The sequence below is a fragment of the Vicugna pacos genome, chromosome 12, assembly GCF_048564905.1.
Source record: "Vicugna pacos chromosome 12, VicPac4, whole genome shotgun sequence".
Classification (NCBI taxonomy): domain Eukaryota; kingdom Metazoa; phylum Chordata; class Mammalia; order Artiodactyla; family Camelidae; genus Vicugna; species Vicugna pacos.
Genome location: NC_132998.1, coordinates 21,850,028 through 21,988,227, shown reverse-complemented (window position 1 = coordinate 21,988,227; position 138,200 = coordinate 21,850,028). Strand labels below are relative to the sequence as shown.

Below are 138,200 nucleotides of genomic sequence, written 5' to 3'. Positions count from 1 at the left end.
GGTCCCCTAGGAACCTCTCAGAGGGCAAGAAGCAGGCTGGGAACTCACTCAGTACAGCAAGGTTCTCCAAGGACTTTGTAGGAAGAACCACCTTTAATTTCCTTGGTCCTTTCAAAAAATAACACAGACCCATTTGTACATATTTTCAAAAAAGCACAGAACAGAATTATTTTTTAATTATTCATAATCCACCACCCAGGAAGACTACTGTTTACATTTTGGTATATTTTCTCAAGTCTTTGTTTTTAGACAATTGGGATCATACTGAATATATAACTTTCAATTCTGCTCTTTTCGTTTAGTCTTCTTTCCCAAGCTTTTTCTCACATTATTGGAAATTCTTTGACATCTTTATGAGTGTTGCTGCAGAAGAGTCTATTGTATATTGACTCATCCTATTGTTGGACGATGACTTTCCTCAAAATTGAGTGGTCTTGGGTTCTGTGCTGTCTGAGACAAGGGCCTGAGTGGAAGGGAAGGTGCCAGGGCTGGCAGCCCCACCACCCAACTGGGAATCCTGGCAACGAAGAGAAGGGCTATGACACAAGGGGTCAGAGAAAGGGAGACGCCATCTTGGAATCTTAACACGTGGAGCTTCACGATCTGCTAGTTTGAAGGCTGCAGTCAGGTCCAGCAGGAACAACGGAACCAAGAATAAAGAGTGGTGCACGAGGTGCTGCATGATGACAAAGCAAGACGGTAGGAGAGGAAGCCAGAACCCATTACACCCTTAGGTTACATGCCAAGTAGGTTACGAGATTTTAACTTTCCCAGTAGTTCGACGTACTACACCAGCTTCAACTTTGGAGGCATTCTTTGCATTTGCAGAAACCAGTTTGGATTTTGTGTGTCTCAGGAGCACTTGGACACCACAGTGGACAACCACATGCAGCCATCCTCATGGCAGACTGGTTGGCCCAAGGAGCCTAAAGGTCTTCTCTCCAGTCTCCATGGTTTGCTGGTCAATACTAGTAATATCTCATGCACCATTTACACTGTTTTGCTGTGTGGCTTTTTTGTTGTTGTTTTGTTTTGTATTAAAAGCTTGTCTTAGTGAAGGCTGAAGCTGTTTTTGGACAGCCTGTGAGCTAAAAATGATTTTTACATTTTTAAAGGGTTATTTTTTAAAAAGAAGATATACATATATCAAAGCATCATGTTATGCACTTAAAATTTACAATTTTATTTGTCAATTACACCTCAAAAAAGCTGAAAAAATAAAGAGGATTTTTCAGCCAAAAAAAAAAAAAAAAGGAAGAAGAACACAAGATAGAGACCATATGTTTCCCACAAAGCCTAAAATATTTACTATCTGGGTCTTTACAGAAAAAGCCTCCTGACCTCCAAGCTAGGGGATAAATAAACTCCAAATTCCAGTGGCTTTGCCCAGCATGGTTTTTTTTTCCTTGCTATGCAATAGTTCAATGTAGGTGCTCCTGGTTGACCTGAAGCTTCTCTCCATACAGTGATTCAGGGATCCAGACTTCCTGTGGCTCCACCAGTGCCAGAAGCCTCGGTGTACTCTGCATGCAGAGGAATTCTGGAGGAAAGTACGTTGGAAAATGCACGTATCTTCTCAAAATTCCAACCCAGAAGGGATACATACTGGCTCTCACTTTTCTTGATAAGAAGCAGTCACGTGGTCACACACAGAGCAAGGGGCTGGGAAAGGCAGCCTCTGTCTGGCACCACTTCTCTGGTCCCTCTCCCTTCCACACCACATCGGAGCACAGGTGTTCCCAGTAAAGGGGAGAGAACATATGTTTGGTGGACAGAGATGCCTCTGCTGAGGTTCAATTATATATACACATAGGTTTTGTTGATTTTTGAAGTAAACATGCATTAATAATTTCAATGGGTATTCTATTTTTTTACCCACAAGAAGTCTGCCTGCAAGGAGTTTTTCAGCAACAAATTACTCTGGTAAGGCCAGGAAGGGGACTGTTACTTATTGCAATTCTGAGAAATCAGACAAGTGTTAACTGGGTCAACCGTGAAAAAAAAAATCACAGAGCCAGAAGATGCCTCAACAATTCCTAAGATCTTCCCACTGCTCCAAATAAAGTCGCACCTACATTTCTCCCACATGGAAGTCCCCTGCCCCTTCTAAATTATGAGAGTATAAAATGGAAAAGAACCGCCCCCCCCCAAATTGTTTGGGGCAACTTTAATATCATTGCAGCTCTGCACAATTCTTCTCTTACACAAACTACAGTTATCCAAAGTGTCTGAGTAATGCTTGGGTAAAACCATAGTGCCCTGCTCACTTTTAGACTAAGCAAGGTACACAGTTCCAGAAGCAAGTGTTAACTGGAAAAACCTTATACCCACCAAAAGCTAAAGATCACGATACCTTCGTACCTTGGTGCAAACCTTCTTTCTCTACATGTAATTATGACTTAAACAGCCCCTTCCATTATAGGAGGGGATCACAACAGGAAAGTCCCTCTCTTTGCTAGAGATGACGTAGGACTGCATCTGAGAGCTTGACAATCTACTCAGTGTGCTATCAACATAAGGAAGGAGTATTTGGAATTTCTTTTAAGTATAGGAGTTACGTCTTGGAAACTTTCACGTTGAAAAGATCAGATGTGTTTGCATGTGACCTCAAGTGACTGCATGCAATGGTCAAGATACAGGGGAGTAAGCAAGTCTAGGAAAGTACTGCTACCCTGAGCCCTGCACAATGACAGTCAATTCTTGTCTCGCAGGGTGTGAATTTAAAACACTCAGAGAGGCAGCAATCTAAACTGGTAATGAGAGGGAGAGAAAAAGAAACTGCATCTCAAAGAGTAGTAGATGGAATAGAGTAGGAGGCGTTATGTCAGAGAAGTTTGAGTCTGAGTGTCTGTGTTCTAGAACGATTGCTGGGTCTGCTTCGGGGGCTGCTATGTCTTGAGACAGCTGAACAACACTACACAGAAGACTGACAACTATACATGAATAACGGAGTTTTACAAATGCTAGATTTTCTTCTCATGTTAGTATATTCATTTGAACCCTGTCATAAGGTCCCCCCTACTGTCATTTTATTACAATTGCCATGATACTCAGTTTTATTCAGCTAGCATTTTACTGTGGTAAAATCTTTCAAAGATGCTAATTTTTTCAAATTTTGTCACTGTGACACTAATACAGTGTCATGGGGGAAAAATGGAAATGCTCGAAAAGGTCATAAAGAGGAAAACAAAACTCTACAGACCCACCCATTATCCTTCCACCCCTCATTTTCATTCCCCAGAGGCAATCCCTGCCACCAGTTTCTAGGGAGTTCTGTCAGGAATGTCATCTGGGTATAGATACTCATTTTAACTTAATATCCTCGAGATAAAACTGTGGTTTGCTTGGTTCCAGGATGTCTGGTGACCTCCTGCCTTCACCATACTTTTAGCCAATAGGCATAATCTGCAGGGACCGAGTCTCCCAGAACAGCATTCTCCACCACGTTGGCCTTCGACAAAACTATAAGGTGAACCAGTTGTCTTGGAAACTCTTCTTCATTCCTCTGTCTCCTCCTAATGTCCCATCACTTTTCAGGACAACCTGTGCCCTTGTGTGGCCCGTGACCATGCCTCGCCCAGACCTCTCCTGCTTCAGTAATGACATGCTAAAAACACTATATCCTCTGTACCCCCATCCAGTCTTTCAGCAAGATCCATCAACTAATATGAGAATATAAATGCGTGGGCTTTCTTTTGTAGGTCACCTGCTTTTCACTTTGGGAAAAATAACATAATTGACTCAGAAGAAAAAGTCTGCAATAGTGGGATTTCCCACTGATAGCCAACAAATATTTGTTGAATGGCTTCTAGGTGATAAGTATGGAGCTATGAGGTAGAAACTTGTAGACTGGGGGACACCAATGTTTTCTATAAATAGTTTCCTGGGCCTACTCCAGAAAGGCATTGCATGACTAAAACGGTTGCTGAGGGGTGAGGGAGAGAGAAGCCGATCCAAAATAATAGTAACAGGCTCTCCATGAGTTGAAACTCGTGGCTTCTCTTTGTTTTTATTTCCTATTTGGTGGAAAATGTTGCTGTTTTCACTCTGTCACAGACCAGATGGGACCATGATTTATGATTCACAGTTTATGAAGCTAATTTAATATTCTACCACACTTCATGCTCTGTCATGTTTCCCACATTTGCAATATTTTTTTCTTTGGGGCTATTTGTCATAAAAGGAACACGGGGATGTTGAGATGGGAGTGGGGGAGGCACTATTAAGTAGGGGAACTGGTGGCATTGCAGGGGGCATGCATGCATCCAGCAAATGTCTATGGAGCCCTCTAAGATGCCAGGCACTGCTCCAGGGACTAGAAGTCCTGTCAGTGAGTCCAAAAGGTCTTTGCTACGTGAAGGAGAAAAATAACGAAGAAGTAAATACGAAAACAAACAGCAAGGTCATCTCATAGAAGTGCTCTGAAGAAAATAAAATGTAGTAATGTCATCAAGAGTAACTGGAGTTGGACAGCATTAACTAGGGTGGTCAAGGAATGCCCATCACTGGAGGTGCCATTAGGAAATGCCTAAATGACAAGAAGGAATTTGTTCCTCAGAAGCCACAAGGAAGTGTGTTCCAAGAAGAGGGAACAGAAATGACAAAGGTCCTAGGCTGGGAAGAAGTGTGGAGTACACAGGATATGCAAGTGAGGTTAATGGGGTTCCATTCACCCATCCATCCACAGATCCTCCTGCCCCTGCTCTCCATCCGGGCACTGAGGCTGATGCCACAGGGGCCATGGGCCAGGGTGTCGGCTTTATGTTGTTTACTGCATCAAACAAAATCCCTCCTGGCTCCAATTCAGCTTTAGTGTGGCTCTGGCAGAATTCTGTTTCCCACTTCACATGATGGTTCACAGGAAGTCAACCAGCAGAGTGACTCAAGAGAATGCCGATCTTGAACGCTGGGGAAAGAATCCAAACACCGGCGGTGGAAGATCTTCACTGGGTGGTGGTGTCGACTTTCCTTTGATTGAACTTGTTTGTAGGGAAAAGTCAAAACTGTTTTCTAGGTAAATCTGATGAAATAATCACAGCGAAGGTACAGTATATTTAGGCAACACACTCTGTAAACTTGTATTCCAGTGTCTAGATGAGGCAATAAACTATTTGGGTCTTCACTGGTGAATGATCTTTATTGATACTATAAATCCATCATTCCTTGATCTGCAATTGTGAAAATCTTTTAAATCTTTGAACACTGAATCTTTTCCATACTTGATTTGGGAGCAATGCCTGACCTGAAGTGGTGTGAGATTACTTACAGTCTCTATTTATCACAATCAGTGTCAATATCCATACATATCCACCTAGTGGCAGGAATATTAAAATGCTTTATTGAAAGCTAGGAGCCCAGTACCCACTGTGGGTATTATATAATGTACTACACATCTATCATTTTTACCTGTATAAAGTCTGAAAAATTATGAATTCTGGAAAGTATCTGACACAAAGTTTACAAGAGCAAACCTGCACTCATGAATCTCAGACTATTTTTATCCTTTTAATCTTAACACACCCACGCTGGGAGGCCTGCTATAATGCTAATGAGTCAATGGTCAAGGGAACAACAATGACTGGCTGTTCAGTCCACAGGCATGATTGTGAACTAGGCTTAGCCTCTCCTAGTGGTGTGTACTGTATGCACTGTAATTACCCACCAAATTCTAAGCTGCACAAGAAAGAACCACAGATAAGTACAAAATACTCATGACAACGCACTGTGAACTTGTATCCCAGTGTCTGTGTGAAGCTAAGCTATGTGGGTCCTAGGTGTGTCTAATAACACAGCACACAGCATAGTAACTGGCACATAGTGGACACTCAGTAAATATTTACTGAATAGCTGCTTCATTCTTCATACATGGCCACACTGCTACCCACCACACTTGCTTTGTCAAGTGAAAACTACACATCAAATTGTGATGCCGTTTCTTCTGAGTTCTCTGCCAAGCCGAGGTCGGGATGCCCATCAAACAGATGTTTGCCATTCCTGAGACTCGCATGACTCTCTGATGGCAAGAGGAGGCAGTTTCCTGCCAAAGCCCAATTTATATGTTGGGGGAATCTGTTAGTTCCTTTTTTAATTTAAAAAAATGCTCAATTTAAAAGAGCCCCATGACTTTCTGATCCAAAGAAACACTTTGAATCGCTAACAGCAACTCTGATTAATTTTGATCCGTTTTCAAGTTCTTTCTACTCAGATCTTAACCCTTTCCCCCCATCTCCCACACCCTCCACCAAGACTCTGATCAGTATATATCAATCAAGAGTATCCATTTGAACTAACATACAGAAATCTGTTGTGTTTCTTTACACTGACAATGAAATATCAGAAAGGGAAAGGAAAAAAAAAAACTCCTTTAAAACTGCATTAAAAAAAAAAAAACTTCAGAATAAACCTGACCAAGGAGGTGGAAGACTTATGTGCTGAGAATTACAAAACATTCATAAAAGAAATTGAAGATGATTCAAAGAAATGGGAAACTATCCCATGCTCCTGTATTGGAAGAATCAATATTGTTAAAATGGCCATACTACCAAAAGCAATCTAAAGATTTAATACAATCCCTATCAAATTACCCATGACATTTTTCACAGAACTAGAACAAATAATCCCAAAAATTTATATGGAACCACAAAAGACCCAGAATTACCAAAGCAATACTGAGAAAAAAGAACAAAGCTGGAGGCATAACCGTCCCAGACTTCAGACCATACTACAGAGCTACAGTAATCAAAACACCATGGTATTAACACAAAAACAGACATAGGGATCAATGGAACAGAATAGAGAGCCCAGAAATAAACCCACACACCTATGGTCAATTAACCTTCGACAAAGGAGGTAAGACTATACAATGGAGAAAAGACAGTCTCTTCAGCAAGTGGTGGTGGGAAAGCTGGACAAATGCATGTAAATCAATGAAGTTAGAACACTCTCTCACACTATACAGAAAAATAAACTCAAAATGGCTTAAAGACTTAAACATAAGACAGGACACCATAAATCCCCTAGAAAAGAACATAGGCAAAACATTCTCTGACATAAATCTCAGCAGTGTTTTTCTAGGTCAGTCTACCAAGGCAATAGAAATAAAAGCAAAAATAAACAAATGGCACTAATTAACTTACAAGCTTTTGCACAGCAAAGGAAACCATAAACAAAATGAAAAGACAACCTACGGACTGGGAGAAAATATTTGCAAACGATGTGACTGACAAGGGCTTTACTTCCAGAATATACAAACAGCTCATATGACTCAGTAACAAAAAGCAAACAACCCAATCAAAAAATGGGAAGAATACGTAAGTGGAAATTTCTCCAGTGAAGACATACAGATGGCCAATAGGCACATGAAAAGATGTTCAACATCACTAATCATCAGAGAAATACAAATCAAAACTACAATGAGGTATCACTTCACATGGGTCAGAATGGCCCTCACAAATGATAAATACTGGAGAAGGTATGGAGAAAAGGGATCCTTCATAAATTGTTGCTGGGAATATAATTTGGTGCAGCCACTATGGAAAACAGTATGGAGGTTCCTAAAAAAACTGAAAATAAACGTACCCTATGATCCAGCAATCCCACTCCCAGGCATATATTCAGAAAATGGTAATTCAAAAGACAACTTGCACCCTAGTGTTCACAGCAGCACTATTCACAATAGCCAAAATGTGGAAACAACCCAAATGTCCACTGACAGATGATAAGATAAAGAAGTTGTGTATATGTATGCAATGGAATACTACTCAGCCATAAAAAAGAATGAAATAATGCCTGCCATTTGCAGCAACATGGATGGACCTGGAGGTTGTCATATTAAGTGAAATAAGCCAGAAAGAAAAAGAAAAATACCATGTGATATTTTATATATATATATATATATATATATATATACACACACACACACACACATATATATATACACATACATATATATATATATATAGTATAGCTGAATCACTTTGCTTTATACCAGAAACTAACATTGTAAATCAACTATACGTCAGTAAAAATTTTTTAAAAAAGAGTATCCATTTGATTATAATGTTTGTTCTTCTGTTGACTCACCCAAGTGAGGGTCAGCAGAGTCCACAGTCTTCCCTGCTGCCGTGGCGGCAGCCACCTGCCCTCCCAGCCCAGTCCCCAGCAGGCCCGGGAGAGTCAAGCTGCCCTTTACCCCTCAGAGCTGAGGGACTGAGAGCTCTGTCTGCCATAGCTCAGCTTGACTGAGAACTTGGGCTTAGCTCCAAGAGCCAGGGGCCAAGGTGACATGGAATACAGAGAAAGGAAGGGACACATTTGATACATCCTAGGATCTGTAACCTTCGGGTGTTTATTTAAGAAATGACCATCAGGGGAAGTTTTAACACACTCTGGGGCCTCAGAAAACGTGACTCTCATACAAATTCTAAAATGAGAGGAGTGACAATAAATGGCACTGAGAAATGTTTCAGGTTTGACAGTAAACATCTGCTGTGTTCTTTGAATCTTACTTTGTCCTTTTTTAAGTGTCAAAAACACATAAAAGCATTTTAAAACAATTCCTGCCCCCAAATATAACTATTACCAATATCTTTAGTTTTTCCAAAAATGCAGTATTTCTGAGTGGCCTAGAAAAAACTCTATATGGGCCCCAAGAAGTCTTCATGTGGTGGATATGCTGTTGACAGAAGTTCTGTATACAAACGGGCACTCAGAGTAGCAAGGAAGACCACCAACAAAACTCCAACTGTACAAGGGCCCCGGGCTCCCTGAGAGAGAAGAAAAGGAATCTGAGGGACTGACAAGCAGAGCCACAGGCCCCAGACACTTGAACAATCTTGCCTCATTCCTGAATCTGAATTTATTATGTGTTTTGAGTAAACTTATTCTGTGTCAGATCTTCAATGAGTTAGTTATAAACTAACTTACTGAACAATCCCACTCCTGGGCATATATAAGGAGAAAACCATGCTTCAAAAAGATACATGCACCTCAATGTTCACAGCAGCACTATTTACAACAGCCAAGATGTGGAAGCAACCTAACTGTCCATCAACAGGTGCCTGGATAAAGAAGATGTGGTGTGTATGTATGTAAGTATACACACACGATGGAATATTACTCACCCGTTTAAAAAGAATGAAATAATGCCATTTGCTGTAACATGGATGGACCTAGAGATTATCATACTAAGTGAAGTAAGTCAAAGACAAATGTATGCTATCACTATGTGAAATCTAAAAAAAATTGACACAAATGAACTTATTAACAAAACAGAAATAGACTCACAGGCACAGAAAACAAACTTATGGTTACCAAAGGGGGAAATGGGGAAGAGGGATAAATTAGGAGTTTGGGACTAATATTTATAAAATAGATAACCACCAAGGGCCTACTGTATAGCACAGGGCACTGTATTCAATATCTTATAACAGCCTATAATAGAAAAGAATCTGAAAAAGAATAGATTTATATACGTGTGTGTGTGTAATAAAGATTAATGCCTTGGAAATCTTCGAAAAAAAGATTTAACTGGAAAAAGAGATAAAAAAATAAATAAATCAAACTAACTTGCTGAACACTTGAATTATCAAGATAATATTCTGGCTCTAAGGTTGGTTGAAAGACCTGTCACTTTGGGACACAAGAATGTCCTTCCACTCTGATTTGGAAAGAACTGTAACTCTTAGGCCAGCCCGGTGGAAGGAGCGTGGTGCTTGCTGGACTTGTCCAGCATGGCGGGAGCCCTGCGGAAGCAGCGGCCCCAGCCACAGGGAAGGTGGGTAGAGCCGGGGCAGAGTTGGGTGGAAGCGGCAGTGGCTTAGCCATGTGGCATCTATGGGGAAGAGGGAAATGAGAGGGGAGGAGCTTAGCCTCTCCTGCCACACACGTGGTAGGCTGCAGTAAGCCAATAAGGCAGGGGAGACCGGGCTGGTGGGGAAGATGGAATCACCATGCCCAGCGCCATCATGAAAACCAGTGGGGGGGTGGGTTCCATCTGTGACAGTGGGCTGATGTGACCTGGGCAAAATAGAGCTACTTGAGGGGAAATGATTCTAGATTACTTTGCTACTACTGAAACTTATTCCAGAGTAAGAAGGCCACCTGTACCAAAGATAAATGCTGCTATTTTCCACAGCCTTAAATCCAAGCCTATTACTTAAATCCTACTGCTCCAGCTGGAATTTCCGTGATCCCTACTGCCTGATCAGTGTGACATTCTGTGGAAGCTCATTCAAACCTGGAAAGCTAAAATCAGCTCTGAAACGTGATGGAAACAGCAACAGCAAGGGGGAAAGACTGATAGTGCGAAAGACGAGTTCTCTAAACGTCAATCATTATATTCATGTCCCTTGGATATTGTTTATGAAACTTACAAGTGCCACCCCAAAGGGAAAAACCCATTCTGCTCTCAGGATATTTGATTTTTATACCACCAAATGGGGGGGGGGGTCTTTAAGTACAGAGTGGGTTGAAGGGGTGTGTGTGTGTGCACATGCATGCATATCGTAGAAGCAGGTATGAGATCAGGAAGCAGGCCATATATGCAGAGCATAAAGCCCCAAATTTGGCAAAGGACCAAGCAGACTGGAGGTACGAAGGCCAACCCAGTTGATGTAGGAAATGTGAGCAGAAGTGGTTAGAGGTGCAGATCATTTCTTTCCAGCCTATTCTAAATTTACAGCAGTAGGAACAGGTATAGGGTATCTCCCCATAAGGCAAGATACAGAAGGTGTTATACACTGAGGTCCCAGGGCAGCTGGACAGGCCATCCTGCTTCCTGAGGCTACACCTTGTGTGAGAAGCCACTGGAATGGGAGCTTAGACTGGACACTGGCACTGAACGCTGAGAGGCAGAAAGATGGTGGAAAGCCATGCTGAGTGCAGGAATGAATAAACAGCAGGAAAAGAGACCACTGAGAAAGATACTGAATTATACCTTTGATCCCAGACTGCTCCCAGAAATCCCAGGCCTATCTGCAAGTCTGGTGTATCCACCCTCCCAGGGCACACCATCAACCAGTGGGTCCAGAATCTGGGACAGAGGCTTCCGTAATTCGCAATGCGGTGGTTAAAATGCCAAAGAGAAAAACTATCCACCACCCACAATGAACACACACACAGCACAAGACCTCATCGTTTCCAGCGTTTCACCATCAACCAGACAATACCAGTCTAGCCAATCCTTGGCATGCTTTTATTTTCCAGAGATCTCCTGACAACTGGAGCCGTTTTAAAGCAAGCACCTGCACTTGACTGTGACTTAGTAATGATATTGAGGCCACTGATGCCTCAGCTCTAGTTAGGGAAATAATCACCTTCAAGGAGAGTCTCTGACACCACCCAGGTGCCTCCCCGGCAGGAGACCTGAGCAGAGAGGGAGAAGGTTGCATCTCCCTCTCATCTACAAGCACAGACTTAGGATAAAGACCATGGTCTACTTTGGAACTGGGTTGGTCGATGTCTTAATCCACCCTGCAGAACATGGACTCCCTTCCCTTCTATTCAGAAATTAGAAGACTAAAGCGCCCCTGGGTCTCCACCTATTCCATTTGGCATTCTAAAGGTAGAGGGACCACCTCCTGGCATTCCTGGAAGATCTGCTCAGCCGGGAGGAGGGGTGACGAAACCACTCGCCAGGGATTGTGCACCAGAGACAAAGGCCAGGTAAGACCAGTATCTGCTTTCACTGTTTTTGCTGCTTTGGGAACAGGCTGGATTGGATGGCCTCAAGAGATGCTTTCCTGGCTTAGAATTCCAGAGGAGACTGGACTGAAACAGGACTCAGCTTCTCGGTTAGACACTTGGCCAGTTAGTCAGTGCCTCGGTGCCTCAGCCGGTACCCAAGAGCCAGCTGCCGCCAGCACTGACCAGGGAGCACTGCGAGTCGCCAGGCGGAAAGAACACGTGAGATTAAACCATGCGGCACACGCTCACTGCTGGGGGGACAATGTGCTCCCCAGGAAATCGGTGGAGAACAGCATTTTGGTAGAACTGTTTTTGGAAAAATTATCCATTCAACAAACGTTTTCTCACACACTAGGCTGGGCCGTAGAGATGGAGCACTGAACCAGACGATGGTCCCTGACTCCACCCAGCTTACTATTCAAGCACGGGTTTGAGGTCCAACTGACCTGACTCCTAATCCAGTTGCTTATCGTTGCGGAGCCTCCTCAGGTGTAAAACGAGGACGATAAAATCATCACAAAGGGTTCTGATGAGGGTTAAATAAGACAATCCCTGTGCGGTATTCAGCCCACTGCCTTGCTCTGAATAAATGGTAGTTATCGATAAGATAATTATCTCATAACCTCAGTCAGCCAGCCTCCAGGTCACAGGAGACATGCTGCAAACTAAGCGTCGACACCAGAATGCCCTTATCTGTGTATAAGGGGCCTTGAGCACATAACCAGAGCCAGCATCCCAAAGGACCCCATCCAGCCCCAGACAGCGCAGCCCCAGAGCTCTCAGCCACAGCTCAGCACTCCCGGCGCAAACCCGGGAGGAACCCAGCCACCACCATCGCTGCAGACCACTGCTTCAGGCAGCAATGAAGGCTCCCAGAGGCCTTTTGTCAATTGTCCCCCGAACAGACCATAAACATCTCCATGGCTGCCATTCAGTGGACATCCTGTTTACATGGTGAGTGGGGATCTTGGTTGTGTTCCCTCTTTTCTTTTTCAAGGCTGTAATTATGTTTACCCAAGGCCAGCAGTAGGTGCCAGCAGGGCTGTGAGTTGATTTCCCTGGCTAACACAGCAGACGGCTGGCGGCAGCCCCGCTGACCCCTGAATCCCAGGCGGACAGCCAGCCCTACGCACACACCAGCACGCTCCCTACAAAGACAGCCATTCTCACCGTGCTGTTTCCTTTCTGTGCGCACTGGGATGCTCCGGATGATGGTCGAGCAAATGCCAAAGTATGTTGGCGCTGTGTACTTACCCGATAACTGGATAATGAAGGGAGGGAAGGAAAGGGCACAGAGCTCTGGGGAAGGCCGCTGTGGTCCGTGCAGTGCGTGCAATTCACATCCATTGTTGCCAGTAACCCTGCACAATCCAGAGAGTTATATATTTTTATCTGATTTTTACAGATGAGGAAATTAAAGCACAGATTAATCCACCTGCATGCGGTCACTCTGCTAGGAAGCGGTAGAACAGGAATTTAAACCAGACCCGTTGAGCGCTCTGGTTCATGTTCTTTCTACTCCAGGAAAAACTCTAGACTCCTTAGAGTCTTCGAGGGAAGCCCAAACGAGTTGTTGTGCCCCAGCAGTTCCTGGGCTTTTTAAGACTTTTCCCTCCCATGGTAACCAAGGGGACTATATTTTCAAACACCGACCCAATGCATTTTAAACAGAGTTCCAGTTCTACTATAACTGTGTGAGCTGCTTACAGAACAACCTTCCTACTAACTACTCTAAACTCTGGATAAAATATATTTAAAAAAAATACTAAGGATTTCAGAAAGTAAACAACAGCAAAGATGCTGTGGAGGGAGATGGAAATTGAAATTTGCAGAGGTGAGCCATACGAGAGTCAGCTTCTTAGTTTTTGTTCGGTTGGTTTGTTTAGTAAAATAGAACCCAGAGAGGAGGCCACAGAAAAAGGGTTGAGATATGCATAAATGTTTACCTCTTCTCACAACACATTTTCTCTTAAGAATGTCTATGGCTCCTCTCAACATGCATACATCCTGCTCCCTCCTGGGAGTGTTTCCTGAACTTCCTCTTGGGATATCTTCGGTAGCCTCTCAGACAGCCTCCAGTGGTCCTGCCTCCAGATACCCACTCCTGTGTAATCTCCTCACCCCCTTCAACATGGGCTGGATTTGGTGACTTACTTCTAACCAACAGAAAAGACAGATGGGATTGAATGTTAATTCCAAGATTAAGTTATAAAAGATCATATCTTCTATTCTGGCCTCTCTCTCTCATTCCTCACTCTGGGGGAAACAGGCTACCAAGCTGTGAACAGCCCAATGGAGCCTATAGCTCAAGGGACTGATGTTTCTGACCAGTGAAGACCTGAGGCTTGCCAACAGCCATGTGAGAGAGCTTGAAGGCAGATCCAACCTGAGCCACACCTTGAGATGACTCCAGCCCTGGCCAATACCTTGACTGTAGCCTTATGAGATATGGTAAGTCAGAGGCAAGACTTACCAAGCCAAGACATGCAATGCAGAGTTGTAACCCACAGAAGCTGTGACATAATAAATGCTTGTTGTTTTAAGCTGCTGAGTGTGGGGGTAATTTGTTACCCAGCGGTGGATAACTAATACACAGGGTAAGGACAGAGTCTAAGGGGAGAAGGGGTGGTGTGGAAGAGAAGCATAGTGCACAGGTCACCAAGGCAGCCTCCTGCCACTTGCTGTCTAGTCCCTGAGGACCCCTGGTGAACTGACTGCACCTCATGTTACAGCTTTAGAGATCTATCAGATAAAGGTCAAAAAGGCATCTGTATTAGTTTCCTGTGGCTGTTGTAACGAATTATCTCAAACATGGTAGCTTAAGACAGAAATATATCCTCTCACAGCTCTGGAGGTGCAGAAGTCCAAGGCCAAGGTGTCAGCAAGCTCACACTCCCTCCAGAGGCTCCAGGGGAGATTCCATTCCTTACCTCTTTCAGCTTCTGGAGGCTCCAGGTTTCCTTGGCCAGGACTGCATCACTCCAATCTCTGTCTTCACCTGGCTGCCTTCTCTTTGTTTCCACTGTGCATCTCTTTCCAGGATACTAGTCATTGGCTTTAGGGTCCATTCAGATAATCCAGAATGATCTCATCTTGTAATCTTCAGTTAATTACATTTTCAAAGACCCTGTTAATAAAAAAAAAAATCATGTTCACAAATTCCAGGATGTGGGCATATGTTTTGGGGGGCTACCATTCAACCCACTATGGTCCCTTTAAATACTATGTAGCAGTTTTGTGCATATATGTTATTTTTCATAAGTAGTATTTTCCTATACATCTTATTCTTTATCTTACTATTTTCATTTAACACTACATTTTTGTCTTTTCATAATGTTCTTATGCACCTAGTTCATATTCCATAACAAACTCCCCCATGTTTTACTTATTCACTCTCCTAGTGAGAGATACCTAAGTTCTTGGGCCCCACCTGCCTGCCACCACACCCACGCAGCAATGGAGATCACTGTTGCTGTCCCTTTATGGATATGCTGCAAGTGTTTCTCTGTCCCATATTCCCAGGAGTGGGTTGGCTGGATTCTCAGTTAATCTGAGTATTGCCAGATGGTGGCTGTACCAGTTACTCTCACATGCACAAGGGTTCCTTTTTCACCAAATTCTTGCCTATACTTGGAGTCACTCAATTGTATAATATTCACCATTCTGACATCTATAGAGTGTTATCTCACTGTTGCTTTGCTTGTGTTTCCTACATTGACTAGTGACATAGAGCATTATCGATTCCCAGTATCTTTGACTTTACCCAGAACAGAGAGAGATACCTTATGAACACTCTCACCTCCTTGCCATTCTGATATTGTTCCTTTTTGTTCTAGATTATAATGGATGTCACTTTCTTGTCTTTTCCCTTTGTTCCCATTATTTACTCAGGAATTAGCTATTCTAGTTTATTTATACACCTTTAGCTCCCAGGCCAGGTATTTGTCTTTGGCTCTTAGTCCCACTCTCTCTCTTCTACTTTCTTCTCTGGAAGAAGGGGCAGCAGGAGGCTCTACATTTCCCAGACTTCCTTGCTGGCTGTGCCAATAAGAGGCACCTGATCAGCAGGTAGAAACAGAATGGCTCTGACCATCTTTCTGACAGTACCTCAGCTGCAACCGTGGTGGCCGTGCCTGGTGTCAGCCCCATGCTTCCAGCAGCACCGGCAGTGCAGCTCCAGCAGCAGCCACAGCAAGTGTGGGTGCAGAGGCTCCAGCCCAGGTGCAGTAGCAGCTCCTTGAGCTCTGAGTAGGACACTCTTTCCTTTTTGCTCCTCCAGGTCTTTCGATGTCTCTGCAATCAACTCCCTGCATTAAATCCCTCTCAGCTTGTACCATGTAAAATAATTTGTTCCCTGACTGGGCACTGACTGATACACTTGCCATATTCTTAGCAGCCTCCCAGAATGGTTTTTCAACCTCCAACAGCATTTCGAAGCATGTCTTTATGAGATGAATATCCTCAGCCCTTGTATTGCTATGAATATCTTCATTTCGCCCCTTGCATTTCAGTAATAATTTAGCTGGGTGTAAAAGCCCAGGAAAAATGTCCTTGTGCTTTAAGAGTATTACTTCACTGTCTCCTCACATCTAGTGTTCCTGCTGAGAAGTGTGATGACAGTTTATTCTTTTCCTTCTGAGGTCACCTGCTCTTCTCTCAAGAATCTTCTATAGTTTTTTTTTTTTATCTTCTAAGTTGTTGAATTTCTTTATAATGTGGCTGGTGTTGATTTTGCCTTATCCCTACTGTATGATTTTTCCTTACCTCTCTGAAAGCCCTTTCAATCTAAAGCCTTTTATCTATATTTCTATATAGATAGTCATTAAGCCTTGAAATATTACTTCCCTACGTGGTCTTTCTCATTCTAGAATCCCTAATACATATTGGTACTTCTCTTTTTCTTTTAACTTTTCTTTTATCCAATCTTTCACCTTATTGTCCCTTCCTGATGCCTAAGGGCTTGGTCTTCCAGCTCATTGATTAGTTCATCCTAGGTTTTCATTTTACTATTCAATTCCTCTGCTAAGTTCTTCATCTACTGCCTTCTTGTCCCATCTCTCTGGTAAGTTCTTCTTCAGGACTGCTCATTTCTTTTTTTCTATTTCTGATATTTTTTCGTTTGAGGATATTTATTGTTTATATTTTTGTGCTCTGGTCCATTGAGTCTAACTTCCTTTTTTATAGGTTGTTCAGCTTGTTATCTTTCTTGTATAGCAGCCAAGTTCCTCCAATCTCTCACTTCCCTGCAATGAATTCAGCGTATCAGCTATCCTGGCTAGCAGTGTGGCAGCAGATGGAGGGGCTTATTAAAGTCACCCAGGCCTTAAATTGCTGCCTTCCTGAGAGGTTAGAAAGGGGCACAGAGGAATGACACCACTTCTTCTTAGCCATTTCAAATTCCACCACCACTACCACACACAGTTACACACATTCCCAGCCAGGTGTCCCTGCCCTCCAAGAATCTCCCTCTGCTTCCACTGGGGCACTGCAATACTTAGAGAGCTGCACTCCTCACTTGCAATCACCTAGCCCAATTAGTAGGGGCAATGGGAGGAAGGAAGAAGGGATTCTCAGGAGCCAGACTTCCCACTCACCCTTGGTATCAGCCACTAGACTTTAGGTTCCCCAAAACCTCAAGTTAAGGAAAAGTGATTGTCACTTTGTTCCTACCCCCTTTCTCTAGGGCAGAAAGTGACCAGCTTCCAATGTATTTACCTTTCAAGACTTATCCCAAAATACCACTTTCATGATGTCATTTCCATGCTCAGACATCTCCAGTGACTCTCCATTATCCACTGGATTTTTTTTTTTAAATCGACATACAAGGCCTCCTCTAACCTGCCCTTTTTTCTTAGTATTTTCTTCTATTTGACATACTCAAATTTACTTTGCTATCCCATCTTTAATCGTAGATAGTCATCACAGCATAATTTCTTATTCATAGCAGCGACACAAAAACATACCTCTTAACTGATTGGGCTAGCCCATAAACTAATGGTAATAAAAAGTGGCAAAATCATTGTTCTTGGTTTAAGAAAAAAAAGTCTCCTGTCACGTGCAAAGACAGGACACAAGCTACCATCACCAGGACATGTGTTAAGCATTTTCACAATGTTAGAGGAAGGTTTGCAACAGAGTGAGCCAAACTCACTTATTTGATCTCTCTTCTGATCAAGGTTTCATGTTTTCAAGATGTCTTAGTAGCATGCAGCTAGGGAACAGGCTTATGGAAACTGATCTCGTGATGTTGATCTCATTAGCAATATTTTAACAAACAGGAGCTAACTTGTGAGAAAAGCAAAGGCACCGAAAGATGATGTAAACTGTCTAAGGGCTCTGATCTAATATCTTAAGTTATTGGCCTCAGGACCAATGCAGCAGTTCGTAATTATGATCCCTTAGCCTCAATCATAAAAATATGTCTGTTCAGTGGAAAGTAAAATGGGTCTTTAAATAAAGACTGCAAGATAAACTCGTGCATCACAAACAAAATACACGCTTGCTTCCAAAAGGAGAAGTAATCAAAAGCGTCCAGCCAGTTGGACTAGATTTCTTTTGGTGTTTCCACCGTTTGCCTTGGGAACACAAGTCACTTCTATGTCAGCTTGACCAAGTGGCTTAGAGAACATAAGAGTTGCTAACCAGGACTCTGACTCTTTAAAGGTCTGTTTATGTCTGCAAAATAATGGTGCTTGTGCAGACTTAGGAGGAAATACCAAGCTAACAAGGAAGACCACAAATCCACAAAATTTTAATTTCTAGCCTGGGTAGAAGTTAATCTCCACATTCATGTTTCGGTATTACAGATTTTCATGATGACTTTAAAGCTTGCCATGGTATTTATGGTAATTTCATTACAAACCACATCATCTTTTCATTTCTTTCCTATTTATAATTGTCCAAGTGTAATTAAAAGGTATTACTACTACACGCCAGCCTAGCTAAAAGCGTAGCCTGCCAGACTTACAATGTTTAAGACATTTCTCTGGCTTCCTTTCCTTTATCCATTTTGGAAGAAGGGTGGGGGAGAGAAGGGAGGCAGTGGAGACTTTGGTCATTATAATCTCACAGCCTTTCATCAACTTCTCTTTGTTCCTTAAAAAAAAATTAAGGTTTTTTCCAAACAGTCCCCCAACCAAGTGAAATGTTTTGATGTAAGAGTTTCCATTTCAGCTTCTCACCACATCTGAAGTGACGCTCATTCAGACTCTCTAAGAGCATGCAAAGGACTTCAGGGATTGTTGAGACTTGGATTGAAGTCTGTCTTCTGGGGTGATACCAGCAGCCTCTGCCCTCCTTGCTCAAAGGGTCCCAGGGGCTGAACACCATGCTCAGCTTTCTCAGGCAGCACAGAGCAGGTACTTCTGCATAAATACTTTTCCTCATTCCAATGAGGTGTCACTCACAAGTCCAAGAAAATAATTTAGTGGGAAGGAAATAGAGCAGAAATCTAAGGCGAAGGTTGAGCTGGAAAAAAGTGGAGCAAGTTGATAATTAACCACATGCTTAGTATCTTCAAAGGTTGAAGCTGGAGAGTCAAGCAGAGTCACTGCCCTCAAGGAGCTCCCCAAGTCACTGGAAGAAGGATGCACATCAGCTGGGTTTCTGCCAGTCAGCTACCCATCCTTCCACTGCAGAACTGATGCTCCCAGCCTATCACCCTGATGGGACTATTAATCACTGTACACCATCAGCTTGCAGGCCAAGCACATGGAGGCAGGCCAGCGAAGTCACTTTGGGTAAAAGAGTTTTGGAGCAATCTGTCACTGTTTTTATCGTTCCTGGTGTAAATGTGGCCTCACATTGGCCCGGGGTTATCAGACTCCTCCTCCTCTCATGAAAGACACTTCTCAGGATCCTTTGGGATCTTTTTCTGGTGGTGGAACTTCACTGGGACTATCTCGATCCACTGGAAGTAGGGGTCAAAATCTGGATCACTTCCCTCTTGAAAGGATTCTGGGTTCCTCTCTACACTCATCCTCTTAGTCAAACCACAAAGAAAGGCCCCCTTCCCCGAAGTACTTCCTCTGGAGCGAGGGGTAACAATCCACCTTAGATATAGAGTGTTTCCTCATAAAATAACCAAATCTGCTCAGAAATGACTTCCCGTCTGGCCCTCAACCAGTGCTCCGCGACCTTAGCTGCACATTGCCTTCACTTGGGTTGTTCTTAGAGTGTCCTATTGGCCAGGCCACACTCACACCAAACTGGGGATGAGACCCAGGCATGAGGGTTTGTCAAAGCTCCCAGATGACCCCAGTGTGCAACTATATTGTACACAAGAGGCTCCTGCCAACGTGAAAGTCAAATCCTCTGTTTTTCTTATAATTTTATTTAACTGACGTTCCCCACTATGCAACAAGAATATAAACATATTGTAATAATTACTGCATAGATTTGTCTCAATTTGCTGTTTGTCTCTATGATTTTGCCAGATACACACACTCACTCACAGAGGTGCGTATGTGTGTGTAACCTGCATACACACCTGTACATATACACACCTGTATATATACCTGTATATATCACATACATACATGTGTGTGCTGTGTGTGTATATATCCCACACATACATATTTTGTAACAGTGCCAGGGAGGCAGCAGGCCTGCAAGGTGACGGAGCTAACAGCAGCGGGTCCACTTCCTGACAGTGACGCTATGACTCTTAAGCAGAGTGTGAGATCGTTCACGGAAGTCCTGGTTTATTTGGTGATAACATTGCGCCATACACCTTTGTGCTGGGAACTCAGTAGTTGCTAAAATCACACCCAGTTCCTGCACGGATGGAGCTCAGAGGAGGACAGTAGACAGTCATCAAACAATCACATCTGGATGAATACTATGTACACTCCAAGGCCCATGCTCTGGAGGAAAGGAACATGAACTTGAAGAGGGTGTAACGAGGCACCTAACAAGCTGGGGGGGCCGGGCCGGGCCTCTCTGAGGATTATTCCAAGGACATCCCTTCCTCACATGTTCCTCATTAAGAACGTTCACTTCTCTACAGCAAAGCAATTTAGAGTCCATTATATGAAAAGAAGTGGGGTTTTTTGGGGTTTTTTTTTTTCTGGAGAAAACTAGGCTCCCAAACAGCCTTCAGGAATCCTGTGCTTTTGGCTCAGCTCTGAACACTGTGAATTACATTGGGACAGGCCTAATCACCAGCAAGCCTTAGATATACATTCCATATTGGTCCCTAAGGAACTCATCTGTGGTTTGGTCAACCACAGAGCCATCCACTTTGAAAATTGTCTACAGAGGGCTGTGGAGCAGCATCTCCCCATCCTGACAGTCTCTTCTTTGTTCCCCAGAATTCTAGGAATTCTAAGAATTCCAGGATTAAGAACAAACAAGAACAAGGAAGAAAAAACTTACATAGGCTAGAGACAATCAGTGCCATTTAAAGAAAGCTGTCAAACCGAGGTGCTCCCTGAGAATCAGATCCTTAACACCTACTGTGGACCAAGCCCTGCTCTGTGCTGGGAACATCTGTAGATCTAAAGCCTTTCAAGATCATGCTGTTCCTTCCCCTAGAAGGGCACATTTTTGCTTTTACTTTTAATCCCTACCCTCACCCACTCTGGAAGCCCACACAAGAACTAGCGTTCAGCAGGCATTATTCATGTTGAAGAGATGAGAACCATTAGGACACCTGGGTCCCCAGGTGATCTCTGATGAGGTTATGATCAGGATGGGGTCACCACAGGGCTCAGGGCCTAAGGATTCCTTCATGGTGGTGGTGGTGGTGGTGGTAATATGTGCATGTACCCACTCCTTTTCAACCCATAGGAATTTTTAAGTCTCCAAGCCAACAACTTATTCACCAGGGAACAAACACTGAAATCTCTTGGTCTCGTCATAGGGTGGGGCTTTGGAAAAACTAGAGACAGAACTCAGAGCTCCTAGTCATTCTTAGAAATTCTCAGCGGTCTCTGTACTCTGCCCTCAAAGATTTCACTTGAGGAGTTATGATTTTATAATCTGACCACCAAAGGTTGTAAACAAGACTGGGTCATGGTCCCCATATCCACCCAGGAGTGATGAGATCAGGGCTGTTGGTCAATGTGCATGAGATTAACACCCAAATGCTCACAGAGGAGTCTTGTGGAATTTGTATTCCATCGTGGTGGCAGAAAAGATAGGTTTTACACACACACACACACACACACACACACTCTCTCTCTCTCTCTCTCTCTCTCTCTCTCTCATAAGACTGGTTGGCCTCTCAAACCTTACAGAGACAAGGAAATCAGGTGATACCTGAATTTTAAGGCCTAGGATTCTTGTGCTGCCCCCAGGTGGCTAATGGGGACTTGGATGTAAAGCAACTGTTGGACTGAAAGGAAGTCATCTATTGATTCTATTCATCCCCCAATTACTCAGGTGGCTTTTTAAAAAATAACTACAGTGCTGAACTGACACAGAGAAAACCACTGTACACACTGTTGGCCGATGTCTCCCTCTTGGCTTAGTCACGGCTACTTGTCACCAAATCAGGCAATGCCCAGTGTTCCCACCTATTTACCATTTAGTTTGTTCTCGTCAGATAGGTATGGTGTCCAATGTTTACCTCTTTTCTTGCCCTTTTTAAACCCTTTCTCTTCTAGAACTTGATAAATTTCACTTCTTTCCCTTTAAAGTTGTTTTGGGGTTCATTTTGGTTGATGGGTAAGAGAAGGGAGAGAGAGAGAACACTGACTCTCTGAGAACCTTCATCCCGTGTCACTAGGCTGGCACAGCACATGGGGCATGAACCAGCTTTGTTGCTGCATCCAGGAAAGCAGCTGATGGAGATGAGAGCCTTGTGTGTGGTGGGCCTGCACCAGATTCCTCTTCTCCAGGTTCTGCTCACCTGACATAATGCCACATGATGTGCTCCGCTATGCCAGTCTGGGCTGAGATGAGTGTGACCTTGAATCAAATCTCATTCAATTATTTTCAAATATTCTTCGTCTCTTCATATGTGATGTAATTGATCAACGTTCAGTTTCAGAATAATCTTTGCCAACTGATTTCTATAGAAAATGACTTTTCTCTAATAGCTGCCATAAAATGCTGGCTGCATTTGCAGAGAATGGATTCTCTCTCTAATCTGGGTATTCTGCCTTTTTTGCCCGCTGCTGTGACCCGGAAGTGGGCGAGAAGAATCAGATAAGAGTGCATGCAGGAGACTTGTCTTCTGATCAGGGTCTGAGGTGAAATGGCCTTTCCTCTTGTACATCTCATGGCCTGTGTCACAGCGTTAGACATTCTCCCGTGTCCGGTAGCTTACGTATCTAATCGCCATCTAACCCATTCTCACCTGCCCAATATCAAACAAGTGACACTGTGCTGACAATTTTAGAAAATTATGTCATGTCACCAGCCCACTGACCTGGCAAAGTGTAGATATAAAATTGCTTTGGTAGTTTCTATTACAGAAACCACAGGCATGATATTCAAAATATTTAACAACAGATAAGTTACAGGTACTGATCATTCAGAACTGACACATGCAGTAATTAACTGGTATATACTGACTGAATGTTGCTTATTGGAAATTGTTATTTTTTGGAAAGTTTTTTCATTATTTCCCCCAGTACTTGTGGCACAATTAAAATTTGTCCTTGTGTGTGGGAGGTAAGTATAGGTCAGTGGTAGAACACATAATTAGCATGCACAAGGTCCTGGGTTCAATCCCCAGGACCTCCATAAAAAAAAAAAAAAGTTGTCCTTGGAATACTTGCATTGACAAAATAGTAAGACTGCATCTGCTCCAAGGTAGGAAGCATCGACCCACAGTGCATGTGACAAAATTGCCTAAAGGTCATCACCTTTTCAGAGTATGTAACCCACTTGCCCCCACTACATTCCTGACTGCTATATGCAGATGTCTCAAGGGGGAAGCACCACTGCCCGCAGGAATGCCAACTGGCAGGAGTGGGCAATTTGCCATGCATCCTTGGATGGTTGCCAATCCACAGCACTGCCCGAAGCCGTCCATATGCAGCTTTCCCACCCTGACAGGCCATCCCTGTGGCCTTCCTTACTCAGAGCATTTTCTGTTCTTATTTGCTGGAGGTTTGCATGGAAAAAGCAAAGGATCATGGAATAAGTGACTGATTTCTTTAAACTTTGAGAACTACCTTTCTAGGGGCACAAGATTCAGGATGGAAGGATTCAAGGTTATCTAAGTAGAGTAGAAACGAAATTTTACCTGCAAGTATTAGAGAATGGATCCCATCATGGCAAGGGTCCCATGACAAGGTTTTTCCAAATTATTCTGGTAAATCAGACCATCCAGGCAAGAGAAGTTAATAACAACTGCTGATGATTTTCAGCAACATTTCTAAATCCAAGACTTAAGAGGCTGTTAGTCAGTTCTTCAGGAATCAGTGTCAATTGGTGTGCATGAAGGATAATGAGGCAAGTCATATTGATCATTCAAGGAGAGAAGCCAGGAATTTGAAGGCATGTGAGGGTGTCATTTGCTGAACCTTTACTTCATTTGTTAATTCCACAAGCATTTGCTGAGTCTCTCTGTGCACAGGGCAGCATGTGCAATAAATAAGGCCATGACGGGTTTCAAGACACACAAGAAGTCCTACCCCTTTCACTCATATGCTCAGGATAATTACTTGATTTTGTCAGATGTGTTACCTATGTGGATAGATACACCCTTCTGACTGAGGAATTAGAGAAAACGGCCCATTGATCTTGGCATCTTCTGCCCACGGGGAATCATGGGACCCACTCCAACAAAGAAGCCAAGAGCCTAGCGGGGAGGAGGCCTTGGTTTGAATGCTCAGCTCTGCCACTTACGGGTTTGTGTGCAAGTATTTATCCTCTTCTGTTAAAGAGGAGTAATATCCAATGTTACAAATAATGTAAAACTTATCTCATCCTGTGCCATTCACACAGTAAATGTTCAGTAACAGTGAAACTCTCAGGATATATAAATATGCAGGGGTCATGTGAAATCAATACAGCAGACTCTCCATTCACGCAGGCAGAAGCCCTCAGACAGGCCCTGCACTGTCTGAGAAGCCCACAAAGGAGTCAGGGGAAGGTCTCGTGTTGTTGGAGCAAATGAACACCATGGACCAGCCATCTTGGTCACCTTATTCCATTTCACCCTCACAACAGTTCTTTGATTGTCATCATCTTGCAAATGAGGAAACTGAGGCTGCACAAAGTTGATCAGACCCAGATCACACAGCAGGACAGGAGTCCGGCTTTATCTGACTCCATGTGAGTGCTTTATCCTCTAAGCCACTGGCTCTCAAAGATCGGTCTCAGAGGAGCAGTATCCGCAGCACCTGAGAACTTGTTAGAAAAGCACATTCGCAGCCCCTCCCCAAACCCTCCGAGTCAGAAACTCAGAAGTGGGGCGCAGGCATCTGTATTTCAACAGGCACCCCAGATGGTTCTGATGCACACCCTACGGCCAGAACCACTGCTCTGTGCCACGCACTCCCTCTTCAACTAGCATCCTCCTCCTTTTTCTGTGTTTAACAAAAAGCACGGAAGAAAGCCCCTGGGCTCTGAATCTGAGTTTACACCAACTTCTCGCCAATGCTGAGTCAAGGCATCCTAAACAAGCCACCTCTTGCCCCACTTCAGCCCAAAGTGCACACAGAGAAGAAAAGCGGAAATTCATGACAGGAACCATTTTGCAGAGTCTTAAGTCCACTGAGCATCTCTCCTTGGAGAAAAGCAAAGCTTTCCTGCTTGCTGCTGTCACAGCTGGTGGTGTCACTCTCTACCGTGCTGCTTGGTCGTGGGCAACGTGATATATTTATGAAGCTCCTACTGTGTGCCAGACACTGAGAGAACGTTGGGGAACAAAACAGGCAAAGCCTTTCCTCAGAGCATGCGATCTGATTTCTCCCAGCACTGGACACCTTTGACCTTTCCTAGAATCCCTGAACTCCCAAGGCAGGTGGACAAAATAGGAATTCCCTCCTCTTCCATCTGCCCGCCAGCACCACCCATCTACATTTAGCATGGGAATAACTATAACTCCTAAGCAAAGATGTAATCAGGAGAAACAAGACGATTTACTCAAACCCTGTCCGGGACTGTACATAGCCTATCCACCCAAGGGAGTGTAGCTGACCAAAGGTGCGAAGATCAGAGAGAAGTCGGCCAAGCTTGAAGAAACAGTTTTCCAAGCAACCACTGACCAGGAGCCCAAGACTTTGGACTCTTTCTGGCCAGTAGACTGTGTACCTACGGACGTCAGTGTGAGTCTGAAGAATCAAATCTGCCAAGTCAGGACCCACATCCCTCAGTAGTTTATTTAGTCCAATGTTTTCTAAGCTATTAGGTGATGGATGCCGGAATCGTCACAAATCATCAGCCACTCTGGCTAAAGGGCAAACGCCTTGAATTTGCTCTTTATTGACTATACTAGGACCATATTGCTTCCCACCAAAAATAAGTACTATTTGAACAATAAAAGCACCCCTAATGTGTATTCCACCTGCTGCTAGCCAGGTCTTTGAAAGCCATTGCCTTCACTGAACGATTCCAGCTGGCACTCTCCTTTGTGCTGGCTTTTATGGGCTGTAAGGACGGTGCAAGTCAGTTTCTTAGAGAAAGCAGAAGTCTTGCCCTCTCAACTCGACACATACTTCTCTTTTCTTCCCCCCTCCCTCCTGGAGTTAATGGGGATCAAGGTTGCTAAAGCATCTAATTAAAAGCTTTTACATAATTCTGGCCTGGACACAGACTGACTAGAAAACTGACTCTATTTGAAAAAGGAGAAACAATCTATGGGGGGGGTGTTTATAATATTTATGTTTTCCTGCCCCTTCTCTAACTCACAGGCAATTTCCAGAATAAAATTCTTACATAATTTTTTCCATCAAGTGGAGAACTGAAATCAGTGTCAATGTAGAGTTTTTCCTTATTTAAACTTCCTGCCCACCTCACAATGTGTCTGTTACAAGTTTGTGTCATAAATCCCAGCATAAAATTCCCTGTTGCTTAACTTGCCCGTAAATGTGGAACATGTAGTCGTGTTATATGATTCCTGACCTGAACGTAAATTTCCTGTAGTCTAGGGGTGCCTAAAGGAGGAGCTAATATGTTCACCTGCTTGTTTTCCAGGCAATAAACCCAGAACAGGTGAAATGAGGAGGAAATTTAAATAAGATCAAAAGATAGGTTCAAAAGAATAGACAAAGCCATCTGGAATGCCTCAGTGCTGCCAATCTCAAATATGAGACCTGGTGGAATTTTAAGAGGAATTTCTAATTTTCCCTTCTTTCCAATCTCAACTTTTCTTTGGGAGGAAGCTCATTGTCCAAGATGTTGGGTCAGACGTGGGCAAGAGAAAAAAAATATTTGTTTCTTCTAAGCCTGTTGTTGACCACCTCTCCCTCCCTTTTATTTCCCTAGCCTCTGCCCTGGTTGCTTCAACGTTTTCAGCTGTCTCTAGCAGTTACCTTGCAGAAAAAGCTTGGGGAGTCAGGAAGGTATTTGCTGAGTTAGTATAAGGGAAGTGTTTTTCTCTGGATTTCAAATTACTCTGCAGATGACAAGACTCTACAGCTGAAAAGAATTTGCTAAAGAAGCAACAACTGTGTGGGTAGGAGTATAAATTGGTACAGCCTTCAATACAATTTGGCAATACGTATCAAAATCCTTACACAACTATGAACACAGTTTGATCCAGGAATCACACTGCTATGAATTTATCCTTAAGAGATAATTACACAAAGGCAAGAAGACATATGATCAAGGATGTTCACTGGAGCATAAGAAAAGTTGGAAGTAACCTAAATGCTCAACAATGAGACCCATTAAATAAATTCTTATGTGTTGCTATTAAGAATATTATATAGTCACTAAAAAGATGATGGAGATCAAAGATTTTGGCAAGGAAGAATGTCTACTTATAGTAAGTAAAAAAAAGCAAGTTACAAAACAATGTGTATAGTTATTATCGCTCTAAAATTACATATACACATACGTATGATTTAGAAATGTCTCCTACAAAATTCTTTTTAACAGACCACCCATACTGAAGTTCAATAAATACACATCAAGCAACTGTCATGCTAAAATACCATTATGTTTTCTCCTCCAAATATAGTGAAGTAAAAGCAACAACTATTTCCCATGAAAATGTGGGCCTTTAAAGCCTCTTCAATGTTGGGCTCATTATCCTCGTGCTATTTTGGTCAATATGACATACATTCTTCTTCCATTTTGAAATGTTTTTCATTGGAAAAAAAAAACAGGTTTTATTTGTGGGAGTTGTTAGGAAACCTGACATAAATAAAGACACACACATCAAGGAAGGACAGCTATTTCCACATCGTGTCAGAAAATATTTCATCGTAGTGGCTTCTCTTGATGGGAGGCCAAAGCCTGAATTGCAACTGAGTAAAAAGAAAAAAAAAGGATCTGACAAGTAATTTTCTCTAAAACAGATTTAGTACGCATTTCTATGAAAGAGCTTTACACACATTTCTATTCTAATTAAAAACATAATTGGTAACATACGTCTTTGTGCTAGGAATATTTCGGTGAAAAAAAAAGAAAAAAAAAACCCTCAAAGACCAGCAATTACATACGTCTCTGAAAAGCCTAGTTACTCACTTTAAGCAGAAAAAAACCAAAACATTTGTAAACACACAACAACAAAAGCAATTTGCGATTTCAGCTTTTGACATCTAATTCTCCAATGTAGGTGACTTACTATAAAGGATGTCATAAGCTGGAAATCAAAGGCAAGACTCTCACTTTAGCCTCTGGTGTAACCCTCTACCCTGGCTGCCCCCATAAAATCGCCATCCGCGCTAGTGACTCTGATTTAATGTCTAGTTGGGAACTGGACATCAGGCTTTTTGAAAAACTTCTGCCCTGTGTGGCAAAAGCATTCAGCAAATGGTAGCTTTTGTCTTCATCCTTTAAAAACGTAAACTCCCAGGGATAGACTGGGATTTCAAAATTGTAGAACAGATAAACAAGCTTACACTGTATAGCACAGGGAAATATACACAAAATGTTATGATAACTCACAGAGAAAAAAATGTGACAATGAGTGTGTATATGTCCATGAATGACTGAAAAACTGTGCTGAACACTGGAATTTGACACAACACTGTAAAATGATTATAAATCAATAAAAAATGTTAAAAAAAAAAGAAAGAAAAACTTCTGAAGGACTCTAATAGGCAACCGTAATTTAGAAGACCTGTACCTTTATCATTGATTTCCTCCACGAGCAGTTATTCCGGAGACTGAAATGAAGGGTTACCGTTCGAAAGAGATTTCAAACCTCATCTAATCCAACCCTACTTTGGAGAGGGGGTCACTGAAGGCCTGGCAAACTCCTCGTAACAGCTTCTTTATTCTCTTATTTTGGTGACAAAGAGAGGCAGTGAGACCAGGGGATTGCCTTCCACCCCTCTTACACGCACTCAGTTCTCAACTGTCTTTTTCCCGCGGAGGCACAAAGTCCTACAGCCACCATCTCCCCTACTCAGTGAGCCGGAGTTTACGTTTTTAAAGGATGAAGACAAAAGCTACCATTTGCTGAATGCTTTTGCCACACAGGGCAGTACCTCACATCCCCCCGACTCTCTGCTGTAGGTATTATTCTATTTCCATTTTACAGATAAGAAACTGAGCCTCAAAGGGGCTGAATAATTTGCTGGAGGGCAGGCAGCTGGAAATGGAAGAACTGGGATATGAACCTAATCCACCCAACTCCAAGGTGCTCCACCCTGAGCAAATGCACAGCCCAGGACCCTGATTGTTATTACATTAGAGATGAGATCTCAGAAGAGTGTCTCCAAGCGCCTTCATTTCCTTAAGCGCTGCCGAGACAGCAGGAAGGGTAAGAACAGCAAATCAATGGGAAAATGAGAGAAACAAAGCTCTTGATACCATGCATGAGGGCTCTGCTAAACAAATGCCATAAGCAAACTACACGGCCTTCACCTGTGGAGCAAAAGTGCAGTCGGAGGCACTTGGCATTCACAGGAAGAGCCTTTACCGCGATTCCAAAAAGCCACTCAGGCACGGCTAGGGCTGATGTGCTCTGAAATGTGCTGCAGGTCCCACCTACCAATTTGCATGTGCTCCTCCATCTACTGGGAACTCCCTTGCCCTCCTCCTGCCCCAGCGAACTCCTGCTCATCTTCCAAGACTCGACCGATGACCATCATTCTGTCCTCCCGGGCCTCTCTGACCTCTGAAGGCCAGACAACATCCTCGCCTTTGGTGCATCCATTACATCCAACGACGCTGCTACCGAAGCACACGAGGCTGACGTGTCTGTCTGCTTTTCTGCCTGTCACCAAAACGCCGGCTCCCTGAGGTAATAAGGCCTGTGGAGCCCAGTGCTGAGCCTGCTCCCCAGCACAGGGCGGGCACTCTGTAAACAGGTGGGGAGGGAACACACAGCTAAATGATACATGTGTACTCTTTCCACGAAGGTGGAGGGAGCAAAGCGTGCAAATGTATAGAACAGAGAAAGTATGTTATAATTTTCACAGCTGGCGTGAGACTCTGTCTTAGAAAGGGCAATAGCTTGGTCTGAAAAATAATGTTAACAAAGACTGGAGTGCACAGTGAGACCCTCCCCTCTCTCCCCAATTTCCCCCTCTCCCCTGGTGCAATGGACTGAATGTTTATGTCCCCCACCAAATCCATATGTTGTCATCTACTCCCTCAACACAATGGCATTTGGAGGTGGTGCCTTTGGGAGGTGACTAGGTCATGGGGGGGGCTTATACATGGGAGTAGTGCCCTTATAAACAAAGACCCCAGAGAGCTCCCTCACCCTGCTCACCGTGGGAGGTCACAGGGGGAAAAAATGGCTCTCTATGAACCAGGAAGCAGCTTCTCACCAGACACTGAGTCTGCTGACAGCTTAATCCTGGCCTTCCCAGCCTCCAAAACTGTGAGAAATAAATGTTGTTTATAAGCCAGCCAATCTAGGGTGCTTTGTTACAGCGGCCCGAATGGACAAGTGCCCCTGGTTAGGCCCTATACGTTGACTAGAACCAAAGTTACTGAGAATCACACTATTTTATATCAAAATATATATATTTTACATATATATTTTGAAGCCTCCCACCGGGCTGGGGTCCCAGACATATGAAAATGAGAATGACAGAGGCAAAGCAAGGTCATGGCAGGAGCGGGGGTGAGGTGTACACCGTGTCAGGAATAGTCGAAGGACCTCATGCTTGGCCACAGAACACCCGGTCTGGGCATGAGGGCATAGGGTGAGGGGAGAGATAGCAACTCTTTTTGCATTTTTTAAAAGTTGTCCTATAAGGCAACTCTGAATGTGATCTGTGTGCACCAGAGGGCAGAGCTAAGTCTGATGAGTGAAAAGTTCAAAGAGGCAAGACAGGATTCATGTGAGTCAGAAGCTTCCAGCACTGTGGCTTTTGGCGGTGTCAATCCCACCCCATACGGAATTTATAGAGGCTTTTTCCACTTCTGATAGGGTCTCATCTGAGCGTTTCCACACTAAAATGTACCCTGTTATTATAAGATTCTTTCCTGTTACCTCTCCTATGTACTACAGTTAAGGCAACATGTTCATTTTTTTTTAAGTATGCTTCTTAGTTGTATGATCTGTGGATCTCATTTCAGAACAGAAAAGAAGTTGGTACCAAATATTTGTTATGAAAACAGGACACTGAATTTGCTCTCCATGTAAACCACTGCTCCGGCAGAAAGGGGACAAGCCAAAGGATGGAGCCAAATCTGCCCCACGAGCATTTTTGTGTGGTTTCTTCAATATTCTTCAAGATTTTGAATTAGCTGCTGACATTTAAACACTGGGAGATACGCAAACATCCTGCAGCACTGAGCTGCATGGTTGCTTGACCAAAACTCACCCTAGAGAGCGTCAAGCGACCCCCTTCTGAAAGGGGGTGTGCCTCCCTCATCGTCACACAACTCCACCCCGCCTGACCCACTCAAGCCACCTGCCAGGGACTTTCGGAGCCTGAGTGTGGCTCCCACTGTCCCACCCCTGCTCAGCCGATTCCCGTGCACTCATCAGGGGCTGGTCATCCGCCCTGGCAGGCACATCTGGGAGGGACTGTACAGGCCAGTCCAGTGCAGAGAAGCCTGAGTGGGCCACCTGCTTAGGAAAGACTTCTCAGCTTTTCAGGGTCGTGGCTTTTTGGGGGAATCTCATAAAACCTATTCACTCTCTCCCAGAAAGAGGCACAACCACACAAATTGTTGCTTCTAATTTCAGGGGACATAGGACACTTGCATCTGATCATTCAACTCCAAATTCAGATTCTCAACTCTCATGATGTCGAGTCCAGCTGGCTAGTCAAACCACGCTCCCTACCCCAGTTCTAAGCTGGGAGACTTCCCCACGAGTGCCCAGGGGATGCTTCTGACAAACTCCCCGTAAGGGAAAAGGCCATTCAGTGTGCTACACCTGTGGACGGTCAGGCAGCTGCTGAACTCTGCTGAGATAACCGGTTCTTTGAATAGGCAACTAAGTAACATCTAAAATCTGCTATTCTTGGAAACGGCCTGCTTCCCAGAGGTCTCCGACCTGACCACAGCCAATAAATAAAATCAATCGTGAGACCAGATGCCCTCCCCTCTCCCGTGACTCCTTAGGCCTATAATTAATGAAGACAGAGACATCAACCATGTTAGACTGAAAGCTTAAAGACATGAAATGTGACAGCATTTACTTCCTAGAGAACAAATGCCTTGCAGCTAGCGCCTGATCGTATTAATATTTCATTTTTATGTTTCTCTTGCAAATGATCCCCCAGCCCTTAACCATATCACAGCATTCTCAGACTTCAGAAGTCATCCATCAAAAAATGTTCTTAAATATACATTCTTTTTTTTTAATTGAAGTATAGTCAGTTACAGTGTGTTGATTTCTGGTGTACAGCATAATGTCCATATGTGTATTTGTTTTCATACTCTTTTTCATTACAGGTTACTACAAGATATTGAATATAGTTCCCTGTGCTATAAATATACATTCTTATAAAAAGAATGTGTTTCTCCTTGGCAAGAGGGGAGGGTTAAAAATACCCAGCATCCCAAAAAAAAAAAAAAATTACCAACAAGCCTTTAATTTGGCACATGTCCTTCCTGTGATTTAAACTCATCAAACCACAGCCGTCTCTGGATAAATTTAGAATCAGACATAACAAAAACAAGATATATAGAAGACTACTGGGAACAATCTTCAGAGACAATAAAAAATAATACAACAATAAATTTATACTGAAACTGTGCTTAAAAAGCATGCAACTCTACATATACTTAAGGCAACATATTAATGCAAATACTGGGAAGAGATAGAGCATAGAAGTTGAAAAATGTTTTCTTAAAATAAGGCAGTGTTTTCACAAAGCACCTTTCATCAAGCAATCGTATAACTTCAGAAAGCACTGGAGAGAGAATGGGAAAGACTCCCTAAATCTAAGAAAGCTCACTTGAACCACTGAAAATAACTGCCAAGAAATGGGACATTCAGGGACAGAATTTTGGATCAAACTACTGTGTTATTATATCACTATTTAGAAATGGAAAGCGCAATTATGCCACTGAATGGCCTGCCTGTTTGTGAATGACTAAAAGGCTTTGAGAGAAGAGATGAAAACTTTCCTCTCGGATCCCCTCTCACTGGGAGAGGGTGCTCTCCATACTTAGCACTCAGATACACTTCCTTCAGATGCAAACTGTTCCGTCCAAAATGCCTGTGCAAATGCATTTCCTGGCAAGGCACAGAATTACAGCTTTTACTTTAAGCTTAGCACTATAGTGATTTTTGTATGGAGATAAGAATTCCCAGAAATGGGTTTCAGGGAGAGAGACTTCATGTTTTTGTTGCTGTGGACTTAAATTGTACACTCTTGGTGTTTTTCAAAAGAGCCAAACTCCCATTCACCTGAAAATATGCTAGAAAGTGGGGTGATACATCAGTAAAACCATGCCCCACCTCCTGGCTGACACTAACCAGTCTACACCCCAAAAGAGCACAAATGGAAGAGACCCTCAGACTTGAGGAAATGAAGTGGCAGGAAATGTGGGGCTGCATGAAGGCTCAAGACAGCTATCTCTGTCCCCCTGTCAGATATGAAAAGAGCTGATAAAGGGAAGTTTGACCTCCCTTCTGGAACGAAGGAACTGAAAACTCCTCCTGGTTTTGTAGGTTTCTTCTGAACAGAGCTGTGTTTTTAACCAAGATCCAGGTCCCATCTGGGTCTCCTGCCTCCAGGATCAGGTTCTTCTGCATCAGGAACACCACATACACATCTTCGACATCTTCCAAGGGCAGGTGGAAATCAGAAGGTACTCACTCCCTGAATCCTACATCCTCTTGTGTACGCCTGTCCCTTGGGCCAGACAAGTTGGGCAGTAACTCTGGATCCCACATTCAAGGGGTAGGTGGGCAGGAAGCCTTCAGGTGTTACACCAGAGCCTCTTTTCTGAAGACCATTAATACCCATCTCAAATTTTCAGTCCCAAGAGGGCTTTGAAAAACAGTGACAGAGTGGACTCCTTTCAGATAAGATTAACTAGGGTGACCCCCACACGGGTTTTGCTCCTCCACGCCCAGAACCCTCCTCCAAGGTCTGATCCCGCTTCAGTCTGTATTCCAGTGGTGGCCTCCTCTGGAGTCCTGGGAACCCAGAAGGAAGTTGCAGTACCAGGTGTCATCTTTCCACCTCTAGGAGGGTCTTGTGGGTCCTTAAGAGGGAGGGAGACTCCAGAAATGGACAGGATATAGGTAAATACTTGATCTATCACGTGAAGCCGTTTTAATACGTCCTCAGAGACTTTATCTTGGAACATATTTCTAAAACTAACATTAAACAAATTGATGCCTCAAGCCACCCTTTGGGTTGATGACTACTTAAATTTATTTTTGTCAGGGGAGTCACTCTGTCCTTCAGTAGCACTCACTGATGCCAACGATCAATGAGCAACCAACAGAAATCCAGGGATAAGAATGTTAGAGAAAAAGTTATCCTGTGCCTCCTCCTCCTCCCTTAGCTCTAGGCTCACTGAAGATGTGTTTTTATAATACAGGATGCTACCTTTGATTTTTCTTTTGGAAACTGCAAATTAAAAATTTTGAGGGCCAATGTAATTTCTTGGGAAGAAAAAGAAAAAGAGACAGAATCCCAGTGGTGCCAGAAAGGCTCGGGGGCACGTAAACCTCAGGGTCAGTACTGCCCAGGAGCATAAAGAAATCACAATAAAGATGCAGTCTCTTTTCATCTTCAAAGTTCTTCATAAGCTCTGAATCACGTATCCTCACCACGCTACTGTAATCATGCGATTTGGCAGATGAAATGGACCTTTCATCTTGGGATCTCAAAGCACTCTATAAATGCCAATTAATCCTTACAACTGGTCCATGAAGCAATAGAATGTCAGCTAATCTACTTGGTACACAGAGAGGTTAAGTGATTCGGTCCAACCCACACAGTAAATTGGCAGCAGAAGTAAGTTGAAGACATGGCTTAGAGGTTCTATTTCTGGGTTTGGACATCTGCGGCCGAAAGCCATATCTGTATTTAAAGCTCCCAAAGGGTAGCTGGCACATGGCAGGGGCTTAGGTCATAATTTCTGAATGAATGAATGAGTTGGATAGCCATACTTCCAAGAGTCTGCCAAACGTGTCTGAGTTCTGCTAACATCCCCAACTCAAATTTCCTCTCCAAACTGCCTTTGACTCTTGGGTTTCCATTCATTCATTCTCCTACCAAAATACCCACTACAGCAGAGGCCCTCTTCTAAGCTTTAGAGATAGTGGGAATGAGACAGGCAGCACCCTTCCCTCAAGGAATTTACATCCAGAGAAAATGAGGCCCATAATCATCAAGAGGACAAATAATGTTAAATAGCAAGTGGGCTGATGTGACAGGAAATAAAAACCAGTCCCTGAGGACCAAAGGCTCATCCAGTTGCCACAGCAAGAACTATATGCCAGGACCCAGGACATGAAGAATTCTGCAATATTTTAGCAACTCAGAGAAAGCAATTCTCATTTGCTTCTATTCCCTGACACTCGACAGCAAAACCCAGAAGTCAAAAAGCAGCCCCGTCATTTGCCTTCAGGTTGATGAGGAAGAGGCAAGCTTGTGGTTTTGTGTTTTAAGGAGTCCATGAATAGAGTGGGTGATGGCAGCTTCTGTGCTTGGGGCAGGGGACAAGGCTGGTCCCCAGAGGCAGCCTGCACCTCACATATGCCCCAGGGCATAACATTAGAAAGACCCCCGTGTCCCAACACAGACCGGTCACCTCATTGATTTCACTTCTCTATTCATTCACTTTATATTTCTGAGTATCTTTCATGTTTCTGGCCCATCTCTCCTCTCAGTAACCCCATCAGAGGCCAGGCCAGCAATGACCCATCCATCTATGCTTTTTACATTTATTGTTATTATTACTACAAAATGATTTTTAGTTCAGTAACAATGAAAAAGAGGGTAAATGCAGATAAATCATTGGTAGTTCTCAGTGTGAACTACTCAGCACTTATTGTAGTTCTTTTTCTTTAACTGATAGATTTTTTTTTTTTAGAGCTGTTCTAAGGTTACAAAAAAACTGATCAGAAAGTACAAAGAGTTTCCACAGACTCATTCTTCTCACAATCTCTCTCCCTTTGGTCACTCCTGGAAATATCTCCACCTGCTTCCATACAGGAGCCAGTGAGGCCACTAAGGGCAATAACCTCACGCCTTTGCATTCCCTCCAAGTGCACAAAAAAACACTTAAAAGAACCCAGGTCACAGAAAATCCAGCCCTTGTCTTTCTGCCTCGGACTTTAGAGCCAGCTGCATACAGACAAAATGCCATTCGCGCTTCCTGGACCTGAGGTGGCCTTGTTACAGGAGGACACTTGGGCAGCCCTCTCTGGATTTCATCACACACATCTCCCCCATCCTGAGTCTGACGTGGCGGGAAGGAAGAAGAGAAGGTGAGGACTGGCCCTCAGGGCCAGCCCCAGTGGTACTCAGAGGCCTGCAGAGAAGGCGAGCTCAAAGTGCTTTCACTTACAAGGCACAGAAGGTCACCCCAAGGCCCTTGGGCCTCGGTTTGGGGAGGCAGTGCCATGGAGAGGAATTCTTTAGTCACATGCTCTCTGTCTTCTTGTTTCTCAAGGTCACTGTCGCCCCTTCTCTGAAATGACCTAAGTGGGCTTAAATTCCATCCAACTCATGTATTATAACTGTAATTTCACCAAGGACAGCAAGGATTTTCCTCACTGCCATACACAGGAGTTCACCTCTTTTTATTTCTTTTGTGTCATGGAAATATCAGTGCAGAGTAAGTCCAAAAGTAGACAATAGAAGGAAAAGGTAAATTTAAAGCCTGAGAAGATCCTCAAATTACTTTTTCCCTATAAGTAAGGGTTCATGGAAGATTCTCCTAAATCCACCTTTCTAAGAATACAGAGGTCGGTTCCAAGACCTTTAAGAAAATCAGAAACCCCCAAGCACTCCAGTAGTGCACTCACAGGTCAACTGAAAACACTGAGGGGTCCTTCCTTAGACAGCATTTACCCCAGTCTCCCAAGGAACTTGCAGGTGAAGCACTTGGGGCCCCAGTGAAGGGGCCAAGTCTGCGTCAGATGGCCAGGATGAGTGAGCATCTCAAGGTCCAGACTCTTCTCAAAGTAATGAGCTAATTCATCATACACAGATATTGGTCCCCACACACACATTTAAAACTACTGTCCAGAGATTAAAGTCATGTCAATCAGCTGCAGACTGAAAATGAAAAGGGATCCTTTGGTCAGCCAAGTTAAGTTCACGTCCAAAGCCCCAGAACTAAGCTGGAGAGAAGTCGGCACAGCCAGTCCCAGGAAATAGTTGCCGCCCTCTCTCCCGACACTTTCAAGCTTTACAAGCAAAACTGTCAGTTGCACACAGGTGGCCAATGAGACCATTATCTATTTTTGAGAGATCATCAGGGATCTATGTTTTCCAGGCTGGAAGCCAGGCTTCTCCGCCCCATTCTATCCACTGCCAAATTTAAATAATGGGGATAGCTACTATTTGTGGGTGCAAGGGCCTGGATGAGGTGATCTTCTTACATCCTCAAAGTTATCCCCATTTTTCTGATGAGAAAGCTAAGTCTCAGCCAGGTTAGTCCATTGGTCTCCCTCTAACAACTGCTGTGCCCTCCTGGCCAGGGGTTCATCCACCAAGAGCACAGGCCCTGTGCGCTTTCTCCACGAGCGGAGAAGCGGTTAAGACCCGTGGGACAGCAGGTCCAGAGACAGAGCCAAGCCCCTGGACAAGGGGGCGAGGTGGGTTTCCTGCCCCAGGGGTCAGAGGAGAGGTGAGTAAGCTCGCGGGATCAAGACTCACATCACAGCACACCAGGATGGCCGGTCCCGGTGGGAGCATAACAGTTCCTGCTTGAGCTCCAAGTCCCAAGATGAGCTATTTTACAGAATTGCTTTCACCCCGCCCTGTGCCGGTCGCAGATGGGGCTCTGTCCCGTCTCCTTCCCTGAAAAACCTCTTCTGCCACTGCCATGCCCAGGCGAGTAACTGGCCCCTGTTGATTGTGTTCATTGTACAGAGGTTGTGCTCACAATCTCTTTGCTTCAGGGTAGCCAAGTGGGGGTGACGTCTTCACGGCCATGACCACATAATCTGGGGCGCACTTCTGCTGCCTCAGTTAGTGCACTGGCAGAGTCTGCCACAGGGGACTAAATCTACTCCTCACGCACGTATGTTGTGTGTTGTGTTGTGGAGACGGGGAAGGGATGTTGGACTGGAGACAAGTCCGTATCTCAAGGGATTCATAAATGTTTCTTTAATGCCCACACATCTGTGATGGCCTCCAGGCGCCAAGGTCACAGCCCAGGTCAGCCTAGGTCATAGTTCATAATTAACCTCTACCAGATGCTGCCTCCTCTTCCTAGAACTTTTTCCTTCTTTCAGGCACTCATGGGACTGTCCCACACATGCCCTCTCATCTTCCCCATCCTTATTTGCCATGGTGTTTGTTTATTTTAGCTCAGTCTTTCTCAAACTTGAGAATCATACAGAAAAAGTAATGGATTCCCACCCCAGTTTAAGAGAAAGTTTAAAGCTGTCACTTTCTGTCAACACTGATTATGAACCTAGAAGCAAATGTGGGCACTAAAATTAAATGGCAGTACTTGGATAGAAAGGGATCACAGATATGATCCAAAATCTGATTTTTCTTAAATATTGAAACATTGAATGTATTTAACATTAAAACATTGAAATAAAACAAAATAAAAATTTCAAACTTCTCACTGAACTCATGCGTCTCCTGGGAATTCACGGCTGCAGCTTAAGAAAAACCTTCAGAGGTGAAAGTATTTCTCTTTCTCACAGGTGGGCCCAGAGAGGCCCCTGTGGACACTGAGACTGGAGATGCTGTGTGTGTGCAGGAGGCCAGGATGTTACAGCCAACATCTACTGAGTGCTTACTTTGTACGAGGCTGATTAAGCACATTATGTATTTTATCTACTTAACCTTCCTCCCGAATCCTCTGAGCTGAGTGCTGTCCTATCTCTGCTTTTACTGATAAAGCAGTGGAGACAGAGAGAGGTTCAGTCACTTGACCCGAGGCACATGGTTAGTAAGTGGCGAAGCCCTGGTCTATGGCCAAAGCCGGAGCTCCTAACATAAAGACCTCAAAGACTGGCGCTCCCTCTCTCACACACACACCTGACGAAAGGTGGCAGTACAGCCCCCTTTGTCCTCCCCGCTTTCTGTTGCCACCTCTACTTGCCCCAGCACTGATGCTACAAGAAGCAGCTTCAGCATTACTCACAGCCCCCAACAGCATGCAGAACGTGAAAACTGCTTATTAAGCACTTGTCATGGGGGAGAAATGCTACATAAACAATGTGTCTGTGTGTGACTGTTTATTTCAATGATCCTTATTGGTCTGTTCTCCATGTTATGAATAACTGAGTGCCAGCTGGAGCAAATCCAAGCAAATTAACTCCCTATTGCTGACAGCAGAACAAGGAGACCCAAATCGAGGCCACATCCCCCAAAGAGGTCCTCACTTGCTTTCTCCTCCTCGCCTGGGACCTGCTAGTCTGTGACAATTCTGAAGAGACAAAGCCCCTACATTTCTGTTATGGGGGTGAGTTTGGGGACGAAAGCAATGAGGCCTTCCTGGTGGGAGACGTCCTCTCTGGTTTGGGGCGGGCGGGCTCTGTGCTGACTGGGGCTCTTTCTCTGGTCCTCCTTCAGGACTTCAAACAGGCATGGAAGGACTCCGGGGCTACAGCCCTTGTCTTCCTGAGCAATGGCATCAGCAGCCCAGCTCCGTCCCTAAGGCCCCACGCGGGGAGACCTGATGGAAACAGCATATGTTCAGATGTGATTAAACCTGCTCACTGAAGGAGGCATTAAAGGCAGGAAATGAAAACGAGACGAGCCATGTTACTCTACCTTTGGGACCCCAGATAGTGTATTTGTACGGTCACCAGGAGGTAACAGCGTGGAAGAGCTCCGAGGTTTGGCGTGCTCTAACCTGCAAGTCTACTCTCTTGCTTTCCAGTCTCGAATCCTCTCCGTGGGGGGCTGAGGGCTGTCTGGTGCTAAACGTTTCCAGTCAGAGAACTTCTAGCCTCCTGCTAGGTTCAGTCCCGTGTTTCTCTTTCATGCCACCTCCCTGCCACTGCTTCTGCCTTTGGGTACCAAGCTAAGTAAGTGCCCACTTCGGTGATTTACACCCTTCGAGTATGTGCTGTCTATTACCGTGTTCCCTGAAGTCGTTTCTGGGTCCCAGCTCTGTGTTTCTGCTTTCTTTAATCTCTCCTCATAAATCAGTCCCCCTCATCCCCTTTCTCTTCATCATTTTTGTTGCTTTTCTCTGAACTCTCTCCAATCTGTCTACATATTTCTCGTGCCGGGTGTCGAAATATCATTTGCTGGACTAAAAACTGTATTTGGAGCGACCTCGCCAAATGATTTCCTGTCCTGAACCCTTTCAAAGGATCTTGAGCGTAGTTCTAAATACCACTGACCTGTTTACCCCATAAATGCATAATAAATGTCTGCTAGAACAACATGATGATTTTGTCCTGGAGCTGCTTGTCACAAGGACGAGAGGCTCTTTTCCTTCGAGGTCCTTTGGTGCACAGCAATTAAGCCAACACAGAGGGACCCACTGCAAGCCTTGGTTCTAGAAAATGGTGTTAAAGAAAGCTCCCAGGGCATTTTCGCTGGGAAAACGGGCATTTCCTCCCCTTAGGGAGGAAGGCTATTCCTAAGTTGGCCATTTAGGAAGTACACAACTTTCTAGAGAAATTCTGCTGTTTGCAGTTAAGGCCCAACACAGTCCGCAAAATATACCTAATCAAGGTTTTAAATAGTCATAAACCCCAGTATAGGCAAGAGACAGGTAAAGAGGGGACCCTCACGCACCGGTAATGTCTATGCACATTGGCACAACATTTCTGTAGGGCCACTTGGCAATGCATATCCAAAATCTTTACAAAGTACCTGCCCTTTGACCAACAGGTAACCAGGGAGGGTCCTGATGAGACACATCCCAAGAAAATAATTGAAAAGGGACAAAGATGTGTGTACAAGTATGTTTGTCCAAGGATTATTTATAGTAGTAGGAAAATATTGGACAGAACCTAAAAAATCCTCGGAGAGTGACTAGGTGACTACAACTGGAAAAAGGCACAAGGATGTGCATACAAGGATATTTAGCCCAGTATTATTTATAGTCGTGGGAAAAACTGGAAAGAGCCGAAAATTCCAGTGTAGGGTGATTGGTTAAACACATGATGCTCCAGATCCACATTTACTCACAGAAAGATGCATACAGCTCATTAAGCCAAAAGACCATCTTACAGTGAAGGAATCATAGTGTGATCCCAATTTTATTTTGAAAAATTTCTACCTCTATGTTCCTGTAAACAGAGCAAAGGGTCTGGAGATAAGTATTATAAAATGTTCATGGTGGTTTCTCTTTCACTGGTCGGCTGAGGGGTGATTTCACTCTTGAGGTCTGAGTCCCTCCCAGGGAGCCTGGTTACTTGTAAGATTAGCACAGGAAAAAAAAAGGGGGTGGGGGGGAGTAAAGCTTTCTCTTTCACCTTTTTAAATTTAGATTTTAACCTACTCAGGGTTCACTGAGCTTTTCCTACATTCCGGGGCACAAAGAGCCATGAGGGGGTTCCTGGCACGGGTACCTGTGCAGCCCCGTGCAGTCCCACAGGGGTGCACGAGAAAGGCATCACCATGGGGCCTGTGAGGATGGGAGAGGCTTTAGAGAGGAGGATATTTCCATCAGACCTTGAGGGGTGATCAGAAGGAGGAGGCAGGAAAGCGCCGAGTCCAGGCAACAGAATGAGTCAAGCACCCAAAAACACACAGAGGGCACCAAAGGGTCTTGCTTGGCGGGAGTGTCCAGTCTGGGAAAGAGGTCCCGAAGAAAACAAGGCTGGAAATGTGGGCAGGGCCTTGACTGCCATGCTCAGCACTGCCTGCTTTATCCCGCAAGCAGATAGAAGCCATCGATTTTTAAGCTGGGGTGAAATGTGGACAGATGTGTATTTTAGAAAGGCAGCTCTGGGGCGGAGAGGAGAATTGACTGGAGTAAGGGAAAGGCTGGATGGACATAAGGCTAGTCTGAAGGCTACACCACTACCCAAAGTTAGAGCTTTGAAGGCAGCAGGATGGCTGGAAACAAAGGATATTTATTTCAGAGACAGAATCAAAAGAACTTGCTAGCTCAGCCTAGACTTTGAAACCTGACTATCCTCGGTTCAAATCCTGGTTCTTTAACTGACTCTGTGATCTTGGGCAAGTTACTTAACCTCTCTCTGCCTTAGTTTTTCCTCATCTGCCAACAATACGTGGGTAATAAGAGTATGCCCCTTAGAAGACTGTTGTGAAAATTACCTTATAAATATACGTGACTTGTGTGCAGCGTGGTGCCGAGGACCTAGGAGGAGCTCGTGCGTAGCTACTGTTAGGCGTTAGCCCTTTTTCGATAACAGCAGCCAGTGTGCACGGAGGGCCTGTTCTGTGCCTGGGGCTGAGCTCCGTGCTTTTCATGCACTTTTCTCCCACCTCAACGGCAAATGCTTGTAACTGTGTTTCCTGTAACAGAAGAAACAGACTTGGAGAGATATGTGATGTGACCAAGGCCACAAGGTCTGCGGAAAGGCCAGGTCTCCAGCTCATCTGGGGTCCAAACCTGGTTCTTCCCTCCACACTTGCTTAGATTCCCAGGAGGTGAGGCCTCGAGGAGGGAGCTAGACGGAGGGTGGTGCCACTGACCCAAGCAAGAAAAAGAAGAGGAGGCCTTCAAAAATTTTAGAGAAAGAAGAACTCTTTCACGTTATCTGTTTCAACCCACATTTATAATTTCGAAATTTCCAAACCTGGGGCTTTGCCCTCTCATCACATCATGCTGCCTCCTGAGTATCAAATGCACACTGTCATTGAAAAAAAAACAACAAAAACTTCCCTCCCAACATCTTGTTGGTCTTGAACTGTCCCTTTAGTAGAAATACTGTTACAATAACTGATCATCTCTGGGGCACACAAGTATTTAATGCCTGTGTTTTTATTATCCATCAAGTGATTAGTCAATGTATATGACTAGCATTGGGTTGATTTTGCTAGCTATCTATTAAGACTAACAAAATTAGAAGAACAAAGCAAGCTGTTGCTTTAAAATCGGGTTCAATCAGATTCTCAGTAGCACTCTCAACAGCGTGCGCCCGGCACTGAGCTGGGCACTGCCAGAGCCTCCTAGAACCGCAGTCCAGCCTCTGCCTCACTCACACCCTCACACATGCCCAGCTTTCATCCTCATCTCATTAAGCTGTTAACTGAGTGTTGATAAGTTCTCTTCGACGCCATTGTGAAAGACTGACTCACATCTGAAGTTACCACCCACTTTCCAGATTCTTGGCTCTAAGAGAAAAGTCAATTAAATTCCAGATGCCAAGATGCACGCATCCTCCAACAGAGGGACGACTCTCTGTTGAGAGGCGACAGTTCTCTCCCTGCAGGTGACCTGAACAAGCAAGGACAGGCTTGCCGTGGGCACTGGCTCATACCACGCAGGGCTCTGGTTCTTTGCACAGGCTACCAAAAACCCTGTGCATCCTAAGTCTGTAGTTTGCCTGCAAAGTATTTTGCTGACCTGGCTCCGAAATAAAGGTCTTCGCCCTTATCAAAGTAAACACCTAAATTCTGAAGCAGCCCAAGAGGGTAAGAATGGAGAAACCACCAGAACCCATATCATTGCACTCTCCCCCAGATGTAGACTCAAGGTTGATTAAAATACACACACACACACACACACCCCAAATGGAACCAAAGAAATACTCTAGATATGCTGGAAGACCATTTTTTTGAATTAACAGAAGACTGGTATCTACAGGTGGGAAGAACTCAAGAAGTGCCAGGAAAAGACAATAATGTGAATGTTCTTAATGTCACAGAACTGTACATTGAAAAATGACTAAAAAGGTAAATTTTGTGATGGATCTTTTATGACAATAATTAAAAAAATTACATGAATTTGGCTTCTGATTACACACAATAGGTAGATGACATATATAGTTCATCTGAATATGTATAGAAAAATAAACTAGAAAATACTGTATCATCTGAACAGGTCTTATCGCTAGATGCTGAAATTTCTGATATTCTAAAATTTTTCATAATTTCCTATATTTTCCAAATTTTGTATAATGAGTTTTCCTTTTACAATCAGGAGAATGCAGTACAAAATAATTATATACTGCTCAAATCTGCCCCTTCTTCACCATAGCCTTTAGCAAGACCCCCCTTCAAATCATGTTTCACAGGAACTACTTCCATGACTCCCTGACTAGTGAATAAGACCGTCTCCACTTGCCCCTCTACACCACCACCAGACCCAGGAACAGTTCTTCGGGAGGATACGGCAGAGGAGACATGCCACGTAATGCCACAGAGTATCTGCAGTAGCCATCCCCACCCTATCCCTGGTCCTTACTCATCCCAAAACTTCATCCCACTCTGAGCCTTGCCTAGTCCTTCCACTCCACCCACCCCTCTTCCTTCTCTTTGCATGAGCCCAAGGATGCTGCTGGTGTGCAGGATCAGGGATGGGATGAATCTGAGAGGTGGGGTGGGTGAGGGGCACGGGCAGCAGCACCTCCAGACGTCTCCGTAGGAGGGGATTCGGGCAGAAATACAGTTGAAACTGGGGAACTTGTGCTACATATCAATTGGGGATGGCTTGAGGTGGGAGTGTTTTCCCACCAAGCACATTACTTTTAATTTGGTTGTATATTCATTTGGGGTGGTGTGGATTGGGGTGGATGGAAATTACAAGGAGTTCTGTTCTATTCCCATCAAGCTACCCCTGGTTTGCCTCCACTATAGCTTCCTGCTAACTCCCCATCACTCAGTTCAAGCATCACTTTCTCTGGAGATTCTTCCCTGACACCCTAGTCGTGACACATGCCCCTCTCCTGGACTCTCATTACACTTTGGGTAAACCTTGATCTGAGCACTTACCACACTCCAGTCTGTTGCTTTTCCCACCTGCCCTGACACTAGACTACAGCTCCTTCAGGACAAGGAACTGTATGCTGAGCACCAAGCCCTGTGTCTGGCAAGAGATGAGTGCTCGATAATTATTTTTCAACAAATAATCACACGAATGAGCAGAGGAGAATTAAGGCTATAGGTAATTCATCTCAGGTGCATGAGCAGCTACAGAGGGATAATTTGTCTGCTATTCTACACTCCCACCACCCTGATGATTAAGCCAGAAGAAACAGGCTTTTTGTATAGGAAGTTACAGTGAACTAGCATGTGAATCAGTCATTAATGAATTAATGAACTAATTAATTCATCTAAATCAAGGCTCAGGACACATCTTGAAGCAAAATGAAACAAAAATGTATGAATATTTGATCCCCTAGAGCTGAAGGCAGGTAACAGACATTGACAATATCATAGACTCAGAATCTAAGAAAGACCAGGTGGAGGTTTGCCAGTCCCAGCCAGGTGACAGTTATTCCAAGCACAGATTGTGGGAGCATCTGATATTCCACTCCATGGACCTCCGAACAGCTTTCCCACTCCAGAGCAGTAGCAAAGCCACTGCTATTTTTAGTCACTTGCAACCAAATATAGTTCGAAGTTATATAGCTTCTGAAAGGAAACGAGTCTTGAATAATGAACAAAGATTGGCCAAGGGCAGGAAAGTAGATCGGGTGTTTCAGAAAGATATACAACATGACACAGGTATGGAGGTGTGAAACTGCCTGGTGTGCATGGTGCAGCAGACAGCAGGAATTCCAGTACACCTTACAAGGCAGAGAAAAGCAGGACACGAGGCCGGAAGACGGGTCGGAACTCAGTCCAGGATAACACTGTATGGCACATAAGAAAGCCTGCATTTTTATCCTGACTGTCATGAGAAGCTATAAGCATTTTTAGACAGGAGACTGATACAGTTGGATTAGCACCGAGAAAGATCACACTGGAAGTAGAGAAGGGAGTAAGGGAGTGAGCGGAGGCAGATAAAGGGCTAAAGCAATCGTCCAGACATCCACTGCTCCGAAATTTACCTCCATGTCCAAACCAACACAGAACAAGTTCATCCAGAGAAGTTCCACTTAACAGGGAATCCTGGGTTGAGGAACTCTGAAAAATTCAGCTCCAGCCCTTTATTTGACAGGATAGCATGTAAAGAACGGTCTAGTCCAGCTTGGCCCAAGCGGCAGGCCTGCCTCTGACCCATGAAGCCAGCACCTCAGAATAACAGGTCCCTAGACTTTTGCCTCATTCTTGAGTTGTGTCCTGAGTCACTTCAACCTGGATCTGCCTTGGCTTTTGTTCTGGGGCTCTTGCCTCATTTCCTGCTTCTGGTCTCATAGTCAGCCCTCAAAACTCATGCCCAATCCTCTGATACATCCTCTGGTTCAGCCACTGCCTCATTTCTTTGCCCTCTTTACAGCGAAACTCTCCAAAGACTTTTCAGTACTAATTGTCTCCAATACGTTTCTGTGCATTCTGTCTCAAACCCACCCACCACTTGCACTGAAGTGTCACCCGAGGCATGCATGTTGCTAAGCACAGTGATTGATTTTCACTTCTCATCTTATCTGACCTATCAGAAGTATCTGACACTCCTTCTTCTTGATAAACTGTCTTCCCTTTCAGTTTTGTCCCACTTGCCTGATTGTTCCCTCTCAATCTCCCGTGCTGCCCTCTCTTCCACCTCCCCTCTCAAATGTCATGGGGTGTCCCAGGCTCAGTCCTCAATCTCCCCTCTTCCGTCTACATGACACTTTCTCAACGTTAGCACTATGGACACTTGGAGCCAGATAACTCGTCGTTGTAGGGGGCTGGCTGCCCTATGCATAGTAGCGTCTCTGGCCTCCAGCCACTAGATTCCAGAAGCAACTCTTCCCCGACCCAGTGGTGACAATCAAAAATGTTTCCAGGCCTTGCCAAATATCCCCTGGGTGGCATAGAGAATCACCTTGGACTGAGAATCACTGCTCTATGTCTATAGGGAATCCTCCTCTAAATATTTTGGACTTTAGTGATCTCTTCCAGTCTCTAGGCTTTGAATACTATCTATGTGCTGATAATCCCCAAATTTATTTCTCCAGCCCAGACCTTCCTCCTGAACTCCAGACTAGAATATTCAATTTTGCTTTCAAATCTTTCACCTCCATATCTAATGGAACCCCAAACTCAGCATGTAGTTTCCCCATCTCAACTGAAGGTAACTCCATCCTTCCACTCGTTCAGACTCAATGTCTTGGAGCCATCCTTGATCTCTCTCTTTTTTTTCACACCCTGAATCCTGCCAAGAAATCCTACTAACTCTACCTTCAAAAGACATCCAGCATCTAACCACTTCTCACTGTCTCCACTGCTACCACCCTGATTCAGGTCACCATGATCTCACACCTGGGTTATTGCAGTAGCCTCCTATCTGGTCTCCCTGGTTACATTCTTGGGCCCTCACTGCCTATTCTTAGCAAAGCAGCCAGAATGAGTCTTTTAAAATACTCAGTCTGATCATTTCACTCCTTGCCCAAAGCCCTCCGCTGTCCTCTCACCTTGCTCAGAGGAAAGGCAAAGCCCTCGTAAGTTCTCACGAGGTCTGGCCACTCGTTACCTCGCTGATCTTATAAACTAACACCTTCAGTTATGACTGCCTGAGATGAGACAGCTCAGGAGGAAGGTTTGGAAGGCACGATCAGGAGTTCCTGTTTGGAGGTTCTTGCACAAAGGTGTGTGCCCGTCGGATCTATAAGTCTGGGATTCAGAGGGATTCTTGACTGGAAGCATCAATTTGGGAACTGTTGGCACACAGATGGTATTTAAAGACATGAGCCTGATTATGCTAAGTGAAATAAGTCAGGCAGAGAAAGACACATACTGTATGAGATCACTTATACGTGAATCTAAAAAATATAACAAACTGAAAAGTAAAAACAAATCTTTAAAATATTTTTTAAATGATGGATATATATTAACCAGGATTTGCATAAGCAAAATGAAAACAACCTGAAAACTTTTGAAAAATAAATAAATAAAACATACTTTTGGATTAGAAGCATCGATACTATAAAAAAAAATTCAGTCTTCCTAATTTACCTAACTATTCAATGCAACTTGGTTAAACAAACTTTTTCCCTGATACTTGAAAAAAATACAACAAACTAGTAAATATAACAAAAAAAGAAGCAGATTGACAGATACAGAGAACAAACTACTAGTTACCAGAGGGGAGAGGAGAGGGGCATATTAGGGGTGGGGAGTGGGAGGCACAAACTGTTGAGTGTAAGAGAGGCTCAAGGATGTATTGCACAACACGGAGAATATGGCCAATATTTTGTAAGGACTATAAATGGAAAGCAACCTTTAAAAATTGTTAAAAAATTGAAAAATTAATTACTGCAAAAAATGAAAAAATAAAGGCTTGAGCCTGCAGCAGGTCACCAAGGGGGTGGATAGAGATGAAGAGGATCAAAGGCTGAGCCCCGGGGCACCCCAGTATTAAATGAGTGGAAAGAAATGGAGGAACAAGCAAAGGAGACGGACAAGCAGCAATCAGTGAGGCAGGAGGGAGGAGACCAAGGGAGTGGCGTGTCCTTCGAGCTACGTGAAAACTGTCTATCAATGAACTGGAATCTGTGAGTCAAAAGTTCCTTTCCAAACCCAGACTGATTTTAAGGATATCTCTAGGAAACATATAATCTACTTGCATAACAGAACACAGTGGGCAATGTGACTATTTCTTTTCTCCCTGTGCTTAATTATCACATACAGTTCTAATGGTTCAGAGTCCTGTCTCCACTGAATTTCATCTGTTTTCCTATTTGCGGTAGTATCACAGTTTAATTAAGCAAACTTAAAGTTTAGGTGTTACAGGGGTACGGCACACTTACACAGAAATACCAAATCAACACGTATGAGTAACATCTGAAATGTAATAACTGCAACATTATCTAATTATTAATCTTGTCATTTATCAAAATGACAAACTAAGGACCAAAACCAGGAGAAAGAAAGAGCTGTTCCTAACTTTAAACTTCACCATAACAAAACCCTCTAAACACAAAACGGCTAATAATATTTCATAATCGATCTGTAGTCATTCAGGTAATATATTAATTAGTCAGTTAATTTCGAGGGTTCAGCCCAAAACTTATGAGTGTTGGAACCACTTTGACTGGATTATCACTTCTAGAGATACAGATGAGTACTGACCTGAGCAGTGTGGCATTAGAGGATTACGCCAACAAGGCACAAATGAAACCAGAACTGGAAGTCAGGTCAATGTCTTTGCAAGAGAAGAGATGCCTGGTGTATTTCTAGATGGTTTCCTGGAAACATTTATTCCCCCATAAAGCTGAGACTGCCTGTTCTTAGCTTCTGATCACCCTTCTAAAGCAGAATTGCATGTGGTTATAGTGAAAAGAGATTTCAAGGTCATATTTCCTCCAAACAATAACTGAGCCCCAGAAACTAAATACCAACAACACTTCACATGGTATATAGAACGTCATATACTTCCATAGTGTCTATTTCTGATTTATCTCCTATACATTACTATTCTAAGAACTTGAACATAATCACATATCTATATATATATCAAATTTTACTAAAAATGTGAAATTAAGTAACAATTTGAACATTTTAGAGCACTGTTTTTACAACACAATGATAAACAGAATCCCAAACCCAAGCTAGGTTTCATTCATATTCCATAAAAATTAGTCAGATCCTTCCAACCTTCCTAGAGAACAAACAAGTACAAACAGTCATGTTCTAGCAAGTAGGATGAACTCAGAGCAGACATTCGTTCCGAATCTGAGAATGACCCAGCCCTGGGAGGTTCACTTACACTGAATGAAAGAAAAGGTAGAATAATTGACTGTGAGGTTCCCAACATCCACTAACTGAATGAATGGATGAATAAAGATTAAAAACCTGGTTTGCAGTGAAAATTTCTGTAGAACAAAAAAAGTCTAGGATGGAAAAAACGGCCCTGACACAGGTCCTGAGAAAAGAGCCCTGGGGACTGAAACCCAACTCAACATCAAGTGAACCAGCGTTGTTATAATATATAAAAAGTTAATGCAAACTTATTAGATGGAAGCCTTCCAGATCAAGTGAAGTAGCTGTCCTACACTTGGCACGAGTTGGACCTCACCTGGAAGGTTCTGTTTCATCCCAGGAAAGACCCAGTAAGAAGGACATTAGCAGTCCCAATACTCTCCAGAGGACGCCCCAGATTGCTAGCACAGGGCCTGGACCTAAAGCTGTGCAATAAATAAGTATCCTGAGCGGATATTAAGAGTCTGGAAATCATATGAGAAATGATTAAGGGAGGCTGGAAGGAGGTGGGTGTCAGCTTAACACAGAACGCACCTTCTGACAGAGCTGCCCTGCAGTGAGGCAAGATGCCCAGCGAAGGAGGAATCCTAGCACGGAGAGTACTCCAGGGGGTGCTCCAGCTCACCCACCAGGGGTGTTACCGAAGGGCGGCTTGTACTAAGATGGAGATTGAAGTGAATGACTCCCAAGGGCCCTGTCAGCCCTGGGGTCCCTGGGACAGACGTCGGGTCCTACAGAGGCTCTCTCCGGGGCTAGTCCCGCTCCCCCCCGCCCCTGCAATGTGAGCCCCTGCTGGGCACCCTCTTCTTCAAAGAGGGAGGCTGTTGGGCTCCAGGCTGCAACTTGACCCTTTGCACAGCCGAGGACAGCAGCCCCGTGGGGCATCTTGTGACAGAGCCACCAGCCCTGGACACTGGGTATGGCCTTAGCCTAAACCAGCCCTACCGTTTGCTTCCCCTCATCATCCCTCATACTCGGCTTGAAGCTGCCTTGAAGTTCATCCCTCAAGAAGCAATGATCTCTGGCTGGGAACTTTGTACCTGAGTGCTCCTTATCCAGTAGCCAATTTTACATCCTTTTAAGTAATTTATAAGATGGGAGGATGGGGCCAGGGGACAACAGTGGGAGCCTTCCAGGTCCCTTCCTCACACAAACACCCTGAATGCTTCGGAATAAAATTCCCCGCATCTGGTTAGACCCCCCCCCCAACCACCACCCACAGGGGCAGTTTGCATGAGGCGACAGTGACACCTTGTGGTTATAAAAGTTAATCACATCCATGCTTAGTTAAAGAAAAAAACGATAGAAATCCAATCCTTCTCCCCCTCCCTTGGTACCTCTTATCCAAACAAATCTGATGGGAAGTTGGTTGGAAAGTAGAAAGTCAGTAAGATAAGGAATCATTAAAATGAAATGCGTGAAGAGCTTTACTACACACTCAATATAGCTAACTATGCATTCATTCAGCCGTTGTACAGCCGAGGCTGATTCCCTCAATGCAGATCCACAAAGTTGTTGCTAGTCTATGTTGCACAAATCAAACATCATACATCAACTATAATGTCCAGTGCTTATTTAAATAGTGGGGAATCTTAAGACACTTGTGAAATGAGATTCCTTCCCCTGATCTTTGTGAGGGTTTTTTTCTCTCTTACAGTTGTCCCTCAAGGATTTGTTTTATAATCACGACCCTTCAGCTCCAAGGCTAACTTGAAAGGGGAGAGACCCCACTGTGAGTTTCAGTATTTGGGGATCTAGGTGCCCACGTGGTGTCCACCCTACCACGGGAGACCAGCCACTGCTGCAGGTGACCCTGACTCAGACATGGGGAGATCTTTTAAGTGTCCACAGTACACTTCTTCTGAGTTATGCCTCTGGCATCATATCAAATTTTTAACTGGGGAGGGGGTACACAAGTGAGCAGGTGAAGACACAGGCTTCCAGAAGCACTATCACGAGGTGGTTTAGGGTGTGAGAGCTGGAACCACACTGCCTGGGGCTCAATTCCACTCTCTGCCACTTTCAAGCTCTATGACGCTGAGAAACTTATTTATTCTCTCTAGGCCCAGGCTCCTCACCTGTAACACAAGAAGGAACACTAGTGCCCACTCTTAGGGTGGTCATGAGAGTCAAAGGAAGTAATCCATGTTAGGCCCTTAGCACAGTGCCTGTCAAACAGGAAGCACTCAAAAATAATTATTGCTATCTTAGATTTATCTTCTTTCACTATCCCGTAGACCAGCAGTTCTCAAGCTTTTTTGTCTTAGGACTCCTTTAACTTCTTAAAAATTTTAAATTCTTAAAAATTATAAGGACCCTAAAGAGCTTGAAGATATTTATATGTGTTATATCTTTTGATATTTACTGTTTTGTAAGTCAATTCAAAATATCCGTACTCTTTTTTAAATGACAACAATAAATCCATTAATATAAATAACATTTTACCAAAAATAGCTCCATTTTCCAAAACAAACGTATCTGGTAAGAGAGTGGCATGGCTTTACACTTCTGCAAATTTCTTTCATGTCTCATTACTAAGACAGCTGGTTTCTCGTATCTGTTTCTGCATTCAATCTGTTCTAATGTCACATATCATCTAGTCTCTGAAAAACGCCTTGTACTCTCACGAGAAAATGAGAGTGGAAGAGACAAATAACGTCTTAGTGTTGTTATGAACATAGTTTTGACCTCATGGACCCCTTGAAAGAACCTCAGAGACCCCCAGGAGCCCCAGACCACACTTTGAGGTTTGCAGCTGTAGCCCACTGCATCAGTCCAGATTTTCCACTGTCAAGATCAGTATGACAGAGTCACAGGTCCCAGGTCAGCTCATTGTCAGCATCTGGGAGGATTTTCACAGACTACAAACCCAATGGACCTGGACATGAAAACACAATTGCTAGTGAGGCCATGAACTTGCCCTGCTGAAAGGAGGCAGGAAGACCTTTCACCCAAGCCTACCTTACGCCATCTGGTTCAGAAACTCAGACCCAGGTCCCATAGAAGGCCAGATCTCCACTTCCCTCGCACGGACGAAATGCAGTTGTGACTAATAATATTATTACAGAATCCGTCCATCTCTCTGGGTTGAGGTATCTAATTGTTTTTTGTTATTGTTTTTCTCGTTTGTTTCAGTTTTTTGTTTTCCGGTTTTTTTGGGAAAGAGAGTCAGTTCAAAGAAAATAAAATGGTAGCTTGCTGTAATTCCTTTTTTAGAAAATACCTTTTTGAAATCTGGAAATCCAATGGTTGGATGTGACTTAATCATTAGTTTGTTATTTTTACATTATAGGCTGACCTGCTGTTTTTGGCAAGCCTTTACACAAATTTTGATGCTGAGACCCTCTTAAAAGTGTTTTACATATTCTTTCCTCTCTTGACCTTTCAAGCCGCTTCAGTATAACTCCAAGGTGACACCATAGTCACTATGTCCCTCCATGAGGCCCAAAATCACATCCGAGGCAAACTCAAGCAACAGTTCATTCTCTGCACCCAGTGGGGACGGTTCCTCTCTGAGTGGGTTCCTTCCAGAGAACATCTCTAGGACAGTGTTTAAACGGAGGGCAGAACCAGGCTCTCTGGGACTGACTGCTTTGAGTGCAGAGCCTACATTTCGCCCTCCACAAGGATCTACAACACAGGTTCTCTCTCCCCACCCCACCCCCTGTCATTGTAGAAACTTGGAAAGTTACCGTATCCATCAAAACCTTGAGCTGCTGGCTCCACAACCCAAATCAAAGCAGCCCAAGTGGGGAGGGCGTCTCTGGAGGAAATGCTCATTTACTGGAAACACTCTGCAGCAATTCCACGCAGCTCAGCAGCACTAGGAAAATAAAAACAATATGATGTGTCAATTGTTGGCTGCCAAATTTTTAACACACTAAACATATTTGTACGAATATAAACAGGACGCTAATTGAAAATTTTCTGACCCTTAGGCGAAGCACATTCTAACCTCCAGAGCAATCTGATCTACCTCTGTCTCTGTCTCTCTGTAAGATCTACTTTGTGACTATTACTATTTCTCTAGCTATGTCTCTTATCTACACATATGATCCCAGTAACTTCTTACTTGCTGTTCCTTCTGCCTGGAACAGCTTTCCCTCAAATATCTGCACGAGGCCCTGCAGCCCTGGAGAGGTCCCTGCAGCTCTGTGCTCTCTGGCCAGCTTCCTGTGACTCCCTCACAACTCCTATGTCAACGGTACACTCCGTGCACGTGGGGAGGGAAGGGACATACACAGTGTTCTTACCAGAACGTCACTGTATGTTACTCAGTTACTCTGAGCTACCATTGTCATCCATGAAAAAGAGAGTGGGCCAGATCAGTGGTCTCTCAAACTCTGCTCTCCAGGACCCCAAGGCCTCCACGGAGCAGCTTGGCAGTGACCTCAGGCAACAAGAGCAAAACCAAGTGGGGAGGACTTTGGCCTCTCCACACCCTGCCCCCCTGGCCAACTAGAGTGGCTCTGAAATTGCTCAGATTTGCTTTGAATGCAAGGTTCTGTCATGGATCTGAAAGTCCAGAAATACACCCTAAAACATACAGGAATTTAGTATGGGATAAAAGCGGCATTTCAGATCAATAAGGGGAAGATGGATTATTTAATCAATGGTGTTCCAACCAATGGGTAACCATCTAGGAAAAAAATGCTAAGATGGAACCTAGTGCACGTCTTATACAAAAGTAAATTCCAGATGGATCGATGATTTGAGCATGAAAAGTGAAACCCATAAAAGTCATAGAAGAAAAAAGAATTTTCAAATAACTACAAAGATGTGGAGAAGGCTTTTCTAAATATCACACAAAACCCAGCAGCTATTAAAAAAAGACTGATGAATTTGAAAAAATAAGAAATATTTTAAAATCTGTATATATGTCAACAAATTAGCATAAACAAATTTAAAGATAATCATCAAAGTAAGAAAAATATCACAAGTCACATTCCAGACAAGGACATTTTTCTTAGTGCATAAAGAACTTATATCAATAAGAAAAAAAATGAGCAAAGGCTGTGAACAAAGGATATATAAATGAGTTTTAAATGTTAACCCCAAGCATATTTTTAAATGCACATCAAATATCTGATCAGAAAATTTGATAAGACTGAGTAAGTAATGTGAGGGTAGATGGAGTTGGGTATTTTCATACATCACCAATGGAAGTAAAATTTATAGAATATTTGTGGACAGTAATTTGGCAGCTTTATTAAAATCTAAAACGCACAGTGTTAACAAGTAATCCCATTTCTAGGAGTTTATCCTACAGCTAAACTTGTTCATTTGCAACATAACAACAGATATAAAAGGATATGCATATTCTGTAGGTGTGGAACTGGAAGCAAACCAACTCTCCAACAATGGACAAGGGGATAAATCCACTGTGCACAGTCACGTGGAAATTGATGCAGCAGTTATAAAGAATGAGGTCGCTACCTGCACTGTTATGGAATGACTTCCATGATACATTAAGTGAAAAAGTTTCAGAAGGTTATTATGCCACTACTTATGAAAATGTCTGTGTGAATATGCTCAAATATGCATAAAAAGCATTTCTGGAAGGGTATGCAAGAAAACAGCAGCAGCAGTTTCCAGTGGATGGGGAGACTGGATGGATAAGAGACAAGAGACACCTCGTTTTTCCTATGTGCTTTTTTGTAAATTTTTCATTTTCACCACGTGCAAATACTCCTTTTTTAAAGTGAAAGTGTCATTTTGTAAATGTTCTGTTGCTTAAAAATATTGCAAACCACTGAGCTACATGATCTCTAGGTCTGACATTTAGTGATCCCATTTTTCCAATACACTTTTATATTAAGTGATTCCATGACTCTGATTTGTTTCTCACTTGAAAAATGCACTAGAAACTTGGTCCACAGCTCCATATGCAAAAAACAGAAAAAAAATCTTTAAGCTTTTCACCATCTACTAGGTTCTGTTGCATGTACGTTTGTGGAGTTTATCACATGACAGTTACATGTGACCTGACTTTTTCACAGACCTCAGCAAATGTGGGGTCCAGATACATACAGTCCCTGGAACAGCAATGACGCAAACCACTGCTCTCAGAGACATACACTGAGGCAGCACCTACAAAGTCTTCCCATCCCCTTAACACTGCGCAAGTTTTTCTTGAAATCCTCAGGGGGTGCTTCTCTTGTGTTCCCAAACAGGTGTGCTCCCAGCGGGTGCTCCCACCTGCCGAGCCCTGCAGATCCCCTCCTCCACCCAGCCCGGCTGCTTCCCGGCAGACACCCACAGAGATGTGCTGCAGCCTCTCTGTGACAGAGCTGCCTAGGCACCTGAGGAAGGCTGGGGGGTGCCCTCTGTTTCCATTACACTCTGTGGGGGCAGTTCCACAAGTATGCTGCCTGGACTCCCAAATGTGGTGGAATTTGGTTACAACCACCCTTTCACGTTTTGCGTATGGTTGCTCTGCTCTCCACAGGACTTGGCTGTGAACGCGGATGGGGCTGGAAAGACAGGTTAAATTGGCAGAAAATGGTTTCATACTCAGAATCACCTCTCCTTCTGCGACGAGGGGAGACAGGCCAAAGAAGATTCAGAGGCTGGAGGGAAGAACCCTCTCTGTAGAACAAGAACCACGCTTCCTGACTGTCACCAACTACGCTCTGTTGTTACGATGGGGAGGACAGAGCCAAAAATAATACAGTGGTCTGAATCACTGTAAATAAAAATATTAGCTACTTTTTACTGACTGTACCCACTACTTTGCCTTCTTAACTTGTAATCTTCATAAAATCCCTGTTTCAATGAACAGATTTTTTTTATACGAATGATAGAAACCTGACCAAACTGGCTAATACCAAAAATTGGAATGTTGACTGATGTAATAAATGGTGTAGAGAGATTAATTTAGCTTCAGGTATGGCCTGATCCAGGGGTCATCTGATATGAAAAGGGCCTGGTTTCTGTTTCTCAGCTCTGCTTGTTCAGTGTTGACTCATTTCTCCAACAAATTCTCCCCTTATGATTACAAGATGGCTGCCAGCAGCAATCCTGGGTTTTTTCCTTCCAGGTTCAAATCCACTAGAAATAAGCAAGTCAGATCCCCCAAGAGTTCAAAACAAGAGCCCGGGAATTGGGCTTCACCCATGTGTTTGACCACAGATCAGACACCATGGAGGGGGAAGATGGAGAGTCCTGTGTGGCTTATGTTGGGCCCTGTGCTTCTGGGGCATCCACTTCACCTGACACGCATGCAGAGAGTTTTAAGAGAACTGACTCCCAAGGCAAAATCAGGGCGTTGTTGCCAAAGGAAGGTAGTTCATTCTAGGCAGCAAAAACAGCAAGTGTCCACAACAATGAGGCTGAAACTACTCTGATTGCACAGATGTGGAAACAGAAGGTCCCAGAGGTTAAGAAATTTATACAAAGCCGTATTATCGGAAAGTGGCATAGATTGGATCTGACCATATTACTGTGTGTGATAAAAGTAAAATGATGAGTGGCTATTTCCCAGGCAGACTGGAGCAAGGAGGTACTCTGGGCAGAGGTTAATGAACACACGGAGGTGTGGGGAGAGCAAGGAGCTCTCAGGGAATTTCAGGTTGTTGTATGCAAAGTTCTCAGACAGTACAAAGAGCTCAGGCTCTGGTGCCAGAGGGATCAAGACTCTATTATTCACCACAAGGTGACCATGGCCAAGGACACAACCACTCACTACACTTTAATCATCTCTAACATGGACAATGTGCTTTGTGAGGTTCTTGAGAAGAAAATGTCAGTGAGACAACACATATAAAGAAGCGAGCACAGTGCCTAGCAGACAGGACCTCAGCAAATGGTTGATGTTACCTAGCTGGTAAGGATAGACTGCAGAAGGCAGTGAATGGGAAAGATGGTAGAAAAATAAGGTGGAAAAACAGCTACAGGCCAGAACAAGCTAAGGTAAAGGTTTTAGCTTTTATCCTCCAGACAATGGGGGATCAACTGAAGGATTTTGACCAGAGGAATAGTCTGATCAGTTTCTCATTTTAGAAGGATCATTCCAGCATCAATGGGTAGCCACAGCAACAGAGAGAGGTGGGATGGGGTGGAAGAGACTAGTTGAAAGACCATTAAAATAGGTTGACCAGTGGTTGCCAAACCTAATTCAGTATCAAAATTTCCAGGGGAGGTTTTTTGTTTTGCTGTTGCTTTGTTTTGTTTTAATAGATTTCTAGACTTCCCAGGGGCTAGGAGACAACTGGGTTGAGATATTACCTAATTCTCACCCAGAGAGCTGTCAGCCCCTTTGGGAAAATGATCCACCTCTCTCGCAGTGATCAGCACTGCCTAAAGAAAAACTAGAAGTGTTATAGGAATATGGAGAAGGAATGTAGATATAAAGAAACAGTCACATTTCTGGGGTTTTAAACTTAAAAAGAAGACTCTGAAGGGCCCTGAGATGCAGAGTGGAGCAATCAAAAAAGGTTTGCCTGTGCTGGAAGGAAGGAAGAGAATGGGACAGAGCATGACTTTGCAGAAGGTCATTGGGCTTGATCAGAGCTGAGCACCAGAAAAGAAGTAGACTCAGCTTCAGGAGAGAGCCAGCAGGGAACCTCATGGGAGCTGATCCAACCCCAACAGTCTATGGGTCTCCATTCAGTCCCCATTTGTTTGAGTATAGGTGCCTTTGTGGCAGACACACTGCATGGTCCTGCTTTTAGCCGTTATCCAGTGAGGGCCTCCCATGCATGGCTGTATCCCAGTGACCCTGACTCCAGACTTGGCCGAAACTGTCATCTGAACAGCTGCGTGTGGATGATAAATAACTGCCATTTCAGTAACGCAGATACTCATGGGTCATTGCCCTTCCAACCTATGGGTGAACCATAATTCACTCAACCATTTCCCCTATTCTCAGATGTTTCCATTATTTCCAAATGTCCTCTAGTAAATTTAACACTGCAATGAAAATTTGCACATAAAACCTTAACTGCTATCATTTCCAACTCTAAAATGTCTACTATTCTTTGATGAAACCTTGGTACTTTCTCAAGCTCAAGATACCAAGTCCCAAGGACTAGCCTTTCCTTCTCAAAGGATGCAATTAGAGATCATTTGATAAATTTTAATATTTGTTGGTTTGTTTTTTCTTAAACCCATGGTGAGCAAAGAATAAAAGATATTTTCCTTAACCTGCTAAAAGATACCTACCAGGAATCTCGGCAAACATCTTACTTAAAGGTTTTCTTAGAAGGTAGGAATGAAATATGAATGCCCATTATCACGGCTTCTATCAATGCTGGAGGTCCCAGGGGGGAAAAAAGAAACTACTGCCTCATCCAGAGGTGTAGGAAAACAGGCATTCTCATAGACTGCTTGTATCTTAAGTTCAATCTTTAAGGATGGCAATTTGACTATATACATATATATTTGTTTTTTAAATGCACATACTTACTGACCCTGCAACTCCACCTTGATGAACATACCCTAAGAAAAGTCTTAGGGCTGTACACAGAGATATAAGTATTAGGGTCTTCTCTCCAGCACTGCCTACAACCAAAGCCACCTGTCTGAGATACACACTACCATACATAAAGTAGGTAATCAGCAAGCATTGACCATATACCACAGGAAACTATATTCAATATCTTATAACAACCTATAATGGAAAACTGTACAAATACAGATAGATGTGTACAACCAAATCAGCTTGATGTACACCTGAAACTAACACAATATCGTAAATCAGCTATACTTCAACTTAGAGAAAAACCACCTGGTTGACAATGAGGCACTGGATATGTGAATTCTGGCATGAACACATTATGAAATACTAGCCCCTGAGAATGATGCTGGGGAGGAGCATATGCTGGAAGCAAAGCTTCAGCTAGTTTCCCCAGTATAACTTTCTGCAGAGAGTGGCATGGGTGTACACACACACACAGAGAAGAACATACTGGAAAGACCCATGCTAGGATACCAGTGATTCTTTGTGCCGTTTTTCAATTTTTTTTTTAAAACCTGTCACTTTTCTAATTAAGAAACATATTTAAAATGCTGCCTCAGATGATGGCTGTGGGCAGCAAAAGAAAGTGGCACAGAAAGAGTGAAGGGAGATTGTGTGAGGGGAGACGGCAGCAGCTCTAAGCCGGACCACGGCTCTCTGTTCATCTAGAAGCCATAAGACCAAAAAGCTACATTATGTCCTTATTGCTCGGTTTTATTATAACAAAGAAAAATGACAGATCTACATGTAGCTTTAATACACAAACATACATTCACACACATATAGACATTCTTGAGGAAACTTCTTATTTATATTCAGAACCCATCATTCTGCCAAGTCCTTGGCAGATCATAGGCCACCCTGCAACCCAGATGGACTTTACTGGGCTGTTTCCTTGGTTCACATGACCCAGGCGGGGTTAAGCTGAAGAGAAAAGAGAAGGGGGTGGGGAATGTCACAACAGCATTCGTCGCATGCGCTCAGATAAAAACAAAAAAAGTCACAATAGCTACAACCATGAGAATATTTATGCATATATCTTTGTAATCAATACAGTTCTTCAGAACAAGAGAGACCAAAAAAGGGAATACAACAGTCCAGTTACAGCCCTATAGGTTGACATTACAATCTAGGTTTAGATTATCTGGAGGCTTTTCAAAGAGGACCGAGGTGCAGAGACATCTGGAGCTGACTCCCGACGTAAATGCTGACAGGGCACAGACATTTCTAAACAATAAAGAAACCACTACTTGGTAAGTACTCCTGGTGCTGGCATACAGTGTCCAATACAAAGGAAGGTGAAAGTCCTTAGTGTTCTTCGTACATGCTGTGTGGTAGAGGCGACAGCAGAGTTCTTTATTTCCTAAAGTCGGCAAAGTTCATAAAGTGACTAATTCACATGGTGATGACATAGTACAAGCATGCACTTTAACGGTACAGAGTGCTTTAACAGGAATCTGTCGGTTTTTAAAATCCCAGCAAGGTCATTTTTACTTCAAAGGACTATTATCGTTTCAGTCATTTTATTCATTCATTCAGCAGATACTTCTTGCAAACCACGTGCCATCTCATCCATCCCTTTCTCAGGAAGACCAACACCGGGAAACTGGTACAGCAGGTGCTCCTAACCCTAAGAGCGGGTGGTAGACAGTGATGCACAATCCTCAGAACTGTAGTAAGTGGCTACACCGCATTACCCGTGTCCCTGAACCCGGAACCTCTGGGAGCTGGGAACTTGGAGCTGACTCAAGAGAAGAAAGAACAATTCTCTATTCAAGTCAGACATCCCTCAAGGAGGACATGACTATTCTGACTCACTTGAGGCAGGGGAGGAGAAAAGAATATAAGGTGGAATCATTCTTAGCTGTAAAGTGTAGCAGATAGAAGAAAACTGTGTCATTTGCTTAACTTTAGAAAAGGCAGTGGGTCTCAGCCCAGAGTGGGGGGAGGGGCATATGCAAATTAATCCCGACTCTCCACCTACACACCCTCCTCAAGACACAGGCTGTGGGCGTGGCTGCTTTTTAAGAAGCTGCATACTAACTTCGGATGGTATAGAATTCAAGATCAAAACCGCAATAACTTATTAGTCATATTTTCCATCTTCAGTTCTTTGGCGGGCAAAAACACCACAAAAGGGGTAACTCTTCTTCTCGCGCATCATTCTTGTGTTTTCTGTTCAAAAAAGCCCGCACAACAGCATTCTTATACAAACTTCACACGTTATATTTATATAAAAATTAGTACCTCTCATAGTAAAAACCCTTCCTAAAACTGCAGCTTTGGTTTCCAAATTAGCAATCCAGTTAAGCTGAAATCAATATTGACCACATCAACAAAATACCTGCAAGCCTGGCCAAGGTTTTTGAGAAGAGGATGAAGATGCTGAGTCTATTCTTCTAGTGATGGTGGGAGGAGGGGATTGAGGAGTGAGCCTTTAGTCCAGCCAAATAGCAGCTACATAAAGCATTCTTAAAATGAACCACCTTTTCAGGTAAGAAGGTCAGAGCTGGTTTTATGAAACGCCATCACAGGACTCTGTACCATCTGGAGAAAGGTTCTTGGAGTCAGGAGGGAGTGCAGCGAATGGTTTTCCAGTCTTGGTTTCTAAAACCTACGTAGCCAATGCATTTGTGTATAAAGAGCATGAAACCCGCCGATTGCACCGGAGGGAGTGTGGCTGAGTCACACTGAGTACCGGGAATACTGACCTTGAGTATCTGAAGTGCTACTTCCCCTCTGTGCAGCTCAGAACTCCCATCTGCATCGTGGGGATAACAGGTGGTGTCTCTGACCCGCTGGGACGAGGGGAGGAACGGGTGAGAGAGAGCCAGAAAGCACTGGGGCCTTCTACAGGGAAAGGCAGTGTTCCAATAACAAAGTACCTCAATCAAGAAAAAGCACAAAATTCAAGTAACAGTTGTAGGTGCTATGTTCTGGCTTTTGAGCAGAGGCTTCCTGCATCTGCAGTGGAGAGCTGGTAGGTAAATGAGCTGCGTGGCACAGGATGCCAGACAAGCTCCATGTAGAGCCCATTAATCACCCCACCACTGAGGACCAAAACTCTCCTTAAGAGGAGAACGCCAACCTCGGGGAAAGCTTAGTGGAATTAGCAAGCTGCTCAGAGCACTTGCTTAATGCCTATCCCATTTGTGTCCTCTGCGTAAGATCTTCAAGTTGGTGGTCGACTTTCATTTCAACAGATAAAGGTTTTCTTCATTTTGCAGGCGGAAATAGAAGGTGAAAGAAAGGCTGTCTAGATTTTTCTCCTGCACCTTGGTGGAAGGATAAAAACCAGTTTTGAGACTGGCTGAAAGAAACTACAGAAGGAAACACACACACATACAAACATTCCCCTCAGTAGGGCATGAAGAGAGAAATGGGAAGTTTTTTTTGCAACTAAGAAACTTACTTTCTTGTTACAGCTTCTGACCTAGCAAGCTGGTGTGTGCATGCTTGAGTATTGAAAACACCCAGAGAACTGGAAGGTTTTGGGGAGGGGGTAGTCACGGGGATCCCGCAGGCCCTCAGAACAGGAGAAAGGAAAAGGGGTTAACAGTCTAGATACAAAGTCTTTTTTCAACAGCTCACAATGAAAAGTTGGAAAAACTTCACACGTTAAAACCACAATTATTTATTTCACCACAAGAACCCACTGTATTAGTGACTGGTGGATGGGAAGATGTTCCCATTCTAGCTCCCATTATAAAACTTCCAATTCCATCTTTATAGACTGTTGCTCATCTCTGAACCAATCTATTCGTGTTCACTGGACAAGTGACGCTCTTCTGAAGCCACTGCGCCGGAATCCTCCCGCCACCGTGAAGCGGTGAAGGCAGGTACGCAGTTTCTGAGAGACGTCACCGTTTCCTCGTGCCGCTGTTCCCGCCGCTGGGCTTGCTGAAGCTCCTGCTCATGTGAGGGAAGTGCACGGTTGGGGTTCTTTCCGTAGGACCGTATAATCCCAAATTCCTGGCAGTGGCGGACTTCCGCAGCGGCTTGACGCTGGGGAAGGGGCTGAAGATGGGGGGTTTCGGGGGGCCGCCCTGGGGAGACTTGCGGGTGGCCTTGTTTTCTCCAGGTGCGTCGGGCGGCTCCGGGATGTGCACGCTGGGCTCGGGGCCAGCAGCATCCTCCATCGGGTTCAGTTCCAAGGCTTCTAACTTCACCTGGACCGCGGACACATCGGCATCGGCATCCCCGAACACTGGCTCCGGGGACTGCCCTTCGATGGTCCTCCCCGGGCCCCCGTCGGAGCTGCCGCCTCCCCTTCCAGCTGTCGCGGCACAATCGGAGGAAAAGGCCTCCGCGGCGCCCAGGTTGTGAGTCTTGCCGCCCTCATTCTGCTCTTGGATCAGCCCGATGGTGTCCCCGCAGCCCAGCGGACTCTTGGTCCTTGTCGCATTCTTTTTGTGGACCCGGATGTGAGTCCGCCACGGAGAATTGAGCTTCGTCTTAAGATCTTCGTAGGGGGCAGGAGATACTTTGCCTCCTGTGTGGCCCGGGATGTGGATGACAGCATTCTTGGCTGCTCTGTGGGACAATTTCATCTTCTTTCCTAAAAGAAGGTGGTTTATAACTGGAGAGCTGTTTACCTGAGACGGGAGAATGCTGGTCACTGGCCCTTTGTCTGAAAGAAACGTTGAAAGGTTGTGTGAAAACGTACCACAGAGACAGACAGCCATCACTGAACAGGAGTCACGAACAGGTTGTCCCCAGATCCCACATGTTTCCCAGGTATGGGGCAGAGTTGTGAAACTGAAGGCAGCAGGAACTGAATTCAATCCTAGAGCCTGGGGTACCAATTCCTTCCTTTTCAAAGAGGAGGAGACAAGGGGCCAAGAATACAAAAAGGAACAGACTGACCCCTTATTACTAAGTAGAATCCAGACTCCCGAATGCTTTTTATGAAGAGCTTTTTGTCTCTGAGAAGCAGCCTCGGAAGTCTCGTATCTAGGAAATCTTTGAAGATTTTTTAAAACAATAAGCCAAGCATTACGACCATATGGATTACCAGCTGTCAGCTTCCAAGATGTAGGAAAACAACACACTGCATATTATTAAGTGAGAGACAGCAAAATGAGAGAAGTGCTAAGAAGGTGGTAAAAATGCAGTGAAGTCACAGCTACCCAGTGCCTGGTCTCAGGTGTCCTCAATGGACGTTTGAAAGCAAACTGAAAGCTGGAAAGCACCAAAAGCTGTGTTCTCCTGGAAGGCACTGTTGATAGTATTACGGTCCTCCTGTGGTTGTGACCAAGCCTCTACTTCCCATGAAGCTTCAACACTCATGGCCCTGGGGATGGCGGCAGCAAGGCGCTCGACAGGGAGAAGGCCCCTCCAGCTTCGTGTGAACGACCTTGTCTTGTGGCTGAACTCCCTTCCATGCTTCTCAACTGCTGTCCTCTATCTACCTCTGCTCACAGTCCAATTTTCACTGAAACTCTGACAACTGTTTCCTCTGCACTCTGTCTCCTACTACCTGCCTCGGTCACTTTACTGTCTCTGTGACTGACCTGTCTGCACAGTCCCTCAGCCTGCCCAGTTCCGTCCTAAACATTGCCCCGACCTGCCTCACATGAAAACTATCTAACCCTCCTCTTCTTCTCTTTGACTCTCCCAGCTCTCAGACTCTCGATCTAACTATACCTGGGACTGAACCTCAGAGACTGGTTCCTTGATCCCTCCACCTTCTCGTAACTTCTCAGTGTCTCTCTGGCTCACTTACACCCCTACCCGGCTAGATGTACGGCTGATCACTTGGACCACACCTCACCAATAACCACACATTCCAGACATCCCCATCCCTTTATCACATGTGCCTGCAAAGTGCCACTCTAGATCCACAATGCACATTCTTTCCAAAAAGGGAGCTAATAGCTGCTGGGAGGGGGGAGGGGGGAGGGAATTACACAGGCATGTGGAGTGATACCCCTTCAAAGTCATAACTTCCTGTTTTGTTAGGTCCTCAATCCTCTGAACAAACTTCTTTCTCTCTCTTACTGCTTCCAACGGCCTATCCAAATCTTCACTACTTTAAGCTCCCACCCAACCTTCAACTTATTCCCAAGCAAACAATGTTTCCTCACAAAAACAGAAGCTCTCAGATCTGAAATGCCTTAACTTACTGTCCTCCCTAACCTAAGAAGCTGGAACCTCAACCATCATCCTTACCACCTTCCTTTAAATCTCAGAAGCGAGGACTTTTCTCTCTCGTTTGAGTTCAATCTCTCCACCTGTACTGCTAATCCTATCCTATACCATCTCCTCTAAAACCTTGCTACTCAAAGTGCGATCCCCGCCCAGCAGCAGTGGCATCACCTAGGGCCTTAATGGAAGTGCATAATTTCAGCCCCACCCCACAGCTACTGAAGCAGATTCTCCATTTTAACAGAGCCCCAAGTGATGCATAGTCACACCAAAGTTTGAGAAGCAATGCTCTCGAACTTTGCCTTTGAGCAGCAATCCTTCCCTAAAAAGAACCACGTACACCATGATCTTGAGTAGGGGTCGGCAAGCTTCTCCTGTAAAGGACCAGACTGTAAATATTATAATCACTGCAGCGCAAAAGCAGTCACAGACAACATGTAGACAAATGGGTATGCCTGTGTTCCAGTACAACTTAAATTTTATTTATTGGAGTTTCCAATAAAACTCCAATAAAAACTTACAGAAACAGGCAGCAAGCAGGATTTGACCTCCAGACCACAGTTTGCTGATCCCTGACTAGAGTACAGACACTGGGCTGATATAGTACGCAGAAGCAGTTGTTCACCATCTCACCCAAAGCTTTTTATTTTTTAACACCCTTATTGTGGTACGATTCCTGTAAATTATGCATATTTCAATTTTATGAAGTTGATGCACAATTTTATGAATTTTGATAGATGTATACACCAATGAGACCACCACCACAATCAAGAGAGCTATCATTTCCATCACTCCCCAAGGTCACCAAAAGCTTTTGAAAGCAGATGAAAAAGAACTATATAAAGAATCAGAACGCACAGGGGTCTAGCCCAGGCCTGGCCACTCGCTGTAGCTATATAATCCTAGACAATTGCTAAGCCTTCCTGAATCGCCATTTCCTCAGTTTTTAAAAGGACAGAAGAATATCTGTCCTTGCCCAGATTTAAGAGCAAAAAGGACATGTGCATGCCAATGTTTTGAAAGGTAAAGTGTTATAGCTGTTAGTTTCTTTTGTGATTGCTTATTTAATGATTCAGGATAAACTAAGAATCTTGAAGAAGTTGCCTACTCCTCCCAGATAAGTGGAGGGTAAATTCAGTTTTTGTGCAAGACTAGTCACATGCTCACAAGCCTCTTAAAAACATGTCAAATGTGCATCTTGGTTAGTTCTGGACAGGCATCATTTTCATTAGGATTTCACTTAGAATAAGACAAACCAATTCCCAAATCAGCATATATTAAACAATAAAGCAGATTGTTCATCGGGATTTGGGGAATTTAAAGGAAAAAAGAAGCTTGACAATCCTTGGAAAAGAGCATTTCCAACTGCAGTGCAATCGTGTTCTCAACAGACTCCCAAGACACTGCTAACCCATCGGCGAGGCGCAGTCATGGACCTCTCCTTTCCCCCTGATCACATCTGTTACATTACTACTTACGTGACTAGGGAACAGCTTAATTTACTAGTGTGCAGATGACTAAATTCTGCTTTCAAATGCCTGAAATTTAGGAAGCAATAGCTCTAAAATGTCTCAAGTCCAAGGATTGCATGGCTTTGCAACATTCTAATCATTTGTAAAGCCTTCTCCACAAGCACACATAGTAGAGACGCATTGAATACCATCAGTTGCCCGGTCCTTAGGACCTAAAAAGAAGCCATGGTCTTTTTCTTCTTTAGAGCCTATGGAACAATTAAAAAGTGAGAAGATAAGGAGGCTATTGTGCTGGGCTGTGCCTGCCAGCTGTGCTGGTGGGTGCTGAACCACAGGGCTCAGTCATTCCCAGGCCACCCTGGGAATACTTGGTCTTCCTTTCACAAGACGACGCAGAGTTGAACTTGACTCAGAGAAGCACATTACCTGCCCTGATATACACCTGATGACCCTGCTGCTGCTGCTTCTTTTTAATCCGGGAATATTGCCGCTTCAGCGCATTGATATCCGTGGTCATGCGTTCCATCATCATACTGTTAAAAGCTGCATGGTATTCACTTCGGCAGGAATTGATCGCTCCTGGACTCAGCTCCGCAATGTTATTGGACCTCAGACTCTGGTCCCCATTTGGTTCTGTATTCCAGGGCAGAGAGATACAGAGACAGTGTCACTGGAGGAGAACAGAACTAACTGGGAATCGATCACACTGTATAACCTTGTGTTGCATCTTAACCTCCAGGAAATTCTGAGCCACAAAAAAAAAATGTACACTAGAATTTGCCTAATCCTTGTTTTTATTTGGTCCTGAAAACATTCCTGCATTTTTGTATTAGCCTGTGAGTCTGAACCGAGCTGTCTGGCTTCACTGTTTGATTTTATTACCACTTTGTGTGTTACATGGACATAAAATCAGCCGTTTCCAGATAAAAATCACTGCCATTTTCTAAAATGCCCTTAGAAAAATGTTAACTCCAGAGGTTTAAAGTCAGGGTACAGATTTCCATATGACTGCATGAGGATTTACAAGGGATTAATAGTTTGTAGAGTTTCGTCTGTCATTATAAGCGAGTTTTTAAGTTAAAAATAGCACGACATTCTGTAAGATTATCGAGACTTTAGATCACGGTGTCAATAGAAATGAATGTGTTTATTCATTTAACAAGCATTCCTGACTATCCACCATGTGTGTCATATCTGATGTGGTTTCTGCTCCTGTGACACCCACAACTAGATTTGTCCCTTAAGTAAAACTGAGATTACATCCAAGAAACAGGAATAAGTACTGTGTGAGAGAACATTCATTCACATGCCGCACAGGTAAAAGGGAAATAAAACACGGCTTTTCTAACATAATGTGTAAAACTGGCCTGGGGACAAGCTTTAAAAACAAAAAAGATTAATGAGGGATTTCAAGTATCCTAACATCTGCTGAAAGTGTTATTCAGACAAAGACTGAATACCTGATACACTTTCTTTTTCTTAACTAAAAATACTTCTCTAAAGAGAGGAAAATTAAAAGGAGACTAGCTAATGTGAACTAAAGTAAAAACAACAAAGAAAGATAATGACAAAACGTTGGAGAAAGTGATTATGTCATCCTAGAGCACAGACCTGCCCAGGAAGAACCGGGGGAAGTGGAACACAGACGCAGACTACAGAAAGGCAGCTGCAGAAATGTGAAGAGTTAAAAATACACACTGATCCCATGGCTAGAAACCGAAAGCTGAAATTTAGGCAACAAAAGAGGAAGCGGAAGGCATTATAAAATCAACAGGACTCTTGCTGAGTTCAGACTTTTAAAAGCCACTTTAAAAGATGACAGGGGAGTGCATACCAAGGACATACACTCAAAGGCACAAACCGAACCACTAAGCAGGTTCAAACTCAAAACCAGCTGAGGCTTGGAGAACACACTCAAAACTACCACAACCAAAACAACAACAAAACGAACAAACGGGAGAACAAAAAATAAGTCTTCTAAGCAAGAAGAACAAAACCGAGAAAACAGCCCGATGACACTGAGAAGGAAGTGTAAAGCCAGCAGATGGCAAAGAGACTACAGAGGTGCCTGACATCTTTTATTTCTGCCCTTTTCAGCAAAGAGAATGGGCTTCCAAGTAGAAGAGGTAGAATAAATGTCCTAAAGGAAGAGCTGCCACCCAAGACAGGAAAGAACACTCGTGGGAGAACCACGAAGTGCTTCAAGAGTTCGCTACATGGATAATGTACAGACCATGTAAGGGAAAAAAACAAATACAGCATGGCATTCAATTCAGAGGACTGCATTTTAAGAGGGACACTACCAAACTGCAGGACATTTAAGGGAGAATTTACAGAATGTTAAACTTTTTGGAGGTATATATTTAAGAAATTCTGAAAGCTTCGGGGGACATGACAGCTGTCCTCCAGATTTAAAGAGACATCCTGCAGAAGAGGGAGTAGACTGACTTGCTCTGCTTTGTTCTGAAGAGAACTATTAACAGAACTGGCAGGACGAGCTTATCTCTTCAAAACTAGAAACCACGTGCTAAAGAGAGGAATCTAGTAGAATGTCTTCTGAGATAGTAAGTTTCTGGTCACTGAAAATTCAAGTAGAGGCTACCATAATGTTTTAGCTTTAAAGGGTATTTCTATAATGGAAAAGAAGTCAGTGTATAATGAATTCAATTAAATTCAAATAGAATGTTGTAAACACATGCCAGGCTCCGTGCTAAGGACCTGAGCGTACAAAGCTGAATCAGATGAGTGCGAGGCAAAACTGATCAAAAAGAAAAAGAAATATGTATTATGTATGCAACACATAACAGACAGATCCTGCTGAGTGATTAAGTAACAGAGAAGATGCTTTTAATGAAGACCTTTAACAGTGGCAATCAGCTCAGGAAACAATAGGTATTTATAGGACACAATAATTCCCTTGCTCTAGTGAGCCAACACATTGTGATCATCTGAATAGATGCCACCTCTTTACCTTTAACTTGCTTTTGGTATTTCTGCAGTTCAGGAGCCAGGAGCCCACTGAAAGGTCCGAGACACCCCACCACATTAGCAATAGCATCTTCATCATCTGGGTCATTCTCTTCATCACTGTCTCTGACCTTACTGTGTCGTCTTGGAAGACATAAAAGAAGAAAAAGGAATATTCAAAGAAAATAGTGGTATTGTTTTAAAATAAATAACACAGTCACATAATGTAAATGACAAATATATATCATTTAAATGTATATAAAGTCCATCTCCCATTCCTGTCCAAATTGTGCCCTGTCCTTGCCCCACCTAATTTCCACAGGTGGTCATTGTTACTAGTTTCTGATGAATTCTTCAGCTTCTTTATCAGTTAAATAAGTAAATATGACTATAAAGCCTTTTTCTCCTCCTCCTCTTCATCAGTATTAGCATATTGTATGTGAGTACTCTCCTGCACCTTGCTTTTATTCACCTAAAATAAAAATCCATATTCACACACAAAGCTTCTTCCTCTCCTTTTATTTTTTTTTTAACGGCTGCACTGCATTGTATGTTTAATTACTGTATCTATGTATGTATGCACGTAGCCCATGTTGTGGAACCAGGCTGCTAATGATGCACACCTGAGTGATTTTCAATACGCTACTACTACAAACAATGCTGCAATAAATAACCTTATACATACTGTGTTTTGTGTGTGTACAAGTACATTTGTGGGATAATTCAGAAAGGTAGAATTGCTGGGTCAAAGGATATATGCATTAGTAATTGGGGAAGTACTGTCAAATAGCCTGCCCCAGATCCTGGGGTAATGAACCTCTCACCAGCAGAGTGTAGGAGTGTCTGTTCCCCGATAGCCTTAACAGAGTGCACAACAACTTCTGAATTTTTGTCAGTCTGATGGGTGAAGAAAACAGAAGCTCAATCTCGCTTTAAGCTGCATTTCTCTTAGTCCAAGTGATGTTGCCTTTTATGTGAACTACCAATTCTCATCTTTCATAATTTTTCAGTTGGGTGGTCATTTTCTTATTGATTTCTAAGAACTTTATATACGACAGGTATCAGTTACAAATATTTTTCCACAAGTATTTTGGGGTCTGCTTATGAAGGTTTTCTTTTGTTCTGTTTTGGTTTTAGTCACGCAGAAAATTATTTTCAAAGTAACTAATTTTTTTCCTTTATTGTCTTTTTTTTTTTTGAGTCAGTTATTAAGGCCTTCCCAATTCCAAAGAACTGAAGATAAGCCTTCTACATTTTCTTCTGCTAATTTTATTATTTCATTTTTTTCTATTTAATTCTTTCACCTATATGGAATTTCTCCTAATGTACGGTGTAAAGTATGACTCTAATTTTCTTTCTTTCCAGATTGGGTTTCACTGGCACAGAACCATTTACTAAGTAGTGTATCTTTTCACTGTTGATTTGATATGCTACACTTTCATATTCTAAATTCCTGTGTATATATATTTGTCAATTTCTGGTCGGCACAGTATTTTAAATTAGCTCATCTGTCTCTTCAGGCACCAGTTCTACACTTTTTACTGAGATTTTTAATATTTGATATTTTTTAATAAGTTGTAGGGTTGCTAAATATCCCTTCAGTTTATGTTCTAATCTCCTCTGGAAAGTACACTTTTAAAAACCTCCCTCTAGAATTTAAATCAAAACCTCTGAGCAAGAGATACTGAGATTTTAAGTTCCAAACTACTTGGAATGTATTTCTGGGGTTTAACAAATAGTAAGCTACAATAACAAATGAAGGTATTAAGTCTTCCATCATGAAAAAAACAAGGGGGAGAAAAAAAAAGACCTTACCCAGAAACTGAGGTGGGTTTGACTGTGGCTGGGAATGGTGTAATGTTGTAAGTGTATTTTTCCCTCAATTCTGCCAATTGTGGAAAAGGGAATGGAGCCATAGAATAAACAGTCTGAAAAACAAGAATACAATTGCCAAGTCTGAAACAGTGGCCTTAAACAAGTCTCATCAATCCTGTAAAGACATTAAAGTTTTATGATTTGGATGTGAAGAGGAAGATACTGCTTCTTACACAGCAGGTGGAGAGATAACACTTCAGTATCATTTTAGAGAAAGACGAAAGAATACAGATAAAACAACAGTGAGCTCTCAAATCAACCCAGCTGCGTCTAGGGCCCTCCAATTGGTGACCATGGTGGGCAAGTGGGGGCGGTCTGACTTCCTCCTGCTCATTCGACAGATGGGTTAATTCAGAAATTCACAGCTCCCTATTACTTCTCTCACAAAGAACCCATCAGTGCTCTTCATATGTACCACTTATTTTTCAAAGCTTTGCTTGATGATTTTTATAGACATTAAATGTCAGCCTTCCGGATAAAATTAAGTCAAATTAAGTCTAGGGGACAATCTTGTGATCACCCGCAAGCTTTCTCCAAAGATACCACCTTTTCAAATGTCTGTGAATCAGTTCTGGGTGAAAATTGTTAACTGTTATTTTTAAAGAAAAAAAAAGAAAAGAAAAGTGACAGGGTGTTAACAGCACAGGCTGTTAAAAATCTATTAATAAAAATGGGAAAAGCACCTGTGCTTCCTCCAGAATTGCAAGATCATATATCATTCCACCAGCAGGAGGGAAAGCATCTTGTTTGTTCTCTTAACTTTATGAAAATTCAATTGCTCCAAACACATTTCTTCAATCTTTCAGGTTCTTATTCACCAGAAAATGTCTATTAATCACACTAACTCTCTTTCAGTTCTTCCAGGAAGCTGTTCAAATGTCCTGATGACACTTTTCTGGGAAAGTATTTTAAAGTGGTATTTTTCATTTCAGCAGGACCGTTTTTCTGAAGGCTTAGGAGATGTCCAATATTTGCACGGGTAGAAAAAGGAGGGCTCTGAAAGGGGCTTCCTGGCACTGCAGTCTCGCTGCACAGCTCACAGCCACCAGGACAGTCCACTGCAATTCTGATTCTAAACAGCTTGCACATCAGTCCCCAAACTTCATGGTATCCACTAATATCTTAGTGTAATATCCCAGGATTATAAACAAGGAACTGTTGGCTAAAATTCCTTCCCTTCAATTCTCCATTGCTTATTATGCAAAGTTACACAGCTTATGGGGACCACAAAAGTCATTTCATCTCATACATACTTGATTATAGACAGTCTCCAAGTTACAATGGTTCAACTTAAACGATTTTTCGACTTTATGATGGTGCGAAAGCGATACGCATTGAGGAGAAACCATTCTTCAGATTCTGAACTTGGATCTTTCCCTGGGCTATGACATCCTGTAGGTCCTCTCTCATGACCCTGGACAGGGGCAGCAGCCGCAGCTCCCAGGCAGCCACGTGAGCACCAAGGTAAGTAACGCATACATTTACAAACATCCTGTACCCAGACAACCGTTCTGTTTTTCATTTGCAGTATTCAGTAAACTACATGAGATCGTTACAAAATAGGCTGTGTGTTAGATGGGTCTGCCCAACTGTAGGCTAACGTAAGTGTCCTGAGCATGTTTAAGGCAGGTGAGGCTGAGCTGTGATGTTTGGTAGGTTGGGTGTATTAAATGCATTTTTCAACTTACGATGGGTTTATCGGGATGTTACCCCATTGTAAGCCCAGGAAGATCTGTGTACCCAAAAGGCTGAGGAGCAGTACAAACTTACTAACAGTGAACTGTTATCTTAAGTAACCTATAATGAAAAAGCATATGAAAACAAATATATGTATGTATGACTGAAACTTTAAGCTGTACACCAGAAACCGACACATTGTAATTCATTGTAACTTCAATAAAATAAATAAATAAAATAAAATGGGGGGAAAAACATTAAAAAAAAGAAAAGAAAGAAAGGGAAGTACATCTTGCCCTAGCGTAAATGGTCTGGGCTCTCACTAAGCTTCTTCAAGGGCCACTCAGCTAAAGACATTGGACCAAAAAGAACACTGGCTCCACTGAGCTTTTGTTTTCTACTTCTGATCTTCCCTTCCCCATCATTTACTCTTGGTTAGTCCTTCAGCAAATAAATCAGTGTTCCTGAAACAAACGTGCTTATAGTACTTCACATATATTCACTCCCTTGTTTAAAGGTCTCACATGTCGCCAGGCACGTTCACCCCATGAAGGTGAACACCACCACATCACCACAGTCCTCAGGGTACCTGAGAAGCTCTCTGTTTCCAACTGTGAATCGGAGATTTACAACAGATTCCAAGAAAGCAATTTTACTCATCACCTTAGAGCCCAAGTATAGTACACAAATAGAATCTTAGGGTTAGAAAGGAATTTAACCATGATTTAGTTCAACCTCCCTCCCTCCCAAGCAGGAGTTCCCCCTAGAGCATCTCCTACAGATGGTCATAAAGGTACTGCTTAGACACATCCAGTTGCAGGTGAACACAATTTTGCAAGGCAGACAGTTTTCACCCTTGACAGCACTAATTAATCCAACAGTATCCTTCTATTGCCCAAGCATCCACATTCATGTAATTTCCACTCCATCACTGATAGGAAAAAGGGAACACTTCCCGGCATGGGACCACTTTGGATTGGGTTTTTCCAAGCACCTAAAACCCATCTAGCAATTGCATCTAACTCGCTTTTCTCTACGTTGCTCTCAAAGAATTCATGAGAGACTTTGTCAAAAGACTTACTGAAATCCATATACACTATTTCATTGGCATCCTCCCAATCTTTTTTACTCACACTATCATTTTTTTAAAAATGGCCACTGCTAATAAAAGACTGTATGATTTATAGGGAGAAAAAAATCCTGTGGATTATTTTGCATATGGCACCTAGAACTGAAAGAAATGGGGAAGACCAAACAGGGAGAATCCTTTCAGCTCAAAACTAAAGACCTTACATGCAGCCCACGTTTTTCATTTGGAAGTATTTCAGGTTTACTGACAGATTTAAGGTCTACTGTGATTGGATCAGAGCCATTGAATTAATTTGTTTAAAGAGTGAATACAGAAAACAGAGTGGCTCGAAATGACATTCAGCATCTCTCTCCTTAATACTCAACAATGTCAAGGAAAACCAACAAGTCTATTTACTACCCAAGCTACCAACACACACTTAAATAGACACTTACACTTAGGCAGTGCTGGAAAGGAATTACATTTCTCTTTTTCATTATTGACATGCTTTACAAGAAACATGAAAACAGAAGTTGTACCAAATTAGGCTCAGTTCATCTTCACCAGATGTTTTCCTCGGCAGGAGAAAAGCTTCTAGAATGGAATCTAATCAGTCGAGCCACAGCCTAGATGTTTCCTTCTAGGGTTCTCTGAAAGCAGAGTAAAGGAGGGGTTCTCTTTTCTCCTCATCCCAAAGATAGGACATTCCTAGAGGACAAAGATGGCGTATCTCAACATACCTATCATTCGTTCTGGCCGTGTTTAAAGTTTAGCCGAGATAAAATGCTGCTCATTCTTCTAAAGGGGATTTCAGCTTTTAGAAGGACATGTTTTGAGTTAGGTGGAAGCCCTGTTTTGGGTGGTGAGGACAAGCACGAGGCCAGGGCTCGAGCCTGCGTCCCAGTTCTGGGTCTGCCACCAGTCAACCTAAGAATCTGGCAAGATGCTCACTCTCCTCGTCTTAGTTTCCCCTCTGTAAAGTGACAGAGTCAGGTGAGTGCGTCTTTAAGCTTCTTTCAAACCAGCATTTCTCTAAGTGGTATCTCAAAGCCACTTGCATCAGAACCACCCGTGGGCCAAATATCTGTCCTTTAATAGGCATTCCCCTCCAAGAGAGAGAACGAGGGATGAAGCAACAGCCCAGATCTGTGAGAGGAGCTGGAATCCGAGCACAGAAGTCAGGGTCAGATAGAGCACTCCCTCCTCTGAGCCAGACAGGAAGGACGGAAGAAGAGATGAGAAGGCAAAGAACAGTTGGAAGCCAGAGGAGGTGGCTGGTCTTCACAAAGAATTGGGCAGCTGTCTGCTAAGAGCCAAGGATTCCGAGCAGGAGCTGCAGGTGCCAGGAAATGAACAAAGGAGTGGAACCTCTTCACGGCTCAAGCCCTAAATCAGGGCCTGAATCTTTGTTTTCTGATCTGTTGACTGGGCCCCAGCACCGAAAAATGACCTCAGGCACGGAACCCAACATGAAAGCTGCAACCAAGAAAAAGGAGAGAGAAGCCACGGAGAAGGAGGGAACTCGGGCCCAAGGTCAGCCTTGGACAAGACCCACTGTTGGCCAGTGGGCGGGAGGAAGGAAGAGCCAGGAAGAGAAGCAGCAGTTGGAAGCATGGAGGGGTGTGGGGAGACTGAGACAAAAATCATGATATAGAACCTAACAGAAGAGAGGCTTGTAACAAAGCTGCTATCTCTTCCATACTCACTGCCAGTGTTAATGACTTGGCAAATACCACGTTGAGCTACAGTAACATGCCACAAAATAACCACACGCTTCACGTCTTCTATTTTGGAATTTATGATTCATATATAATAACATGAGTTGAAGACGTGGGCAAAACAAATAAACCAAAATGCTGATTAGGAACATCTCCTTTTTATCCTCAATAATCCCTTCCCAGAAATAATCATTTCACGTCACACATCCCCGAATCAGATTCAGAATAAGTACCTGGTGATTTGGCGGTGAGTGGAGAAGTGTTCTGGCGCTTTTTTTTGTTTGGTTTGGTTTGGGATTGTACTTTATGATTTTTAAGCAACACAGTTGGAATGAAAGCCGTAACGCATACCCATTATTCATTTCTTCCTTCCTCTTGTGACATTGTTAGATTCTTATCAGATTATACATAGAATGTTGGCCACTTGAAAAAATAAATCTGAGGCCTGGCTTGGCAAATATCTTTCCCAAGACCGCTGCCCTGGCACTGCTGGTTCCCATGGCACCAAGTCCCCTGAGCCAAGGCGGGGTGCATTGCCCGCTCACCTGCATGAGTTCATGGCTTTCCAGAAGGTCATTCTCCAGCATCTCCTGGGTCAGGCGGCCCATGGTGCTATAGAATTCATCTGCTGTTTCACAACATTCTATCTGCCTAGATCAAGAAAGGACAGAAAGAGGAATTGTTTAGGACACCCATGCTGTGTCAGGCACATGCTGCAGGCACAACACGATGTGTTGTCTCTTGCCATCAAAGCGATCAAGTCTGTAACCCACAGAAATCAAAATCCTAGCATCCACTCACAGTACAGCCTGTTGTAGGCAGAGAAGAGATTTAAAAAATATGAAGGGCAACATACAGGTGCCTATTACAGAGTGAGTTCCCATCTTTACCATACTGCCCCCCGCAGACTCACAGCACCACCTGTGGCATCTTTCTTGTTTCCACGTGACACATTCTACACATCAGAACACCCATCACTGATGAAAATAATAACCAGGAAATTGGGTACCCAAGAACAATAATCCCCTGGAGAATCTGTTACTCTTGATCTGCAAACTGTGGTATCACTGAGAGACTGAAACCAAACCACAGCAGAAGTGAAAGAGGAAAAATACAAGAACTGTATCTGCTTGTCTCATCAGTCCACGGGATATTTCACAGGTAGTTTTTTCAGCCCTTCTTAGGGCACTGCTGCTAGTTGGAGATTACACCCTGTTTCTTGCAATTTGATTCGACGTATAAATAAAGAACCTGTCACCCACCACTCTGTGAGACAGGTGAGACTTTAATCCTCCTTCTAGAGGGTGGCAAAAAAGGAATAATTCAAAGCAAAGAGCACTGTGTATTTGTTGTATCTATTGTGACTTTTTTTGTATAGAAGGGTGACTGTCCACCAGTCACGAGACACAATTTCTGGGACACGCTAATGTTGGGGGATTTGCATAGGGCCATTCAGAAACATATGATGATGGGGAAACTTCAGGCTCTGGAGTGCTGTTCAAATTCCACTGCCACAATCATGCAAATAAATAAATGACATCAACTGCTTAAGTATTACTGCAGAAATATGGAGTAGCACGTGGGCATAAACGAAAAAGTGGTTAAGTTTAATCCTGGGGGGCAGGGAGTGGGTGAAGAAGAGAAATAATGCTTGAGGTGAGTTTTTAAATATTCTCCAGGTTGACCAGGAAGAAGAGCATTCCAAAGACATGGATGCAGGAGACAGCAGGCCCTCCCCAGGGAAGTGGATGTAGGTCCACACGACCAGAGCAGGGGGGCTGCGCGGCCGAGGAGCTGGGGAGAGCTGAAGGTAGAGGGGTGCAGAGAGCAGGTCACAAAGGCCTTGCCTGCCAGCTGAGCGCCCTCAGGACAAGAGTTGCTGGAAGGCCTTTGACAGGGAGCGTGGGGACGGACGTGCGCTCGGCAAGGTCGCCCAGGAGGTGGCATGGCCAGCGTGGGATACCATGGGGAGGCCAGTGCCAGGTATGAGGGAGGGAGCCGAGGCAGTCAGGTCAGAGTAGAAAGGACATGTGAAAGAGATGCCAGAGCAGCTGAGCTGAGGGTCTCCGGCTGACATTTCCAAGAGCACCCTTGGTCTGAGCAAAAGGAAGAAACTCCACGTTGCAGAAGCAAGATGAAGGGAGAGGTCCCGTGATGAACCATACACAAGACACGTACATTCCTCAGGTGCTTATAACCTGGAGATCACCTGTATGCGGTTTATGGTTTTTCCAGTGGAAAGTTTGTAGGGAAGATTAGAGACGTGGAGTCAGAAAGATCCAGGATTGGGTCCCAGCTCTGTTCCTCATGAGCTGTGGGACCTTGAACTAGTCAGTTAGCTTTCCTGCGGTAGTCTTTTCACTTGAAGAGACAGGGAGAATAATCCTACCTACTTCCAGGGCTGGGGGAGAATCGAATGGGATGTGTTTAAACTTCCTAACATGATAACGGCACTGCGGGCACATGAGGTTGTATGTTGGCTGCCTGGCCTCCCACTTAAGAAGCTGCATACTCAAAACAGGTAGAATTATAATGAGCAAGGACTCAGACACAGTTAAAATTCTACCAGCCTGATTCATACATAGATCCCCTGAACTTCATAAACAGTAGGCATTTATAATCAGTAGATGCATATTTTTAAAAGCACAGATTATAGAGCCAGGGTTCCTGGGTTCAAACTCAGGCCTTTCCACTTACTAACTGGGTGATTTGGGGCTTAACTTACCTCTCTGTGCCTCAGTGCCAGCCTCTGTAAAATGGGGATGATAACTGAACCTACCTCATAGGATGTCAGTAAGGACTAAATGAGTTAATTTTACATCTAGAGGGCTTGGAACAATGCCTATCCATTTCAAACACTCAATGAATATTGGATTGGAAATACATGTCTGGAGAAGGAGGCAGCTATTGGAAGAAAGTAAACAGATAGTAAATTAGCACAACAAATCCCCCACAGATGAAGGTATTTGCCTAACTGAAAAGCAATGTACAATAAAACAAAGGCAAAAGAGGCAGATAGCTATGTGATATTTTAAAATATTTCCACACAACGATTTTTTTAAATCCATGAATTGACAGTTGATGGATTTTCTTACAAAAAGTAAAAAATGCTGCAAGTCTTCCAGGAAACAACTTATCATAAATAAAAAGGCTACTTAAAAGGTTTTTGAAACAAAACTCTCTCAGTGATTAACAAGTTTTCTGACATGTTGCTTTTGGGTTCCCACTTAAGTCATTTATAGCTTTAGGAAGGAAACATTAAAAACTCTGCATCTTCAGCTCACTACGACAGTTTCATCCTGATGTCTCTTCCATTATCCAAAAGGTAGAATTTTAATGTAATAGTCATAATATATTAGGATGAGTGAAAATACCCTAGTTTTTCCGATTCTGCTACTAGTCAAGAGTATAAGTAAAATCTGTTTGGTAGTAATGGATTTCAACATACAATTAACTCTTGGACATGGAGGGTATAGCTCAGTGGTAGACCGTGTGCTTAGCATGCACAAGGTCCTGGGTTCAATCCTCAGTACCTCCATTAAATAGATAAACCTAATTATCTACTCCCTCCAAAAAAAAATCAACCACACACAAACATAAAATTAACTCTTGATGAAAGGAAAGACGTTCCATGTGTTCTACTACTGACCAGGTACCAAGCTTCATGCTAGATACCCTTATACATATTATCTCATTTAACTTTATCACAGCCCTGAAAAGCAGAACAAAATAAATTATAAAGATTCAATCATAAGCCAGATTGCAACCCTAACCAACAAACCCACCTAGTCCTCTCCAGATCTGCCGGTTCCTCTTCCATCTAAGTCCCTTTCCTTCTCCCCAAGCAGTGTCAGGACAGATGCCAACACAGTGGACCAGCCAGGACACCACACAGGAGGAGACCTACAGGTCTGAAACAGCCCGCCCCCTTCTCCAAAATAGATCCCACCTGCCCCACATCCATGAAAGAGCGGCTGAGAGTTCAGAAGGGCTGAAGCAACTGCCCGAACGTCACAACTTCCTCTTTTCCTCACACTTAAATAAGGATGCTCTCCTCTTAAGAGCACAAAAATGGCATGAGGCCCTCAACACCACAGAACAGAACAGGAGGGGGAAATCACTTACTCTCCCAGTTTTGCCCAGATAGCCAGTGACACCCTGAGGATGATTTCCGAACCTTCAAAGAAGACTGAATCCCAAATCTTTAAAACTGTATGGTTAGGGAGGCACGTAGCGAAGAGAGTCAGGAACCACTGCATCGTGAAAACATTCGTAAGCGGGGGCTCATATCCACCTGAAATAAAACAAACACTGTATTTCTCCAGCACTGATGATTTGAAAGATAGGAAAACACCCTCTTTCAGTCTTCCATGTCCACCCAAACAGGTTACACCTTCTGACTGACTTCTTTACATCTCTAAATTCTGGTTCTTTCTTCCTTTCTCCTTCTTTTTTTGGAAGACCATAGTTGTGCCTAGCAAAAATCTCAGTAATATAAACTTCACAAATCCTTTATGGTATTTCAGAAAACTTAACCTAAAACTAAATTTGGCTCTAGCTGAAATTTGGGGTGCTGAAAATTAAGGAGAATGTTTTCCTTACCAAAAATAGGATAAAAAGAAAGATTTTAGCCTCTCAAAAGCAAAAGCCAATTTTCAAAACCTATTAAAGTCTACTTTTATTCCAATCTTGCTGTAAAAAATAAAATCACTCATCAGCAATTACTTGTCCACTTCTTAATTTATACATAGTCTGCAGACTACAATGGAATTACATCAGAAATCAGTAACAGAAAGAAAGCTGGAAAATTCCAAACTATTTGGAGATCAAGAGAAATGAAATTTTAAAATATTTTTAACTGAACTATACCCAGTTTTAAAGATCTGGGATCCAGGTCACTTTGAAGTTTCTGAATTCACTTAAAAAAAAACAGAATCTCCTCCCACTTCCTATGATCGCAGAAGCATGTATTTTAATTTAATATAAAAATTTAGATATTTGGACTAAGCTTCCCTCCAAATTACAGTCAGAAGGTGCATTTCCCAAGTACAAACAAAAAGAGATCCGTTCTCCCGCCCTCATTTGCTTCCTTCTTACCTATGAACCAAGGAATATTGTTGTTCAGAGACTAGACCCTGAGGTCACCACTTAGGCAAGTTCAGGGTGTTTGGGGGAAATGCAGAGCCCAGCACAGTGTGTCTGACACTGGGACAGGCAAGTTTGGTCTCTTTGGAGCTTTATGAAACCCCTACTGGTGCACGTTTATACTGCATGGCCAAATTAAATAAGATTATTCAAATGATTTAAAAGGAAATGCTTAGAGACACTCAGGTGTCGCTAAAATTTCTAGTGTATTTTAATCACAGACTAGGACCTCACATTCCTGTCATATTTTCTCAGATTTGAATGCATGGGTAAGGAAACATAGCAAACTTCTGACTATTCTATTTCTGGTCTCCTGAGCACAGCCAGGGAAGTATAAGCAGTGGGTATAATGACAGCTACGAGCTCGGGTCCTCGGGAAAGCTGGATGCTGTCCGCCCGATGATGGAGACAGAGCTACGTGCAGAGCCGTCTCCATCGCCGCCCCACTCAACCCAGGCCCTTCCCTCAGGGCTCAGATTCTACCTGGTGGTCCAGAGGAGCCCTTCGCCAGCAAGAACTGGCCCGTGCATCTCAAGTAAATTTAAATAAATTAAAGGGGCATTAAACACCTCAGTCCTGCTTTTACCTGCTGTAACTTTATGAAATTACATACTCCACTCTCCATAACCTCAGTGGTTCAGGCGAAACCACCGTTTGTGCTAAACTGTACCTGTAGCTCAGTTTTAAAGAACTCCTATAGTTTTGGTGCCAACTTAGGGCAGCTTAACTAGATGGCAAGACATGGATACCATCCTTCACCTAGAGTACAACATACAGTTGTTGATCTGGTAAAGCATTAGGTTGTCGACTGACTTCTAGTTAAGTTCAACATGTGACCCTGTGTTTTTTGTTTTTAGTTCTGTTTTGGTTCTCTAGAAATCAGTTTCACCGCCCCAAACCCTCACCAACAGAACTAACTGAAAACACGTATTTCCAGTCAAGGCTCAGGCTCACACGTACAGTGGGGTCGGAGAAGTAAACTGCTTTCAAAGGTGAAACAGTATGGAGCCCTCACTACCTCCACTCTCCTTGTTTGCCGTTTTCTGAAGAGTATCCAGGTGCTGAGACAATTCAGGGAGCTTCAGTCTCAAGAGGTCTCGGAAGACAGCCATATCCACAGACAGCGCCCGGAGATTGTTGACAAAATAGCTTTCAGGAAGTACCTTATCAATAAGGTAAATCATAATCTGAAGAAAAAGATAAAGAACAAGACCGCTTCATAAAAACCAGTATCCTGACATGTTCTCAATAGAAGGAACGTGTCCGAGTAGGCAAAATGCAATTTAGCCAAAGTGCGCTATCCTTCACGTGCATCGGCACCAAACGTTCAGGATTCTCAAGGCTCCTCTCTACCCCCGGGGAGGAGCAGCAGCATAACTGTCTAAGTCACTCAGACCCGAAATCTGCCACTGTCTCCAATTTCTAGACGGGCCACTAGACCTGAGGTCCTCCCGCACGGTTCTGCTGGGTCACTGCTCGGACCACACACCCCTCAGCCTCACTCCGAGAAGCAGTGGAGCGCCTGCCACCTCAGCAGCCAGCAGGGAAGTCAACACGGGCTCCCGATGTCAGCACAGTTTTACAACCTTAATCTGAAAACCGGGAGCCGGCCCGTTATGAAACACCCCAACGGCCGCTGGTCTCAAGATTCACTGACCATCAACCTGGGGCATTCAGACAACTGCTGCTGGCGTCTTGTCCACTTTCCTCTCCTGGGAGAGTGCGACAAGGTGTTGTTTGAGCAGATGGTACTTTTAAAACCTGGATTTCTTTTGTGAGATTGTCTCACAAGTTCTCCAAGTGACTATTTTCATTCTGACTTTCCTATTTGTGATATTTTTTCTAAGATGTCAGAAACCATGAGAATGATCCAGCAAAACACATCTGAGTTCTATATGTCAGTCTCTGGTCCTTTCCCTATAGGCTTGCATGCTCTGCTTATGCCCTCCTCCCTAGAAGACCCGCTCATTCCCCAGTGCACAGGAAAAGCAAAATTAAGAACAAAATCATAGCTGGCCCTGTAAGTTGGTAAAGACATGGCTGTCTCATATTTTGACTTTCAGCATATCACAAAATACTATTTTCCCCCAAAATTCCCTCTCATATCTGCCAAGGGACCATTTTCCCCTCATCCTTAGCTTGTAATTCCTACTTTGAGGATCATAGTTTTGACTAAGTTGATAAGAGTGGGAACCCACTCTCAAGAAGGCCCCCCAGAGACCTTTGTTACAGGACTGAACAGGCCCAGGGAGCCACCTTAGCCTTCTCATGTGGGGATAAATTTACCAGGTAAATGTACCATCACCCTGGAGATAAGAGATTAGCAATAAAAGGAGCATATTCAACCTGCATGGAGGGAGGAAGTCCTGGAGAGACCAGGCCAGCTGAGGGGGAGAGCAGGTGTTCAGCACAACAGAGGGCCCCGGAAGGGACCTTGCACTCTACGGGTAAGGAGAAGAGGGAGTCATGGGATCACGAAGGCAACATTTAAAGGCAGCAGTCCATTACTGCACTTTCATCTAGAATAAGCTACACAGTACTGAGAAAGATGCTTAGGTTTTTCTAACGAGATTACCATCCCCCCAAATTACATGAAAACAAGAAAAAAATCCAATTATCACCATAATTCTTGTGACACAGTGAAATTCTCTCTCCAAAAGCATCTCAAAGTCTGACGTAAGACATAAGAGCCAGCTATGTCTATGTCAGCTACGTCACTCCACCTACTGCTGTATTTCCAAGACCAAACATTAGATCTTAAAAAACAAAATAGGATAAATAATGGCAATAGAACAGTCTCTTCAACAAATGGTGCTGAAACAACCATATACCCTCCACACAAAGTAACTCAAAAGAGGTCATAGACCTAAATGCAAAATGCAATACAATAAAACTCCTAGAAGATATCACAGCTTAGATGATGATCTTGGGCATGGGAATAACATTGTAGATACAATACTTAAGGCACAATCCAGGAAAGAAAGACTTGGTAGGCTAGACTTCATTAAAATTAAAAACTTCTGCTTTGGGAAAGACACTACCAAGAGAATAGAAGACAAGCCACAGACCAGGAGAAAATATTTGAAAAGACACATCTGATAAAGGACTAGCACCCAAAATGTACAGAGAACTCTTTAAACTCAAATAAGAAAACAAGGAGGGGAGGGTATAGCTCAAGTGGTAGAGCCCATGCTTAGCATGCATGAGGTCCTGAGTTCAATCCCCAGTCCCTCCTCTAAAAATAAATAAATAAACCTAATTACTCATCCGCCCCAAAAAGTTAAAAAAAAACCACACACACACAATAAGAAAATAAACAACCTGATTAAAAAACAGACCAAAGACCTTAACAGATACCACACCAAAGAAAATATACAGATGGCAAATTAGTATGAAAAGATACTCCACCATAGTCATCAGAGAAATTCAAATTAAAACAGCAATGAGATACCACCGCACACTTGCAATGGCCAAAATCTGGAATGCTGACATCACCAAATGCTGGCAAGGATGTGGAGCAACAAGAACTCTCAGACTTTGCTGGTAGGAATGCAAAACAATATGGTCACTCTGGAAGACAATTTGACTTTTTTTTTTACAAAACTAAACATACTCTTACCATAGAATCCAGAAACTGGACTCCCTGGTATTTACCCAAAGGCGTTGGAAACTTATATGCACACAAAAACCTGCATGTGGATTTTCAAAGTAACCAAGATGCCTTCCAGTAGGTCCAGACAGTGGACTATTGTTCATCACTAAAAACAATTAAACTATCAAGCCATGAAGAGACATGGAGACACCTTAAACGCATGTTACTAAGTGAAAGAAGTCAATCTGAAAAGGCTACATACTGTATGAATCCAACCATATGACATTCTGGAAAAGGCAAAACTATGAAAGTAGTAAAAACATCAGTGGTTGGGAGGGTGATGAATAAGTAGAGTACAGAGGATTTTTAGGGCTATAAAAATACACTGTATAATATTATAATGATGACTATATGTCATTATATATTTGTTCAAGCCCATAGAATATACAACACCAAGAGTGAGCCCTAGTGTAAACTATGGACTTTAGGTAATTACTGAGGTGTCAATGCAGGTTCATTGATTTTAACAAAGGTACCACTCTGGTGAATGATGTTGATAATGAAGGAGACTGTCTGGGGTGGTCGGCGGGGGCCGGGGGTGGGGGGTATTGGAAAAATGTCTGTACCTTCCTCTCAGTTTTGCTGTGAACCTAAAACTGCTCTTAAGAAGTAAAGTATTTTTAAACATAATGGGGAAGCTTCAAATTTTTAACAGACAGTTTAAAACAAAAGTTACTAAGAAAAAACAGTAAGTGCAAAAAAGCAGGGAAAATGGTTTACCCATTTCTGATAAACCATTTGTTTCCCTAATAATTACAACTTGCAGAGACCAAAATAGCTGCTGGAAAAACACTGACACCCAATACTTTCCTTTGCAACAGAAGTGTCTTCATGGATCCAACCTTCCTCTGCATATTAAATGTCTAACCACAAGATTGCTAAATAATGATGGTATCATTTCATCCCACAGAGTTCATTTTCTTAGAGGCAGAAATACAAATACTCAGTTTTTCTGTTCTGTCTAATCCATCTTTTTATGTGAATGTTTAGTTTCCCAAGTATCACTGAGACTTCATGACTTGACGGGCATGTATCTTCCCTTCCCCAAACCTCTCTACCCGACTCCCTCACCTGAAATGTTTATTCCAACTTTTCAACTGAGTAAACAAAATTCCTTCTTAATAAAATACGTTTTAAGCTTATGTGTTTGATTTGTCACTGCCTATCCCCTCTGCCCCTGCCTATTTGATGAAAAAGTGGCTTCAAAGCTGTTTCCTTAAATACATGAATGGGGAAAAGTGAGAGGGTGAATACAGATTTAGATCATGTCAGGCTGGATTGATAATTAATTCCACCATGATGTGTGTAAAACCAGGAGGAAAATTTGTTTCTTTTTCCACATGACATTAGTGAGTGATTAAGAATATCACTAAGGTATTTGCCACAATCAAATACAGAATTGGGGGTTGGGGGGGTCTTGCATACAAGGATTAAGTATTGATTTCACTCATCACAAAGCATTGTAGTAATCAACAGCAGTTTCAGGGTTCAGATATGAATTAGTAACCCTATATTATCTCCAGCAAATGAAGAGTGGCCATCCTCCACATCTGACATGCTTCATTTCTCATAAAGACTGCTTGTGGTGACTCACTGAGTCACATTCAGACCTCTAAGTTTAAATTCATAGTGTCCCACCTCAAAGTATTTCCAGAATTTCTTTTTTCACTAGTAAAGAGCCCATACATCAAAGATTAAAGGATAATAAATATAATTCACTTCCATAACATTTCTCCATGCAATCCCTTCCATCACAGACATTCACTCTCAGCCTACCTCCCCCATACCTCACCCCAGATATCAACTAGTAAAGCAACTTATTAAGAAGATCCAACCAGGTGGGAAGTGTACAGCTCAGTGGTAGAGTGCTTGCTTAGCATGCACAAGGCCCTGGGTTCAATCCCCAGTACCTCCATTAAGAAATAAATAAATAAACCTAATTACATCCCCCCCACCCAAAAAAACCAAAAGCAGTTTTTTTGAATTAAAAAAAAAAAGAAGATCCCACCAGAATTAAGCATAACAAATAAAGCAGTTTAGAACATGGCCCCTCGTGATCCACACCTCCTGGTAGTCACACCCTTGTATAAGCCCTTCCCCTTAAATCTGGGCTGGACCTAGTGACTGGCTTCTAATAAATAAAGCATGGCAAAAATGATGGAATGTCACTCCTGCTATTAGACGACAAATCTGCAATGTAACCTCTCCTGCTTTGCTGATTCACTTTTACTCTCTTGCTCACGCTGGGGGATGCCAGCCATCCTGCTGTATAATGGAGAAGCCTAAATAGCAAATAACTAAAGAGGGCCTCTGGCCAATAGCCAGCAAGAAACTGAGGCCCTCACTCAGTCCAACAACCCTGGACAAAATGTTGCCGACAACCACATGAATGAACTTGGAAGTGAATGTTCTCTCCCTTCAGTCGAGCCTTCAGATGAGACTAAAGCCCCAGCCAAGAGCTTGAATGCCTCAATGATGTGACTCTGAGCCAGCTAAGCTGCGCCCAGATTCCTGACTCAAAGAAACTGTGAGGTAATATATGTTTGGTCTTTGAAGCGACTAATTTGCTATGCAGCACCGGATAATCAATACAATCAGTATTTAACTTGCTTTAAAAACATGATGCCTCATAAGTGAGACTAAAAACATAACCACTCTCCTCAAATCTGGTAGCTACAGGAATCTGTCATGTGGCTGGGCTTTAACCTGGGGACCTGGGGGAAATGGTATGCTGGGTCATTAGAAGTTTCAGTTGCCTTCTTCAGAGCCCGATACTCACTTTCAGAGCGTCCCCTTCGTTGCCTTCCACCACTTCCAGAATTAGAGCAGCCAGGATGTTAAAGCCTTGGCAGTACCCAACATTCTTGTTCCATCGGGCATAGGCCAGCAGGACCCGCTTCAGCACAACCCTGTCCTGCTCAGCCTCCTGGCCGCAGTAAGAACTACAGCCTGTGCGGTGAAGATCCTAAAACGAGAGGCAAACAATATTTTTTAAAATAATTCCTTATGCTCTCTCCAAAAACAAACTTAAGTTATTTGCTATAGCAGTAACTGGAATCAGATTATCAACATGGATTTTAGTTTTCAAAAATGTATATGCAACTTGTACACATGGACCAAAACCTTTCTTCTTTTTTTTTTTTTTTGATTTTCTAATGTGCTGAGGCAATTTCAAGAGGAATTTCAGTCAGGCAAATTTTCTACCTAAAGTATTTCTGGAGTTAACACCAAACGGGACTAGGAATTAACAAAAATTATACTATAATTCTATATAAACTGACAGTTTATTTTAATAATACATCTCAAATAAAACAAGTCATTCCAACACACGTATGCTAGATGCTAACATTATTTCTTTCCACAAAAAAAAAAAAGATAAATAATATTTAGCTATGAAAACTCCAAATAGTATTAAGGAGCAAAAGAAAAGAATAAAAAAATGCAGCCCGAACTGTTAAAAGAGACAGAAAAATCATTCTGTCCAAGCTGTTTTAAAATTATGTGCAAAAAAGGATAAAAACATTTGCTGTACTATAATATTTAATGAGGGCAAAATCTATAATTTAATTACCAAGTAGAGTCTATGACTTTCAGGAGCTGAAGTCATTTTGCTGACTTATTATTCACTTTAATAAGAAAATAAAAGAGTGTCTTAATAATATGATTGTTATAAAATGTGTATTGCCTTAATTCACAACTTAAACATAAAGAAAATATTTCAAACATGGACTGCTTCATCTCTGAGAAACACATACTGAAATTCTAAATAAATAACAGCTCAAATGCGGATAATGCAAAAGCTTTTCAAACAAACAATATAAAATTCTATATTTTCTTTTGGCATTTGTCTAAAACAGACCAAGTTAGATGAGAAAATAGCTCCTTTGTAGTTAGTACTTCCTCCTGAAAAAAATATGTTCAAATCTGCCAAAACATTAGCCATCTTCTGGAGGCCAAAATTTAGATGAAACAACTTTCCTTTTAAAACCTTAGCTGAGCATCACACGTAATGTACACATATAAAATAAAAAGCATGAGTTAGAGGCTTATTTATGTAAGGGAATAATGATGTATACAAATCAAATCAGCATCCTTGGGTTTTGGCACCAGGCTCTCATCAACTGCAATAATCCAAGGCAGGTGAAACACAGTGACCTCCACAGCTGGCTTGAACAGTTGACTGTCTGATTTAAAGTAAGCCCACCAGCTAATCTAACCACCTTCATAAACTGACAGTTAACAAATTATCAAAATCCTAATAAGAGCCTTATTATTCTAATATGAAATATACTTAACTTTAAATTTTTCTTGGTGACTTCTATGTAAAAACCCAGTTAAAAGCAGCAACCCATGCTGAAGAAAAAAAGGAATTTCAATCTCCTATCATGTGAGCAAGATAATAACTTAAATATAAATGGGAACACTTTCTTTTTACTGGCAACCTACAAAATTATGAAGACAAGACATCATCATGTTCCCCATTAAAAAGCCGTTAAATGATGAAATTAGGAAGCAGGAAATACACGGACGTCAAACCAAAAGGCTTATACAGCTCACAACAGCTCAATAACAAAAAACAAACAACCCAATCAAACCATAAGGCTTGATCTTCTGTCCAGAAAACATCTGGCTCCTAGACTCTGCCTTCTAAGTCAGGACAAGAGACCAAATCCAGGGCATTACCTTGACTATCTGAATTCCCATCGAGTCATCATCAGGATTACTCCTTTCGTTGAAAGTGAAGCGCATGGTTTTGTCCCAGTCAATGGCTATACTGTGCAAATAATGATCTGCCAAGGTCAACCAAACCTGAAATATTAAAGAAGAAGAATGCTAAAGTAAAATACATAATTTCACCTTTTTTTATTAGGAAATAGTGATTGCAATCACCAAGAAAATGAGCACTTCTCCCAGACCAGATATGGCCCACATTCAGAAACCTCTAAGAACCTCACTGAAATGATGCTGTACTAAGTTGCCCCAATTAGGGACTTTCATTTATTCTTTCAAGTAATATCTTTTGAGTTCTTACTATGTACCAAGCAATGATCAAGCCATTACAGATATTATTAAGAAAACAGAAAAGTCTTTCAGTTCATTGGAATAGCTACTTTATCTTGTACTTGGCTCTGTATAGCTCTCTGTGCTTGGGCAACAGCCACCTGGTCATTTTCTACCCTTCTGGTAGCTCAGGTCAATCCTGAAATCATCATTGACCTCCTTTACAATCAACCCAATAAAAATTCATGTCAACCTAGCCTTCAGAATATGTCAGAATCTCACCCCTCCTCTCCATCTCCACTACCACAACCCTGATCCATCTCTTGCCTGAATTAATGCAAGTCTTTTACTAGTTTCCTGCTGTTGTCCTTATTCCTCATATTCTCAAGTTAGTAGCCAAAAGTGGTCCATTTAAAATATAAGTTGTTATTCCCCTGCTTAAAACTTCCCAGTGCTTCTCATCTCACACTGGGCAAAAGTTCTCCTATGGCTATAAGGTCCTACGTGATCTGCCATCCCCCTGAGGTCATCATATTACCTCTATGACCTTCTCTCCAAATGTTTTCCTCTTTGTTCACTGAGCTTCAGCCACCCTGGCCTCTTGCTTTATCTTGCATACTCTTGAGATGATCTCACCTGAGTGTTTCCTGTTTGGAGTGCTTTTCCAGCGGGTAGCAACGTGGCCAACTGCTCACCTCTTTAAGGGCCCTATTCAAATGTCACCGTGCCATTTACAATGCTACCTTTTTACCTCCATTCCCCTACACTCTCCTTATTCCTTTCTCTGCTTTATTTTTAGGCACATCATTTATCACTATCTGAAATACTTTATATTGTACTCACTGTAAACTCCATGAGGACAAAAATTTTGGTCTACTGGGCTTTTTCCCACTGCCACATTCCCAGTACCCCCAGAACAGTACCTGGCATAGACTAGATTGAATTAATGACTGATGAAGAGAGACTTCAAATTACTAAATCTAGAATATCCTTTTTAACATTCCAGACACTTTAAAGAGGGATAGAGTGACAGTCCTTTTGTACTTGAGCCATGCAAATCCTCCTCACCTTTCTCCTCCATTCCTTTGGTATTCCTGTTGATAGTCTGGCAACTGCCTTGAGAGCATCATACCACTAGGAAGAAAGAAGAAATATTGTCAAGGTGATAATACTGACCTGGTTAAGTACTTTTCAACTTTTTTTGCATCTTGACATTTGTAGAGTATGATAAAATTTACACAGCACATTGGACTAAACAGTCAGAGCTTCTTTTGGACAGATAAGACTGGTCTGAGGGCTATGACGGCCCCAGGCTCTCCCACTTAGGTACCGTTAACACACCTGTGATGCACCTGCAGTACACACCCAAAGGTTGGGAAGCTCTGGTTCAGAAATCAAAATATGTATCATAGATTCAGAATAATAACATTTGGTTTTTTATATTTTTTCACACTTGCACCATTAATAAAAAGTGCAAAATTTTTCATTGCAAGTATAAACCCAGGCCACTTATAGCTTCATAAGTTACTGTACCTGCAATTTTAAAAACTGACTCATATTCTTATGTATATCCAAGCACATGCTAGTTTTCCCACTTTGAGAATATAGCTCAGTGTACCCTATAGATACCTCAAAATATGGGTATTTTCAAAATTAAAAAAAATTACCTGCTGAAAACCATTTTGACCTAAAGATGGCTCAAGAGTGAACTTCAGCTTTGTGTCAACTCCTAAAAGAAAAGAAAAAATTCATAAATGTTATTTGGGGAGCAAATAACATTAAAATAAAACTAAAAATTATCAAAAATAAAAGTTAAAGTTAACCTGAGTCATCATAAAATTTTTAAAACATCTATTTTTACTAAATTGTAGTCAATTTTGTAAAAAGAAAAGGAATACTGAGTATTAAAATAGAAAAATATCCTGCAGCAATAGAATGGAGCTTGGTGCGTAAAGGAGTGTAGAAGGTTGCACTTGACAAGCTGCCTCCAGCTGCCCCAGACAATCCTCACCCCTTTCCTGGAGCCCTGATGACCTGCCTGCCTCCTAATCCTTAAAATTCCCTTACTCCCCTCCCTTTGGGGAGAAGGTACCATTAGAGCATGAGCTCCCCTCTCCATTCTCTGGTCATTGAATAAAAGCTTGTCTTACTTGGACACACACACACACAAAAAGCTTATCACACAGAATGGTGGTTCCACAGTTGTCTTTAGTAATGCAAAAATAAAAACAACAAAAAAAAAGACACCAAGGGCTTGGAGTTATACAGACCTCCATTCAACTTTGGTTCCTAGAATCAAGCAAATTATTTAACCTGTCTCAGTCTCAATTCTTTATCCTTAAAATGAAGGTAATGTCTCAGTTAACTGTTGTGATGATTAACTGCAGTAAATCACCTAGCATAGTATAATTAATATTTATGAAACTTAGGAAAAGAATTCGTTACTTACAGAGTTTGTTTTCTAGTACACTTGCTTGGATTAAGTCTTTGAAAGAAACTTAAGTGAAATATCAAAGTTATAAAAATACTGTCATTGCCTTCCCAATTGTGGAATAATCCATTTTAACAATACTATTTGGAAATTTTCATATATTTTAAAATTCTGTCATATATTTATTCATTAAAGATGAGTTTATATATTTAATTATAGACTACAAGCTAAAATATAACTGAATTCTAATTCCAAGTTACCTACAACTTTAGATAAACTTCTTTGACTCAAATTCGAAATCTGTGTAATAAGTGAATAAACAGGAGAATATATAAAGACTATTTGCTATATTCATATTGGGCCTTTTTACTATTACTGAAGTGAAATTACATAAAAATTTTTACTCACTTAAATTCTATTAAAAATAGTATAATCAAATCTGAAAATGCTGTTTTTTCTATAACTTCAAAAATCAATGACATGACATTTTAAGTCACTTTTTAAAAAGACTAATTACTTAAAAGATCAAGTACCAAGATACACCAAACATTATCAATAGCATTCAGTTTTATAATTTGCAATTATCATTTATGAAGACACCTTTTCTTCTATGATGTTGAATGGCAGATTAGGCACACTGAAAACCTCTCCACAATTTCCACTACTTAAGGAACAATGTTCAGAATTTGTAAAATTATAATAATAAAGTATACTTGTCTTTTTGAAAACATACATATGGAGTCAAGAAACTGGAAAGCGATGTGTCTGATTTGCTCGAGCCCGTGACAGTGCGTATATGCCTTTCTTGGAGTCCGAGAAGAGTGCTGTGAATACAGGAGTTGGGTCCTAGGTTTCTAAAGTCAAACTGCGTGTGGTAGAGAATCCAAGGCATCCAATCAATGCCCTGATAATTCTTTTCAGAGCTTCAGGGCCAAAATCATACTCTGCCTAGACAGATAAGATTTTCTTATTCGAAGATATATTAAGTACCCCCGACGGATTCCCATCTCTCTCTGAGATGGTTTAAATGAAGTCCTGCCTCAGTGCAGCGCAATGATACAATGACCACAAGAGTGCCTCCAGCTGGAGCGCATAATATAAGACAATAAAACAGACCACCTTTGAGGTTGCTGTCCAGACACGGGGTGCTGAATGGAGGAGCGTACAATCACGACGTTTGCTTTATTATAACAAAGACCAGGAAATCCGGCCCCATGCTGACTTATTTTAACCGACCTAAAAGCCTCGGATTCCCTGTGTGTATGACCGAACAGGCTCCCTTGACTTTTTCAGAGTACCTACTGGACATCATGCTGATTACCTTGCCGTGCTGAAACCCAGCTGGGATTAGTCAAAACCACAACTATTTTCCCATGATCAAAAATGAGTCACAGGATTTAACTGGAATTGATCATTCGCCGCCTGCATGCGAAAGCTGAAATCAGGTCATTCCCAATTCTTTTCTTCTAACTGAATAAGGGAGTGGATAAGGTTTATGTTTCATCTGATAATCACCGGCTGTTTCGGGTTCAGAAATACGAAACACTTTTAACGTGGGAAGGAGATTTCTTTTTTTAAGGGCAAAGCAAGACTGTGAATACTACAGACAGCAACCAGACACTTCCTTGGGGAGAAAAACAAAGAAACCACGAGGTTTGGAAAGGCAGCGGCGAGTTCCACCCTTTGGGGCTCAGTGCCTCGGCAGATTCTCTCCTGCAGCCTCAGGATAGCAGGTCCCCAAAGGCCCTGGGAGGCGGTGGTGGGGGGACGAATCCGCCTGGAAGCCAGCTGGTGCTACTCTGGGGACAAGTGCGCACTAAGCACAAACACGAGTACCGCCGGCTCCCTCTGCGGCCACCCCTAGCCAGAAAGCCTTATGCCCAGGGGCCGCGCCAGGGCTGGGCTCAAAAAAACCCGGGGAGGGATGCCAGGCAGTGGAGCAGGCGCGAGTTATGCAGCCTGGAGAAGCAGGGATGGGTAAACAGGCTGAAAACAGAAAGGCCTAGCCTAGCACAGCCAAGAGCGGTCCCGATCTTTAACCACAGAAAGAATCTCTACTTTGCAGGAGTGTTTCCTGCATGCTTTCCACCTGAACGCTCAAATGAGAGGCTCCAGGCGAGATGATCTCGGCACTCACGAAGCAGAGACCCTCAGGAAAAAGCACCCGGTTTTCCCTTCGCAGTCGCTGCCCTCTCCAACCCCAGGTATCAAACCTGTACTTTTCTCTGCCTCGTACACTTCCCTCAAGGTCTGGCTGCTGGTGAGCCCGGAGCACAGTTGTTTGCACGGTCTCTGATGCCCCCGGCAGCCGCCAGCACTCTCCCACCACGCGGAGAAGGCCGAGCGCACCGCTCGCCAGCAGCTCCCGGCACAAGCAGGGCTGGACCGCGCACAGACCGCCGGGTGCGGGCGCGCGGACAGCCCGTTCTCCGCGCCTTGGGAGGCCGCTCCCCACCAGCCCAGGCCTTGGTCCGCTCTCTTCCCTCCCAAGCCGACCCAGCCCTGCCTGCGCCCAGCCGCGGTACCCTGCACCAGGCGGCCCGCGGGCTCTCCTCGACCTAGGCAGAGTCCAGCTGAGGCAGAGGCACCAGCTCCGGGGGTGCCACGCTACTTTCCGGTGCCCTATCTGGCACCCCGGGTCCTCACCCGGCTCCAGGGTGCAGAGCAGCCGGGGCGCGGTCCGGGAAATGCAGCTGCGCTTCTTGAGCACATTGCTCAGGATGGTGCCCACGCCGCCGCCGCCACCACCGCCACCGCCACCCTGCCGCTTCAGGCATCTCCCTCCGCGCCTCAGGGAGCCAGTCAGTTTGTCCTGCCGCATCCAAGAGCGTCCCGGGCTCCTGTGCGGCCGTCGTCCTCCTGGTTCCCCGCTGCCCTGCCGGCGTAGCGGCTTTGCGCGCGCCGGGCTTAGTGAGACCGCTTAGTCAAGGGTCCTTCGAGAGCAGAGAGGGTGCACCCGGCGCTGGAGGGTCGGGAGACCCTGAGGAGCACCGCGGGAGCCGCCAAGCACGGGGCGGCAGGCAGGCATCTGCACTGCGGAGCCTGCAAGGCTGAGGCAGGAGAGGGCTTGGGGCGGGGAGGAGGGCGGGAGCAAGCGAGCGCGGGAGATGGAGGCGGCGCTCCCGCCCCCAATCCCGGCATCACCGTGCGCAGGCGGGGTGGCCTTAGCTCCCGAGATCCCAGCCCGCTCCCGGCACCTGCGCGAGGGAGCCGCGGAGCCACTGAGCCCCGGAGCCTGGGGAGCAGAAGCAGCAACAGAGATTTCCGTGCTTCTCCCAAGATCGGGGAGGGGCTGGAGGGGGCACCAAAGTCGCAGGTGCAGAACAGCAGCGAGATGCCAATGCCCACCTCATCGGAGCAGCATAGGAAGAGAGGTCAACTGACCGCAGGATGAATCTGGCAGCGCGGCAGAGAAGCTGGTGGGTGGTGAAGCGCCAATCTCATCCCAAATTGTGTTCACCTCCTTCCTGGCATCTTGGAGAGGCACGGGAAGCACGTTAATAATTATTATTTTTATTAATGGTTGTTTCTTTTGGAAGAATGGACTTCAAGATAAAAATGTTCCCTCATTTAAAAGCAGGACTTTTTAAAGTGCTTCCCTGTCTCTCCAGCCAAAGACTTCAGTAGTCAAAACTATTAGCGATAATTACTGTTTAAAAAAAAAATTCATTCTTGGAAGGGAGGGTATAGCTCAGTGGTAGAGTGCATAATTGGTGTGTACATGGTCCTGTGTTCAATCCCCAGTACCTCCATTAAAAAACTTAAATAAACCTAATTACCCCTCAAAAAAAAAACGTTTTTTTTTAAAAGTCATTCTTAAACTACAGCATTCACCAATGGAATATTAGTCATAAAGATGAATTCGAGTTATAAGAAAAGAAAGGATGTGGAGGGAAATACCAAAATATCTGTATATGCCAATATTTAGAAAAGGAACACCAGATGGATTAAAAAATTTAAAAGTATTTATATGGAAGGGAATAGTGTAGAAGAGAGAGGAATAGAAAACAGGTTTCTTTGGATGTGCCTTACATAATTTTGACTCCGGAATAAAATGGTTTCTTTTTTTTGGTGGGAGGAGGTAATTAGGTTTATTTATTTACTGTTGGTGGAGGTATTGGGGATTGAACTCAGGACCTCATGCATGTTAAGTATGTGCTCTACCCCTTGAGCTATACCCTCCCTCCTATTAATATTAATAAATCAAACAAAAGAAAACCCTAAAAATTGAAAAGGAGTGGAAACAAATGAAGCTAACTAAATATCCTGTTGATGGCATAAGAACACAAAAAAATAAGTAAGTTACTTTATAGTATTATGACCATCAGTAGTGGTACACATTCTAAGGCCAAATAGAGCTGCAAAGAAATCTTAAATGTCATTCAGTAGCATTATTGTTATTAATAATATTGGTGTTATTTTTTAAATTCTTAGTACATTATAGGATAAGCTAAATATGTCTTTTCAGTGTGGCAGAAAATACAAGTGTTCAAAGAAAAGTTTTTTAATCCTGCAATAGTACATTTAAATTGAAAATAATAGTCTGAACTCATCTTTTTTCTTTTCAAAAATACATATACATAGGTTTAGAACTAAGGACAACCTGGAAGCAATGAACACCCTCAGCACCCAGGATGAAGTCTCCGAAAACGATTCTCCACTAAAAGGAACCAGCGCTCCTTTCAGGTCTGACTGATCCCACATCTGGGCCAGAAAAAGTATAAGCCTGGAACATCCTGATGAGCTCAGGAAGGAAGTGCTCCAAGACTAATGGGGTCATGGCAAAAGGACATGAAAGCCACATGAGTAGGCTACTATTGGCCAAAGATGGAACACTTTGAGCATCAAAAACAAAGGTAGCTATTGATTGAAAAGTACTATTTTTTAAATGCATTCCTAATGATATTCTGAAAGAACTAGAAAAAGTTGTATGATGGGCACACATTTTGTAATCAGTACATTCTGGGCATTGAGAATTGCCCTCAGAATTCGAGGACAATGTCAGAAATGATATAACACTAAGCATCAAGTATATATTTCATTCATAAGAATCTGTTAAAATGAGATTAGTCATCTGCAAAAGTAAACCCAGGGATATGGAAGTTAATCAGTTATGCCTGCCTGAGGTAAAGATGCCTTGAAAAGAGCAGTACTCTGCCTCATCAATTTAAAGGATGAAGTCACTGTTGAATGTGTTCATGATGAACTATTTGTCTTAGACTTCCCAACATTTCACACCATGCTCAGGTACAGAAACTGAGGCTTCATCAGCCTGATGCTTATAGTTTCAGTACATGTTCATTTTCCTTCAGCTTTCTCTTAACTTTTATAAGATGTCCATTGACTGTTCTGGCCTGAGAATGATCACTGAAAGATGTCTGAAGTTTGGTTTTGGCCAGTTTCTTTGAGGGTACCAGAGAGCTCTGGGTGAAGATGGTGATGAACACCCAGAGTGAAAGGAAGAGAACTGGAAGGAGAGGGAAAATTCAGAACAAGCTGGTAGCTGCATCTCAGTCTCATCCTCCAGAACGCTCTGCTGCTCTAACCATAGAGGGTTTGTGTTCTCTTTTTACGAGAAATCCTAGCACTGGGCCAGCAGGAAAGACAGCCGCGCCAGCCAAGAGAGGAGCAATGGACTGTGCTCTGCAACACTGTCTCTGGAGTACAGAGGAGGCCATCCGGGGCTGGCTGACATCCACCATACACACCAGCCCACTCCCTCTGGCTCAGACTCCATGCTCACCAAGCAAATTTCTCACTGTCATTTGGCTTCCTGAAGAGACTCTGCTGCCGAGGAGGGAACACACTGACCAGTTAACAGCACTCAATATCCCTGAGTTCACTCAACTCTCAGTAAGCTGAAGAAATCAAATGTCTGGGCTGCCAAAGCTCACGTGTAGACCCTAGATTGCCAACCCACCCAGATGTGTCATGGCTGACAAAAAGGTCTCTCTCTGAAATTCTTCAGCTCCAGCACTTTTCTTCCTATTAGTGACAGGGGCTTGTTTACTTTCAAGATAAAAATTCTACATTACAGGGAAACACTGACTCTAAAAAAAAAAAAGTTCTCTTGAAAACTTCCCCTTCTAAACTACATAGAAATCAAAACCAGCCAAAAAAAAAAAATTAAGAGCTTCTACTATTATAGCAATACGTAACAAAAGAATTAAATAATATTATTTTGTTTACATTGGAGAGGAATGCCAAGACTGCCAACTTTTGTAGCAAACAGATAATTAAGCACTAAAATACAATGCTCTAAAAACAGCTACAGCATAAGCCTAGTATTATATTTATTATATGACTCATAGTTTCTTTTTCACGTCTGGAATATTGTTTTCCAAAAGCAAAAGACGTCATCTGAAGTCAACTTGCAGAGGAAACAATGCCAGCATGAACTTTGCTTGAGGATCTCAGGTGGCGAAATTTCCAGCCAAAGCCAACTCGCCATCACCCTCTACTGAGTGATCTTTACTAATCAAATATTAGTGCATTCACGTTTGGGCAAATCATACCTTGCATGGTCCAGAGCAGTTATTATTTAACCTGAATTTTGGGGAAGGAGGGCTCCATGAAACCTTCACATCGGATGAGAATCTGTTTCTTGCCTTGCTAAAGAAAATGAGTGCTTAGAGGAAACACCCTGAAGTCAACGCTCTCCTCAGAGCTGCCTAAAGGCAGGGCCTTAATAAGTAACTGCTTCAGTTCATTCTCCAGGATGGAGCCCACACAGCTGTGAGCTCATGGTGGCAAGCATCATAACCATTTTCCCTCACGAAAGAGACAGAGGCAGGGCAGCAGGAAGAAATCAAGGGGAAAGAAAATAACTTCCAGTTATCTGACACAGCACATGCCGTACATAGGACATTTAATTTTCTTTCTGTGTGATTTCTCAGTCATAAAAATCTACTTCTCTACTTAAAAACAGGCATCCTTGAAGACACTCAGGTGTGCCTTTTGAATTTTGTTTATCTCAGAGAAAGGATACTGTCGAACATGGAACCAAGGAGCTTTGAAATTCCAACGCCAGCTCACACTCAGTTTTCTGCCTTCCAATAGTCCCTGTTCATGTTTTTCTCAGGACCATTCTTTTTAATCAGATATTTTCAAAAACAAAGCCACTCCTGACATCCCCCTAAGCACGCTCAAATATTCTGGATGAAGTAGTGAAGAATAACTAGTTTTATTTACAGACCAGAAGGTTTCAAATTCAAAACTTATCTAATATAGAAATGTAATTCCTAGCTGGAGTGGAAGTCCCATTTCAGAGAACCATCCTGGAAATGTACGTAAAACCCTGCAGCCGGGTCCATGCAGTCCCAGACACACAGCTAACCCGAGATTTTCTATTTTCTAGGAAGTATTTCCTTGCTTCAAAATAACTGAAATTGATTCAATACCACTTGAGGTAGGTTTGTGTTGACCACAGAAAGACATCTTTATATTTCTTTCATTCATTCATTCGTGAAATAAACATTTATTCCTCAAATGCTGTAGGAAAGGCATTGTGCTGTGGCCCATGGGGAACGAAAAGTATGAATTCAGTACATTCTCTAACCTCAGGAAGCTTATAGTTTACTGAGGGACAAAGTGGGTCGTGATAGGACAGTGGGAAAGGTTTACTGAAAATCTATGCAAAGAAATATTGCTATGAGTTATGTCAAAAAGTGTTCTGCCTATGTCTTCCTCTAGGAGTTTTATAGTACCTGGTCTTATATTTAGGTCCATTATGAATTTTTTTGAATATAGTGTGAGAAGATATTCTAATTTCTTTCTTTTACGTGTAGCTGTCCACTTTTCCCAGTACCCTTTATTGAAGAGTCTGGCTTTCCCCATTGTATATTCTTGCCTCCTTTGTTGCAGATTAATGACTGTAAGTGTGTGGGTTTATTTCTGGGCTCTCCATCCTGTTTAATTGATCTGTGTGTCTGTCTTTGTGCCAGTACCATATTGGGTTTTTTGCTTTGTTTCGTTTCATTTCATTTTGGCGGGGGGGGGGGGGTCCATAGTATTTTGATTACTGTAACTTTGTAGTATAGTCTGAAGTCAGGGAGCACAATTACAGCAAATATCTTATGATAACTATAAATGAAGTATAACCTCTAAAAATTGGGAACCACTATATTGCACACCTGTAACTTATATAATATTACACATCAACTATACTTCAGTACAATAATTAACTTAATACTATGCATGTACTTGGATACCATTATCTCTACCTCCTCCTAAATGTCATACATCCCAGTTTTTCCCCAGAGCGTCATCTCATTGAACTGTTAAATTTCACCTGAAAGCAGACCAAGAAAAAGGTCACCTCTGCTCTAATTATCCCAGTCTGCTGTTTACTTGCACATCAGCAGTGGAACTGGAAAACTGAGACCCATCCTTTTAGAAGATGAAATCATTGTTCAACCAGGTCACAATGAAGTAGACAGCTTAGGTTTCCCAACCTTTACACCAAGCCATTCTGAGATTCTTTGGACCTAGCTGAGGCCTGTGAAAGGAGAGGTTTCTCCACCTGTTGATGCAAATTAGTTTGGCTAAGAAATAAATGTTCCTAGAGAGGAAAAAGGCGATGCCTTTGAAAATAATATGCTTAATTTTGATGGTGAGAACAGACAAGTATCAGGAAGAGGAGAGAGATTCGAATTAACGTGAATGTTGGTTTGGCTGGCCCAGGAGCCTCCAATCTACCAGCTGGGTCCATTCAGAAGAGAAGACGCAGAATGTGTGAACCCGACCAGGGAGCTCGTGAAAGCTGCACCTGGGAAGGCCTCCTCCAGGAGGCAACGTGGTGTGTCAGAGAAGTGCTGGCCGTGGAGGCAGGCAGACCAAGCTTAGAATTCTAACGCCTGTACTCACTGGCTCTCTGTTCTTGGGCAAATTACTTAATTTCTGGGTTTCAGTTTCCTCATCTTTAGGATTGCCGATACCTACTTGAGTAACCGTGAGAATTAAGTGGCATGATGAAAGTCAAGGTACTAACACGGCAGCGGCGCCCAGGAGGCACTCAAAACACTTGCACATGGGTGTCCTTCTTTGTATTTGTGGTTAGCATACAAGATAAAGGTTAAAATGGGCCTGTTCTCGGTCTACTGGACGTCCGCCCAGCAGAGGACCAGGACCTGACCCACAGGGAAACACTGACCAGCCAGAACATCCCCTCTGAGGGTCCTCACCGGATGTTCCTCTTCCGCTTTCTTCCCGTGGTGCCCTCACTCAGAGGGAGGAACGCTGCGTTTAGCATCAGGTCCACTCCAAAAGGCAAAATCAGAACTGCTAACTGGGGTCACAGAGAAGCAGACCTCAAAATGTAAGAAAGCTCCAACTGTAATAAAACATTAGCCTCAGGAGATCATAAATGTCCTTTCTCCGGAGTTCTCAGGCAGAAACTGCCAGCCCAGCAGTCAGGAGTGCCATGAAAGGACATTTAAACTGAGGTGAGAGTCAACTACCAATAGGAGGAAAGCAGCTTCCAACACTGTAATCCTCTGAGATCAACTGAACTGATACTCAGCATCTGTTACTCTGTACGAGTTCCTCAATCCAATATAAATGTGGACCAAATAGAATACTTCGAGAACACAGTTCAGATTGTTACAGTGTCGGGTAAACTCAAGTCTAAGCAAGAAAGATCCTGTTGGCTTCACTCCTCATTAAGGGTATTTTTTAAATGTACCATCATACTTTCTTGACTTAAAAAGAGTCGCCTGAACAAACTGAATTTTTATGTATTTATTAAAAATCTTACATTATCTTTATGTTATTATTCTCATTGTCTGAGAGTCAGGACAGGTATCAGGAAAGAACTGCAAATCATGTTAGGAACTACCTTAAAAGGGAAATGCATGTCTCCTGAGCTGCACAGGTGACAGGTACCTGGAGGGAGGAGGAATTCTATGGGATGTCAGTCAATACAGGCCTCAGCATTTTAAAGGGTAGCATATCTGGTGACTGACATTCACTTTTATCTTTACCTCCACAGAGATAAAGGAGTTCACCAGGGTAGTCTTACAAATGGTCATAAATGTATTCCAGTTTTTGCAAGTCAACCCAAAGGTTTGGTTATAGAGAAAAAATCCTAGGGAAGCAGACGCTTTTAATAAATAGACTTTCAATGTGTTCCTTCTCTTCTGGAAGCAGTACAGGTGTGGCCTACTATCCTCATGGACTTAATATAGCAGCACTGGCACCTTTAATTACCACTGTCTGTAGTCCCAGTTTATGACCAAGTGTCACTCGGCGGTACGTCAGTTGGGCCTAACGCCAGCATCAATCAATATGCCAGCTGCTAGGGAGGGAACAGGTCATGTTTAAAGAAAGTTACCCTGGTGTCTCTAAATTTTAAGCCTTCCTAATACTTGAAAACTAAGTCCCACGAGGTATCCTGGGAAAATTCAAAATAATTTTTTAGCGCAGGGCCTGACACAGTAGGGACTCAGTAAAATGTTTTAATTGCATCTATGACATAAAGATCAGGCTAGGATCCTGCTGACTGGCCATTTTTAAATGGCACCTGCATTAATACGTGCATTTCAGACGCCAGAATTCTCCCGCCCCCTCACCTGATTCATCCACGCCCTTGAATTATTTATAGGTGGACCTTTTCTTCTCCATAGAGCACACTCCCCTGTGAGCACGGGACTGACTGACTCACTGCTGTGCCTCTCCCCTCCCTTGCCTGCCGCTGGCATGGGCCTTGTGCACATCTGACACTCAGGACGTGAACATTAACAATACACAACATCATGACCTCGTCGTGTCAAGAGCCAGACCTTCCCACTCATTTAAGAAGGGCTTTTTATTCAACTACTAGAGAAGTTAGCAGATGTGTTTATGAACAGTATTTTGACTGACATTTATGCGATGTACCAAAAAAAATCCACAAACACTATTCTTAGTCTCCCTGACAAGTTTCCAAAATATGTGATGCTCAAATACCACATATTCGCTCTACTCATCAAATCAAAGACGCTCCTGAAATTCTAGGCATGATTGCAGTCAGCCAGTATGGTAGCTAAAATCACCACCTCTACACAGTCCTGGGTTTAATCCCATTAAATCAATCAATCAATCAATGAAATAAAATCATGGACTCTAGAACCAGCTACCTGGATTTGAAACCTGGCTCCACCACTCAGGAACCATGTAAACTTAGGTAAGTAAGTTCATCATCTCAGTTTCCTCATCCATAAAATGGGACGACTCAAGTATCTACTTCATAGGAGTTATTCTAAGGATCAAATGATGCAGGGAAAGCACTTACCATACTGCCTGGATCTATTTAAATGACTTATTATATCATTAATATATACTATTAAAAGCACTTATAATATTTTTTAAAGGAAAGACATTTTAGGCTTACCCATCAACACTGGTATAGATTACAAACGATGCCGCCTGGTCACTCAAGCATCTTTGCTCTTTAATTATGTTACCTTCCATTTGGGCAAAGAGATTTTAGTGCAAAACCAGGAAGCCCATAAAAGGCAACATTCACGTAAGTTGACAGATTGTTCCTATTTCTCATCATCTTGATTTTTTTTTAACATGTTCCCTGGGGAAAATTCACTTCAATGCAAACAGGCTAATCCTCCCTTGCTCATCATAAATTAATAAAGCCCCAGCATTAATTACCCAACAGCCTCTTGCTTTGCAAGATCACTACAAGGGAGAAATCAATCTTTCACAGCAGAATTTAAGGAAGAAATTTTCTTCTCAATCTTTCTATTCCTCCAGTATTATAGCTTTTTTTTTTTAATAATACAGGCTGTTTTCTAAAGTTTGGTTCGATCATTTTATTTTAAAGGGCTTCCCATCATTCTTTAGAAAGGTCTGGTCTTTCAATGTATTTTGATTATTTGCAATATAAGTAAGTTTGATGGTGTACTCTATCCATTCCTACGTGTGCTGGCCAATTCCTCAAGCTGGGGGTTGCAAATACACCCTAGAAGGAGAAAGAGCTTGCCAAAAAAATCATTTGCATACATTTGTCAATTTGCCAGGACTATATTTGCTAGTGGAGACGCACAAAGAGAGAGAAGCAAGGATAAGAGGAGGAGAAAAAGAAGTAACTGCCAGCACCAGTACCAGCTGCCTGCCATGGAGCAGGCCCTGCGCTAGGGCTTCAGTGACCTCATCTCGTTTTAACCCAACAAGGTAAACACTATTTCCCAAGAGATGGGGAGTGAAAGGAGAGTGTGCACATTTATCACCAGGGTAATTTTTTCACTCGGCATGGGGTAGGGTAAATGACTAAAAGAAAATATATTCAAATACAAACAGTTAACTCTGAGTGGTGGGAAGAGGGATTTACTGTATTATTCCTGGTACTTCCCTGATTTTCTTTTTCCTGAAGGAAGGAAGGAAAAAAAGAAGGAACAAAGAGGTTAAATAAGTTTCCCAAGGTCATACAACTAATAAATCGTGAAGCTGAACCTAAGTCTATGTCATTGGAAAGCCACACTCTGTCCACCAAGCCAATAAAATATAACCAGATATTTTTGATCTGAGCAGGATCAAAAAACATTTTGGAAGTCCTGCAAGGAGACTTGTTCACAGCCCCATTTATGTTACCAAGCAAATGAAACATCCATCATTTCCTCAAACTCCCCGTGTATTATTTACCTACTAAAACAAGGTACTGGCAGAGAGAACAAAGCAGCAGCATCCAACAAGGTCAGCCCAGCACTGCCAGCTGAACAAAAAAACTCCACGATGCCGGAGCCAATGAGCGAAGCCCTTAGGGAAGGATTACAGAAGACCAGCTGTGCCCTGCGTGACGCGCAGCAGGCATGCAGGAGTTCATCAGAGCCTACGGCGAGACGGGGCTCGGTGGAGCCGCACAGGGCAGTCCTTTCTGCATCAACCCACCCTCTAAGTCATCCAGGAAAAATCTAGGCCACCTGGAAGTTCCCCCAAGAAACTGCAAATATGATTTGTCTCTGAAAACAATTTGCCAAATGTGAAACGGGGAACAGGAGGCTGGTTCGTTAGCTGAGAAAGCAACAAGCCAAAGGCCCTCCCCATAGAGAGACAATATTAAATAAATGATGAGGACTTGGGGTATGATCGATATTGAATCATTTTTGTGCCACTGTTGTGTTCCCCCTCGTGCAGGGACCAGCTGTCACAATCACTGGGTCTCAGAGTTAGGATAACATGAGATGATTCAACTAAATCGCCCAGATTTTTAAAAACATGTCTGAAAACTCTCGCACACTGTCACACACAGAAAAATCTCATTACCCGCTCACTGATGTTGAAGCTTTGATGCCATGAGTCAGCACTTGAGATGCTCCCTTGCTGTACGTCCAACACTTAAATTACAGAATTTGATGTACAACCGGTCAGAATGGCTATCATTAAGAAGAACACAAACAGTAAGTGTTGGCAAGAATGTGGGGGAAAAGGAACACTCTAACACTGCTGGTAGGAGTGCAAACTGGTGCAGCCACAGTGGAAAACAGTACAGAGGTTTCTCAGAAAAACTAAAAATAGAACTACCACATGACTCGGCAATTCCACTCCTGGGTATACAGCCAAAAAAACAAAAACACTAATTCAAAAAGATACATGCACCCCAAAGTACATAGCAGCATTATTTATAATTGCCAAGATATAGAAGCAACAGATGAACAAATAAAGATGTGGTCCATACAGACAACGGAATACTACTAGGCCATAAAAAAGAATGAAATTTTGCCATTTGCAACAATGTGGATGGACTTGGAGGGCTTTATGCTAAGTGAAATAGGTCAGACAGAGAAAGACAAATACTATATGGTATCACTTATACATAGAATCTAAAAAGATACAACAAACTAATGAATAAAACAAAAAAGAAGCAGACTCACAGATACAGAGAACAAACCAGTGGTTACCAGTGGGGAGAGGGGAGAGGGATGGCAGGACAGGGGTAGGGGCAAAAAAGGGTTATTATGGGATTATATGAAATCATGTGTTTGAAAATTTTGAAAATTGTAAAGCACTACAAAATTCAAAGAATCTTTCATTCTAAAAAAAAAATAAAAAATTAAAACAAAATTAGTGTACAATTTGATTCAAAATGAACTTTAGTCAAAGAAACATTTAGAATGCCTCTACCACCCTGCCTGACCGCATTCAATAAGTTGGGATCACCCAGAGGGATGCTGCAGGCAGCAAATTTAACTCTGGCTGAATCTTCCATGAGGAAAAATTTAGGTTAGGCCAGTGAAGTGGGTTTACAATCTCCTAACCTTCCTTGCTTCCTAGCAGTAAGGGCAGTTGAGTTCTAAGACAGATTACTAGGGCCTAAAGGAAAAGATTGTCAGGGAGAAATTCCCAGGGGAAAAAGGTCAAAGAACAATTGAGAGCAACAACGTCTAAGACTCAGTTCAACAGTCACCATCCCTCGTCTCCTTTCATCCTGGAGCTTTCCTCCGCGTCACCCTGAGACCTTCAGTGAAGTGTGTCACCCACAACCAGGCTGCAGCCTCATGCCAGTGGTACTCTGGGAACCTTAAGAGGAAGACTGCATTTAGAGTGAAGGGCAGGAGTGCAGAGAAAAGACAGTGCTGCAGGAACAGACAGCACGTGACAGTGGAGAAGCAGGATGGCCCCAACAGGACAGCTGTGAAACCACCCACTCTCCCACCAGGTCCCCTATAAGGGCTGTCGGGAGTGGGGGCTGTATTTGCAATTGGTTGTCTCTAGTTCAGGAGGTCACTTTTCATTTCTCCAAAGCCATGCAATCACGGGGAGTGGAGGGGGGGAGGCGGAGCAGTTGGGGGTAAGGGTCAGGATGGGGGCTTCGCACTGAACAGAGCATGGGAGGTGCTGCCAGCAGAGCACCCATCCTCTGATGGGAACAGCTGGGAAGACAAAAGCCTGGCGGGGAGGAGAAAGAGGGGCAGGAGGAGGAGGGAGGGAAAGACATTGTCAAGAGATCCCTAACTCCACGAGGTCGAGGAGCAAGTCTTCAGACTGGGCCTGAAGCATGACTAATCTGAAATCACAAACAAGGCGGGTGGTACAAATCTCAGATGCAGAAGGAAGCCTAAAGGAGGAAAAGAAGTCACAAGATCACACTGAGGAGACCAGACAGGACAGAAAGCAGATGGACGGAGAAAAATAGTTCAGGATGGAGGCTGTAAAGACGTCAGGGTACTAACGGGGTGTTTTTTTATGTGGTACCATATGGATGGCACAAGGACAGGCCTGCTGTGCTTAAAAAGTCAGAGTTACCCCCTGTTCACAGTAGCATTGCTCCCAAAAGCCAAGGGGTAGAAGCAAACCAAGTGTCCATCGATGGATTAATGGATAAACCAAATTGGAATATCATTCAGCCTTAGAAAGGAAGGAGATTCTGACACATGCTACAATGACACAGACGAACCTGGAGGACATTATGAATGAAGCCAGTCACAAAAGGACACATACTCAGTAGTGGTTGCCAGGGACAGAGGAGAGAGAGGAATGGGAAGTTACTGTGTAACGGGTGCTGGGTTTCAGTTTCGCAAGAAGAGTTCCAGAGTTGGATGGTGATGATGGTTGCACAACAGTATGACTCGACTTAATACCAATGAACTATGCAGTTAAAAATGGTTAAGATGACAAACGTTATGTTACATGTATTTTATCACAATAAGAAAAAAGAGAGAGAGAGAGATACCCTTAAAAAAAAAAAAAGGCCAGAGAGTTGCAGATCAGCAATTGGTATTAGGCAGTTTGGAATATGACTTTCTTATGGCAGTATTTTCCAAGACATGGTTCATCTTAGGCATACTTTTTTTTTTAATTGAAGGACAGTCAATTATAATGTGTCAGTTTCTGGTGTACAGCACAATGTCCCAGTCATGTGTATACGTACATATATCCGTTTTCATATTCTTTTTCATTAAAGGTTATTACGAAATATTGAACATAGTTCCCTGTGCTAAACAGAAGAAACTTTTTTTGAGCACCTACTCTGTGCAAGCACTGTGCTAGACACCGGGAACATCAAGACTGGTGAGTAAGGCATGGTCCAGCTTGAGATGCAGACCAGGGAACAGAGCACAAAATTCCATGTGGCCGGGATGAGCCTGAGCCAGGTAAGCACCTAATTCAGATTATGTGGTCAAAAGTATTTTCCAGAAGAAATGATGTTGGATCCTCAAAGTAGAAGTTACCATAGAGAGGTGGCGGAGAAAAGAGGACCAGAGAGAGGAAATAGCAGGTGGCAGGAGAGAACGTGGCCAAGTTTAAGGACCATGTATAATTCATCCTGGCTAGAGCGCTGAGTGGGAAGGAGCAATTTGAAGAGAGGAAGACAGACAGTCAAATGGCACCCACACAGCAACAATGAAAATTATTCTTCTGAGCAGTGACAAACCAGTTGGGGGAAGGATGCTTTAGCTTCTGATCCATGATCAATTTTTGGGGAAATGCCATTAACAGCATATTAGGACAAGCACAGAATAGGGACCTGAGAGCACCAACTATTCATTTGGCCTTACGATCTTTGGGGGACTGGGGGTAAAATACACATTCACATGAAATTTACCATCTTAACCATTTTTCAGTGGACCGTTCAGTAGTAAGTACATTCACACTGTTGTGCAACCAGTCTCCAGAACTCTTCATCTTCCCAAACGGAAACTCTCCATCCGTTAAACAAGTCCCCACTCCTCCCTCCTCCAAGCCCCTGGCAGCCACCAGTCTACTCTATCTCCATGAATTTGACTAGTCTATGTACCTCATATAAGTGGTACCTATTTGTCTTTTTGTGACTAGATTATTTCATTTAGCATTATGTCCTCAAGCTTCATCCATGTTGTAGCCTATGTCAGAATTTCCTTTCTTTTAAAAGGTAAATATAATATTCCAACATAAGTACTTACCACATTTTGTTCATCCATTCATCCATCGATGGACATTTGGGTTGCTTCCACCTTTTGGCTACTGTGAATAATGCTGCTATAGTTGTGGGTGTACAGATATCTTTCCCAGACTCTGCTTTCAATTCTTTTGGGTATACGGTTGACCCTTGAACAACATGAGTTTGAACTGCGCTAGTCCACGTATATGCAGATTTTTTCAATAAACACTACAATCCTACACTATCTGCAATTGGTTGAATCCGCAGATGCAAAACCATGGAAACAGAGAGACTTGAGTATCTAAGGATTTCAGTATCTGCAGCAGGTCCTGGAACCAATCCCCTGCAGACACTGAGGGAAACTGCATACCCAGAAGAACTGCTGGATCATATGGTAATTCTATTTTTAATTTTGGGAGAATCATTTTCCCATAGCAATAGCACCATTTTACTTTCCCTCCAAAAGTGCACAAGGGTTTCAATGTTTTGCACATTCTTGCCAACACTTATTTTCTGGGGGTTTTTTTGTTTGTTTAATAGCAGCCATCCTAATGATGTGAGGTGGTTGCAACCATCTTTACGCTTATGATCCTCCAGTTTCTGTATCTGTAAAATGAGTGTGTTGGTCTAGATGACCCCTGAAGATCTCAATTTTCATTACTCTATGAATTGGGAGGAGAACTGGGCTGATTTACTGGGAAAACTCAGTCAGGTCATTTAGTCAATCTGAGACTTGCATTCCCTAACTATATTGACGGCACTGACACACACTGTGGATATGGCTTCAAGTGAAACAGACTGAAATTCAAGTGCAAGGAGCATTAACTTAATGGGACAGTTTAAGAGAGCCTGGTCCCCACCATCAGTGGAGACGACATGGATACCACTGGATACTGGAGGTGACTGGTCCACATAGGTGGAGCGAACTTCACAGTCCATGGATCTTCCCACAGGTGGGGCTGATTATGGGCAATGACTATAAGAAAGACAGCTTCTGCTCATTGTCCAAATGTCACTCATACAAAGAGATAAATTGATTGCAACTAAATTTTTTTAAATGGTCAGGCTGAGATGGCAGAGTGAGATGGTCATCTCCCCAGGAAATTTGTTTTTCTGATGTGGGGTGAATCCTCCCCACTCTCAAACACAGCAGCCAAAACTTTTGAAAACGTAATTTCTCAATGAGACACCCTGAAGAAGTCACCAGTAAGCCCCCAGAGAGAATGCTGTTTTTACCAACAGGTCAACAAAGGCAAGCAGGATGGTTTGCAGAAAAGCCAGCAACAATAAAAAAAGAATCCAGGACTCCTAAACTCACAACCCAATACTGGTTGCAAATTTAGCTTCTCCTCCAAAAAGGAGAATTATTATCACATCTTTCCAAGAATAACAACAACAAAATCTATTACTATGGATGTATATAGTCTTTAGCTCTGTGTAAGTCCCTGTCTTTCTGTAGGAGGGCTGCAACATGGCAGACCTCAATGTGGGACTCGAACTTGAGACACCTCCCTAATGATCTGTTAAGAATCATCACCAACACCTGAAGACCACAAACCTCAAGATCCACAAGGATTGAAGGTTGACTCCCTTACACTTTCTGGATCATCCTGGGAGAAGTAGGGCAGAAAAAGCTCAGGGAGGGCCACCAGCGTGGGCCGAAAGAGATCTGTCCCAAAAGAATCAAGACGTATGGAGAAAACAAGGAAATGACTTTTGTGCCCTTTTCCCACTAGATTTTCACTGTATTACATAACTGGGTCTAGAAGCTGTGTGATCTGACAAATGAGAAAACTGCTGCATATCAGAGGTGAGGGGCTGGGCGGGAAGAACAGAGGGCAGGTCCCAGATCAGGGAAAGGGGCAAGCCTGCCCTCTGCTGGCCATCCTGGGTAGTGGCAGCAACATGTGAGAAGATCTCCACCTTGAGCTGGAGGAACTAACCGCACAAAAAACCAAGGCGCCCAGCTCCAGCCACTTTCACACATGGCAGACCTTATGGGAGGGATCGCATGTCAAACAGCAAACTCGGATGCTGCCTTAGTGACCATGTCCTGGCACATTCCTTTCTGCAAATGGTGTTGAGATGGCAATACTGGAGAAGACCAAAAAAGAGCCCAGTTTACAAGCCTAGGCATGGGCTATGATGTGTGTTCATTAGAAACAATTTCCTTCCAAAATAAGATATTAAAATATATTTCTATACAGAGTCCATTATAAACATCTACTCGTTCATGCCCTCCCCGGGAAAAAAACAGTGCATTATTATTCAATGACATTGAAAGTAAAATCATAACAGAAATGCCAAGAAGCAGGTAGGGGAAAAAAAGTCCTGCAGTTTGGGGAGGGAGATAGGCCAGAGGCATACTCAGAATTGGGTAGGTAAGGGGGGAGGGCAGAGCTCAGTGACTGAGTGAGTGCTTAGCATGCACAAGGTCCTGGGTTCAATCTGCAGTACCTCTATTAAAACAAATAAACAGACAAACCAAGTCCCCCCTCCAACAACAACAAGAATTAGGCAGGTAAGATTGCACAGTGCTGTTAAGGAGATACTCTGTAAAGACAAACCGAATTATCTGCTTTTCTATTCTTCGTCTGCCTGATATATAAATTTTCAAATTATTTTTCAGACTTTCTAACTAGAATGGTATCAGCTAATTTTCTCCACTCACTTCATCCTCACATAGAGATAAGGTTGCACTATCGTTATCAGTATTATGCACTAACATAATAAATGTTTACTTATCCAATAGCTTCTGTCAAATAACCATACCCCCAAACAGCTTTCATCCCAGCTGAGAAGGCAGTTGACACACATTAGTGTTCTATGTTCAACAGGCAATTACACTAGACTAATTCTGAGGGTCCCTCTAGCTCCAATTTCTTATCCAGAAATACTAGATTACTAAGAGTACCCCGAGTGCCGGATGTCCTCCCAGCCTCTCACCATTACCTCTGCCTGGAACATTCCCCCCCCCCGCCCCGCCCACCCTCAGCCACAGAGCACATTTCTATTGTTCTTCTAATCCTAGTTCTCTGCAGTGCTTCAAGGAGGACCTGTGTGGTTCTCACCTTTGACACACAGGCAGTTGCCTACTTTCAGATATAATGTGTGTCCCCAAAACATGTTTACATACCATCTTTTCAAATCAAACACATAAAAGAAGAACAAACTCCTTACATGTTATTGGAGAAGAGTAAGCCATCCTTTCCCGAAGAGCTAAAAAAGTCTAAAATTCCTAATTATGATTATCCAAAACCTCTTCCTCACATAATCCCATCCTGTCAACTGTTTTTTTTTTTAATCTGAGGAACCCCAGCAACCTTTACAATTGCCTTAAAAAGGCAAGTACCTAAATGCTGGTGGAAAGGGCAGTCTCTGAACCTCCCTGCAGCAGGAATAATGATAGTCATAGTAAATAATATGAACAGTCGCTGTTCCTAAGCATTTTATATAATTTAACTCACTTAATTCTCATAACCACCTTATGAAATGGGTATTATCATCATTCCCCTCCCTCTCTTTTTTACTGATGAGAAAAATAAAGCACAGGATGTCAAAGAACTTACAGGAGAGTGCACCTCTAGTAAGTGGCAGACTCAGGATTCAAGCTTTGACAATACAGAGGATGTAAAATAAACACAGTTCTTAAAACTTAAAAGAGAAAGAGAGCTCCCCCTGCTGGCTGGATATATAGTTTTCTTTTGTCATATCTGATAGCAAAGGTACCACCAACCAGGGGAGCCCTGAGTCACCAACCAGCCCAGTGAGTTTCGGCAACACTCTTTTTTTCTTTTTTAATTGAAGTACAAGTTGATTTACAACACTGTGTTAGATTTAGGTGTATAGCATAGTGATTCAGTTTTTTTGAGGGTTTTTTTTGGGGGGGGTTGTGGTTTTTTGGTTTTGGGTTTTTGTTTTTTGCTTTTGTAAGGTTATATTTGGCAACACTCTTAATTTAACTCTTCCGCACTTCACTTTGCTTGGCCCTAAGGTTGGGAGTAAACAGAAATCAAGATTAAGTTCTCTCCTGGCTCTAAATTATGAAGACTTTGAGATTCAGATTTTTTTCTTCTAAAAACCAGTCCTCTTTGTAATAAGGTCACAAGAAACATCTACTTTTTTTTCCCCCCAAAGCCACAAGAGTCTCTCAGAAGTTCAAGGTTCAAAAGCTATTGCAGTACTTCCAATATTTCACAAATATACAGTATGGATACGAGCAAACTGTGACCAAATGGAAAAACAAGTCTTGGCAGCAAACTGAGAGTTTAAAGAAAACAAGAGGAAGCTGTTGCTAAAATACATTGTAAGCAATTATACCCAGTTTCCTTCATCTAGACATAGTCTTACTAAGTTACTTTAGGGCAGACCAAGCTGCTAATTATATATCAAAAACAAACCTGAATCTGTTATCAATATTAACAAATTTGTGCCAAAATTCACAATTCTGCAACCAAGTTTCAAACGTAAGGCAAATCTCCCTTAATCTAAATGCTAACTTGTTTATATGTCAATTACATCTCAATAAAGCTGAAAAATGCTCATTTCTTTCCATCTATCAAAACAAATGAGCTGATGAAAAAGGGAATACACTCATCTGGGTTAAGAAGGAAGACTGAAAAAAATTCTGTCTGATTTTGGTCCCCATCCAAATTACAGTAAAAGTACAGTTAAGAGATTTTTGTTTATCATAACCCACAAGGACCAGGGGGGAAAAAAGCAACAGAGACACCAGCAATAGAATTCTGAAGCTGAAAAAGCAAACGGACAAGTAGAAATTGACTGAACAGATCCTACAAAACCCAGATCCCAAAGTGGCATGGGAAAGCTGAACTCCAGCCTCTACTACACCACATATTCCACAAAAGACTCCGAGACAGGCAGCCAGGTCTCTGACCTAAAGCAGAGGGATTCAGTGACCATACACGTACTGAATGCTGAAAGCAGAGACCCAGCTCATTCACACAGACCTTCACTGTCCAGCAGGAAAGCAGAGGACTCCTCCCTGAGGAATCCCACCAGCTCCACAAGAAACACCTGAAGACACTGACCTGGGAGGGGCTCTATAAGAAAGGGCCCACCTCATGGGGAGGGCGTAGCTCAGTGGTAGAGTGTATGCCTAGCATGCATGAGGTCGTGGGTTCAATTCCCAGTACCTCCATTAAAAAAGATAAATAAACTTAAGCATTTCCCCCACGTCACCCCCCCAAAAAAACAGAAAGGGCCCATCCAGATGACCCTTTAGAAGAGCTCAAAGTCCATAAGCTCTACTGGGGAGCTCAGGGTTCAAGCTGTTCTTTTAGATTTTCACAGTTAAGAGCAGACAGCCAAGAATTACCAGACATCTGAGGAAGGGCTCTTAACTATAATAGCAGCTTTGAAAGTTTCCTTCCTCCCTGTACCATCTACTTCCTCCAAATTGTCATTTTCCGTTTGTCTGTTTTAGTCTCTATCACATCCTTAGAGCAATAAGAAAATATATAGCATCCACAAAATTAAGAACAGAATATCATATATTTACATGAAGCATTCAAACAACCCGAAAAAGAACCCTCAATAAAAGGATTGGAAAATAAAGTTGAGACAATCTCTGAGAAAGTAAAGCAAAAAAACAGATATGGAAAATAAGAAAGAGGGGACTATTATAGAACTGGCCCAGGAGTTCTGACAGCCAAACAACTGAATTTCAGGAAGAGGAAAAGGGGGAGGGGGGATAAAAGGAGGGAGGAAAAGCGTCAAAGAAATAATTTACATAAATTTTCCAGAACTGAAAGACGTTAAGTTACCTGATTGAAAGAGCTTGCCTAGGCCCACCAAGCACGATGTGTGAAAAGGGATCCACGCTCAGCAACATGATGGTGAGTTTCAGAAGACCAGGGACAAAGAGAAGATCCCACAAGCTTGCAAAGAGGGAAAACAAACAGTCCAGGACAAAGGATGAGGAAACAGAAAGGCTTCAGACTTCTCAAGAGCAACAATGAAAGCAAGAAGGCAATGGAGCAGGTCTAGAATCGTCAAAGCCAGGATGTAATAAAAACATTTTCATTCCTGCAGAATTTCCAAAACTTTACCTCACAGGCACCCTTACTCAAGTGGATATGGGCAATGATATAAAAAATAATAATCAAGAAAGAAGAAAACATGGGACACAGGAAGGAAGAGACCTGACAGAGGAGACAAGAGGACCTCCAGAGTGAGAGTGAAGAGAGACCCCAAGACGGTGGCCGTACAACCAGCACGTACACCAGACAGCGCACAACCAGCGCACAGGGGAGCAGTGAGCCCAGCCGCAGTCAGCACAAGATGCTCCCTGCCGCTGGACCCTCTTTCTAACTTGAGGAGAGAACGCCCAGGAGAGCTGGTCCAGATTCTCATCTGCTCTTGTGTCCTTCACAGCGTGCTGGTGAAGTGCCTGCTCTCCATCCCCTCCACATCCACCAAAGTGTTCTGCTTTGACACACTTCTGGGAGCAAGAGCAAGGCCACGGTGAGCTTCAAATCAAAAATAAGCAGCAGTCTGCTCCCCCAGCTTCGCTGATCATTCAGCAACCAGCCCAAACTCCAGCCCTGGCAGAAGCCACAGGACTCGCTTATAACCTGGCCCTCTGACTCCCCCAGAAGGGGCTCCTGTGAATTCTCAGGGGAACCCAGCATCAGACTGTGACCCAGAAACTGTCTGGTTTTTTATCTTTTGAGAGCTTTTCTCTAACAGAAGCAACATTATCCTTTCCCTACACAACTAGGCCTGAGTGTGCTACTCAGCTTCTCAAAACTATATATCGTTCCCTAGTGACCAAACTTTGGTGTGTGTGTGTGTGTGTTTCAGCAAGTAATTTTTAGTATTTCATAGTAGAAAAAATAAATAAAACATGGCAAATCACATTGTGATTAATAATAAATGTACTTGTCATTATATCATTTTAAAAAAAAGCTATATATTGTTCAGGAATATGTACAGGAGGTGGGAAAACCACAGAGAGAAGCAAGGGAATAATTAACACAAATGTAAGGGAGAGAAGCCATTTCAACCAGGGGCTTCTAATGTGCCAGTAATATTTATTACTCAACTTTGATAGGTAGACACCCACCACCCACAGATCTTTCTTTTAAAATATACATGTACGTATCAGAATATACTTCTTTATAATCATGCATTCTATGATAGATATTTTAAGTAGTAAGTGAATTCTTGTTTAAATCAGCGAAATTGTTTCAATATCTTGAAACACTACAGGAATCCCAGAAAAATTCTTTAAAATGTTATGCCTATAAATGTGAAAAGTTATACGAAATGGGCAAACTCTATGTAATTTACCAAAGCTGACATAAGAAAACATAGAAGATTAAAAAAAAAAACCATAGGATTATTTGTAAGTTGAATTGATAATTTAAAGCCCTCCTACAGAGAAAACTTCAGGCCCAAATATTTTACCAGAGACTTCTACCAAACATTTATGAAAGAAACAACTCCAGTCTTACACAATCTCTTCCAAAAAATGGAAAAAGAGGGCACTGACTTCTTTTACGAGACTCCCAAAACTTGACAAGAGCACTGCAAGAAAGGAAATTATAAACTTAACTCATGCATGAACATAGGCATAAAAAAATTGTAAACAAAATATTAGCAAACCCAATCTAGCAACGTACATGTGAATGCATGTATACACATTACGTGTGTGTGTGCGTATCTCATGACCTAGCTAGGAGTTTTTCAAGAATGCAAAGTTGTTTCAACATTCAAAAAAACTATAAAATTTAACGTATTATCTCAATACAGCAGTAAAGTATGCGAGTTCAACATCTTAGGAAATTGGACAAGAGAATTTTCTTAATTTGATAAAGGGCTTCTATAGGAAACTTTCAGCAAACATTGTATTTAAAGGTGAAATGATGAAAACCTTCCCTCTCAGGTTGTACATGAGACAAAAATTTCCTTCCCATTATCACTACTTCCATTCTATATTATACTGGAGGTCCCAGCCAGTATACAAGATGAGAAAAAGAAATGAAAGAATGGTAAAGAAATCCATAAATCCGACAGTATTCACAGATGATAAAGATTATGTACTCAGAGAAAAAAACAAAAGATTTTACAGATAAATTATTAGAATCAACCGAAGAAAAAGTACAGTTACTGGATATAAGGTCAATATACAGAAAACAATCATATTTCTATGTACCAGAAACAAACAGAAAATAAATTTCTTAAAAGATACCAATTTAAAATAGCATCCAGAAACCTCAATTACCTAAGAGTAAATATTGTAAAAAATACGTAAGGCCTCTAAGGAAACCTGTAAAATATTATTCAAGTAAGTTTGAATAATAATAAATAATAATTTAAAATACTATACTTATGGACTAGAAGTTGAACACTGTAAAGATGTCATTTCTCCCCAGAAAGCCAATAATAAGCAAAACAATCTTGAAGAACAAGGTTTAAGAACCTACACTATCAGATAGTAAAAGTTATTGTAAAGTACAATAATTAAGACACTGTTGCACTGGCTCAAGGAGAGACAAATAAAACAACAAAACAGAATAAGAGCCCAAAAATGAACTCACAAAAATAAAGACATTTAGACATTTACATAAAAATGGCACCACAGAGCAATGGTAAAAGGATAAACCGGGCTGAGTCAATTAGATATTCATATGGACAAACATGAAATCTGACTCCTACCTCATACCATGCAAACAAAATGAATCAATTCTAGGTGGATTCAGATCTCATTATTTATTAAGCGTTTACAAAATAAAATGAGGAAATATCTTCATGAGTTTGGTATTAAAGAAAAAAAAAAGATTTCTTAAATAGGATAGAAAAAGCACCAGCTATAAAAGCCAGGACTGGTTACCTAATTGGTGAGACCCCTTGTTCAAAAATTAAGAGCTTTAGGACAACAGCAGCAGAGCACTAAACCACGTGTGGGCGCTACTGAGCGTGCACCCAATGTGACGCCACAGATCACACGCCTGCAAAGCCGGCCCTGCAAGAAGCTAAAAGACCAGTCAGCCGGACTACATAAAAGCTAAGAACTCGTGCTCATTAAATGACATCTTAAAGAGTGAAAATGCAGGCCAAATAAGTGAGAGAAGGTATTTGCACCACATCTATCTGACAACGACTCATATTCAGAACACATAAAGAGCTCCTACAAATCTCTAACAAAAAGGAGCCAATCCTTTTCTTAGGAGACAAATAGCCATTAAACGTATCAAGAGGCGCTGAACCACATTATGAATCAGCAAAATTAAAATGCAAATCACACAGTCACCAAAAGACTCACTAGAACAGTTAAAATGTAAAGGCCTGACAACTCCAATACCAGTTGTAGGCCACTCCAAGCTCACCTTTGCCTGCTGTTTTTTTCCCTATTGCATTTATCACCTTCTTACATACATGAACAAAAATATTGACTCCTAGGGAGCATGGGACTCAACTAGGTTAAGGAAAAGTGAATTACCAACTATACTTTAATTTTTTAAAGGTTAAAAAAAAATGTGAATTATGGGATTTTCGGGAGCTACAGAAAAACATCTGTTCTTTCATGTAAGGTTGCTAAATTGGAGCGCTGTTGGCCATTTGGGTGTTGTCTCATACAGAGGAAAGCACGGCTAAGAGATGGAGTCATATTCTTAAAGATACTATTTGAGCACCTGCATCTGATTTAGCTGCAGCTGAAGGCACATTCTCAGTACTTTGAATTAGGTAAGCCCATCAATTTCCTTCATTGCTTTAATCAGTTTGAGTTGTGTTTCTATACTCAACACAAAGGAGATTCGTCACTATTACACTGTGGACAAAACAAAATGGTAGACTGAAAAACAGTGCATTAATCATTCAAAATTATGTTTATAAATTATTTATGCCAATGGCACCAGCTTATGATACGGTACATGAAAAACGCGGGACACAGAAATGTTTATACAGTACACTGACTTTTGGGAAAACTTCATATTAAAAAGCCACTTGAGTAAAAATTCAAAAACATTAAGAAACTGTCTTTAGAAAACGATTTTCCCTCTTCTTTTTGCATTTCTGCATTTTCCAAAGTTTACTTAATGACTATACTATACTTTACACTTTTTATTGATATATAATTCACATACCATAAAATTCACCCTTTTAAACTGTACAATTTAGTGATTTTTAGTATATTCACAAAATTGTGTAACCATTATTACTATCATGGCAGAACATTTTCATCACTCCCAACAAGAAACCCATGCCATCAGCAGTCAATTCCTATTCTCCCTACCCCCAAACCCTGGCAACCACTAATCTACTTTCTATTTCTCTGGATTTGTCTATTCTGAACATTTCAAATGGAATCATAAAGGATGTGAACTTGGCATCTTTCACTTAGCATAATGTTCTCAAGGGTCATCCATGTTGTAACATGGATCAGTAACTTCACTCCTGTTTCTGGCTGAATAATATTCCATTGTATGGATACATCATACTTGTTTACTCATTCAACCACTGATAGACATTTGGGTTGTTTCCACCTTTTGGCTATTACTTAAAAAAAATGCTATGAACATTCATGTACCAATTTTTGTGGGGATACACATCATCAATTCTCTTGGGTAAATATCTAGGAGTAGACAGCTGGTTGAGTGCATTACTTTTATAATTTAAAAAAAAAAAAACACGAGAATTGTTTCCTAGTGGAAAATGTTGAATGTTAGTGCCACCAAACTCAGGGTCGCACAAATTCCTTCTCCTGCCACAGAGGACAAGGTACTACTGTAAAAAAGATCACCATAGAAAAAGAACAAAGACCACTCACTGTGTGATAAAGTTACCGGTCTCTGCCAGGCATTTATGATAGATAGCAAGATTTACTCACATCAGGGTATCAATGTGGACACATTAATAAAATGAAGCTGTAAGCTGCCTAAAATTCCTGTACTTATAGACCAGGCCAAAAGAAAGACAATACTTCTGTTTACGTTCACATTTCTTTTCATGATCTCTTTTCACACTTTTCCAAACACCACTAGATTTTATCACTTGATTTATAACACCATTTCAAGAACTTAACCAGCATAACTTAGACATCTTAAAAATTACAGAACTAGGCAATCTGATCATTAAGATGGCCCCCCTTCTGCCTTCAGGAAAAATAGTTAAGCCATGGGGTAAGCAAACTACTTAAAAATCTTAACATCAGAATCAAACTCCTGGTAAATAGTCATCTTATTTTTTTGCCCATTGTCTTAAGGCCTTTGGATGGATTTCCCTGAATACCACACTACATTCGTTCCATAATCCACCTGGCCAAGAAAAAATCAAGTATTTATTTCACATGCAAACTATTTCACATGCAAACTATGCTGCAGCAGCATATTCTAATAAACCTGAAACTCTCTATTAAGTCCTTTGCATGTTACAAATTTCTTACTGCTCCAACTGCATTCCAGTATTATAGAAGTATCACTCTAATTGCTGTGTCACAGTTTATGGTGCAGAGAGTGAACTTTTGAGACATCTAGCTTCAAAGTTCATCTCAACCACTTATCAGCTGTGTGATCGTAGGCAAATTACTTAAACCTTCTGAATCTCAGTTTCCCAATAAAATATGTCCAAAAATACATATATTTTTGGAACTGCTATGAGAGAGAAAACCAACAGTTTGGCATAAAGCATGTACTTAGTGAATAGTGACTGGTGCTCCCACTCATCTTACTCTTTTTCTTTTTCCTTAACAGAGGCACAGCACCTCATGAACACCAAGCACATACCCTACCAATGAGCTATACTCCCAGTCCCCTCACTTTATTATTAATATTACAGTGGTTATACTATGGTTATCTTTAGATCAATGATGAAATATAGGGGGGAAATCTGCTGCTCTATAAGGCAAATATTGATCCTGCTCTTATTCCCACCCCAGTGTGAAAGCAAAGGGATTCCACCATAAGGCTTGATGCAGAAAAATATAAAATGTAAGCAGTTATATCACCTGTGCTAGAAATAAAAATGATCTAGTCATTTCTGTTCCTAATCCACACTTAGGATTCTTATTTCAAAATGAATATATCACCTTTGGTGTATCAACAGGAAAGAACCCATTTGAATAAAAGATTAAAATTGTTTTGTTTTACAGCATATTAAAGGGGAAAAGTCACTTATGGAGAGAATCATAAGCACTGAATCCACAGGGAGGGAAAAATAGAGGTTATCTGGGTTTTTGCATATTAAATACAAACAATTCAACACGTATGTTGTATTTGAATGCATCACTGCCAATCACTACTAAAATGAAAGTTCAGTGATTAATTAAATGCATTTGTTATTCGCTGACTTTGAGGAAAGAGGCCAAATGCGCAACTACTGAAATGAGGCAAGCAGTCACAAAACATCTCACCTCTGGGATTCTAAAATGGAAAAATTAGCATCTAGTCAAATTTCTAACAACATCTACATCATCATCCAGTGTCATATGATGCAAGTGATCATTCTGACACACTGTTATTTCTTAATTCAACAAAAAACATTTTGTTCCATGTACTAGAGTCTTATTACCAAGATGAGAATTGAACTCCAAGGAAAGGCGCCATTCACCCCATAGTCTCCGAAATGCAAAACCCAATTTAAAGAGACAAAAATCTAAAATATACAGGGATAATGCATCCACAAATTCACACATTAAATCAGAGGCGTGTGGACACATTTTTCTAAAAAGACATCAATGCTGGTCCTTTCATCGGTCAAGCAAAGCCAAATTCTAAATGACTGTCAGTCCCTGGTAATTACCAGCCCGTGATCCTGCGCTGGCCTGACATTCCTCTGCCTCCTGACACCAGCTCCACTGCCCCCTTATACTTTTCCACACATCCAAACCCACGCATTTACCACTTCGTGCTTTTAACTTCTGATACAAAGGATAATAATGAGTAAATGAAAACACAGTTGAAAAGAGAAAAATCAAAATCAAAACATTTCAAAATAAGAGGAAAATACGATTTTTACTGGACCCTTGTGAATCAACCACAATTCATGGGAAAACATCAACTACTTACAACACGTGACAACTTTCTGTAGGTACACAAATTCTCTGCTGTACATGCATATACATGCATATGTGTATTTATGTATCTATACCCTCCTTCTCTGGGTATTTCAGACAAGTGCCTGGCTCTGGAGAAAACCCAATTCAAAACCAGTCTACCCAATTACTTTCCTGCCTCTTGTATGGACTATTATATCATTATAACAATTAAGCAGCGTTCCATTGAACACGCCTTAGGTTGAAACCTTTAGTAAACAGCATGAATAATAATTAGGGGATAACAGTGATATAATCAAAGGAGAGGAAGACAATAGTATTTTCTTTTAATAACAAACAGAAGAATGGAATTTAAGCCATTAATTTTATTCTCTGAAACTCATCAAGCCCTGAAAATTGTTTTATGAAAATAGACACATCTTAATATGGAATGAAAAAGAAAAAAAACTCTTAGGAGCTGTCACGTTACATAGAGAATGTGACAGGGTAAAGAAACAAGAAAAGGCAACTTTCACATGCACCTAAAAAGCCGCCAGGGGAGAATCTCTATGAAAACACATCACTGTGCCTGATTATCATACCTGCACATGCTGTTCTGCCGTGCTGCATGTGAATGAAAAATACAAAACAAAAACAGGGAAATATTAGCAGAATAAAACATAAAACTATTGCATGGAGAATTTAAAAAATCAGTTCACAAGCTTTTATGTCTAGTATCTAACTCAGATTAGTAATTTAACATTTTAACTCAATTAACAAACCATGCATCTCTTAGTTATAAATGGATTACCCACAAGATGGGTTTCATGTGTTAAAATATTTTGTCCTTTTCAGATTTCAGAGCAAGCTGTGAGATCCTGTTACAAGAATCTTCTTCTTTTAAATCACTTGTTTAATTCACTTATTAGAGCAACACACAGGCTAAGTAAGAAAGCAGTCGTGCCTTTTAGGTTCTGTCTCTCGGCTGCTGTTTTAAAAATAAAGATTTTAGTCATTATTTAGCATCAGGCAATAATAACCATTGTCAAAGTGAAGTACTACCTCAAATCTAGAATAATAAAACCAAGTCTGTAACATAGACATGGAATACACATTTTAACTGAACAATACAGGAAGCTTTCTGAGTTACTCGTGGTTCTTAGTTCTGAGGGGGAACTAAGGCTTCCATTTACAATTTCTCAATACATATATTGAAAAACACAATGACTGCTGACACGGCTTCACCAACATTCTGGTCCCACATGGCAAAAGGGCTAAGCCCAGCCCAGCACTTACTTCTCTTCTGAGACACGGCCTGCAGGCACGCCGTCACCACGTCGCAGTTCCTCTGCACTTTATGCAGAAGCCTATCTTTCTGCTTCAGCTGCCGAAGTAACCTGGCCGACTGAATGCCAATCCTGTACTTGAGCTCTCCAAGAATTGTCTTCAGTTCATTGGTGTCTTTCAGTAAAGCAAAAGAAAAACAGAACAATAAATACCCTGAGAGGAATACAAATTCCAATGTGATGCCAATCACGAGATAAATATCTGCAACATCCATTTAAACCAAGTAATCCTGGAATCACACCCAGGATTACATGTACATATTTAGCCAAGAGATTCTGGTGAAATCAGTTGCTCATCCGTTTCCTGTCCTGTCCAGGAGACAAGTACCGTAAGATAAATTTTATTCTTGAGGCTACCTATAACATGTAAGCAGAGATTCTTCTACGGTATCCAACTCTGGGTGCAAATTTACATTTCTTTGCCTTAAAATTGGCAGGTACATTCTGTATCATGAAAGTGCTCAAACAGCAAGCTTGCAAGAATATTTTTTAATCTGTTACATCAGTGATAAACCTAACAGCTGATAACAAATGTTTTTAAAAGCACTCACCTTTGTAAATGATTAGTTACAAGTAAATAACATTACCAAATTTTCTAACGTAGATAAATGCAGTCATTATGGTTTTGTTTTAAATACAATCTTGCAATAGCTTGACTATTGGGTACAACAGTTCATCTTCAAATATGGTAGAAAACATACTTCCTTCAAACAGATAAAAGATAATTCGCATCCATAAAACTAATATACTCAACAGCAGTTTTTCCATAAGTGACAAAATACGAGGGAATCAGAAGTGACCACCACATCCCCATGAATAATCATTACAGTTGGGAGATTTTGTTTGTCACATTTGACATTATCATCAGTCACCACAGTGTGACCTGCCAGGCAAGCAAGGCCTTCCACTCAGCTCATTAGAGGTTCTGTGTGGGGTTTGGATCTACTCATTTTGAAAGGGATTTGGAGAAACTAGGGAGGACCAGAAAAGAACAAAAGAAATGTTCAAAGTAAGGAAAGTGCTCGAGGTCAAAGGAAGTGAACTTTGGGGGTCTGTATAAGAGAAGAGCAAGGGGGTGTTTAAGCAGCTGTCATATTGATTGACCACGTTATGGAAAATGCATTTGACCTTGAGTTAAAAAGAACTGCCTTTGGATCAACCAACTATCTGCATGATTTTAGGCAAGGCAGGGCTCCAAGTCTCAGATTATTCAAGATTATTCTGAGAAACAAATGTGAACAGCCTTTAGAAACATTAATATAAAGAGCATGACAGTAAGAAGGAATTACTGTGAAGAGAACAAAGGCCAGTTACTTCTCTCACCTCGAGTTCAAATGTGGTGAGATACAATGAGAAGTAAGAGTTCACTTAGGTTAATTGAAAATACTTGGGCTCTAAGGATGATTAAATATGGAATCAAGCTACAAGAAGAAATCAAGAACAAACCAGAGACTCTTCAATCCTAGATTTCTTCAAATAGAGCAAATTTGAATGTTTTAAATTTTCCCTTCTAGAAACAAAAGGGGTAGATAGGAATATTATCTTGCATTTATACTTTTCTTCCACAAAAGAGTCATTTTCAGTGACTCTAAAGGCACCTACAGTGCTATGATTTCTGAATTATATGTACTGTCCAACACAAAAATCTTCAGAGTTAAATCTGAAAATGTCTTCTGTAGCAACATCTGAAAACAGAAATAAGGTCTCCTTTATCTCTGTATGTCCCGTAGCCTCAGCCACAGCTCCTAACACAGTGTTAAATAAACCAGGAAAAATGAGGAGATCCTCAGCTAACAAACTGAACTATTTCCTCTTCAAGGAATTCCAGTGTACATAACAATACAAATAATATCTAACATTTCCTGAGCACTTCATATACATTAACTTACATCATTCTCAATACAGCCCTCTGAAGTAGTATTATCCTTCTTAATTTTATTTTTTTAATTTAATTCTTGTTTTGGGTTTTTTTTGTGGGGGGGGGAGTAGTTAGGTTTACTTTTTTTTTTTTTTAATTTATTTACTTTTAGAGGAGGTGCTGGCGGTTGAATCCAGGACCTTGATGTATGCTAAGCATGTGTCTACCACTTGAGCTATACCCTCTCCCCTTATTATCCCTATTTAGGTGAGAAAAATGAGACTCAGAAAGGTTAAAGAACTTGCCCAAGGACACATAACCAGTAAGGAACAGTGGCAGGATATGAACTCAAGCCTTCTAACTCCAGAGTTCACACCCTTAAAGTGAACACTAAGAAGAGAGCCTAGATTTCCTGAGAAACCATTTTGGTGCCTCACAGAACTAAAGGACCCACACATGCTAAATATCTATAAATAGGTGCTAAAGCAAAATCCCTAACAGGGGAGAGAGAATTAACACACAAGTTATCTACATTATATGAGATTCCTAACTATTATGTTAGAAGCGGTATTTTTTGAACTTGAAAAAAATCAAATAACCTAATATGTTGTAAAAATTATTTAAGACAGCTGTTTCCCAGATGACTGGATAAAGAAGATGTAGTATATTTATACAATGGAATACTATTCAACCATAAAAACCAACAACATAACGCCATTTGCAGCAACATGGATATTCCTGGAGAATGTCATTCTAAGTGAAGTAAGCCAGAAAAAGAAAAATACCATATGTGATCACTCATATGTGGAATCTAAAAAAAAAAAAAGAACATAAATACAAAACAGAAACAGACTCGTAGACATAGAATACAAACTTGTGGTTGCTGGGTCGGGGGTAGGGATAGACTGGGAATTCAAAATTTGTAGATACTGACAGGCATATGTAGAATAGAACAAGATTATACGGTATAGCACAGGGAAATATATACAAGATCTTGTGGTAGCCCACAGCGAAAAAAAAAAAATGTGACAATGAATGTGTGTATGTTCATGTATAACTGAGAAACTGTGCTCTGCACTGGAATTTGACACAGCATTGTAAAATGACTATAACTCAATAAAAAAAAAGTTTTAAAAAAGATAGAGGCAAAAAAATAAATAAAAATAAATAAAAGAAGACAGCTGTTTCCATCACCTAATTCTTTATTCTCAGTACTCTAATGATGCTTATCAATAAAAGGAGAGGGTGTGGGGGACTATCATAATATAGCGCCATGTTTATCCTAACCGGGTCAACTACAAGAAAAACCGAAATGAGCAGGCAGCTAACCATCCACTGAGACTAAAGCTTGGGCAAAACAGACTCCTATAGGTCTTATGAATGATTAATAGAGTGGTCACTTAGCTGAAATCTACTTCCAAAGCTGTACCATGACCACTTCCTTAAACTTTAGCTTGCCAAATTTTTCTTCCAAAAGGAAATGACTAATCCACAAAATTTCTCTCAGTAATGAAAAGTGAATAACCTTGTAAAGACAGAAAGCTGAATCATAATTCTCCAAAACTGATTTTGTTGGATTCTGAAGGAACTATTGCCCTGCAGAACTCCTGGCATACACAAACACACTGAGAACAGCCAGATAGTTGTATAAAATTAAATGGCACAACTCCAGCTAAAGTCTCAGGCAGGGGGAGGAAGGTGGAAGCCATTTATAACAATCAGCTGGGGAAAAAAAACTTCACTAGGAAGCCGAAAGAGGAAGCTGTAGGCTGTTTACATAGATTTCAGAAAGCAGACAGATTTATTCCCTTTCTAGTTAGGTTGGGGGGGGGTTGTTTGTTTGTTTGTTTTTAATCCCCTGGCACCAGCTAAACTGCTTTTACATACAGGAGATAGGAGACCACTCTACAGTACTCTCTTTCCTCCCTCTTCTGGTAATTTAGCACAAGGACATTAATTCAAGGAATGTTACTATGTCTTAGCATGTTTTCCACACCTCTGTTCATTTTGTAAATTGAACTCTTGATATAACTGTACAAAAAGACAACTGTAATAACCAAGTGCCTGGAAGGCAAGCTATTATAAACAGTTGAGAAAAAAACACCAATTAGGACAGAAGCATCAGAGTCTGATAACGAAAGAAACATCAAATTAGCTTCTCCCCGAAAGCCAAGGCCATTTTCGGATCAACGTCTCCAACAGAAGGTACTAGCAATTAAATTCTGTGATAACGTCAACGCTCTAGGGCCTTTCACTAATTCGCCACTCAGGGGGCAAAAAAATCCACCTAGTGAGCATCTTGAAACCAGACGTTCTGAGAAACAAATTTCACACGTTCTGCGTAGAAACTGAATTACTTTGCCTCACTAGTTAAACATTATCCAAGTAGTGTGGCCAAGGAAGGCGGATTGAAAAAAAAAACTAAACTAAAAAAACAAACAAACCAAAAAACAGCTCCGAGAGTCACTTTTTTTCTCTAAGAGTCCTCTAGGTAACCTCACGTAGACATCTCAGAAACTCCAAACCCGTCCTAACAGCTGTTCTGGTGAAAATTAGAATCTCGACTGCCTCTCCTCTTGGGCCTCCACAAACACAAGGAGGATGGGGGACGGGCATACTACCATTCCAACAACTGAAGCTTCACTCAACTCGAGACGGGATGGGGGGACAATAAGAACTAGGTCTAGTCGTGAATTCATGACCCTGTTGGCACCTGCGACAGATCGAAAGAGACGCTCGGAACTTAGTATCTGGGCGCTTGGCGGATCAGCATAGGTGCGCACAGGTGAGCGCGGGAGCGCGCGCAGACCCGGCAGGCGCGCGGCTCCGGGGAGCTCCCGGGACCCCCCTCCCCGGGCCCTCACCTTTCTGCCGCAGGTACTGCATCTGGTGCCGCTGGCTCGGCCGCTTCTGCAGCTCCTGCAGCACGCGGGAGTCGCCGGCGCCGCCGCGGCCGCCCAGGTACACGTCGGAGCCTGAGGCCTCTGCGGAGCTGTCGAAGCTGTCGCAACGCCGCTCGCGGCCCCCAGGCCCGCGGCCCCCGCCGACCGCCTCCTCCTCCTCGGTGCAGCTGTACAGCTCGGTGAGCAGCCCGCTCACCAGGGACGCCGTGCGGCTACCCGGCGGCTCGCCCGGCTCCGGCTCCTCCTCGCCCTCCCAGGAGTCCCAGGAGCCGGGTGCTCGCTCCCCGGGGGGCGCCCCCTGCAGGCATGGAAGCCGGGGCGCTCCGGGCCCCGCGTCGTCGGGCTTTGCCTCGGGCTGCTCCTTGCCTGCCTCCGGGTCGCTTGCGGGCAGGACCTCCATGGCCCCCGGCGCGCAGCGGCCCCGCTCCCGCCGCTCCTCCCGCCACGCCGCGCGGGCCAGTTCCGGGAGGAGGCGCGGCCTCAGCCCCGCAGGGGGTGTGCTGGGCCGGGCGCAGCGCCCGCAGGCTCCGGATACCCTAGTTGCCGGACCTCCCCCAGGACGGCCTCCGCGCCACTGCCCTTCGGCCCCGGGAGGGGAGGAGAGCCAGCAGCCACGCTGCTGGACACCTGGGTACACCTGCAACAGGTGAGGCACGCCAGCGCCCGGGAGCGGTCTCTGAAGAGCGTCAAGGAGCAGGATGTAGCCAGAATGTATCAGGATAAAGCCTCTAGCCCCGGGGAGCGGGGGTGGGGAAGGGCGCTCTGGCCGCTGTCACCTTCACTTTTAAGCACGTGATTAACTCAAAAAGAGGGCAACTCTTGCATCTTATTCAGCCACCAGCTGGAAATAATGCCCGGGAGAATTCTAAACGCCAATCAACTGGCGGAGGCGGGGAGCTTCCCCTTCACATACTCCGGGCACAATGCCCAGCCCTTCTTACCTTCCCACCTGATTTGGGCGCCTTTAAAGGAGTTCTTAGTTTAGTTTCTGACAATCACCTTTCTAAAGACCTGGCATGTACTTGAGGTTTAGTAACTCTGTGAACTTTTTTCTTTCGGTGAAAGATAAAGTACTGGATTAAGATCAATTAATTCCCTAGCCCAAGACCTAACAGAGAATGAGGATTTAATAAATGTCATGAAAAGGCAAAACTAATAAACTGATGCAGCTGATTCTATCAGTAAAACTCAAATTTTACATGATAATCTAAGAGAGGTATCTTTATCCTAGACCTCAATGGAAGAACTGGGTGCCCCTTCACTGTAGATAGTTTTGTGAATTTAGTAAGAATTGTCAACGTTTTTGAGCGCTTTTTGTGTGCCAGGGACTGTTCTTAGTTCTTTGCACGAATTATCCCATTTAATTCTCATTTTAACCCTATAAAGCAGGTAAGCACTATTTTTTAAATTTAGGTGTAATTGACATATTAGTTTCAGCAGTACAACATAATGATCCGATATTTGTATATGTTGCAAAATGATCACCATCATAAATCTAGCTCACATACGTCACCACATAGTTACAAAGGTAAGCACTGTTTTTTCCTCACTTTTCAGATGAAGGAACTGAGGCACAGAGAGGCTAAATAACTGCCCATGCACAAAGAACAAAGTGAACTTAAAGCTTAAATGTCTGGCTTTCATTATGGTTGAATATATATTTCATTGTGGATGAGTGTGTATTTGTCTATCTCCTAACGCTTTTAAATACTTGCCGTATTTTTAAAAGGACCAACAGCACACCTAGTGAACAATGGTGGTGCTTTATGTTTGTTCAGCATACTTCTTACTTTTCAAGGCACTTTTGTTATAGAGCCTGAAGAAACCTGGCCTCACCACAATACATGTAAACACAGAGTGGGTGCAACAGGACCCTTTCTGAAATTGGAGTTAGTATAAGGAAAGCAGAAGTTTTATAACTCTTCCCTTAGGTATCCAAAATGTTAAATTATACTAGAAATAGCATTTTATGGTTTTATAACTGTATTAACTACTACAGTTTCCATTTAACTTTAAAATGTATGCAATAGAAGGAATGGAATTATGCGTTATTTTGTTTTTTCTTTTTTCAAGTTTTTTTTTTCTATTATCTCTGGCATTCGATAGAGACCTGAAATCCCTCCTTCAGATGCCAAACTTTGCAACAAGCAGAACTTAAATAAAAGGAAACACTGAAATTAGATCTCTTTTCTTAGTTGACTTCCCAGTCCTTTCTATCTCCACCTGGTAAGAGAGGTGATAACTACTGGTCCTCAGCACAATTCACATCCGGGGTATTTCTATCAAGACCTATGGATAAAGAAGCTCAAAGTGAACTGAAGGGGATGGTGAAAGAGGACAGGAAAAATGGCAGGTCACTGACATGTGAACATTTCTAAATTAATCAGAACTTCAAAATTATCTCCTGTACCCTCTCATTACCAAATCACCTGAGGAGTGAAAACTGGCAAAATAAAAGCTAACCAGGAAAGCAGATTCAAGGTCCTTGCCCTGTTGACTGATCTTGGCCCAGATATCCACAGGACTCCTCTCACCAGGTCAGGTCTCTGTTTAAATGTCATCTTCTGAGTGGATCCCTGCTAATGGCCCTATTTGAAACTGCAGCTCCCTGCTCCACAGTATTTGTGTCTTCCCCTCCATGTTCTCTTTTTTTCCAGAACACTCACCACCTTCCAACATACTATACCATCTACTGATTTATTTTACTGTCTTCTGCTAGTAAAACATAATCTCCTGAAGGCAGGAATTTTTGTCTCCTTTGTTCGCTGGGATACGCCCACCGCCTAGAACAGACCCTGACACATTATCAGTACTCAATAAATGTTTGTTGAATTAACTAACTGAATGAATAAAATGAAAACTAGAGAACAGATCGACTCATTGCCTACTTTCCTAAGAAATGAGAGTTCTATTAAACAGAATCCTAGAAGAGGTGTCGGCAAAGAGCAGCCCATTTCTAAACCCTAATTACTGCTGCCTGGTGACTGGAAGGTTCCCAGCAACTTCCTGAAGGTCTGAAGCCAACTAACTGGATATGAAAGAAAACCATTGACCTAACATAATAGGATTGCAAACTGATCATGACTAATTAATAGCTTAAATTTAATTTACTATGGTTACTTATGCTACTACTAATAATCACCATTTTAATTTGTTTGGACTTTTAGTTTTAATATTTAATTATATTAATTATTTCTATGTATTATAAGGTCCAATATTGCATTATATTTACAAGGAGCTAAGAAGCATCTATCTCTAAGTTGAGTACAATTTACTATAGTCGATAGAATGTAATTTATATAAACCTGTGCGCAAGATACATTTAAAGTTATTTCCAAACCTAGATCAGGGTCTTGCTAATAATCTTCTGACACCTGACATTTAAAACTACCTTAACAAGACTGTCAACATTTTTGATAATTTGATAATTTTTTTCAGCATGTGCAAACACACACATAAAAACTAAATTGCTATGATGAACATTTCAATTATTCTTGGAATGGCTGATTTCTAAAATCTAGCAGTTAACCTTTTACTCTAATCCTTCAAGGATTACTCACACTCGAGTCACAAGAGAAACGCACAGGTCATTGCTGGATTTCAGCTCTTCTCATGGAAGCTCACTTTTGTTCTTTAATTTTGCTGATTATAATTTATTTATATCCTTGGAATGGGATACAATCTCTATTTTTCAACTTAGTAACTATACTTGAAGAATATTCTTTTATTTTTCAATCCAAAAAGTTGGGAACAGAGGTAAAAAAGGGATTTTCATACTTTAAGAAGCCATGAAGCCCTACCCAGACCTTAGGAAATGCATAGCAGACAGTCAATAAATAAGAGCTGTTAATGTTGAATGATATTTAAGTAACAAAATTCGAGTGCTTAGAAGAAATTTGGAGATCTCATCTGACTACTTCTTAACAATTAATTATTACACTATATTTCAAAGTGACAGACTATAACCTTTCCTTTGCAATAGTAAAAAGAAAAATTGTGATTACTCAGTGTACATCAGCTGGGAACTGAACTTCTGATCTCTCACCCATATTCAAGCGATATTCTTTGAGAGTAAGTGAGGTGTCCATCATGTCACTACTTAGGTAACTACTGACAAAGGCTGACTAACGTCGACTGACTAAGCTGCTTTGTCTAATTCACTGTTTAGTTAGTGCCTCTTCCATGTGGATGCTTTCTGGTGGACATAAACATGTTATGCAAAGATCTTTACACTGTGCCTCTACCCAGACCTCCCCATCTCCAATCTCCCAGGCCTTTTCCTTCCAGGCTCATGACCAGCCAGCAGAGGCCCTTCACCACTTACGGTGAGTCCATATGTATTCTAGCCTCAGACCACTTCTCTTTCCACACAAACTGGATGGTCTGGTGCACTATCTGAAGCTCCCCATTAAGGTGGTTTTCTCTCACCACTGTGATTCAAGACCAAGCCGGAGTGAGGCTCTAATGCAACCACCATCCATTTCCACTTTGCACCCATATACCAGCCTGTTCTATCCTTAAACCAAGCTAAATTTTCTCCTCCTCCTTCAGCTAGTCCTATAGTACCCCAGGTGAGAGCTGAGACAGGAGTACTGGGGTAACCATGATGAGCAATATAGGAGTCCAGACTATCTCTTCATGTACTTGTTTGTGCTCTCTGCTCTTGCTCGTGCTTTGTTCTGGATGTACCATTTCATCTTATGTAGAACTACTGCTGATCCTGACCAACTTTATGACTTGGGGGTCCAAGAGGACCCAACTCATGATGGATAGTTCAAAAAGCATGGTCATTGGGTACCTCATGGTCAAGAGTCCCATCTCTATTAGGGCTCAGTACATTAGGAGCTGTTTTTTAAAAGATGTGTATTTTCTGCTATAGATACCATGACACTGCTCCAAAACCTCAGAGCCTGCATTGTGATTTTCCTAATGGGGCTTGCTCCACACTGCATCTTTTCCCACCATTGACATCTGGAATGTCATAGAGTCTGCCAGAGTGTAAGATCCAAGCAGAAGGGCTACCTGCATCAGAGGATGGACCTGTCACCAGGACAGACTTCAAGATATGACCTCTGCAGTTGTACAGAGCCTCACTCTCAGAAGGTCCCCACACTTGGCTTAATGCTTTGTTGTCATCATCTTGAAATTATCAGCAATTTTACCTTTGAACTTGTATTTCATAAGTGAAGTCCAATGGGGCGATGGAAGGTGTGCTTGAGCAGTGGAAAAAAGCTAGGACATGGGGTACAGCAGGCAGCAGCCAGACACCAAGCAACTGTCACATGTGCATGCCTCCAGGCAGTCCCGGGAAGCTCAGGGCCCCAGGTGGGCAGGTAGAGACCAGAGCCCAGGTTGGGGGCAGCAACAGTAGAAAAGCAGCAGTGGTGGCGAGCAGCAGTAGGAAAGCGAGATTTTCTACTTAAAACCAGCGCTGGGACCTGCCGTGGGGTCTAACTTGCCCATCTGTTCCACGAATGCCATCTTTGCCATGTTTGCCCAAATCTTTGAGATCTGGGACAGGAACTACCAGCTTTCCGGCAATACACTTTGTCAGTAAATTATTACAAAATAAAAGCACATGTATGGATATTGAAATAAAGCATATCAGAAAATTATTAGAATTCCTCGAAGAGTTGAGAGTCCCTGGTTTTGAAAACTTCTGCAATGTGGCAAATCAAATATCCGCAAGCTTAGACAGAAATTAAATTTAAAGATCAATGAATGTCATAGGGTCTCTCTCCTAGCCTCTGGAGCCCATGCGTCATATCAAAGATTCCGGCATTTTAGCTGCCTCTTGTTCATCCTGACTGATCAGCATGATGTCATCAGTGTAATAGATGGATTTGATGTTCTGCAAATGCCCAGAAAGACTAGATCTGTTTAAACTTTATTATGACATAGAGTTATAATAGGTGTTTAAACACCTCGATGTGTTCATTTCTTCATCTCTGTCATTTATTACCTGTTTTTACCGACTGATTTTTCTCTTGGTTATTTATGGGTCACATTCTCCTGTTTGGGGGCCTGTGTAGTAAATTTTTTTATTGGATGCAGGATATGGTAAATTTCATCTTGTTAAGACTCTAAGATTTCGTAGTCTTCCCTTAAAAACTGTGGGGCCTTGTTTTGGCAGACAAGTTAAGCTCTTTGCAGATCAGCTTGATATTCTGAGACTTGTATTTAAATATTGTTATTGTAGGAATATAGCACTTTTCGCTCATGATAGTTTAGCTCTACTACTAAGGTAAAGCCTTTCTGGGTTCTCTGCTGAAAGCTCCTTGTAGTCAACAAAGATTTTCATGGGGGAGGGCAAATCTCAGTGGTAGAGTGTGTGCTTAGCATGAATGAGGTCCTGGGTTCAATCCCCACTACATCCATTAAATAAATAAATAAATAAACCTAATTACCTCCCCCCCCCAGAAAAATTTTATAAAAAGAAATGTTTAAAAATTTTAAAGGGGGCTGGGGGATACCTCAAGTGGTAGAGAACATGTTTAGGATGCAAGAGGTTCTGGGTTCAATTCCCAGTACCTGTGTTAAAATAAGTAAGTGATGCCAAATTACCTGCCCCACAAAAAAATAAAAATTAATTAATTAATTTTAAAATTTTTTTAATTAAAAAAAAAAAGACTTTTCCTTCTGGCTGGTTGGATCTCAAACATTTCCCAACTTCTCTGAGAATTATTACATCTCCTTGGTTATTCATTGCCTTATGTTATGGTGCCTTCACTATATGCTTGCACATCTTAGTGTTCAACAAAGTCTCAAAAGGACATCTATGCAGATTTATGAAGCTCTTCACCTACATAGCTTCCTACTCTTTGGAACTTTGCCCCACAAGTTCCAGTTGCCCTACAAGTTCCAGCTACCTCAGCTTTCTGCAACTGTAACCTTTCTCCCTTCAACTTAACTTTATTCTACCTAATACCCTCTTTCTGGCTCTCTGATTCAGAATGTGCCTCCAGGTAGAAAACGGGGGCAATTGTTTATTTCCCTTCACACATAGGTCACAATCTTGCACTGACTGTTGTCCACTGTGTGAAAACATATATTTTGTCCTGTTTTTTACTTGTTACAGGAGGAAGGTTAGCCTGCCCCTGTTACTCCATCATGACCAGAGACTGGGCTTTTGAGGTTATTAAAAGTGAAGGAGATTTATACTTCAGAGGTCATGATGGAAAATGGTGTTGTACCCAGAATGGAAATTTCATGGGAATTTTTCAGTAGATGGATTTTATCCATTTTGGCTTAAGCTCTTAGAAAGAAATGACAAAGTGAAAAAATAAGGCTTATTTTACCAAAATAATAAATGAAAAATTAATTGAAGTGATGAGAAAATGTTTTTTTTTTAAATGCAAGTCAAATACATAACCAGACACCAAATAATAACATTATACATTCTACTCAGATGTGACTAAGATCAATCAGCTGTTCATTACTGTGCACAACTCTTCTAGCAGGAAACCCTATTAATGACTTTTAACTTTTTCAACCAACTGAAAACATTTTTCTGAGACTTCAAAGCGAAACAAGATTTGGACTATTTCTACCTGCAGTTGAACAACATTTACCATCAGTCATATGTCAACACAGCTATTATGATGATTAGGACAAAGGGCTGCAGGCTCTTTAAAAAAACTGCAGACCATGAGCCTTATTTTACAACTCATTGCCTTATTTTTGTTGGAAGAAAGGCTTCCCTCAAAGTACCTGAAGTTGTTAACTATGTCAATAATGTGCAACAGTTGTGTATATTACTTTCCGGTTCAACGACTATGTGCCATATTTTAAACGTATTTGCCATCTTGGATTTTTTTCTTGTAGCGTCTAAGGATAATGAAAAGGTCTGCACATTATAAAGGTGTCCAAGCCTTGCAACATAGGCCCTAGGAAAATGTTAGGACTCTAAAATACATTTGCAACAACTCAGAAGACAAACAAGAATACAAATGAGATGTAAAAACTTAACATTAAAACTGCAATTTAGAAAGATGTTTTGGAATGTTTTAATGAAACTACTGATAAACTACAGACTCCTGATGGGGACCTATATAGTAGGTACCTTCTTTTGTCATCTTTAGATTTATTGATTCAAAGCACTGAGATAAAACTGAGATTAAAAAATTAATGGATATGAAATCAAAGTGATAAAGGATGAGTGAGAATATCACGCGAAATTATCCTGACGTTGAAAAGTAAATAGTGACAAATGTTTTCCAGGTCAGAATAAAAACAGTAACTCATTAAGAAGAGATGAATTGTAAATGAAAGTAATAATAGGCTCTTGAATTGTTTGCTAATCAATTTGGAAAGAGAAGTGGATCATATAAATTCATTCAAAAATATTTAAATTTTTTTCTAATCTGACCTCAAACTGACATCACTGAAGATATAAACTCATAATACGTGATTACAATGAGTACACTGATGACTTTGAATTAGTGCCTTCAATTCAAAGAATACCTAAGATTAGTACCTGTGCAAGAAAATCTGAATGCCCACATAGAAATACTTGGTAAGAGCTTTCTGAAATTTGACACACATACAAAAACCAAATGAACTATGAAGGTAAAAAAAAATTTTCTGAACTATCAACAGTAAAAAAAATATTGATCAATGATGCTAGAGAAAAGACTAAATTATTTTTCTATTCCCTCTATAGAAAGTACTACAAACCACCATCATGTGAGAAATCAATTAAAGAGGACATAGCCACAAAACGTGGGTGGAAAAAAGTCTGGAGAGTGTCTGACAGTTAATTAATAAAAACAGTATGTTGTTTTTAAATTTTGCATTATTTGTAATATTTTTCAACTTTTACTAATTTCTAATATTGTGGTTTCTTTTCTCAGTCTAAATGAATATTCAGGGGGGAGGGTATAGCTCAGTGGTAGAGCACGTGCTTAGCATACATGAGGTTCTGGGTTCAATCTCCAGGACTGCTATTAAAATAAATAAATAAATAAACAAACCTAATTACCTCCCCAAAAATATATATATATATTCACCTTTATGCCTAATTTTGTATTTGTAATTATTATTCTTTTTATTAAGGAGCCACCCTCAAAAATTGTATATAAACTGCAGGCCACACAAAATGTGGATCTGCCCTTGTTATCAACATCTCTCCATCTAATTGATCTACCTTTATCCATTCTCATCCTCATCTAATCTGTACACCATGCCACAGGCAAAAGGATTCATGCAGGATTATATTTCTTCTCTACTCTTCCGGTGATTTCCCATCAGCCTTAGGATAAAGACCAAAATTCTTAACACAGGGTCTGGGCCCTGCCTACCTCTCCCCCTTTTCTTACTCAGCTCCAACCATGCTGGCTTCTTTTGTATATTTGAATGCACCACCTTAGGATGCTGTTCTCTGTGCCTAAGAGACAGTCTATTACTCAACTATTTCATTAACAAAGTATCTATTTAAACTTTAGACAGTCATTCAATGTTACTTCCTCAAGGGATCTTAGACTAGGTCAGTCCTCCACCCCCTTAAATGCTCGTTGCACCCTTTACTTGTCCTTCATAGCACGTTTTCCTGTTTGTAATTATATACTGGGTGATTGTTAGATTGTATATTTCTCTGCT

General features: G+C 42.3%; 1 protein-coding gene and 1 long non-coding RNA gene across 5 annotated transcripts; one reads left to right on the top strand and one right to left on the bottom strand.

Moving 5' to 3' along the window:
- Nucleotides 1-60,204: 60,204 nt before the first annotated feature.
- On the bottom strand, nucleotides 60,205-129,316 carry TBC1D30 (TBC1 domain family member 30). Of its 4 annotated transcripts, none has more exons than XM_072973010.1 (13): nucleotides 128,565-129,316; nucleotides 123,793-123,957; nucleotides 91,890-91,951; nucleotides 91,291-91,356; nucleotides 89,905-90,030; nucleotides 88,001-88,186; nucleotides 82,588-82,756; nucleotides 80,550-80,718; nucleotides 76,970-77,075; nucleotides 71,901-72,013; nucleotides 70,090-70,229; nucleotides 67,545-67,751; nucleotides 60,205-64,129 (listed from the first exon to the last, which is right to left on the bottom strand). In XM_072973010.1, exons 1-13 carry the CDS (start codon nucleotides 129,001-129,003, stop codon nucleotides 63,360-63,362), a joined length of 2,718 nt encoding a protein of 905 aa, XP_072829111.1. In that variant the 5' UTR covers nucleotides 129,004-129,316; the 3' UTR covers nucleotides 60,205-63,359. The 4 variants fall into 4 exon arrangements, with proteins under 4 accessions (XP_072829111.1, XP_072829112.1, XP_072829113.1 ...); XM_072973011.1 differs by having other exon boundaries at nucleotides 60,205-64,057; XM_072973012.1 differs by lacking the exons at nucleotides 123,793-123,957; nucleotides 128,565-129,316 and adding an exon at nucleotides 95,300-95,707.
- On the top strand, nucleotides 95,797-102,417 carry LOC140700157 (uncharacterized). Its single transcript, XR_012078420.1, has 2 exons — nucleotides 95,797-96,072; nucleotides 97,238-102,417. It is a non-coding gene; the product is annotated as an uncharacterized lncRNA (long non-coding RNA).
- Nucleotides 129,317-138,200: the final 8,884 nt, after the last annotated feature.

Bases quoted from the DNA above. Each gene is read 5' to 3' on its own strand.
- TBC1D30 (XM_072973010.1), bottom strand. From the start codon at position 129,003: ATGGAGGTCCTGCCCGCAAGCGACCCGGAGGCAGGCAAGGAGCAGCCC. The intron at 91,952-123,792 runs GTAAGTGCTGGG...CTTTTCTTTTAG, and splicing joins GGCCGTGTCTCAGAAGAGAA to GAGTTGACACAAAGCTGAAG. The intron at 77,076-80,549 runs GTAAGTGATTTC...TTCTTGATCTAG, and splicing joins ATCTGGGCAAAACTGGGAGA to GCAGATAGAATGTTGTGAAA.